The sequence below is a fragment of the Haematobia irritans genome, chromosome 3 (genome assembly GCF_050003625.1).
Source record: "Haematobia irritans isolate KBUSLIRL chromosome 3, ASM5000362v1, whole genome shotgun sequence".
NCBI lineage: Eukaryota > Metazoa > Arthropoda > Insecta > Diptera > Muscidae > Haematobia > Haematobia irritans.
Window position 1 is genome coordinate 76,257,057 of NC_134399.1, and position 144,179 is coordinate 76,401,235.

The window sequence follows — 144,179 nt, forward strand, 5'->3', positions numbered from 1 at the left end:
ATAGTAGTAGCCATTGTTATGTTTTTATTGTGTATGACATAGCATTTAAGTAGAATATATTTGAAATATTTTCTAAGAATTGTGGAAAACTGATCTCTTCATACTATAAACCATTAGTGTAATTAGGTAATATCCAGAAAGTGGCACGAAACGTGTCACTAGCAATAAAACGTGTGCTACCTTTTTTTGAAAGTGACACACTTCGATTAACAAAAATATGTACAATGGATTTATTAAATGGATTTATTAAAGTTTATATACGAATTCAAAAATTACTTTTCTAAGTTTACGTCTTTTAACAATTGTTGTATAGGAATTTTTCTCGGAACAGACGAAAGCAGACTGCTCCCGGAAAAGGTGACCGTCCATTGGCTGGAAAATTAATGGCCATCGGTTTTCTAGGAGAACCACTGAGTCAGTGCAATACTCGGAGAGAATTGTCGGTGACGGCGGACACTCAATTTTTGACACCAAAGATGGGGGCTTGACGGTTAAGCCGATACTAATTTGTCTATTTGGTCAATTTTATTCATCGCTGCGGTGTATGATTTTTGTTAAATTCTTATAGAAACATAATAATAATTTAGAAAATTTTTAAACCTATGTTCATGAATTGGCGGTTAAAGTTTAATACAGATGTCGAATACCAGTAGACTGAAGCAGTGTTATCAGTATTTTTCTGATTCTTGTCCCCAAATTGAGCCGCTTTCGTCCCCAATAAATGTTTTACAAGTTTTTATGAAAACATATAAAAAATAGGTTCTGCTGTAGAAAACCACTACAAATTGAAAAATTGAAAAAAATAAATAAATAAAATGTTTGTCATGCCAGCTTGCGGGCTGCAATAAGATCAAGCTTTCGGTACACAGAACCAAGAGGACGGTGATCATCTTCCAATTGGTGGTAAATGAAATGGGATTCGTTCACCCTGTATTTATGAACGTAATTTTACTTGTAAATACTCAAGTAATAAAATTTATCGGATATATTGTCCAAATCAATGTTGAACACTGAAGACCCGAGTCCTCACGAAGTGGTTTCACAATTGTAGAAAAATATCTTAGCTGAATAAAGTTATAAATTGTGGGCCAAGACCACAAAATAAATTATGTTTTTAAATTTCTGGTACAGATGCTCCATTTGCAACGTACTGTATGCCGTGTAATAAAGAGGAGCAATGTTTGATTTTTTTAACGTTATTTTAAATCAGATTAATTATACTGAACCGATTTCGAGAAAATCCCACAACAATCCCCCAATCCCCATTTAGGAAAATTACCCACGAAACCACCAAGTCCCCAACTCAAAAATATCCCCGATTTGAGGGAAAATCCCCTATATTGGCAACCCTGGGCGGAATCTAGAATTGCCGGGAAACTATCCTAAAATCAAAATTCAAAAATCAAACTTAAAGCATTATGAGATTAACTCCTATACAGTCATTCAAAAAACAAAAGGCAAAATGCGATTTGTAGATTTTTGCATTGGACTTTCCAACGTATTATTTTATTGACATGGATTCGAAGAGGACATTAAACTATTGGCTATTGCTAAATGTTGGAGTTTTTCTTTTTGACCGTCGTTTATTGGCTCGTTGGGCAAACTCCTTGGGATGGCGAATCTTCATATGTTGATAGACACCTGTTCGATATGTAAAGACCTTGGAGCAAATTAGACACTTTTCGATATATTGGTAACCATTATTTTTTTGCTTGACAGAATGTTGGTAGTGCATGTGCTCATCTAGGTTGGCTTTTGCGGTGAAACATTTACCGCAGTCCTTGCATTGAAGCGATGTTGGATCAAGATGGAATGTTGCATGCTCCTCAAGACGATATCGGTATTTAATCTTTCGATCACAACATGAAATGTAAAATTCATCATTAGGATGTTCCCTTTTAAAATGTCTCTTCACTGTAAGAAAATTGCGAAATTGTTCATGACACAAATAACAGTCCAGTAATGGTTTCCACTTGGCTATTATCATATCCATTTCATCTGAAGATTTCCTAGACATTTCTGAGAATTCCGGCGAATCTCTAAGTTGATCATTTATACCATACGTACTTGAGATGGAATCAAGTGCTTCTTGTTGATATTTTTCATATTCATTCACTACGAATACATCACATTCACCACTTCCCTCTACATCATCTTCCATGTCATAGACTTCTTCTTCGGCTGGTTGAAAATTTCCTTTGAATTCCAAATTATTGGAGGTGGAATTATATTCTTCTTCCATCATTCCCACATTTGTTGAGAACTGTATGGCACAGTCGGTGACAATTAATTGTCCTGAACCAGGAACATTTGATGGAATTGGTTTAATTTCAATTGGTTCTTCATCTTGTATTGTTATTACATCGGTGGGCTCCTCGACTTTTATAGAACTTGTCTCGAGCGATACCCTGGTGGCCTCTGGCATGGAATTCACAATCGTTGTTTGATCATCATCAATGACTAAATTGTCTAGTAGCAATAATATTGACTGTTGAAAGGTATTGAAACTCGATACATGACGCCAACATTCCATACATAAAACAGCAATGGGATTTGCAGATCTACGTTCAACTTCCAGATACTGAAATCAGCAATAAATGTATTGGAATTGTGACAATTGAAAAATTAATTGATCCAATTAAAACTGTAATCAATTTTTAAACTAGCAATGGTAATATTTTTTCTCTATAAAGATTATTTTGTTACCTTTTGATGGAAATATTGTTTTGTAATTTTATATATCTCATTGGGAGCACCTTTTGCATCGCGTAATCGTAAGCTATCATTGCAATTCTTTCGGCATAAGCGGCAAATATTTGACATGATCGCAGTCTTTAAGACTAAAACCAAAGAAAAAACATTGAAATTAAATAATTAAAGCGATTTAAATGCAATATGTAGATTGACAAAATCTCAACCTAATATGAAAGATTGTGCAAACTAATTTTTAGGAAATTTTAGTCATAAATCTATAAAATTTGCATATCTCTGATAAAGTCGTATGTTTTTGTTTTTTGTAGTAATGCAAATTTTCCTTAAACTAAAATATTTTTTTTATTTATTAATAGTGTGTATTATCAAAATATCGGTTGTATAATTTTTAATATTAGGTAAATATTTTTTTTTTTCAATGTAGATAAAAACAGATAATCAAAAAAGCGACTCTTAACACAAAAAACAACAAATGTTCACTACTTTTTTATGTAACTGTTTTCTTTTTTCCGAATACACTTTAACCCCGCCAGCATTTCAAAGTTCCATTTCATCCTCATCGCTACCACAGACTCGTAAATGTCACCACAACCATCGCGAACTGTGATGGGGGAAGCATATCAAAAAGTACAAAATGTACATGAAAGTATTTTGCCATCACTACTGTTAGAAGAGCCATTTTATTTTTTGTGAAACGCCAAGAGCATTCAGCTTGTTATATTTTATTTAAATAAAAATGAAAATAAAGTTCTGAAAACATAGATATTACGCTTAAAATTGTGAAAGGTATATGGTGAACAATTTTCGACTTTCCAAATAGAATAAAGTGATCGTTTTTCAAATATTTTTCCAGACACGCTGTCTCCATCGAAAATAAACAAACTGGCTGATAGACGCTGCAATATGTAACTTGCTACTTAAAACTCAACATCATTCTTTTATTAATGCAACAAATTATGTTAAATGTGATGAGATAAACCGAAAAATGTTATATTTATAAGAAATTATAAATGTTTAATCAAATCAATAAACATCTACACAATCGTGTTTTACTTGACCACAATGATTCTTCTACAATTACCTTAAAATGCACTTTTTCTGATTCTTATTGGCGTCCTTCGAAATTGATCTAAATAGGCACCTAATAATTGCACTGATGAGAAACTTTTTCGTAATAACTTGGCGTGGTACAACTTCTCAATAGTGACGGCGCTTTTCCGACGAGTTTTTGATGTCGTATATGATTGTTTTCGACGTAGTAGGGATTCTCAGAAGCGCCCCCAAATTCAAAAAATGTTGGCAGGGAATATGTAACTTAAAAAATGTTTTTAAGAGAGTCTCATTGGTATGGAGCATACACAAAATTAGTGGACATTTAGGTTAGGTTAGGTGGCAGCCCGATGTATCAGGCTCACGTAGACTATTCAGTCCATTGTGATACCACAGTGGTGAACTTCTCTCTTATCACTGAGTGCTGCCCGATTCCATGTTAAGCTCAATGACAAGGAACCTCCTTTTTGTAGCCGAGTGCGAACGGCGTTCCACATTGCAAATGTCACCAGCATTACTGAGGTAGGATAATCCACCACTGAAAAACTTTTTGGTGTTCGGTTGGAGCAGGAATCGAACCCACGACCTTGTGTATGCAAGGCGGGCATGCTAACCATTGCACCACGGTGGCTCCCGAATATATCCACAATATATCTATCAAGTAGGCTAGTAACCATTTAATTGTCTCAGTAGATTATGTTGATGTATTTACTTATCCCTCTCCCTCGCCATATTTAATTCCTTCTCGACATCCTCTCATTCTCTCTCTAATTATTCCAAATATGTATATGTTTATACGAAAGTTCTAAATGAATATATGTTTGCATCCTAACAAATTATATTTAAAAACGAAGTCCCAAAGAACAAATACATCCAAATTTATGATAAGCACTGAAATGATTGTCATTAAAAAAAAAACACATTCTTCTTTGCTCCGGTGCCTATACCCTCCGAAACATATTCTGCTTCAAGCATTTATATTTTCAGAATACATATTATGTTTTACACTAAGCATATCTTTTTTTAAGACCCCAAGTAGTTAATTGCAGTTCCTAAATATTTGTTTGCTTGAAGCAATATATCTTAAATATGTATTATATTTGTACAAATCGGTGTCTACATTCCAAAGTGCGCTAAGTCTAAAAAGTGAATTTTACAGTAAACAAGAAACATGCTTTGTTTTTTGAAATTTCTCAAAACCCGTATAAGATAGAAATTCCCTTATTTTTGGTCTTAAAATCATATTTTTTATTATTATTTATAATTTTTTTAGTATGTACGAACTCAAAATGGTGATAATACAACATGGCTAAAAATTACTTAGACCACTTTACACCGAACACAGCTTTTTGCCCTTTTTGGATTGGACATTTTTTAAAACTTTAGACACAAGCTAAGTACACTATAAACCATAACTTTTGCTAGAAATGTCCAATAAATTCGATCTTTTGACAGGATGCAATTCACATCAATCCGAATAAAAAACAGCGAACTCCATCAAAACATGCTAAGTCGACTTAGCATACTCTGGAATGAGGGCATCGAAATAAAAGCATATGTTTTATTACACCCCAAACGTTTATTTGTATACAAGATATGTAAGGCGATAAACAATCATGAACGTTTTCTCAGCATCTTACACTTTATTTGTTGTAGTTTTACATATCTTTATATGTTTTTCCTTATCTATCTCCGTCGCCATCTTTATCTTTTTTCTCAATTCTTTCCCGTTCTCGCTTTCTCTGATGCTTCTAAACATATATGTATCAGGGATGGAAAATGCAGTACTATAGTACTTTTTTCAATACTTTTTCACCCCGGTCAGTACCGTAGTACCCCCGCGAATGATTTAGTACCTTTTGTGTAGACATTTTTGAGTCGATATCAGATTTATGGTACAATAGCTTTGACAAAATATTTTAATATTTTGAGAAAGTCTTTATCAACTTTATTTGCTAATAGTCTTTTACAAATATGGCAAAACAAACATGTTCATGTGGGAAGAAAATCTCGATTTTGTAAAAGACAGTAAAAACCCGGATTTTATTGAACTTCAAGAATGTTTTAGTCGAAAAAAGAATGTGATTCTATATTATCGATTTTTTATTTCGGTAGAAAATGTTGTCAAAATTTTATTTCTATATAGAATTTTTGCAAAATTTTATTTTTATAGAAAATTTTGTTAAAAATTTATTTCAATTGAAAATTTTGTACAAATTTTATTTCTATAGGAAATTTTTGCAAAATTTTATTTCTATAGAAAAAATTTTGCAACATTTTTTTCTACAGATTTTTTTGCAAAATTTTATTTCTATAGAAAATTTTTGCAAAATTTTATTTATATAGGAAATTTTGTCAAAATTTTATTTTCTTTAAAATTTAGTCTCTTGACAATAATTTTCCAGTGACATTTTTGTTGAAATTTAGTAAAAAGTACCTTTCCGCTCAAAAAATACGTTTTTTGTACTTTCTTAAAAATTGTATTTTCCATCCCTGATATGTATATGTTTATACGAAATTTCTAAAATAATAATATGTTTTAACATAACTTCAAAATAATGTGCTAAAAATGTAAGTTCCGAATTTTTACACTGAAACATATGAAAAACAGTATTCTTTGTCCGTGTAGTCGTTAATTATGCAACTAATCTGAAGTTAATTTCATTTAGTTTTTTCATGTCTATTGAGCACGTTTTTGTTTACTAAATTACTCTACTTTACAAAATAAAGTTTTTCCATTTACATTTGATAAGAGGTGGCTTTTTTATGTATTATCATCTGCCGAATTCGAAAATAAAAGTTAAATTTATTTATGAAACAGTTTTTGAGCCATCCTTATTTTTTTCGTCTTGTTTTCACTTGACAAATCCTATCTCGAGCTAGAAATGTCCGGTTATATCGTTGTTGGCACTTAATCTTTCATTCGGATAGCGGAAATAGGCTGTTAATTTTTTTTCCCATTTTTGAACAAATTAAGAAAAATTGAAAACTTTTGTTTTAGCTTTAATAAAACAATGTGTATTTTGATTAATCGGGATGAGTCGGCAATATCGGCGGCATCATAGACTGGCCACAAATAGCCAGAGGCGGCTAAATCCGCGGTTTCATTCTCGGCTCCTGAATAAAAAACCTGCTACTCCGGTGAAATTTTGTATGTCGTTAATCGTAACAAAATTTGTTGATACCCTAACGTTGTTTTCATTGAAATGCCTGTATTAATTTTTGGTTTGATTTGAACTCATTAGACAAAACTACAATATATAGTAAAAATTCCAATGTAAAAAAAAATTACGTCAATTTTAGTTTTAGAACCACTGTGCGGTGACATTGTTGTATCAAATAAGACCGTACGACGTGTATGAATAGCAGTCACGTGTGCACACACACACACACACATAGCAAGCAAAACAAATCAAATGAACGAATACGAAAAAATACGAAGTGCAAAAAGCAATTAGTATGTACCATGAAATAAAACAATTTACAAATATGTATAACAAACCAAAAAAAAATAATAATGCAATAAATAAATATATCTTAATAACATTATACTTACATTTAGCTTGTTTTTGATTTGGTTACAATTATAAAAAGTCACACAAAGAGAACCACGTAAAACACGACAACTAAACACTAGGCATGTTGTAGATATACTAACATTTTATACACGTCGTTTTATCTCTCACATTGAGCAGTCAAGCAAAGCCACACTATACACCATACACATACGAACGACATAGACTACCAGTAAAACACCACTGTTGTCGGTAGGACCATTTGATGACTGGGTGTGCAAAGAGGTGAGTTGAAGCAACGACGAGACAAACATTTGTTCTTTCGTTTTCCCCACGTTCGTTATGAATGGGAGAGTAATGCCTGAGTATCTTCGATATGAGTGCGTTCATGGTAGATAATTTATCTCGCTTGGCTTTACGAATGTAGGTAACTCGTTTTGCCTTTGGATGGCAAAACAAAAAAAAAACAACACAAAAATATGTACGTAACTTCATTGAACGGATATTTTGTTTTGCAGTTTTGTTCTTGTGTTTTTGAATGGACTCTTATGGTTAGATTTTGTTATTTTATCTCAACTATGTTAATGATTAAACGAGGGGTGATGCGAACAGGACATAAAGGGTGATTTTGTTCTTTTATGATGACTGTTCAACTTAGTAACATAATTCAATACTTGTTGAATGAAGAATAGTATGATTCGTTATGTTTTTCAAGGCGTATGTACACAAAAAAATCGTAGTTAAACTAAAGCTAAATCTAACTCAATTTTATTGCAAAACAAGTATATACGGCCGTAAGTTCGGCCAGGCCGAAACTTATGTATTGCGTAGAAACTTCTACTGAAGACCGTCATCCACAATCGAATTACTTGGGTTGCGGTAAAACGTGCCGATGGCAAGGTATCTTAAAACTTCCTAACACCGTAATATATACCACACAGTCCATACGTTGTATATATTAAATTAAAAACGGCAGATTAAATACGTATATAATTAAGTTTAAAGCTTCTATAGAAATAGGCTGTCCATTACATCTATTTTAAAGAGAACATGTCCTCTTTTTGTGTTCGTATCTTTTTGTTCACTCTCTTTTTTTGGTGCCGTATTTTTATGTTCAACAGTGCTCTTTATGCACTCTATTTCAAAAAAATCCTAGATTGATGGAATTTTATTTATTTAGTAGGAATTCGCCGCAATTGTTCGCCACTAATTGTTAAATCTGTTGACAAATTAAACGCCGGAACACAATTGCGACGTTTCGACGTGCGGCGAAAAAATTAGAAATAGATGTAATTGAACGTACACGAAAATACGCCAATACGTTGTCGTCGTCAATTTATTTTATTTATTTTTTAAGAAAATGTGATTCTTTTTGTTTTTTATTGTTTTACTATATATTTATTTCGTTGTTTCTATCATCAGAAACTATTATTATTTTTATTTTAAATCAATAAAATTATTAATTATTTAATAAAGAATTTTTTCTCTGTATGTATTTTCTCTGGGCTTTCAAGGTCATTTTTGAATGCGAATAAAACAAATATTGAATTATTCCATTATTTTCATCCAACGTTTCGCTGGGATTTTTTCCAGCTTCATCAGGGATGATTTTTTTATTGGATATTCAATTTATCGTCAATTACATTTGCAAACAAATACGTCAATTATTACGAAATTACTATAATTCGACATAAAACATATACTTAGTACTTGCAAAAATAATTAACTTAAACTAATATCACAGTAAAACTTATGTTGCTATCACTGATGGTAACCTACTAAACTAAACTTTTTTATTGTAAACTCTTTTTTAGTTAAAATGTTCTCTTTTTTTAAAGCGAAAGTTCTCTTTTGAAAATTATCCATATGGAAACCCTATATAGAAATAAAATTTTGACAACATTTTCTATAAAAGTAAAATTTGGGAAAAAATTTCTATAGAAATAAAATTTGGCAAAAATTTCTATAGAAATAAAATCTTGACAAAACTTTCTATATAAATAAAATTTTGACAAAATTTTCTAAAGAAATAAAATTTTGACAAAATTTTCTATAGAAATAAAATTTTAACAAAATTTTCTATAGAAATAAAATTTTGACAAAATCTTCTATAGAAATAAAATTTTGACAAAATTTTCTATAGAAATAAAATTTTGACAAAATTTTCTATAGAAATAAAATTTTGACAAAATCTTCTATAGAAATAAAATTTTGACAAAATCTTCTATAGAAATAAAATTTTGACAAAATTTTCTACAGAAATAAAATTTTGAAAAAATTTTCTATAGAATTAAAATTTTTGGCTCGAGTGGCAACCATGATTAATAACCGATATGGACCAATTTTTGTGTGATTGGGAATCGGCTATATATAACTCCTCCAAGAGGCTCCGGAGGACAAATCTGGGGATCGATTTATATGGGGCCTATATATAATTATGGACCGATATGGACCAATTCTTGCATGGTTTTTAGAGACCATAAAATAACACCATGTACCAAATTTCAGTCGGATCGGATGAAATTTTCGTTTCTTAGAGGCTCCGCAAGCCATATCGGGGGATCGGTTTATATGGGGGCTATATGTAATTATGGACCGATGTGGACCAATTTTGGCATGGTTGTTAGAGAACATATACCAACATCATGTACCAAATTTCAGCCGGATCGGATGAAATTTTCGTTTCTTAGAGGCTCCGCAAACCAAATCGGGGGATCGGTTTATATGGGGGCTATATGTAATTATGGCCGATATGAACCAATTTTTGCATGGTTGTTAGAGACCATATACTAACACCATGTACCAAATTTCAGCCGGATCGGATGAAATTTGCTTCTCTTAGAGCGATCGCAAGCCAAATTTGGGGGTCCGTTTATATGGGGGCTATACGTAAAAGTGAACCGATATGGCCCATTTGCAATACCATCCGACCTACATCAATAACAACTACTTGTGTCAAGTTTCAAGTCAATAGCTTGTTTCGTTCGGAAGTTAGCGTGATTTCAACAGACGGACGGACGGACATGCTCAGATCGACTCAAAATTTCACCACGACCCAGAATATATATACTTTATGGGGTCTTAGAGCGATATTTCGATGTGTTACAAACGGAATGACAAAGTTAATATACCCCCATCCTATGGTGGAGGGTATAAAAATTTTTTGGTTATAGTCAAATCTTATTATTTTTTCGAAATTTTCCTTTTGTTAAGTAGGTCTCGAACCTTTTGTAACTTTACGTGGATATAAAATTCAATGACCGTACACATAAGCTCAATATGCACTAAAGCAAAAGAAAACTTACGTACGATTCCCAAAAATAGTAAGAATGAACTACTGTGTATGTATGACCATTTTGGACATGATTTGGCGCCAATTATTTATTCTTTCACTTTAGTTCATTTTATCTTTTATGAGAGTAATTTCGCGCAGTTAAAAAGTACATCAGAACATTAAATTTTCCTGGCTTTAACAACGCTTTGTGGAAATCTCAAAATGTGGAGTACAATTTTGTTCAATTTTCGCATGAGGTAGACTCATCTCGACTAAAATTTATCCAAAAATATTGATTTAAATCAGAAAAATTTATAACTAATACTAGTTTACAATCGATAAAGGATAATTGTGTGCCGCCAAGTAGACAAATTTGTTTCGACTTAGCCGTCAACATTTTATTTCTATAGAACATTTTCAAATTCTTCTTTATTAGTTTAATCTATAATAACAATTCATTTAATGATATTTTATCACAGTACACCCAGAAAAAAGAGACCACTTCTTTAAGTTAAAATGAACTCATTGTGAAGAAAGTTGAACTTCGTATAGCGCCAAAGACATTTTTATTTGTTTGAACGATGTGATTTTCGTAGAAATTAGGTATAATGCATTCCATATATTAGTTAACATTTTCCTATATTTATGTACCACTATACTACAGAATGAATAAATTTAACTGATTTGAATTCATATATGGAATGATTTTATTGACATTTTTTCATTCATTTGGACAAATCTTACATATTTGTGGTAAAACTTTTACTTCATAACTAGAACTGCTTGCCTTCGTTTTTAAATACAATTTTATTTATTTATATAAGCAATTTTATCTTCAATAAAAGACATGTTTTATTAATATATTGAATATATTTATTAAGAATCAACAGCATCGACTGCCCTTGAAATATTAGTTTATTATTCCACTATTTCCAATTTCCATGTGATATTATCAACTGTAAAACGCACTTTTTCATCTTCTTCTTGTACTTTTCACTTTTAATAAGTTGCTGCCTAACGATTTTGTCCTCCTTTTACAATTTCAATACCTACAAATATAAAAAATGATAAAACATTTTTGTTACAAAAGGTTAGCGTCACTGAATATTACCTGATATTTGAAGATTCCAAAATGAAGACAAATGAAAGGGTTGTTATTCTGCTGGTGTTTTCTTTCTTTATACACCATCACGACATTGATAGATTTATTTTCAAAAAACGAAAATTTTTCTCACTAATTTAAAATAACAAATACTGGATATATTTTATTTGCTATTTATTATATTATTTTACCATATTATTTTTTAACAATCTCTCCGTATACCACAACAACGCGATTCCAACTAAAACAAGTATATACGGCCGCAAGTTCGGCCAGGCCGAATCTTATGTACCCACCACCATGGATTGCCTAGAAAATTCTACGAAAGACTATCATCCACAATCGAATTACTTGGGTTGTGGTATCTTAAAACTTCTTAACATCGTTTTCTAAATTGTGATTTAGTCCATACATGGTATATATTAGACAAAACAAGTATATACGGCCGCAAGTTCGGCCAGGCCGAATCTTATGTACCCACCACCATGGATTGCCTAGAAAATTCTACGAAAGACTATCATCCACAATCGAATTACTTGGGTTGTGGTATCTTAAAACTTCTTAACATCGTTTTCTAAATTGTGATTTAGTCCATACATGGTATATATTAGACAAAAAAAGTTATGTATAGTTAAGTCTACAAATAATTACGAATCGATATGGACTTTTTGTACGTAGAGAGCCAGAATTGAAATATGGGGATCGCTTATATAGGGGCTATATACAATTATGAAATTGATATGGACCAATTTTTGTGTGATTGGGGATCGATTTATCTGAGGGCCATATATAACTATAGACCGATATGGACCTAGTTATACATGGTTGTTAACGACCATATACTAGCACAATGTACCAAATTTCAACTCACTCGGATGAAATTTGCTCCTCCAAGAGGTTCCAAAACCAAATCTCGGGATCGGTTTATATGGGACTATGTACGATTATGGACTGATATGGACCACTTTTGGAGTGGTTGTTAAATATCATATACTACCACCACGTACCAAATTTTAAGCAGATCGGATGAATTTTGCTTCTCCAAAAGGCACCGGAGGTCAAATCTGGGGATCGGTTTATATGGGAGCTATATATAATTATGGACTGATAGGAACCAATTCCTGCATGGTTGTTGGATACCATATACTAACATCACGTACCAAATTTCAACTGAATCAGATGAATTTTGGTCTTCCAAGAGGTTCCGGAGGCCAAATCTGGAGATCGGTTTATATAGGGGTATATATAATTATGAACCGATGTGAACCAATTTTTGCATGGTTGTTAGAGACCATATACTAACATCACGTACAAAATTTCAGCCGGATCGGATGAAATTTGCTTCTCTTAGAGGCCTCGCAAGCCAAATCGGGGGATCGGTTTATAGGGGGGCTATATATAATTATGGACCGATGTGGACCAGTTTTTGCATGGTTGTTAGAGACCATATACTGACACCATGTACCAAATTTCAGCCGGATCGGGTGAAATTTGCTTCTCTTAGAGGCCTCGCAAGCCAAATCGGGGGATCGGTTTATATGGGGGCTATATATAATTATGAACCGATGTCGACCAATTTTTGCATGGTTGTTAGAGACCATATACTAACACCATGTACCAAATTTCAGCCAGATCGGATGAAATTTGCTTCTCTTAGAGGCCTCGCAAGCCAAATCGGGGGATCGGTTTATATGGGGGCTATATATAATTATGGACCGATGTGGACCAGTTTTTGCATGGTCATTAGAGACCATATTTATACTACCACCATGTACCAAATTTCAGCCGGATCGGGTGAAATTTGCTTCTCTTAGAGGCCTCGCAAGCCAAATCTGGTGATAGGTTTATATGGGGTCTATATATAATTATGGACCGATGTGAACCAATTTTTGCATGGTTGTTAGAGACCATATACTAACATTACGTACAAAATTTCAGCCGGATCGGATGAAATTTGCTTCTCTTAGAGGCCTCGCAAGCCAAATCGGGGGATCGGTTTATAGGGGGGCTATATATAATTATGGACCGATGTGGACCAGTTTTTGCATGGTTGTTAGAGACCATATACTGACACCATGTACCAAATTTCAGCCGGATCGGGTGAAATTTGCTTCTCTTAGAGGCCTCGCAAGCCAAATCGGGGGATCGGTTTATATGGGGGCTATATATAATTATGAACCGATGTCGACCAATTTTTGCATGGTTGTTAGAGACCATATACTAACACCATGTACCAAATTTCAGCCAGATCGGATGAAATTTGCTTCTCTTAGAGGCCTCGCAAGCCAAATCGGGGGATCGGTTTATATGGGGGCTATATATAATTATGGACCGATGTGGACCAGTTTTTGCATGGTCATTAGAGACCATATTTATACTACCACCATGTACCAAATTTCAGCCGGATCGGGTGAAATTTGCTTCTCTTAGAGGCCTCGCAAGCCAAATCTGGTGATAGGTTTATATGGGGTCTATATATAATTATGGACCGATGTGGACCAATTTTTGCATGGTTGTTAGAGATCATATACTAACACCATGTACCAAATTTCAGCAGGATCGGATGAAATTTGCTTCTCTTAGAGGCCTCGCAAGCCAAATCGGGGGATCGGTTTATATGGGGGCTATATATAATTATGAACCGATGTCGACCAATTTTTGCATGGTTGTTAGAGACCATATACTAACACCATGTACCAAATTTCAGCGAGATCGGATGAAATTTGCTTCTCTTAGAGGCCTCGCAAGCCATATCGGGGGATCGGTTTATATAAGGGCTATATATAATTATGGACCGATGTGGACCAGTTTTTGCATGGTTGTTAGAGACCATATACTGACATCATGTACCAAATTTCAGCCGGATCGGGTGAAATTTGCTTCTCTTAGGGGCCTCGCAAGCCAAGTCGGGGGATCGGTTTATATGGGGGCTATATATAATTATGGACCGATGTGGACCAATTTTTGCATGGTTTTTAGAGACCATTTTCTAACACCATGTACCAAATTTCAGCCGGATCGGATGAAATTTGCTTCTCTTAGAGGCCTCGCAAGCCAAATTTTGGGGTCCGTTTGTATGGGGGCTATACGTAAAAGTGGACCGATATGGCCCATTTGCAATACCATCCGACCTACATCAATAACAACTACTTGTGCCAAGTTTCAAGTCGATAGCTTGTTTCGTTCGGAAGTTAGCGTGATTTCAACAGACGGACGGACGGACATGCTCAGATCGACTCAGAATTTCACCACGACCCAGAATATATATACTTTATGGGGTCTTAGAGCAATATTTCGATGTGTTACAAACGGAATGACAAAGTTAATATACCCCCCATCCTATGGTGGTGGGTATAAAAACAAACCACGCGCAAACATATCGATTACACCCACGCGCAAACACATCGATTACGATGACAGGTATCGATTACAGGTAGACAATAGAAATATAGGAAAATTTCCTATATTCTAACAAGTTTGTTTCCTTAAGTTTTGAAAGGATTGCATACTTCTTAGTACGAATGAACTAAAATATTTTTCTAAGCCAAGTGTTGTTCGTATATATGAAAAAGTTTCTATTATAAAGGAAGTCTCAATTATCATTTTATAAGAAATTTTACTAATTTTGAGGAAACTTGGTTTTAGTTCGTTTTTTGTTTATTTTTACGAATGCTTTGTTATCGATGAATAAAATTTTCTGGTTCAGTAGGAAATTCTTATACCCAGCGAGTAAAATTCCAGTATGAGTAAAATTCCACGCCTTATTCTAGTTAATGAACTATTCCTAACTGCTTACAGTTTAGGATTTTTTACTGAAACGAGTAAATTTTATTATTTCTCACAAAAATTTACCTTAATGGAAATAAAATGGATAAACTATGTTGATGAAATATTTTTCCTTTAGTTTCGAAGGCACTTTTTTCTGGGTGTAGATATTACAACAAATGAGACTCTGATTGACAATATAAACCATAGACCAAGGAAGGTATTTTTATACCCTCCATCATAGGATGGGGGTATATTAACTTTGTCATTCCGTTTGTAACACATCGAAATATTGCTCTAAGACCCCATAAAGTATATATATTCTGGGTCGTGGTGAAATTCCGAGTCGATCTAAGCATGTCCGTCCGTCCGTCCGTCCGTCTGTTGAAATCACGCTAACTTCCGAACGAAACAAGCTATCGACTTGAAACTTGGCACAAGTAGTTGTTATCGATGTAGGTCGGACGGTATTGCAAATGGGCCATATCGGTCCACTTTTACGTATAGCCCCCATATAAAGGGACCCTCAGATTTGGCTTGTGGAGCCTCTAACAGAAGCATATTTCATCCGATCCGGCTGAAATTTGGTACATAGTGTTGGTATATGGTCTCTAAGAACCATGCAAAAATTGGCCCACATCGGTCCATAATTATATATAGCCCCCATATAAACCGATTCCCAGATTTGGTTTGTGGAGCCTCTAACAGAAGAATATTTCATCCGATCCGGCTGAAATTTAGTATATGGTGTTGGTATATGGTCTCTAACAACCATGCAAAAATTGGTCCACATCGGTCCATAATTATATATAGCCCCCATATAAACCGATCCCCAGATTTGGCTTGCGGAGCCTAAAAGAGAAGCAAATTTCATCCGATCCGGCTGAAATTTGGTACATGGTGTTGGTATATGGTCTCTAACAACCATGCAAAAATTGGTTCACATCGGTCCATAATTATATATAGCCCCCATATAAACAGATCCCCAGATTTGGCTTGTGGAGCCTCTAAGAGAAGCATATTTCATCCGATCCGGCTGAAATTTGGTACATGGTGTTGGTATATGGTCTCTAACAATCATGCAAAAATTGGTCCACATCGGTCCATAATTATATATAGCCCCCATATAAACCGATCCCCAGATTTGGGTTGCGAAGCCTCAAAGAGGAGCAAATTGCATCCGATCCGACTGAAATTTGGTACATGGTATTGGTATATGGTCTCTAACAACCGTGCCAGAATTGGTCCATATCGGTCCATAATTATATATAGCACCCATATAAAACATTCTCCAGATTTGACCTCCGGAGCCTCTTGGAGGAGCAAAATTCATCCGATCCGGTTCAAATTAGGCACGTGGTGTTAGTATATGGTCGCTAACAACCATACCAAAATTGGTCCAATCACACAAAAATTGGTCCATATCAGTTCATAATCATGGTTGCCACTAGAGCCAAAAATAATCTACCAAAATTTTATTTCTATATAAAATCTTGTCAAAATTTTATTATACCCTCCATCATAGGATGGGGGTATATTAACTTTGTCATTCCGTTTGTAACACATCGAAATATTGCTCTAAGACCCCATAAAGTATATATATTCTGGGTCGTGGTGAAATTCTGAGTCGATCTAAGCATGTCCGTCCGTCCGTCCGTCCGTCCGTCCGTCTGTTGAAATCACGCTAACTTCCGAACGAAACAAGCTATCGACTTGAAACTTGGCACAAGTAGTTGTTATCGATGTAGGTCGGATGGTATTGAAAATGGGCCATATCGGTCCACTTTTACGTATAGCCCCCATATAAAGGGACCCTCAGATTTGGCTTGTGGAGCCTCTAACAGAAGCATATTTCATCCGATCCGGCTGAAATTTGGTACATAGTGTTGGTATATGGTCTCTAACAACCATGCAAAAATTGGTCCACATCGGTCCATAATTATATATAGCCCCCATATAAACCGATCCCCAGATTTGGCTTGCGGAGCCTAAAAGAGAAGCAAATTTCATCCGATCCGGCTGAAATTTGGTACATGGTGTTGGTATATGGTCTCTAACAACCATGCAAAAATTGGTTCACATCGGTCCATAATTATATATAGCCCCCATATAAACAGATCCCCAGATTTGGCTTGTGGAGCCTCTAAGAGAAGCATATTTCATCCGATCCGGCTGAAATTTGGTACATGGTGTTGGTATATGGTCTCTAACAATCATACAAAAATTGGTCCACATCGGTCCATAATTATATATAGCCCCCATATAAACCGATCCCCAGATTTGGGTTGCGAAGCCTCAAAGAGGAGCAAATTGCATCCGATCCGACTGAAATTTGGTACATGGTATTGGTATATGGTCTCTAACAACCGTGCCAGAATTGGTCCATATCGGTCCATAATTATATATAGCCCCCATATAAAACATTCTCCAGATTTGACCTCCGGAGCCTCTTGGAGGAGCAAAATTCATCCGATCCGGTTCAAATCAGGGATCCGGAGCGGTCCATTTTTTTCGCTCCGCTCCGCTCCCGCTCCGGAGAAAAAAAACCGCTCCGCTCCTCGCTCCGCTCCGAGAAAAAAAAAATCGCTCCGCTCCGCTCCACGCTCCGCTCCGCTCCTCTTCGAGAAAATTATAGTACAAAAATTGTATTATTTGTTCAATTGAGTTTTATTTTATTTAGAAAAATCGGGCGGTACATATATGGGAGCTAAAGCTAAATGTGAACCGATTTCGATGATTTTTTGCACATATAGTTAGTGCTATAGAAGATTACATTTCGCCAACTTTGAGTAAGATCGGTTGATAAAAAAGGGTTTTATGACCTAATTTAACAAAATCGGGCGATACATATATATGGGACCTATATCTAAATCTGAACCGATTTCGATGAAATTTTCAGACTTAAAGGGTGATACAGAAGATTATTTTGTGATAAATTTGACGACGATCGGTTAGTAAAAAAAGTACAACGTGACCCCATTCGTCGAAATCGGGCAATACATATATATGGGAGCTATATCCAAATTTGATCCGATTTCTTCCAAATTCAATAACGTTCGTCCTTGTGCCCAAAAAAACTCCCTGTACCAAATATCATCAAAATCGGTTAATAATTGCGACCGAAATCCTGTGAACAACAAATACATGGACAGACGGACGGGTGGACGGACGGACGCCAAGCGCTAGATCGACTCAGGAGGTGATTCTGAGTCGATCGGTATATATTTTATGGGGTCTAAAATCAATATTTCTTGTAGGCACATTTTTTGGCAGATCAAACTTATTATACCCTAACCACTATGTGGTTTAGGGTATAATGACTTTAAAACAATGTGTTGAAATATTTTATTAATTTTGAAGATTTTTTCAGAAATAATAAATCCATTTTGACTTCATTAAAACGAAATTTGCATTCATGTTAGGATACACATTTTTATGTCGATATAAGGACAAACAGACTTCATTGAAAAGTTTAGAGACTTTTAGACAAGGAAAAACTTTTTCAGAGAAATACGTCTTCTATTCTAAGCAAAATTCGTATTCGTATTTTAAGCATGTGAAATATTTGGCCTCCCGACAATATTCTTTGCGGTGCACCATCTACTATTTAATATGTGATAGAAACCAAATTTATGAAAATGGACCAAAATGGACCAAATTCTGTTTGGTCTGACCATCGGACCTAATTTAAAAATTAGAAATCTTTTGGACCAATTTTGGTCCGATCGGACCAAAACGGCAACGCTGATTGGAATTGAAAGTCTACACACAGAGTAGAAGTAACTACTCTCCGAAAGTTTTTTTTTTGTTTTGCAACAGACGTAGAGAAGAGGTTTTGTTATATTTGTAATGTGTGTGTGTATGTTTATGTTTGCAACAACCTCCATCGACATCAGTCCGTGGTATACCTACGAATATTCTTACTCAGATCTAGTGTTACCTAATTTCGCTTTTTTCCCCTTTATTGTATAATAAATGTATATGCGCACATTTTTCAACCAAAATTGAAACTATCCATAATTTTAATTAAATTTTCGAGAACTAATATCAGAAATAAGAGAATGCTAGGATATAGTACAATAGTAAAGCAAATATGAATGTCCTTACACTGAAAAAAAGCATGCCCGGTTCCAAAGATTTTGTCTTTACTTTAACAGTTTGGGTATTAATTCCGAGCCAAAGAAGCGGAGAATACAAGTAAGGATACTTTAAAGACGTAATTCTCTTTTAAATTTGGGGGTTATGTACTTGCTTCTAGGAAGCAAATGTTAATTTTTCATTTTTTTAGATTTTTTTCGTCAGTTGTTATCAAAATCCTTTAAAAACGAGTTAACGAGTTATTTTTTTCCATATTAAGACTCGACTTCCAGTAGAAATTATGCTATGTTTCAAGAAAAAAGCGTCTTTAAAATAAAGTGTTTGAAAAACATGTCTTATTTTTTAACGATTTTTTGAGATGCAAAAAGGAAACAAATTTAAAGACAATTTTATTAATTTTAAAGAATTTTTCTTAATTATTAAAGTCACGTTGACCTTACCTCTTTCATGTAATGATACACATTTTTAAGTAAAATCACTTAATTATAAGGACACTACAACTTCATTCAAAAGTTTATTGCCTTTCGGACAAGAAAAAAAACTTTATTTTAGAGAAATACGTCTTCCATGTTAAGCAAAATTTGCATTCTTATTCTAAGGACATGGAATCTTTGACTTCACGACAATATTTTTTTTCAGTGTAGAAAACTAAAAAATTAAATATAAATAAGATCGTTTAATTGCATTTATTTGACGTTCATTACAACCATCTTTGTAGTAATACGGGATGAAATTGATCGAAAGTACTGTTGTTACTTTTACAACACATACTAGAGATATGTTTTGACATTTGCCGTTTTTGAAAACAATTACTAAAAAACACGTTGTGTTTTCCCCAATGTACGTACGTACAAAAACACATATCGTACATTTTAAACGTTTGCTCACACTACGCTAAGTACTAGCTAAATTTGAAATTACCTACACAGTGTAATTTCAAAGTTACACATTTCATTCAAGTAATATTTTATTCGGAGCGGAGCGGTTTTTCATTTGGAAACCGCTCCGCTCCCGCTCCGCTCCTGATTTTAGAAATGCCGCTCCCGCTCCGCTCCCGCTCCGGCTAAAAAAGGGCTTGCTCCGCTCCGCTCCACGCTCCGCTCCGCTCCGCTCCGGATCCCTGGTTCAAATTAGGCACGTGGTGTTAGTATATGGTCGCTAACAACCATACCAAAATTGGTCCAATCACACAAAAATTGGTCCATATCAGTTCATAATCATGGTTGCCACTAGAGCCAAAAATAATCTACCAAAATTTTATTTCTATATAAAATTTTGTTAAAATTTTATTCGGTTCATAATAAAATGTTCATCATTGTCAAAATGTTATTTCTATAGAAAATTTTGTCAAAATTTTATTTCTATAGAAAATTTTGTTCAAATTTTATTCGGTTCATAATCATGGTTGCCACTCGAGCCAAAAATAATTTACCAAGATTTTATTTCTATAGAAAATTTTGTCAAAATTTGAATTATATACGTATTGGATCGATCTTTTTTGATTTAATATATACCACGTATGGACTTACATACAATTTAGAAGATGGTGTTAGGAGGTTTTAAGATACCTTGCGACCGGCAAGCGTTACCGCAACTTAAGTAATTCGGTTGTGGATGGCAGTGTTTAGATGAAGTTTCTACGCAATCCATGATGGAGGGTACATAAGCTTCGGCCTGGCCGAACTTACGGCCGTATATACTTGTTTTCTTTAAATTTTTTGTGTTTCCAATAGGTTAGAAACATAGTAAGGATTAATAAAATGGTGTAAATTATTTAAATTTGGTCCAAAAAATTGCTAAATCCATTCTAGAAAAATTGGGCATTTGTAAAAATATTTGAGGTCAAGCATTTCAGACAACCGTTAGAATGAATTTAAAATCATAAAAAATGTTAAAAAGTATTTTGTATTTATCACAATATCACAAAATCTGTCAGATAACATACAAAACACTGTATTCGGATCACACCTTAAGAAGCGATGCATATTAAGTGCAACGGCTGTTGAAATGGTGGACATCCGTCCTATGACAAACCCATGTTAAATTCATCGCTTCTGCGCCAATTTTGCACCACTTCCGGATCCAAAAAGAACATTTTCAGTACTTTTTTGGCGACGCTTTTTTGCTGGTTAATGACATATTCCCACTGACTCGTTTTCCCCATTCGTTTATCCAAAACATTTCACCGTGCATACCGAGTTTAGTTTGACAGTTACCATGGAAACTAAACTAGAAACTATTCTTATTTACTCTAAATTCAAATATATGTAATACAGCGTTCCCACCAAGCATGTCTTTGGGTTTGAAATGTTTTCCTTTTATAAGTATTTAAAAACGAGTCATTTTCCCAAACAAAAAATCAAGTTCAAAATACAGGTTTGTCTCAAAAACACGTCAAATTTATAATGTAAACCCCCTACTTTGGAATAGGCTCTGACTTAACATACAGTATGTCAAGAAAGTATTTTGACAATAGGATAAAAATTATGCTTTGTTCCAAAATTAAATATAATGAAATTTTAAAAAATATTTTATTATGTGTTTTGCAATGTGTACATATATACACAGTATTGCTGCAAAAAAAAAAAAAAAAATAAAATAAAATATTTTTACTTCAATTATTTCTGGAATTTGAAATATTTGGCAATGTCAAAAGACTTTCCTGGCATACTGTACTCTTTTCACAATATAAAAGACTACTTAAATTAACATGCATGCAGAATATTATCTAATTCAATAACCTAAAACAAATACTATATTTTTCAATTTGCTAATTCAATAAATAGAAACGTATTTGAGTATAGTTGCTCAACACAAGACCCTATCAAATAATAAGGGGAAAACAATAGAAAAATAATTTATATTAAGTCTTTTGATGAAATTATAAATTTTTTCATACCCCGTTTCATTATGAAGTAGAGAATCTCCAATGATTTCCATCGATAATTTTTAAACATTTATTTTGAATAATCTATAACTTTTCCAAATAGCTTTTCGCAGCTTTGAACCAAACTGGAAATGCATATGTTAAAATAGGTCTTTCGGTTCAGGAGAGATTTTCTACATAAACGCGGCCACAACGCCCTTAATAATTTTAAAGATTTGTTACGGATCTCACATAAATTAATTTTTTATCTAACGTAACCTCCAGATACTTGACACTATCATCAACCGCAATCGTTTCATCTCCATATTTGAGTCCTCGATTCTGCTTCTTATTAGGATTTTTTTTTTATAATGAAAAATATTCGCCTTCGTTTTACTGGGATTTATTTACAGCCTGTTTCTGTATGTCGAACGAGCTCTATCGATCGACTGAAATGCACAGACACAGCTGATTTTTCATTATAAATTCAGCTGTTTGTCTCCATTTCAATCGATCGATAGAGCTCGTTCGACATACAGAAACAGGCTGTTAATCTTCCATGTCGAAAAGTACCTATTGCAAGACACCACACACAAAAAAATAACTGCAAATAAATATTAACAACTTTATTTGTATGTAAAATCTGCTGATGCTCAACAAATTTGTCTATTGAATATGAGACATTTGTTGTTGAAATGTGTTTGTAGATGCTTGACAGAGGAAATAATAGAAATATTCTGAATTTTCAACAAATTGTTTTGTTGCGAAATTATTTGACTGCTATCGATATGAAAACAAAAACAAAAATACAAGACTGGTTACGCGCAAAGATTATAGATTTGAGGAAGATGGGAGATTGGCTTGCGTCATACCAAATGTTGCATTTACCAGATTAGTTTAATACTTGTTTGTAATCTTTTAGTTGTTTTTAGTTTTTATTTTTTAAATGAAAAATGTAATTTTCGTAATGAAACAATGTTAAATTTTAGACAACAACAAAAAAAATACATTTTACCCTTTATGGAAATTTATTTCGTGCTCTTAATTTCTTTTTATTTGCATTTTAATGCTATGTCAATACTTGTCGTATACGCGTTTTGTTCGAGTATTAAACTAATGTGGTAAATGGTTTGATGTGCTCAGTAGCCAATCTCCCATCTTCCTCTTCTATGATCTTTGGTTACGCGCACATCGCTGAGAATATGTACGAATGCTAAAAGAGGTATGCGAAAAACACCGTTAGAACAAAATGAGGATGAGCACATGCACGTGTATGATAGCAAGCAAAGAGCTCATTCATCAGAGAATACAGAATAGCATTTATAAATGTCTGTGAAAAATTTATATTTTTCAATTTTGTAGTTTCTTAAATGTGTTTGTTGTATGAGATAATTAATAAAACCATATTAATATCGGGATTAGAGTTATTAAATTCTAATCGACCCAAAAATGTTACATGTTCCCCGTCCAAAAATGACATTTTGGTCATATTCCTTCTCTGTGTGTACTTAACAAAATATCTCCAAAATTGTTCCGGCAATTTTTGTGCAATTCATAGCATAATTCTGTCAATTTTAATTTCAATTTAATTTTTTGTCAATACACCAATAAATGTTACAGGTCATTGAACAAACCACATACAAATTTTTTCGTTCAAATTCAAAAATATTTGTTGAGGATTAAACGTAACGTTCAACAACAAATATTTTGTACTGTTGGATGTTCAACAAATTACTTACAAATGATGTTATTGAGAACACAAATTATTTGTTGCCTTCTGATGGTAACGAATGCTAACAACTTTTTTGTAATAATGGTTATTAAAAACACAAATTAGTTTGTCGCAGGAAAATTAACAAATTTTGTTATTGGTTTTCCAACAAAAGTTATTGGTTCTCAAAATTATTTTTATCTGTGCAGTCCTTTCTCCATTTTCTTCAAAAGCGCTTTAGTTACTTTACTAATTGTAAAGAGATCAGTATCATCTGCATGATAGGCAACGTGCAAGTACGATAAAGGAGAGAAAAGACAAGTGTATATTTTTTTACTGTGTTGCACAAAATGCACAGTGCATTTATTTCGGTTAGTGAACAAACACAACTCGATATAACGTTGAAAAAAACACATGAATGCTAATCATTATAACACAGGTTGGTAGCTGAACTTACCAAAAACTCCGTCCACGTTGTCTGTATAAAATTCTTGCGAAACGTCAAAAAAATCGTATAAACGCTAAACAAGGAAACAACAAGGAATACTGTCGTCAAATTCGGTTAATTCAATTCAAAGCAGCTCGGCAACATAGACTACGTGTCTCATGCCACTTTGTTTATCTCCATACCGGAGACGACGCATTATCATATGTGTCGAGGAAGAAGAAGAAGAAAGCAGCTCAATGCACTCCCATAGGATTGCTTTGCGTTTTGTTAGTCAACTACGAATAAAAACAAAACTGTAAAAATGAGAAATAACCCAATGAACTACTCTTTAAGATGAAATCCGAAGAGAAAGACAGATAATTTGCTTATGCAGTGCAAAACATTGTTGCACATAGGTAAGTCGGAGAGCCAAAATCCATTGCAATAGCTCTATTCTACTGAGTGAACAGATGCTAAAAGCAGTGATGCAGGGTTACCACACCTGTCTGTTTTCAATAGCATTAAAGCGCATTTTGATACTCACGATATGAGTATTACGATAGTGTTTTTATACACGGACGAAAAAGACTGTTTTTCATATGTTTCGGTGTAACAGTTTTATGTTTGGTTCTCAATTTTTTAGGACATTATTTTTAAGTGCAAGCATATAATGGTCATAAACTAGCATAACATGTTTGCGACATATATGTTTATATATTAGAACATATTATGTTTGGGACATAACATTTGTTTAGATATAATATGTGTGGATGCAAACATATATAATTTAGAAATTGCCTATAAACATATATGTGTTTAGAAAGAGAAACAGAGAGAGTATAAAGAAAAACAAGTATATACGGCCGTAAGTTCGGCCAGGCCGAAGCTTATGTACCCTCCATCATGGATTGCGTAGAAACTTCATCTAAACACTGCCATCCACAATCGAATTACTTAAGTTGCGGTAACGCTTGCCGATGGCAAGGTAGTCCATACGTGGTATATATTAAATCAAAAAAGATCGATCCAATACGTATATAATTCAGTTTGACAAAGTAGACATAAGATTTTGACTTGATTTTTTGAAAATTTTCTACAGAAATAAAGTTTTAACAAAATTTTCTATAGAAATAAAAATTTTCTATAGAAAGAACATTTTGACAAAAATTTCTACAGAAATAAAATTTTAACAAAATTTTCTATAGAAATAAACTTTTGACAAAATTTTCTATAGAAATACAATCTTGGTAGATTATTTTTGGCTCGAGTGGCAACCATGAATTTGAACCGAATAAAATTGAACAAAATTTTCTATAGAAATACAATTTTTGACAAAATTTTCTATAGAAATAAAATTTTGACAATGATGAAAATTTTATTATGAACCGAATAAAATTTTAACAAAATTTTCTCTAGAAATAAAATGTTGACAAAATTTTCTATAGAAATAAAATTTTGACAAAATTTTCTATAGAAATAAAATTTTGGTAGATTATTTTTGGCTCTAGTGATTATGAACCGATATGGACCAATTTTTGTGTGATTGGACCAATTTTGGTATGGTTGTTAGCGACCATATACTAACACCACGTTCCTAATTTGAACCGGATCGGATGAATTTTGCTCCTCCAAGAGGCTCCAGAGGTCAAATCTGGAGAATGTTTTATATGGGGGCTATATATAATTATGGACCGATGTGGACGAATTTTTGCAAGGTTCTTAGAGACCATATACCAATACCATGTACCAAATTTCAGGCGGATCGGATGCAATTTGCTCCTCTTTGAAGCTTCGCAAGCCAAATATGGAGATCGGTTTATATGGGGTCTATATATAATTATGGACCGATGTGGACCAATTTTCGCATGGTTGTTAGAGACTATATACCAACACCATGTACCAAATTTCAGCCGGATCGGATGAAATATGCTTCTGTTAGAGGCTCCACAAGCCAAATCTGAGGGTCCCTTTATATGGGGGCTATACGTAAAAGTGGACCGATATGGCCCATTTTCAATACCATCCGACCTACATCGATAACAACTACTTGTGCCAAGTTTCAAGTCGATAGCTTGTTTCGTTCGGAAGTTAGCGTGATTTCAACAGACGGACGGACGGACGGACGGACGGACATGCTTAGATCGACTCAGAATTTCACCACGACCCAGAATATATATACTTTATGGGGTCTTAGAGCAATATTTCGATGTGTTACAAACGGAATGACAAAGTTAATATACCCCCATCCTATGATGGAGGGTATAATAAATATAGCGGATGAGAGAGATAACGAAAGGCATCAACACAACATAGTGAGTCTAAAAGTCCATCATTAAGGAATATGTAAAACGTAAATATATATGCCTAAGGTGGAACATAATATGTTGGAACAATAAAAACAATATTTTGTTTGGACAAAATATATATGCTTTGACCAGAATGGGTTTGGGAATATATGTTACAGAAGCGTTTTTTTTTTTAGGGTAGTACTGGTTTGTGATAGGTTTCGCCGGTTTTGTTGCATTTCAGAAGCGAATGCCCGTTGGGATTTTATATGTAAGTTAGGCATAGAATGATCCGTCTTCGGCGGCTGGTTTTCCTGATCCTTGGAAGAACCATTAATTTCAACACTGTGTACCAGTCAGAATTTACTGTTCTACGTTGTTCTAGTGATACGATATAGAGTTGCGAATTATAGTTCATTTAAGTGATCGCTCCTTTTAGTTTCGTTCCGTAATTGGAACTAGTTCCTTTTTTGATTTCGTTACCCATGTCAACGCCGTTCATTTTCATCTCAGAGTTTGGTACAATATATCATTATAAACAGAAGAAACCATAGACCAAGAAATGTATAGACGTGGAACTAATAGACCGAAAGAGCTGGAAATATTTCTCGCAGTTCTTTAAAGCGATTAGTTGCAATGAACTAGGTCCACCCGTATCTACCCAGCTCTAGTACATACGACTGCGATATGTTTACTCCATTTGCTTGGAAATACTTCGTGTGCAGGCTACTTTTTTGGATTTGGCTCATCTTGGAACACCTATACAGTCTACTGCTGTTTGATTTCAAGTTCATACCATAAATACATGATTCATCACCTGTCACGATGTCATAGACTTGTTTAGAAGCACCGCGATCGTATTTTTTGAGCACTTCCATCAACCAATCGAAACAAGCCTGGGACCAACGCGAAGAAAATTTTTTGACGGAGGTTTCCGGAACAAAAACTGATTTTGGACGCCTCTCACGAAATTAGTAAAGGAGTGAACTAAGACCTTGGTTGAATTCACCATACTCCAATTCACCATGGTGAATTCTGTATGTCGTACGAGCTCTATTGATCGATTGAAATGCATTGTATCAGCTGATTTTTATACCCTCCACCATAGGATGGGGTATATTAATTTTGTCATTCCGTTTGTAACACATCGAAATATTGCTCTAAGACCCCATAAAGTATATATATTCTGGGTCGTGGTGAAATTCTGAGTCGATCTGAGCATGTCCGTCCGTCCGTCTGTTGAAATCACGATAACTTCCGAACGAAACAAGCTATCGACTTGAAACTTGGCACAAACAGTTGTTATAGATGTAGGTCGGATGGTATTGCAAATGGGCCATATCGGTCCACTTTTACGTATAGCCCCCATATAAACGGACCCCCAAATTTGGTTTGCGAGGCCTCTAAGAGAAGCAAATTTCATCCGATCCGGCTGAAATTTAGTACATAGTGTTAGTATACGGTCTCTAACAACCATGCAAAAATTGATGTAGGTTGAATGGTATTGTAAATGGGCCATATCGGTCCACTTTTACGTATAGCCCCCATATAAACCGATCCCCCGATTTGGCTTGCGGAGCCTCTAAGAGAAGCAAATTTCATCCGATCCGGCTGAAATTTGGTACATGGTGTTAGTATATGGTCTCTAACAACCATGCAAAAATTGGTCCACATCGGTCCATAATTATATATAGCCCCCATATAAACCGATCACCAGATTTGATCTCCGGAGCCCCTTGGAAGAGCAAAATTCATCAGATTCAGTTGAAATTTGGTACGTGGTGTTAATATATGGCCTCAAACACTCATTAAAAATTGGTCGAAATCGGTCCATAATTATATATAGGCCCCATATAAACCGATCCCCAGATTTGATCTCCGGAGCCCCTTGGAAGAGCAAAATTCATCCGATTCGGTTGAAGTTTGGTACGTGATGTTAATATATTGTATCCAACAACCATGCAGGAATTGGTTCATATCAGTCCATAATTATATATAGCTCCCTGGCTATATATAATTGGCTGTTAATGGCTTAATAAATAGAATAAATGATGGTACTATTACGTATAATTATTCACATAATTGAGCATTTACTTAAACAACTTACCCCCATTATCATGAAGCTCCGTTAGTGCTACGTTAGCTAACGAACTTTTAAACCGTGATATCTACATATCTGTCATCTTGCGTATATATTCCATATGCCAGTTAGAAACTTAACTGCTGAAAATTTTTCAGTTAAAGTTAACCGGAGAAAAGATATTTCCATTTTTCTTTCTGTTAACTGGCAGTTAAAGCCTAACTGAGCTACATGAAAATGGCCGTTAAAAGAATATGTAGTGTAACGGTAATTCTGAAAAATTTTCCGTTAACGAATATATTTCTCAAATATTTCATTATAATTGTGTTAAATTAATGACATTAACATATTATGTTTTAAACAAATGCTTTATTATACCTCATTCATATTACACTTCCAGAATCGACTTTAACTAGATTCCAAGAAGAATCCAAGTCCCTTAAACAACCTACACATAAAAAAAATTTAACGAAAATTTTTCCAATTAAAGACTTAATTGAGTTTTAAAATCGAATATCAATTAAAAATTTAATTGCTTCAACAATTTTTTAATTGAAACAAAAATCGATCACAAAAATTAATAGTATAAATTTATTTTTTAATTGATCAATTAATCTCGTGATTGAATCAGAAAAAAAATTTTCTGTGTGTACATTAATATCTATTTTAATAATACTTAATTATTGCGTCTAATCTTATTTAGATGAATATATTAACATTAAGTTGTTAACAATAAGTAGTTATTTTTCAAGCTTTGATATATCTACAAAAAAGTGATTATATCCCAGCAAAAAATTTGGATGTTCTTTCAAAGGCACAACTTTAAAAGCACTTCCAGAAGATGCACTTCCAATGATGTTCTTTATTTTAGTTTTTTATAACTTGGTTTTTTCATACTTTTAATGGGTAATTTTAACTTTTTTTGTTAAGTTAAAAACAGAGTAAGAATTCATAAAATAATACAAATCATTTAAATTTTGTCGTAAAAAATGCTAAAGCCAATCTGAAAAAATTGTGCATTTTTGAAAATATTTTAGATCAAACGTTTTCGACAAGCGTTAGAATTCATTAAAAATTATAAAAATTATTTGTTTGACAAAATATCACAGAATATTTTAATTTACATCCAAAACATTGAATTCGGAAATGATGCAAATTCAGTGTAACGGCTGTTGAAATGGGGGACTTCCGTCCTATGACAAGCCCACGTTAAATTCATCGCTTCTACGTCAATTTTGCACCACTTCCGGATCCAAAAAGTACATTTTCATTAATTTTTTGGCGACGCTTTTTTGCTGGGATGCTTTAAAAGCACTACTTATTTCATGGCCGAAGGTAAGCCTGGGGTGAAGGACTTTCCTTCTAGGACATACGTATGTAAATGTAATCCGGAGCGATGCCAATTAATAAGTGGTTATTAATTTTTAAATAGACTTACCAACAAGATTACCGGGTAATGGAGAGAAACAACCCATCTACACCCTCAAAAAAAAAATCGCTTCTGTAACATATACCCCAAACACATTTTGCTTCAAGCATATATATTTTCAGGATTGGTCCAAACATATTATGTTTCACCTTAAGGCATACACTGGTAGTAAACAATTTTAATGAAATTGTCTTTGTGTGGATATATTTTTAAGGCGCCAATTGGTTACTTCCATTATTTTACTTGCAGCATACTCTCTAGGCCTCTATTTCTACATACATATATATTTATAGGCTATTTCCAAATTAATATATGTTTGCATGTAAGTATATTATATTTACAAATATTTTATGTCCCAAACATAATATGTTCTAACATATTAACATATATGTGCCAAACATGTTATGTTAGTTTATGAACATTATATGCTTGCACTTAAAAATATTGTGTTAAAAAATTTGAGTTCCAAACATATAATTTTTACACCCAAACATATGAAAAGCAGTCTTTTTCATCCGTGTATGTAGAATTTAACTATGACACTTTAATTTAGTCTCGCCAATGGATGAAATACAACATATCGAAATCTTAACAGTATTTGCACCCAAAATGTTACCCTTCACCAATGGAACCAAAATATAAAACACAATCTTTCACTATTGTCAATTTTTAAATTCGAATTTATTTTGATGGTAAAACATTCTTTTTTGAGTGCATTTATCTTTCAATTTTCTTGATTTACGTTTCTGCGTTCGTTGGGCAAATTCCTTGGGATGATTAAACTTCATGTGTTGATACACTCCCGATCGATATCTAAAGGATTTGGAGCAAATTTTACACTTGTCAACATAATTATTGGTCTTGGCTTCATCGGAGTGTGTTAGATACACATGATGATCTAACTTTGTTTGTGATTTGAAACATTTACCACACTCCTTGCATCCAACAGTTTGAGGGTCTAGATGAAATGATGCATGCATTTGAAGACGAAATCGGTATTTGATCCTCCGGCCACAACATGCAATAAAGAATTCATCGGAAGGATGTTCTTTCTCAAAGTGTTTCTTTACACTAATAATATTTGGATATTTCTTGGGACATAGGTAACAATCCAAATAGGGCTTCCATTTGGCTATTATGGCATCCATTTCACTTGAGGATTTTCTTTCTTGTGAATCTTTTTGTTCTGATAATAGATAGTTAGAACCATCTGAGTCATGGGTTTCCTGCTCAAACTTCTCATCATATTCATGTAAAATAAAGTGATCATCCCCACCACCGGCTGTAGTATCTTCCATATGATAGGCTTCCCCATTTTCTTGCGATTCAATATTCTCATTGATTTGAAACCCATTGTAGTAGTGAGTGCTTTCTCCATTATTTTCCATACTAGTTGAAAATTGAATTGAACAGTCTGTGACAATCAATTGTCCAAGACCAAGGTCATTTGACGGGGTTGGTTTAACCTCAATTAGTTCATCTTCTGGATCATCTGGTATTGTTATTACATTTGTAGATTCCTCGACCTTTATCGAGCTCGTCTCCAGGAACACTTGTGATACTGTGGGCTCAGTTATTGGACTTGCCGGTTGTTCTTCTTCACTGATTAAATTGTCCAGTAACAGCAATACTGTTTGTTGGAAGGTATTGAAATCCGATATGTGACGCCAACACTCCATACACAATACAGAAATAGGATTTGAAGATCTACGTTCAGCTTTCAAATACTAAAATCGATAAACCCATATAGTCATCATTGGTGGAATTTCGCAAAAACACATACCTTTTCATGGAAATATTTTTTGGTGATATTATAGATCTTATTGGGATTACCCTTGGCATCACATAATCGTAAACTGTCATTGCTACTCTTTCTACATAATCGGCATATATTCGACATGATCACAGACCTTAAGAATAAAGTAAATAGAGAGAGAGAGAGGATATGAAACACGATATGAATCAATTGTAAACGTCTTACAAAAATAGGTCTCGACATAGATCCTGAGAGGTACTCAAACGGAAATAATTAGTATTTATTAGAACTAATGAATATGGTTACAATCAAGCCGATATTCAAAAAAGGGAACAACCAATTATGTGAAAACCATCGAGGATAGTCTTTATCAGTTTATCAATAGCTGGCAAACTTTACTCCCGAATACTTAAAACCTGAAGTTGTACAAATGCTTGAAAAAGATCAATGTAGGTCTGAAACCTAACCGGGGAACTCAGACATAGTGTAGCCACTAGGTCTGGCACCCGGAATAAATCCCATTCCGGGATTTTCGGGACGGGATTAATCCCGTCCGGGATCTCGAAAAACTAGTTGCAATTTGTGAAATTTGTGGATTTTAAGCATTAGTTATTAACAAATTGGAACCTTCATTCAGTGCAAACAGCCTCTAGATTTCATACACCCTCACAAAAAATCGTTTCTGTAACATATACTCCCAAACCTATTTTGCTTCAAGCATATAAAATTTTGGGTATTGCCCAAACATTTATATGTTTGATCTCTTCCAATATATAATATGTTTTAAAGCATATTGGTCTAAACAATATATGTTTGGGTAGTCTAAGTTCCAAACATTTTGTATTGTTGCATCCAAATTCAATAATGTTGTCTTCCAAAAAACAATATGTTATTATGTGAACATATGTATAATATGTTTAGAAGCATTTTGCATCCAAAAATATTATATGCTTAAAAAAAATTTTCCCAACAATATTGTGCTCAAAATTTTATTTATTTATTTATATATTTACAATCATAATGAATTATGAAAATAAACAGGTAATATAGGTGCTAACAACATAGGTTTTCGACCTGAAGGCTCAAAATTTTGTTTCTGCCTAATTGTATATTCCCCCACATTTTTCTCACTTCCACGAGATTTTTTAGTTCTTAGCACCTTTTTCTGTAATACAAACATTGTAGAAGAAATTATTCAATTGTATGATTTTTTTATTTTAATTTCACCTTTTGCCGGACGGGGATTCGAACATCGGACCACACAGTTTGTAAGGATCAAAGAAGTAGCTGATCAATTGCCCAAGGAAAAATAAAATATTAATTTTGTAATAACAAGCAACAACCACCAACTTAATTCAATATCGCTCCCTGTTAAATAGCGCTCCAAGCTACTAAACACATATATGTTTATAGGCTATTTCTAAATTAATATATGTTTGCATCCAAGCATATTATATTTACAAATATTGTATGTCCCAAGCATAATATGTTCTAACATATTAACAGATATGTCCCAAACATGTTATGCTAGTTTATGAACATTATATGCTTGCACTCAAAAATATTGTGTTTAAAAATTTGTGTTCCAAACATATAATTTTTATAGCCAAACATATGAAAAACAGTCTTTTCCATCCATGTACCCCTACCCATATTTAGTTAATAATCATTTATGGTACACCTTGAGTAAGAATTTATTGTACATGAGGTTTTCTATAAAAAACACAATTTCATCAAAAATCGAAGTAAACGATAAGGTCCTCCGTTGAACAATGAGCTCATGTGAAATGGAATTCGTAAGTAAGATAGCGATATTAAATTTCTCTTTAATTTATTTTTGTGACAATGTTTTGTTCTGCTTTTGTACATATTATTGAGTTGGACTAATATGGCGTTCTCACCAAGCATGTTTTAGGGATTGAAATGTTTTCCCTCTATAAATATTTCAAAACGAGTCGTTTTCCCCATACAAAAAATCAAGTTCAAAACAAAAGTTTTCCTCCAAAAAAAAAAAAACACGTCAGTTTTATAATTTAAACGCCCCCAAATTTGGAATATGCTCCGACTAAACATAATCTTTCCAAAATATATGTCAAATTATTAAAATAAATTTCATAGAAAAAACGAATAAACAAAGGCTTTGAAGAACTTGAAAATAAATTAAAATTTTTCCCCTTACGATCGCGGTATTTATTTGAACAAAAGGTGCGTATATTTGAATTTAGAGTAAATGGGAATTTCGACTTTCCATGGCAACCATCAAACTAATGCGCTTTACAGACTATCAGTTATTCCGGACGGAATGTCGGTGTTTGTAAAGAATCTTACAGTGTGTCGGATCGATACGAATTGTCGGCGATGACTAAATAATCGGTAAATGGGTTATCGATCCCATAAACATGCAGCAGTATCGCACTGAAAAAACAGGGAACCCACCAGGAAAGACAATTTTAGTTAATTGTTGAAAAATTTGATTAATTGTAGAAAATTTTAACTAAACAGTATTATAAACGCAGATGTCGCTCCGATTTCGCAAAAACAAGTACAAAATTTTCGAAAAATTTGAGAAGATTTATCAGACAAAATTATTATTTTTCACTTATTAAAGAAAATTTGGGTTTGAAGGAAAAAAATTGGAGTTCAAAATTGCAAAAATGTTTTTAGTGCCATACGAAGTTCAAAATTTACAAATATTAGGGAATTCTGTACTATTTTGTGGGAGCCACGAATTTAGTTCATCTTTATACTTCAATTGTGTATAATTTTTTTTTCTGCTTTAGTTAAGTTAACTTAGGTTCGCAAAAAATTGTTAATGGCATGGAAACTTTCTTAAAACGTAATAATTCCATGAACTAAAAGAGAATTAAATCAGCTTTAGTGAAATATAGGGTTCACTTTTTTTTGAGTGCGATTATGCCTTCGGACTTAACTTATAATGTGCACAATATATGTTCGACACAAGCTCTGTCGTCCGGAATAACTGATAGTCTGTAAAGCGCATAAAGCATCTCAACTCGGCGTGAACGGTGACATGTTGTGGAAAAACGAATGAGGAAAACGAGTCAGTGGGAACATAGCATAAATGCTCGTTAAGTACAATAGCAATTTGAAATTGATTTTTAATGTATTCTTTCTTATATTCTTTTGTTATTAAAATTGAATGAAACAAAATTAATTTAATGTACAACTATTTTAGGCCGTGTAGATTGTTATTACACCCAGAGAAGGAATATGATCACCTCAAACATGTTTTAAGAGCAAAATGTTATTTTTGGGTGGTGACCATGTAACATGGTTTTCGCAACCATGTTATTTTCTCGGTAATCAAGTATCTGATTTCGGCAAACATGTTACATGGTCACCATACAAAAATAACATTTTGCTGTTGAAACATGTTTGAGGTGATCATATTCCTTCGCTGTGTGTACTCAAAATATTTAAAGAATCTGGAAAAAAATCCCGGAATTCTATAGTTTGAAATCCCAAATCCCGGGTTTTATAAAAATCGATCCCGAATGACAGCCCTAGTAGAGATCAACCGAAGCGGTTTTTTTGGTCGAAGCCTATGTTCGCAAAAAAGCAATAATCGGGCGAAGCCTAACATTTTTGTAAAATTTGCAATTAAATAAGTTTGGAATGTTTTAGTTCAATATTAACATATTTCATTGAACAATGGCATAAAAAAAACAACAATAATGAGACTTAATGCCATAATCAGTCCATGTTTTATAATAATCTTTAGTGTTTGTAGACTTTTTGGTATTCAAAGTTTTGAAATCCCAAATCCCGGGTTTTATAAAAATCGATCCCGAATGACAGCCCTAGCAGAGATCAACCGAAGCGGTTTTTTTGGCCGAAGCCTATGGTCGCAAAAAAGCAATCGGGCGAAGCCTAACATTTTCGTAAAATTTGCAATTAAATAAGTTTGGAATGTTTTAGTTCAATATTAACATATTTCATTGAACAATGGCATAAAAAAAAAAACAACAATAATAAGACTTAATTCCGTAATCAGTCCATGTTTTATAATAATCCTTAGTGCTTGTAGACTTTTTGGTATTCAAAGTTTTGTACTTATATATTATAATGACAAAAAGTTTTCTTTTGTATATTTTCTTCATGCAAACACCATCGTTTTTTCAGGAAAAAAATGTCCCGATAGATAAAAATAAAACACGTCCCCAAAGATAAAAGACTATCCCGCTAGAACTTGTAAAACTCTTGCATATGGCTGGTTTTTGCTGTGATATTCAAAGTTCGCTAACGTGATCTCTCTTGGTTTTAATTAGTTCACGTTACCGCAGTCACTGTATAATGAAAATGTAAACTCAATATACATTTGCTTTCAGAGCTAACCAACCCCTAACTAAACCCACTGTGCTTTGTTGTTAAAGTGACACAGAGAACAGCAACATGTGTGTGACGCACACAGTACGACAATGCAAACAAAAAGTCAATGAATACTGAAATTACCAAGGCAAAGAAAAGAAAACACACAAAAAGTGTATAATGAAAATAAAGAACTTATGGATTTAATACTCACTTAAAAATGTTTTTGTTAAATTAAATCGAAATATTTTTTATTTAATCTACGTTAAAATAATTATTATAAAAAAATTGTGGAACAACACTAAGAGGGACAACTAAACCGTATGCATGGTGCGAATGTACTAAATTTGTGTACACTTAGTTTGATTTAACGCATAGCGTGAAGCAACCCCACACAGTTCAAACTGTACTTCACAGAGTACATTACACCGACATGAGAAACATTGGCTTGTGGTTAAAGAGGAGAGGATAAGAGAGGAAATCAGACAGTAAATATTTCTACATTGCTCTTTGCCTTCATCCCATGCATATAACATCGACTGTGAATATTTTACATACATACGCCTCCATGATAGATAATTTATCTCACAGTTGTTGTGTGTATATAGCTTATGCTTCTTAATGGTTAAAATAAACAATACAAAAATGTACAATTGAAACGTATGGATAATCTGTTCTCTTCTTCATTTTTATTCGTGAATGCATTTTTTTGTAGAGTTTTACACATAAAACGAGCACCAGTAGTGTGTTTGGAGTTAAAATACAAAGGCACAGGTTTACGAAAAGTATTTTTAATTTTCAACTCAGCACATGGGTTACAACTTTCGATTAAAAATATAAGTTAATTAATTAATATAAACTTTTATTTTTAATTAAGATTAATATACTTATAATAATAACATACTAATTGTTTAATTAAATAATGTTCCTTATTTATATTATTTAATATTAATGTCGTTTAGATATACCCATTGAATTTAGAATACAATATTTTCTTATGGTTCTTATCTGACAAATAAAAAATTCAACAAGTATATACGACCGTAAGTTCGGCCAGGCCGAATCTTATGTACCCTCCACCATGGGTTGCGTAGAAACTTCTACTACAGACTCTCATCCACAATCGAATTACTTGAGTTGCGGTAACACTTGCCGATGGCAAGGTATCTTAAAACTTCTTAACACCGTCTTCTCAATTGTGAGTTTGTCCATATTAAACAAAAAACAAGTATATACAGCAGTAAGTTCGGCCGGGCCGAATCTTAAATACCCACCACCATGAACCAAATATTAGGGTTTCCTTTGAAATTTCAGGAGGGCTTGAGGACTTGAGGACACAACCCGAAGATAAATTTAAAGATTTCACCTATGAAGACTATATCAGATTCTGGATTTATAAGAACCATTTTTGTTTGAGGTTTAGAGGAATCATTAACATCTCTTGTAAGTGTGCAAGAAAATTAAAAAATAACGTCTTGATTTGAAATCTTAAATCTGTAGAAGTAAAATCTGGAAATTTTACATTGAGTTTCAAGCAATTTTCATGATCAGTGCGCCTTCTACACCCTCAAGAAATGAAGTCGGTCTATATGGAGGCATTACCAAATGGACCGATAAAAACTTAATCCGATACACGTTTTTGTGAGCCTAAAATACCAGAATATTTACAATTTCAGGCATATCAGATAAAAACTACGGTTTCTAGAAACCCAAGGAGTTAAATCGGGAGATCGTTCTTATGGGGGCTATACTAAAATATGGACCGATACTCACCATTTTCGGCACACCTCTTTGTGACCCGAAAATACCTCTAGATTTCCAATTTCAGGCAAATAGGATAAAAACTTCGGATTCTAGAAGCCCAAGACCCCAAATCGGGAGATCGGTCTATATGGGGGCTATACCAAAATATGGATCGATACTCACAATTTTTGGCGCACGTATTTGTGGTCCTACAATACCTCTAGATTTCAAATTTCAGGTAAATTGAATAAAAACTGCGGTTTCTATAAGCCCAAGAAGTAAAATCGGGAGATCGGTCTATATGGGGGCTATACCAAAATATGGATCGATACTCACCATTTTCGGCACACCTCTTTATGGTCCTAAAATACCTCTAGATTTCCAATTTCAGACAAATTGGATAAAATCTACGGTTTCTATAAGCCCAAGACCCCAAATCGGGAGATCGGTCTATATGGGGGCTATACCAAAATATGGACCGATACTCACAATTTTTGGCGCACGTATTTGTGGTCCTACAATACCTCTAGATTTCCAATTTCAGGTAAATTGAATAAAAACTGCGGTTTCTATAAGCCCAAGAAGTAAAATCGGGAGATCGTTCTTATGGGGGCTATACTAAAATATAGACCGATACTCACCATTTTCGGCACACCTCTTTGTGACCCGAAAATACCTCTAGATTTCCAATTTCAGGCAAATAGGATAAAAACTTCGGATTCTAGAAGCCCAAGACCCCAAATCGGGGGATCGGTCTATATGGGGGCTATACCAAAATATGGATCGATACTCACAATTTTTGGCGCACGTATTTGTGGTCCTACAATACCTCTAGACTTCAAATTTCAGGTAAATTGAATAAAAACTGCGGTTTCTATAAGCCCAAGAAGTAAAATCGGGAGATCGGTCTATATGGGGGCTATACCAAAATATGGATCGATACTCACCATTTTCGGCACACCTCTTTATGGTCCTAAAATACCTCTAGATTTCCAATTTCCGACAAATTGGATAAAAACTACGGTTTCTATAAGCCCAAGACCCCAAATCGGGAGATCGGTCTATATGGGGGCTATACCAAAATATGGACCGATACTCACAATTTTTGGCGCACGTATTTGTGGTCCTACAATACCTCTAGATTTCCAATTTCATGTAAATTGAATAAAAACTGCGGTTTCTATAAGCCCAAGAAGTAAAATCGGGAGATCGGTCTATATGGGGGCTATACCAAAATATGGACCGATACTCACAATTTTTGGCACACATATTTGTGGTCCTACAATACCTCTAGACTTCCAATTTCAGATAAATTGAATAAAAACTGCGGTTTCTATAAGCCCAAGAAGTAAAATCAGGAGATCGGTCTATATGGGGGCTATACCAAAATATGGACCGATACTCACAATTTTTGGCACACGTATTTGTGGTCCTACAATACCTCTAGATTTCCAATTTCAGGTAAATTGAATAAAAACTGCGTTTTCTATAAGCCCAAGAAATAAAATCGGGAGATCGGTCTATATGGGGGCTATACCAAAATATGGACCGATACTCACAATTTTTGGCACACGTATTTGTGGTCCTACAATACCTCTAGATTTCAAATTTCAGGTAAATTGAATAAAAACTGAGGTTTCTATAAGCCCTAGAAGTAAAATCGGGAGATCGGTCTATATGGGGGCTATACCAAAACGTGGACCGATACTCACCATTTTTGGCACATCTCTTTATGGTCATAAAATACCTCCAGATTTTAAATTTCAGGCAAATTGGATAAAAACTACGATTTCTATAAGCCCAAGACCCCAAATCGGGAGGTCGGTTTATATGGGGACTATATCAAAACCTGGACCGATATAGCCCATCTTCGAACTTGACCTGCCTGCAGACAAAAGACGAGCTTGTGCAAAATTTCAGCACGATTGCTTCATTATTGAAGTCTGTAGCGTGATTACAACAGACAGACAGACAGACAGACGGACAGACAGACGGACAGACGGACATCGTTATATCGTCTTAGAATTTCTCCCTGATCAAGAATATATATACTTTATATAGTCGGAAATCGATATTTCGATGCGTTACAAACGGAATGACAAACTTATTATACCCCCGTCACCATTCTATGGTGGTGGGTATAAAAAAGGCCGAATAAATACGTATATAATTCAGTTTGACAAAATTTTCTATAGAAATAAAATTGACTATAGAAATAAAATGTTGGTAGATTGTTTTTGGGGATCGGCTATATATAACTATAGACCGAATTGGACCAATTTGGGCATGGTTGTTACCGGCCATATACTAGCGCAATGTACCAAATTTCACCACGTACCAAATTTCAACCGGATCGGATGAATTTTTCTCCTCCATGAAACTCCTGAGATCAAATCTGGGGATCGGTTTAAGAGGGGGTTATATATAATTAAGACCGGTATGAACCAATTTTTGCATGGTTGTTAGAGATACTAACACCACGTACCAAATTTCAACAGGGTCAGGTGAATTTTGCAATTCCAATGGGCTTCGGAGATCAAATCTGGGGATCGGTTTATATGGGGGCTACATATAATTATGGGCCGATATGGACCAATTCCTTCATGGTTTTTGGGACACCATAAACTAACACCACGTACCAAATTTCAACCGAATCAGGTGCATTGGACCAATTTTTGCGTAGTTATTAGAGGTCACATACTTACACCATATTCAAAATTTCAACCGGATCGGATGAAATTTGTTTCTCTTACAGACTCCGCAAGCCAAATCGGGGGATCGGTTTATATGGGGGCTATATATAATTATGGACCGATACGGGCCAATTTTTGCATGGTTGTTAGAGACCCTATGCTAACACAATGTACCAAATTTCCACCGAATCTGATGAATTTCGCTCCCCCAAGAGGCTCCGCAAGCCAAATCTGAGCGTTGGTTTATATGGGGGATATACGTAAAAGTGGACCCATTTTCAATACCATCCGACCTACATCAATAGCAACTACTTGTGCCAAGTTTCAAGTCGATACCTTGTTTCGTTCGGAAGTTAGCGTGATTTCAACAGACGGACGGAATTGACTCAGAATTTCACCACGATCCAGAATATATATACTTTATGGGGTCTTAGAGCAATATTTCGATGTGTTACAAATGGTGGGGGTATATTAACTACTTGTTCCAAGTTTCAGGTCGATAGCCTGTTTCGTTCGAAAGTTAGCGTAATTTCAACAAAAGGCGTTCGGACACCACTTGATCGGAATATATATATACATAATGGAGTCTGAGAGCACCATCCTATGGTGGAGGTTATTAAATATAGCCTTGTATGCTAAAATCATTAGACGCTTCGATAACACTAGCCACCAGTCGTTTTGTGAATTGGTTCTAGCATAATTATACCCTTTACCACTACTGTGGAACAGGGTATAATAAGTTTGTGCATTTGTATGTAACGCCAAGAAATAATTGTCATAGACCCATCTTTTAGTATACCGATCGGCTTAGAATTAAATTCTGAATCGATTTAGCGATGTTCGTCTGTCTGTCTGTCTGTCTGTCCGTCCGTCTGTCTGTATATGTAATTTCGTGCACAAAGTACAGGTCGCAGTTTAAGTCCGATCGTCCTCAAATTTGACATAACGTTTTTCTTCGGGTAGAAGACAATCGCTATTGATTTTGGAAAAAATCGGTTCAGATTTAGATATAGCTGCCATATATAGTTATCACCGATTTGATCATAATTCACGTATTTATGAACCGACGTTCAAATTTTGTACATCTGAATATTTTGTCAGTCCCGTAAAAACTGCCAAATATCAGCTAAATCAGTTCAGATTTATATATAGCTCCCACATATATCTTCATCCGATTTGGACTTATATGGCCCCAAAAGCGAGAGTTTTGCCCTGATTTGCTTCAAATTTTGCACAACGAGTACGTTTAATGGTATCGTTAATTGTGCCAAATTTAGTTGAAATCGGTTCAGATTTAGATATAGCTCCCCTATATATCTTTCGTCCGATTTTGACTTATATGGCTTCAAAAACCAGAGTTTTGCCCTGATTTAATTAAAATTTTGTACAAGGAGTATGTTTAATAGTATCGTTAGTTGTGCCAAATTTAGTTGAAATCGGTTCAGATTTAGATATAGCTCCCATATATGTCTTTCGACCGATTTGAACTTATATGGCCCCAAAAGCCAGAGTTTTGCCCTGATTTGCTTCAAATTTTGCACAACAAGTACGTTTAATAGTATCGTTAAGTGTGCTTAATTTGGTTAAAATCGGTTCCGATTTAGTATAGCTCCCATATATATCTTTCGTCCGATTTGAACTTATATGGCCTCAAAACCCAGAGTTTTGCCCTGAGTTGCTTGAAATTTTGCACAAGGAGTACATTTTATAGTATCGTTAATTGTGCAAAATTTAGTTGAAATCGGTTCAGATTTAGATATAGCTCCCATATATATCATTCGCCCGATTTGGTCTAATATGCCCACAGAGGCAAAAGTGCTACTCTGATTTACGTGAAATTTTGCAGAGGGAGTAGAATTGAACTTGAAACTTTGCACAGGCAGTAGAATTAAGGTTCTGCATATGCGTGTTTATTTTGGTTGAAATCGGTTCAGATTTTGATATAGCTCCCATATATATCTTTCGCCCGTTTTTCCGTCATATGACCACAGAGGTCAAAGTTGTTATCCGATTTACGTGAAATTTTGCACAGGGAGTAGATTCAACATAGTAACTATGCATGTGAAATTTGATTGCAATCGGTTCAGATTTCGATATAGATTCCATATATATGTTTTTCCTATTTACGGAAAACTGGCCGAAATACCTACATTTTCCTTATCAAATCGCCACTGCTAAGTCGAAAACGTATCAAAATGACTCAAATTTTCCTATTACTCTATTACACATCTATCGACCGATAAATCATAAATACACTTTTGCGATGTTGCCTCAAAATTGGTTCATATTTAAATGTTTCCCCTATTTTTTATACCCTTCACCACTACTGTGGTACAGGGTATAATAAGTTTGTGCATTTGTATGTAACGCCAAGAAGGAGTAATCATAGACCAACCTTTTAGTATACGGATCGGCTTAGAATTAAATTCTGAGTCGATTTAGCGATGTCCGTCTGTCTGTCTGTCCGTCTGTCTGTCCGTCTGTCTGTCCGTCTGTCTGTCTGTCTGTCTGTCTGTCTGTTGATGTATTTTTGTGTGCAAAGTACAGCTCGCAGTTTTAGTCCGATTGTCCTAAAATTTGGTATAGGGTCCTGTTTCGGCTCAAAGATGATCCCTATTGATTTTGGAAAAAATCGGTTCAGATTTAGATATAGCTGCCATATATATTTTTCACTGATCTGGTCATAATTGGCGTGTATATCAACCGATCTTCCTCAAATTCCGTACATCCCAATATTTTATGAGTCTCGAAAAACTTGCAAAATATCTGCAAAATCGGTTCAGATTTAGATATAGCTCCCATATATAGCTTTCGCCCGATTTACACTCATATGCCCACAGAGGCCAATTTTTTGCTCCGATTTAGTTGAAATTTTGCATAGGGAGTAGAATTAGCGTTGTAACTATTCGTGCCAAATTTGCTTGAAATCGGTTCAGATTTGGATATATCTCCCATATAAAGCTTTCGCCCGATTTACACTCATATGACAACAGAGGCCAATTTTTAACTCCGATGTAGTTGAAATTTTGCACAGGGAGTAGAATTAGCATTGTAGCTATGCGTGCCGAATTTGGTTGAAATCGGTTAAGATTTAGATATAGCTCCCATATATATGTTTTTCTGATTTCGACAAAAATGGTCAAAATACCAACATCTTCCTTGTAAAATCGCCACTGCTTAGTCGAAAAGTTGTAAAAATGACTCTAATTTTCCTAAACATCTAATGCATATATATCGAGCGATAAATCATAAATAAACTTTTGCGAAGTTTTCTTAAAATTGCTCCAGATTTAAATGTTTCCCATATTTATACCCTTCACCACTACTGTGGTACAGGGTATAATAAGTTTGTGCATTTGTATGTAACGCCAAGAAGGAGTAATCATAGACCAACCTTTTAGTATACGGATCGGCTTAGAATTAAATTCTGAGTCGATTTAGCGATGTCCGTCTGTCTGTCTGTCCGTCTGTCTGTCCGTCTGTCTGTCCGTCTGTCTGTCCGTCTGTCTGTCTGTCTGTCTGTCTGTTGATGTATTTTTGTGTGCAAAGTACAGCTCGCAGTTTTAGTCCGATTGTCCTAAAATTTGGTATAGGGTCCTGTTTCGGCTCAAAGATGATCCCTATTGATTTTGGAAAAAATCGGTTCAGATTTAGATATAGCTGCCATATATATTTTTCACTGATCTGGTCATAATTGGCGTGTATATCAACCGATCTTCCTCAAATTCCGTACATCCCAATATTTTATGAGTCTCGAAAAACTTGCAAAATATCTGCAAAATCGGTTCAGATTTAGATATAGCTCCCATATATAGCTTTCGCCCGATTTACACTCATATGCCCACAGAGGCCAATTTTTTGCTCCGATTTAGTTGAAATTTTGCATAGGGAGTAGAATTAGCGTTGTAACTATTCGTGCCAAATTTGCTTGAAATCGGTTCAGATTTGGATATATCTCCCATATAAAGCTTTCGCCCGATTTACACTCATATGACAACAGAGGCCAATTTTTAACTCCGATGTAGTTGAAATTTTGCACAGGGAGTAGAATTAGAATTGTAGCTATGCGTGCCGAATTTGGTTGAAATCGGTTAAGATTTAGATATAGCTCCCATATATATGTTTTTCTGATTTCGACAAAAATGGTCAAAATACCAACATCTTCCTTGTAAAATCGCCACTGCTTAGTCGAAAAGTTGTAAAAATGACTCTAATTTTCCTAAACATCTAATGCATATATATCGAGCGATAAATCATAAATAAACTTTTGCGAAGTTTTCTTAAAATTGCTCCAGATTTAAATGTTTCCCATATTTATACCCTTCACCACTACTGTGGTACAGGGTATAATAAGTTTGTGCATTTGTATGTAACGCCAAGAAGGAGTAATCATAGACCAACCTTTTAGTATACGGATCGGCTTAGAATTAAATTCTGAGTCGATTTAGCGATGTCCGTCTGTCTGTCCGTCTGTCTGTCCGTCTGTCTGTCTGTCTGTCTGTCTGTCTGTTGATGTATTTTTGTGTGCAAAGTACAGCTCGCAGTTTTAGTCCGATTGTCCTAAAATTTGGTATAGGGTCCTGTTTCGGCTCAAAGATGATCCCTATTGATTTTGGAAAAAATCGGTTTAGATTTAGATATAGCTGCCATATATATTTTTCACTGATCTGGTCATAATTGGCGTGTATATCAACCGATCTTCCTCAAATTCCGTACATCCCAATATTTTATGAGTCTCGAAAAACTTGCAAAATATCTGCAAAATCGGTTCAGATTTAGATATAGCTCCCATATATAGCTTTCGCCCGATTTACACTCATATGCCCACAGAGGCCAATTTTTTGCTCCGATTTAGTTGAAATTTTGCATAGGGAGTAGAATTAGCGTTGTAACTATTCGTGCCAAATTTGCTTGAAATCGGTTCAGATTTGGATATATCTCCCATATAAAGCTTTCGCCCGATTTACACTCATATGACAACAGAGGCCAATTTTTAACTCCGATGTAGTTGAAATTTTGCACAGGGAGTAGAATTAGCATTGTAGCTATGCGTGCCGAATTTGGTTGAAATCGGTTAAGATTTAGATATAGCTCCCATATATATGTTTTTCTGATTTCGACAAAAATGGTCAAAATACCAACATCTTCCTTGTAAAATCGCCACTGCTTAGTCGAAAAGTTGTAAAAATGACTCTAATTTTCCTAAACATCTAATGCATATATATCGAGCGATAAATCATAAATAAACTTTTGCGAAGTTTTCTTAAAATTGCTCCAGATTTAAATGTTTCCCATATTTTTTTACTAACATTGTGTTCCACACTAGTGCATTAGCCGACTTAAATTTTAAGTCTATAGATTTTGTAGAGTCTATCAAATTCTGTCCAGATCGAGTGATATTTAAATGTATGTATTTGGGACAAACCTTTATATATAGCCCCCAACACATTTGACAGATGTGATATGGTATCGAAAATTTAGATCTACAAAGTGGTGCAGGGTATTATATAGTCGGCCCCGCCCGACTTTAGACTTTCCTTACTGGTTTTTTTACTAACATTGTGTTCCACCTCAGCGCATTAGCCGACTTAAATGTAAAATCTATAAGTATTGCATAACTCTGTACAGATCTGCTCAGATATACAGAATATATGTGTATGGATTCATATAGCATCCAACACATTGGACGGATTTGATATGGTATCGAAAATGTGGACTTACAAAGTGGTGAAGGGTATAATATAGTCGGCCCCGCCCGACTTTAGACTTTCCTTACTTGTTTTTCTCATTGATTTTGACCTACTAAACACGAAAATGAGTTTTAAAAAATTTTCTGTAGATTGGTTTTCGAGATACAAATTTTTGAACTTTTTTTTTTAATTTTTGGAGGTACACTTACAATTTTGAGCATATCTTTCGTCTTCTTTGACCTATTTGATCCTACTGCTACTCTAATTAAAGAAAATTGAGCCGTCCACAACTCATTCTCGGAAAACTTTCAAATCGGGTGAGTAGTTTGGATGTTGGCGGCTTAAAAAGGTTAAAAAACTGCGTTTTTTGGTAAAAATGTGGCAGAAAAAAAAACCATATAAAAATTCATATAAAATATAAAACACGATGCTAACAGCTATTTTGGTTTTTTACGTATAGCTGATATTTTTACAAAGAAAATACGCCTTACTTAACAAAATCTTACAACAAATAGCGGACTTATAATTTTTTTTGGTAAAAGACCGAAAAGACCAAATCAACGCCCAAAAATTATTGGTTTAAATAATAAATATGACAAGTGTTTAATATTTTGTATTGTATCCTTTAGCGTTTGTTACACGCAGAGAAGGAAATGATCACCTCAAACATGTTTCAAAAGCAAAATGTTATTTTTGTATGGTGACCATGTAACATGTTTGTCACTAAAATGTTATTTTCTCGTCAAATATAACCTGCTTGCCGAAATCAGATACATGATTTCCGAGAAAATAACATGGTTGCGAAATCCATGTTACATGGTTGCGAAAACCATGTTACATGGTCACCATGTAACACAAAAATAACATTTTGCTCTTAAAACATGTTTGAGGTGATCATATTCTTTCTCTGGGTGTACAGCGTGGAGTCTCTTTGACATTGAGTGGGCTAGGGTTTTCGTGAAATTTACGGAAATTCAGCTCCATATATCAATAAGGCCTTTGGGAGTTCCTTTGCTAGAAATGTTAAAGTTCTTCAAGTTTGTTTTGATGTATATCCATAGGGATTCATTTGGATTCAAGTTCGGGCTCTGTGGTAGCACGGATCTTTCATTTAAGGTATAATACGTATATATTTACTTGGTATTTTCCATATCGTTTCACAATTTTTATACCCTTCACCACTACTGTGGTACAGGGTATAATAAGTTTGTGCATTTGTATGTAACGCCAAGAAGGAGTAATCATAGACCAACCTTTTAGTATACGGATCGGCTTAGAATTAAATTCTGAGTCGATTTAGCGATGTCCGTCTGTCTGTCTGTCCGTCTGTCTGTCCGTCTGTCTGTCCGTCTGTCTGTCTGTCTGTCTGTCTGTCTGTTGATGTATTTTTGTGTGCAAAGTACAGCTCGCAGTTTTAGTCCGATTGTCCTAAAATTTGGTATAGGGTCCTGTTTCGGCTCAAAGATGATCCCTATTGATTTTGGAAAAAATCGGTTCAGATTTAGATATAGCTGCCATATATATTTTTCACTGATCTGGTCATAATTGGCGTGTATATCAACCGATCTTCCTCAAATTCCGTACATCCCAATATTTTATGAGTCTCGAAAAACTTGCAAAATATCTGCAAAATCGGTTCAGATTTAGATATAGCTCCCATATATAGCTTTCGCCCGATTTACACTCATATGCCCACAGAGGCCAATTTTTTGCTCCGATTTAGTTGAAATTTTGCATAGGGAGTAGAATTAGCGTTGTAACTATTCGTGCCAAATTTGCTTGAAATCGGTTCAGATTTGGATATATCTCCCATATAAAGCTTTCGCCCGATTTACACTCATATGACAACAGAGGCCAATTTTTAACTCCGATGTAGTTGAAATTTTGCACAGGGAGTAGAATTAGCATTGTAGCTATGCGTGCCGAATTTGGTTGAAATCGGTTAAGATTTAGATATAGCTCCCATATATATGTTTTTCTGATTTCGACAAAAATGGTCAAAATACCAACATCTTCCTTGTAAAATCGCCACTGCTTAGTCGAAAAGTTGTAAAAATGACTCTAATTTTCCTAAACATCTAATGCATATATATCGAGCGATAAATCATAAATAAACTTTTGCGAAGTTTTCTTAAAATTGCTCCAGATTTAAATGTTTCCCATATTTATACCCTTCACCACTACTGTGGTACAGGGTATAATAAGTTTGTGCATTTGTATGTAACGCCAAGAAGGAGTAATCATAGACCAACCTTTTAGTATACGGATCGGCTTAGAATTAAATTCTGAGTCGATTTAGCGATGTCCGTCTGTCTGTCTGTCCGTCTGTCTGTCCGTCTGTCTGTCCGTCTGTCTGTCTGTCTGTCTGTCTGTTGATGTATTTTTGTGTGCAAAGTACAGCTCGCAGTTTTAGTCCGATTGTCCTAAAATTTGGTATAGGGTCCTGTTTCGGCTCAAAGATGATCCCTATTGATTTTGGAAAAAATCGGTTCAGATTTAGATATAGCTGCCATATATATTTTTCACTGATCTGGTCATAATTGGCGTGTATATCAACCGATCTTCCTCAAATTCCGTACATCCCAATATTTTATGAGTCTCGAAAAACTTGCAAAATATCTGCAAAATCGGTTCAGATTTAGATATAGCTCCCATATATAGCTTTCGCCCGATTTACACTCATATGCCCACAGAGGCCAATTTTTTGCTCCGATTTAGTTGAAATTTTGCATAGGGAGTAGAATTAGCGTTGTAACTATTCGTGCCAAATTTGCTTGAAATCGGTTCAGATTTGGATATATCTCCCATATAAAGCTTTCGCCCGATTTACACTCATATGACAACAGAGGCCAATTTTTAACTCCGATGTAGTTGAAATTTTGCACAGGGAGTAGAATTAGCATTGTAGCTATGCGTGCCGAATTTGGTTGAAATCGGTTAAGATTTAGATATAGCTCCCATATATATGTTTTTCTGATTTCGACAAAAATGGTCAAAATACCAACATCTTCCTTGTAAAATCGCCACTGCTTAGTCGAAAAGTTGTAAAAATGACTCTAATTTTCCTAAACATCTAATGCATATATATCGAGCGATAAATCATAAATAAACTTTTGCGAAGTTTTCTTAAAATTGCTCCAGATTTAAATGTTTCCCATATTTATACCCTTCACCACTACTGTGGTACAGGGTATAATAAGTTTGTGCATTTGTATGTAACGCCAAGAAGGAGTAATCATAGACCAACCTTTTAGTATACGGATCGGCTTAGAATTAAATTCTGAGTCGATTTAGCGATGTCCGTCTGTCTGTCCGTCTGTCTGTCCGTCTGTCTGTCTGTCTGTCTGTCTGTCTGTTGATGTATTTTTGTGTGCAAAGTACAGCTCGCAGTTTTAGTCCGATTGTCCTAAAATTTGGTATAGGGTCCTGTTTCGGCTCAAAGATGATCCCTATTGATTTTGGAAAAAATCGGTTCAGATTTAGATATAGCTGCCATATATATTTTTCACTGATCTGGTCATAATTGGCGTGTATATCAACCGATCTTCCTCAAATTCCGTACATCCCAATATTTTATGAGTCTCGAAAAACTTGCAAAATATCTGCAAAATCGGTTCAGATTTAGATATAGCTCCCATATATAGCTTTCGCCCGATTTACACTCATATGCCCACAGAGGCCAATTTTTTGCTCCGATTTAGTTGAAATTTTGCATAGGGAGTAGAATTAGCGTTGTAACTATTCGTGCCAAATTTGCTTGAAATCGGTTCAGATTTGGATATATCTCCCATATAAAGCTTTCGCCCGATTTACACTCATATGACAACAGAGGCCAATTTTTAACTCCGATGTAGTTGAAATTTTGCACAGGGAGTAGAATTAGCATTGTAGCTATGCGTGCCGAATTTGGTTGAAATCGGTTAAGATTTAGATATAGCTCCCATATATATGTTTTTCTGATTTCGACAAAAATGGTCAAAATACCAACATCTTCCTTGTAAAATCGCCACTGCTTAGTCGAAAAGTTGTAAAAATGACTCTAATTTTCCTAAACATCTAATGCATATATATCGAGCGATAAATCATAAATAAACTTTTGCGAAGTTTTCTTAAAATTGCTCCAGATTTAAATGTTTCCCATATTTATACCCTTCACCACTACTGTGGTACAGGGTATAATAAGTTTGTGCATTTGTATGTAACGCCAAGAAGGAGTAATCATAGACCAACCTTTTAGTATACGGATCGGCTTAGAATTAAATTCTGAGTCGATTTAGCGATGTCCGTCTGTCTGTCTGTCCGTCTGTCTGTCCGTCTGTCTGTCCGTCTGTCTGTCTGTCTGTCTGTCTGTTGATGTATTTTTGTGTGCAAAGTACAGCTCGCAGTTTTAGTCCGATTGTCCTAAAATTTGGTATAGGGTCCTGTTTCGGCTCAAAGATGATCCCTATTGATTTTGGAAAAAATCGGTTCAGATTTAGATATAGCTGCCATATATATTTTTCACTGATCTGGTCATAATTGGCGTGTATATCAACCGATCTTCCTCAAATTCCGTACATCCCAATATTTTATGAGTCTCGAAAAACTTGCAAAATATCTGCAAAATCGGTTCAGATTTAGATATAGCTCCCATATATAGCTTTCGCCCGATTTACACTCATATGCCCACAGAGGCCAATTTTTTGCTCCGATTTAGTTGAAATTTTGCATAGGGAGTAGAATTAGCGTTGTAACTATTCGTGCCAAATTTGCTTGAAATCGGTTCAGATTTGGATATATCTCCCATATAAAGCTTTCGCCCGATTTACACTCATATGACAACAGAGGCCAATTTTTAACTCCGATGTAGTTGAAATTTTGCACAGGGAGTAGAATTAGCATTGTAGCTATGCGTGCCGAATTTGGTTGAAATCGGTTAAGATTTAGATATAGCTCCCATATATATGTTTTTCTGATTTCGACAAAAATGGTCAAAATACCAACATCTTCCTTGTAAAATCGCCACTGCTTAGTCGAAAAGTTGTAAAAATGACTCTAATTTTCCTAAACATCTAATGCATATATATCGAGCGATAAATCATAAATAAACTTTTGCGAAGTTTTCTTAAAATTGCTCCAGATTTAAATGTTTCCCATATTTTTTTACTAACATTGTGTTCCACACTAGTGCATTAGCCGACTTAAATTTTAAGTCTATAGATTTTGTAGAGTCTATCAAATTCTGTCCAGATCGAGTGATATTTAAATGTATGTATTTGGGACAAACCTTTATATATAGCCCCCAACACATTTGACAGATGTGATATGGTATCGAAAATTTAGATCTACAAAGTGGTGCAGGGTATTATATAGTCGGCCCCGCCCGACTTTAGACTTTCCTTACTGGTTTTCACATAGATTGGTGTACAACTTTTTTTTTGCTGACTGTATATAGGAAAGTCCACAATTAATTACGAACCGATGTGAACTATTGCGCGGTAATTAGAGAGAAGGAATTGAAATATGGCGGTCGCTTTATTGGATTGGTTTATCTGGGGGCTATAAATAACTATAGGCCTATATGGACCAAGTTTGGCATGGTTGTTAGCGACCATATACTAGCACAATGTACCAAATTTCAACCGAACAGGATGAATTTTTCGGAGGTCAAATCTGGGGATTGGTTTATATGGGGGCTATATATAATTATGGACCGTTATGGACTAATGTTTTCATGATTGTTAGTGTCCATATGTTAACACAAAATACAATATTTCCACTGAATCGGATGAAATTTGCTCCTCCCAGAGGCTCCAAAACCACCCTACGGGGAATTGGTGCAAATTGCCACTGACGGACCTTTCACTGGACTAGTACCGGTGATCTAGTTTGTCGCAGTTTTTAAATAATCATAATTTAATGACTTCCACACTCGCTTGATATAAAAATTTTATTATGTGTAGACCCACATTTAGTGAAGTAGAATTACCAGAATAACCTATTGTTCAACATATTTCAAAAGTTTTTCATTTTTGGTGCGATTCGGATAACCGAAATGAATTAGATTCCTAATAGTTTGACCGAGACTGGTTCATGAGGACCTGTCTATGGAGTACTACTGGTAAAATGTCCCAGAACGTGCCCTTAGGACGTGTCCTAAAGTGTAAATTTACCCCGTCAATGACAAACCCATGTTAAAGTGACCGGCCCCTTCCATACGTCTTGACCAGAACTAGGACAGGTCCATACACACCATGGACTAATCCTGTACCGGTCCTGTGGTTGATCCATTTCCCGTAGGGCAAATTTGGGGATCGGTTTATATGCGGCCTATCTATATTATTATGGGCCGACATGGGCCAATTTTCCCATGCTTGTTAGAGACCATATTCTGACATCGCGTACCAAATTTCAAACGGATCGGATGAATTGTTCTGCTCCCAGAGGCTCCGGAGGTCAAATCTTGAGATATATATGGTATATATGGGTGCTATATATAATTATGGACCGATATGGACCAATTTTCGGATGGTTGTTAGAGACCATATACTGACATTGCGAACCAAATTTCAACCGTGTCGGATGAACTTTGCTCCGCCAAGAAGCTCCTGAGGTAAAATCTGGGGATCAGTTTATATGGAGGCTATATGTAAAAGGGTTCCGATATGGCCCATTTGCGATACCGTCCGACCTACATCAATAACAGCTACTTGTGCCAAGTTTCAAGTCGATTCTTATTTCGTTCGGAAGTTAGCGTGATTTCAACAGACCGACGGACGGGCGTGGCTAGATCGACTCAGAATTTCACCACGACCCAGAATATATGTATATATATATACTTTATGGGGTCTTAGGGAAATATTTCGATATGTTACAAACCTATGGTGGAGGGTATAAAAATGATATAGTAGCTACACGGACGAAAAAGACTGTTTTTCATATGTTTGGGTGTAAAAATTATATGTTTGGAACTCAAATTTTTTAACACAATATTTTTAAGTGTAAGCATATAATGTTCATAAAGTAGCATAACATGTTTGGGACATATATGTTAATATGTTAGAACATATTATGTATATAAATATAATATGCTTAGATGCAGCCATATATTAACTTAGAAATAGCCTATAAACATATATGTCTTTAGAAAGGCAGACCTAGAGAGTATTCTGCAAGTAAAATATTTGAAGAAATAATTGGTGCCCTAAAAATATATACACACAAAGAAAATGTCATTAAAATTTTTTTATACTAGTGCATGCCCTAAGGTGAAACATAATATGTTTGAACAATACAAACAATATTTTGTTTGGACTAATCCTGAAAATATATATGCTTGAAGGAAAATGTGTTTCGGGTAGAGGTGTGCAAGTGACACGAAATTGTTGTGACTCACGAAAATTTTCGTGACTCACGCTCATGGCAACGGCGTGAGTGTGCGTGAGCGTGATTAACAAACCAAAATGTCGTGCGAGAGCGTGAGTCACGAAAATATTATCTTCGTGAGTGTGCGTGAGTAAAGATTTACTCTCACGAAAATAATCCCGCTCACCAACATAAAAGCTTACGAGTTAAATTCATTTACAATTTTAGTGACACCTGGGATGTTAAGAGTGTAATAACGCTCTCGATTTTAGTAATGCTCATGTTTTCAGACACGTCGCTAAGGTATATTACTCAAAAGATTGTTCGTGAGTCACGACATTGTTTGTGAGTCACAAATTATCTTTTCGTGAGTGTGCGTGAGCGTGAGTCTTACCATACAATATCGTGCGTGAATGTGCGTGAGTAAGATTTTTCCGTCGTGAGTGTGCGTGAGCGTGAGTAAAATATTACTCACGTGCACACCTCTAGTTTGGGGTATATGTTACAGAAGCGATTTTTTTTTGAAGGTGTATGCAGTTCGAAAATCCTCCTATCATGTTACCAATTTAAGATAGTAAAGAAAAAAGTCCGGCTGTGCCGACTATAACATACCCTAAACCAAGTCTAAATGGTTAATAACTTATTGAATTGAAAATATAGTTTCTGGGAATACTACACCCAATTATTACCACTTTTGCAATTAAACTAAATATAATAAACAATATTTAGTTAAATAATTTTTTATTCCAAGTAAATGAATGGGGGAAAATATTTGACTATGGTGGTGATATTGATTAACAAACATTAGGTTCCTGTGTCTTTTCTTGAGCGGCCTCGTTTCTTTGCTTTTTTACTTTCGTTTGGATGATGCTTCCTCATATGTTGATACACTGATGTTGGATATGTAAAGATTTTTGGGCAAAACTCACACTTGTAAATGGCTTTTTTGCCTTCAGGCGAATGCAGAAAAAACATATGATGGTTCAAATTCTCTTCTGTTCGAAAAAGTACACCACACTCTTTGCATTCAACCGATTTAGGATCGAGATGCAATGATGCATGTTCTTCAAGCCGATAGCGGTGTTTGATTTTGCGATTACAGCATTTAATGTAGAAATCATCGGAAGGATGTTCCTCCAAAAAATGTTTCTTAACACTAAGAAAATCGGGAAATTTCTCGGAACACACATGACAATCCAGCTGTGGCCTCCACTTGGCTATTATGGTGTTAATTTCGTTTGCTGATTTTCTAACAAAAGCACTGGTGTTGGGTGCTGATAGCTCTGGCTATTCTCTCAATTTTGATAATGTATCACCTGAGTCAAGGGGCTCCTGTTTGGAATTCTCCTCCTCATATTCTTGCACAGCAAAGTGATCATCTTCAACCATAAGATACGCGTCGTCATGTTCCCGCGATTCAATATTCTCTTTGATTTGAAAGTCATTACTTTTTTCAATATTTTCCACTTTAGTTGCAATTTGAAGTGAACAGTCTGTCACTGTCGCTTGTCCTTCAATTTGTTTATTCCCCGGAACCTGGGGTACTGTTATTGTACGTTCTTCGACTTTTATACAACTCGTCGCAAGGAACTCTTGTGATACTGTAGACTCAGAGATGGGACTTGCCGGTTTATCTTCTTCTTTGATTAACTTATCAAGTAACATCAAGACTGTTTCTTGGAAGGTATTAAACACTGATAGATGACGCCAACATGTCATGCATAATGCAGCAATAGGATTTGAAGATCTACGATCAACTTTCAGATACTAAAATCCATAAAATAAATTTTGTTGGTGGAGATGGTGGTGGTTCATAAAAGTACATACAAATAGTGTTACCTTTTCATGGAAATATTTGTTGGTGATATTAAAGATCTCATTTGGATTACCCTTTAAATCGTGTAATCGTAAGCTATCATTGCAACTCTTCCTGCATAAACGGCAAGTATTCGACATGGTCACAGTCTTTAAGAATAAAATAAGAGAGGAAGAGAAAAAAAATGTAACGCGATTTGAATCAATTGTAACAAAAACATACTAAATATGTCTTTATATTCTGAATATGGTTAGGTTAGGTTAGGTGGCAGTCCGATATTTCAGGCTCACTTATACTATGGTCACACTGGGCAAATATTTGACAGAAATCAAAAAAGAATCCGTCGCCACAGCCAAACCAGAAAACATATTTAGCTCATATTGGATACATAACATCATGGTAGGATTGTTTTCCAAAAACCGTATCAAGATATTTGGAAAATGAATTTGAAAAAGTGTTTGACACCCATTTTGGTCAAATATTTGCCTAGTGTGACCATAGCCTTAGACTATTCAGTCCATTGTGACACCACAGTGATGAACTTTCCTCTTATCGCTAAGTGCTGCCCGATTCCATAGTTAAGCTCAATGACAAGGGACCTCCGTTTTATAGCCGAGTCCAAACGGAGTTTCACATTGCTCTTTTTTCTAAACTGAAAAAATATTGATCTTATATGAAACATTATGCAACCTATATTTTAGTACACAACATTAAGGACGAATTCCATTTTAATTAAAATTGGTATAAATGGAAATTTGCATCTCTCTGTTTAAGTCCGAGGTTTTTGAATTAAGACAAATTTTCATCGTTATTTATTTGCATCTAAAGATGAGGAATTTATTTGGCTTTAGAATTCAAATGTGTATACAGAAATTGGCTCTTTATACCCTTCCCCACTATTGTGGTAGTTTGTAATAAATTTGCTCAAATTTATATATACAGGTGCCATATATACCCACCCAGTAACAAACTGAAAGTTCTTCTAAAGACACAACTACTGTGGTACAGGATATAATAAGTTTGTGTATTTGTATGTAACGTCACGAAGAAACAGCCCAGCAAAAAAATTTGGAAGTTCTTCCAAAGGAACTTCTAAAAGATGTACTCCCAAAGATGTTCTTTACTTTAACTGCACATGAAGTTCTTTTAATTCAATTATTTATAGCTTGCTTTTTATACCCTCCGCCATAGGATGGGGGGTATATTAACTTTGTCATTCCGTTTGTAACACATCGAAATATTGCTCTAAGACCCCATAAAATATATATTTTCTGGGTCGTGGTGAAATTCTGAGTTGATCTGTGCATGTCCGTCCGTCCGTCCGTCCGTCTGTCTGCTGAAATCACGCTAACTTCCGAACGAAGGTTAGGTTAGGTTAGGTGGCAGCCCGATGTATCAGGCTCACTTACACTATTCAGTCCATTGTGATAACACATTGGCGAACTTCTCTCTTATCACTGAGTGCTGCCCGATTCCATGTTAAGCTCAATGACAAGGGACCTCCTTTTTATAGCCGAGTCCGAACGGCGTTCCACATTGCAGTGAAACCACTTAGAGAAGCTTTGAAACCCTCATGTCACCAGCATTACTGAGGTGGGATAATCCACCGCTGAAAAACTTTTTGGTGTTCGGTCGAAGCAGGAATCGAACCCACGACCTTGTGTATGCAAGGCGGGCATGCTAACCATTGCACCATGATGGCTTCCGAATGAAACAAGATATCGACTTGAAACTTGGCACAAGTAGTTGTTATTGATGTAGGTCGGATCGTATTCCAAATGGGCCATATCGGACCACTTTTACGTATAGCCCCCATATAAATCGACGCTCAGATTTGGCTTGTGGAGCCTCGTGGAGGAGCAAAATTCATCCGATCCGGTTGAAATTTGGTACATGTTGTTAATATATGGTCTCCCACAACCATGCAAAAATTGGTTTACATCGGTCCATAATTATACATAGCCCCCATATAAACCGATCCCCAGATTTGGAAGTCAAATTTGGATCGGTTTATATGGGACCTATATATAGTTGTGGACCGATATGAGCCAATTTTTTGCACAGTTGTTAGAAAATATTTACGTACTAAATTTCAAACGGAAATTTGATCTCTCAGGGGTCTCTAAAAGTGAAATCTGGGGGTTTATATGGGGACTACCATGAAATTGGTGTTTTTTTGGTACAAGGCCGAACGCTATTGAATTTGGTAAAAATCGGATCAAATTTATAGCTATAGCTCCCATATATACACACAAAAATTTTTTTTCTGATTCAATCAAGAAGTTAATTGATCCAATTAATTAATTAAAAAAATTAATTGAAGGTCAATTAAAAAATTAATTGATTCAATTAAAAAATTAATTGATACTAAAGGGTGATTCTTTTGAGGTTAGGATTTTCATGCATTAGTATTTGACAGATCACGTGGGATTTCAGACATGGTGTCAAAGAGAAAGATGCTCAGTATGCTTTGACATTTCATCATGAATAGACTTACGATCTGCCACAACGTCGAATTTTCAGTGAATGGGCCCTAGAAAAGTTGGCAGAAAATCCGCTTTTTTATCGACAAATTTTGTTCAGCGATGAGGCTCATTTCTGGTTGAATGGCTACGTAAATAAGCAAAATTGCCGCATTTGGAGTGAAGAGTAACCAGAAGCCGTTCAAGAACTGCCCATGCATCCCGAAAAATGCACTGTTTGGTGTGGTTTGTACGCTGGTGGAATCATTGGACCGTATTTTTTCAAAGATGCTGTTGGACGCAACGTTACGGTGAATGGCGATCGCTATCGTTCGATGCTAACAAACTTTTTGTTGCCAAAAATGGAAGAACTGAACTTGGTTGACATGTGGTTTCAACAAGATGGCGCTACATGCCACACAGCTCGCGATTCTATGGCCATTTTGAGGGAAAACTTCGGAGAACAATTCATCTCAAGAAATGGACCGGTAAGTTGGCCACCAAGATCATGCGATTTGACGCCTTTAGACTATTTTTTGTGGGGCTACGTCAAGTCTAAAGTCTACAGAAATAAGCCAGCCACTATTCCAGCTTTGGAAGACAACATTTCCGAAGAAATTCGGGCTATTCCGGCCGAAATGCTCGAAAAAGTTGCCCAAAATTGGACTTTCCGAATGGACCACCTAAGACGCAGCCGCGGTCAACATTTAAATGAAATTATCTTCAAAAAGTAAATGTCATGGACCAATCTAACGTTTCAAATAAAGAACCGATGAGATTTTGCAAATTTTATGCGTTTTTTTTTTTTTAAAAAAGTTATCAATCTCTTAACAAATCACCCTTTATTAACTTTTGTGATTGATTTTTGTTTCAATTAAAAAAATTGTTGAATCAATTAAATTTTTAATTGAATATTTTTTAAAACTCAATTAAAATTTTAATTGGAAAAATTTTCGTGAAATTTTTTTCTGTGTATGTATCGCCCCATTTTCGAAAATTTGGTCTTAATAGCCTTATTTATTAACTGATCTCAAATTTGGCACACAGTAACCTTCTGAGATATCTACCAAGCCTGCAAAATATCATCCAAATCGGTTCAGATTTAGATATAGCTCTCATATATATGCAGCGTCCGATTTTGAAAAAATTGTCTCCAATAACTTTATTTTTGGCCATAGTGACCTCATTTATTAACCGATCTTACTCCTCAAATTCAGCACAAGGTAATATGCTGTAATATCAACCAAACCTACTCCCATATATATGTAGCACCTAATTTTGAAAAAATTGTCCCTAATAACGCTATTTTTACCATAGTGGCCTCATCTATTAGCCGATCTTACTCAAATTTAGCACACAGTAACACTCTGTGGTATCAACCAAACCTGGAAAATATCATCCAAATCGGTTCAGATTTATATATAGCTCCCATATATATACATCGCTCTATCTTCCCATATGTTCATATGTTTGGCTATAAACATTATATGTTTGGAACACAAATTTTTAAACACAATATTTTTAAGTGCAAGCATATAATGTTCATAAACTAGCATAACATGTTTGGGACATAAATGTTAATATGTTAGAACATATTATGTTTGGGACATAAAATGTTTGTAAATATAATATGCTTGGATGCAAACATATATTAATTTAGAAATATCCTATAAACATATATGTGTTTAGTAGCTTGGAGCGCTATTTAACAGGGAGCGATATTGAATTAAGTTGGTGGTTGTTGCTTGTTATTACAAAATTAACATTTTATTTTTCCTTGGGCAATTGATCAGCTACTTCTTTGATCCTTACAAACTGTGTGGTCCGCTGTTCGAATCCCCGTCCGGCAAAAGGTAAAATTAAAATAAAAAAAAATCATAAAATTTAATAATTTCTTCTACAATGTTTGTATTACAGAAAAAGGTGCTAAGAACTAAAAAATCTCGTGGAAGTGAGAAAGATGTGGGGGAATATACAATTAGGCAGAAACAAAATTTTGAGCATTCAGGTCGAAAACCTATGTTGTTAGCACCTATATTACCTGTTTATATTCATAATTCATTATGATTGTAAATATATAAATAAATAAATAAAGTTTTGAGCACAATATTGTTTGGGAGAATTTTTTTAAGCATATAATATTTTTGGGTGCAAAATGCTTCCAAACATATTATATGTTCACATAATAACATATTGTTTTTTTGGAAGACAACATTATTGAATTTGGATGCAAAAATACAAAATGTTTGGAACTTAGACTACCCAAACATATATTGTTTAGACCAATATGCTAACAAATATAATATATATTGGAAGAGATCAAACATATAAATGTTTGGGCAATACCCAAAAATGTATATGCTTGAAGCAAAATATGTTTGGGAGTATATGTTACAGAAGCGATTTTTTTGTGATACTCTTAATTATTAACCAATGCTACTCAAGATTCAAATTTTTACGTATTATCCGATCGCCTTTAGACTTGCATGTAACTCTTTTATAATAATATTGCCCGATTTTCCCGAATTTTGATTTATTACGCACACTAATTGAGCGATTTCTTCTTTCTTGTTATTGGACCCAATATTAGATATACTCGTGACAAAACTCCCATAAAAATGTACCCCTTAATGTTATTAAATATGGAAATGCGGTTTATCGCTCAAACCTATACCAATGTTACCCCACAAATGCTTATGTTTACTACTTCAGTAGGGGTGGTTTAGGGTATGATATAGTCGGCCCCGCCCGACTTTCTACGTTACTTACTTGTTTCTTATAAGGATTAAAGAAAAAACAAAGGATATTTAAAGACTTACTTCTGTCATAGAATAAAAATACGAGAGCGGTTCGTAAACTTCTTAGCCTATCAATGAAAGAGAATAGTTAGTTTTCCAAATTTTTTTTTATTTTTCAATATAATCTCCTGAAACTTCAATACACTTAGTCCATCCCTTGATTAAAATAAATGGTGATTCTTTTGAGGTTAGGATTTTCATGCATTAGTATTTGACAGATCACGTGGGATTTCAGACATGGTGTCAAAGAGAAAGATGCTCAGTATGCTTTGACATTTCATCATGAATAGACTTACTAACGAGCCACAACGTCGAATTTTCAGTGAATGGGCCCTAGAAAAGTTGGCAGAAAATCCGCTTTTTTATCGACAAATTTTGTTCAGCGATGAGGCTCATTTCTGGTTGAATGGCTACGTAAATAAGCAAAATTGCCGCATTTGGAGTGAAGAGCAACCAGAAGCCGTTCAAGAACTGCCCATGCATCCCGAAAAATGCACTGTTTGGTGTGGTTTGTACGCTGGTGGAATCATTGGACCGTATTTTTTCAAAGATGCTGTTGGACGCAACGTTACGGTGAATGGCGATCGCTATCGTTCGATGCTAACAAACTTTTTGTTGCCAAAAATGGAAGAACTGAACTTGGTTGACATGTGGTTTCAACAAGATGGCGCTACATGCCACACAGCTCGCGATTCTATGGCCATTTTGAGGGAAAACTTCGGAGAACAATTCATCTCAAGAAATGGACCGGTAAGTTGGCCACCAAGATCATGCGATTTGACGCCTTTAGACTATTTTTTGTGGGGCTACGTCAAGTCTAAAGTCTACAGAAATAAGCCAGCAACTATTCCAGCTTTGGAAGACAACATTTCCGAAGAAATTCGGGCTATTCCGGCCGAAATGCTCGAAAAAGTTGCCCAAAATTGGACTTTCCGAATGGACCACCTAAGACGCAGCCGCGGTCAACATTTAAATGAAATTATCTTCAAAAAGTAAATGTCATGGACCAATCTAACGTTTCAAATAAAGAACCGATGAGATTTTGCAAATTTTATGCGTTTTTTTTTTTTTTTTAAAAGTTATCAAGCTCTTAACAAATCACCCTTTATCAATCAATAAAACACCTTTGAAGTCTCAAAAAACCGTTGCCATAACCTCACCAGCCGATTTAATTGTTTTTGTCTTCTTTGGGGCACTTCCTCCAGCTTCAGTCCATTGTTTGGATTGTTCTTTTATCTCTGGAGTATAGTGGTGGATTCATGTCTCATCAACAGTTATGAAACGACGCTTAAAATCCATTTTATTTCGCTTAAAACGATCCAAACAAGCTTGAGAAATGTTCATTCTTATGCGTTTTTGATCGACTGTTAACAAATGCGGAACCCATCTTGCAGAAAGCTTTTTCATCTGTAGTTCTTCATGCAAAATTAAATGGACTCGATCATTTGAGATGTCCATGATATTAGCAATTTCACGCACTTTTATTCGTCGATCATTTAATACCATATCATGCACTTTGGCTACAATTTCTGTTGTTGGTGCTGTTTTTGAACGTCCACTACGTGGTTCATCTTCAATGCTTGTACGACCACGTTTAAATTCAGCAGCCCAATTTTTTACTGTTGCATATGAAGGAGCACTTTCACCTAGCACATTCACCATAACATATCATTATGAATTTCTTGTCCCGATAAACCTTTTTTATGTAAATATTACTGCCGATAGCCTTAGTTGCTAGTGCTTAAAATCTTTTTATTTATTGTCATTTTAATTATAATAAATAAAATGTAAATATTTAATGATAGCACGCATTTCTAATTTTTCCCATGTAAAAAAATTGCGGGTGCGTCTTTTTTTCTATATGAAGGAGTTGCCAGATCAAAACAAAATTTAATATGTGTTCATAACAGAGATGGAAGTTTCCAAAACACTTAACTTTTTTCTGTTTATACCGCGCCTTTTGTGCTAGGCTAAGAAGTTTCCGAACTGCCCTCGTACAGTATCTACGGATAAAAGTCAGACATATCAAAAACAAAACTTATATGCTTTTTATACCCTAAACCATATAGTGGTCAGGGTATAATAACTTTGATCTGCCAAAAAATGTGCCTATCAGAAATATTGATTTTAGACCCCATAAAATATATGCCGATCGACTCAGAATCACCTCCTTAGTCGATCTAGCGCTTGGTGTCCATCCGTCCATGTATTTGTTGTCCGAAGGATTCCGGTCGCAATTATTAACCGATTTTGATGAAATTTGGTGTGTGGCTTTTTTTGTACAGACTTACTTCTGTCATAGAATAAAAATAATATAAGTTTTAAAAATTAATTTACGTACTTAGTTTTGTCTCTAAATCTGTTGTTCGGAAATTCAAAAGCAGGATTTAAAATATTTTTTTTTTTCTTTGGTCAAATCAAATTTTCTTATAGGAGCTATATTGGAATCGCCATTTAGCGTGGTTGTAAAATTGTTCTTTCATCAGTTTTTTTTTTCTTATAAACGTTTTTCTTAAACGAAACATTTTCATACATACATTTTCATCATACCAAAGGACACCAAAAGGACATGGTGTTTCGATAACATTTTCTTATATGTGTTTTGACAAATTCTAGGCAAAAGAGATGTACAATATTTTTTCAGACATATGTACCCACTGTACAAAATTCACATTATAACACAAAACAATACATGACATTGCGGCGCGTGCGAATACACCAAAGCAAAGAAAAGATTGTGAGAGAAATACAAAACAACACAAAATACGAACTATGTGGAATGCAATAATTTTTCTGTTAGACCAAATGTATATATTGACTAAAAATCACTGTTACTTACATCAATTATTGTGTGCTTATGTTTAGTTTTAATAATTTATTAAATATAAATAATACGTAGCCACAAACGAAAAACACAAGAACTAAACGCCACACATGACGCTGTTATACTGATGTGCACGTTGTTTGATCTCCCTCCATTGATTGAAGCAACTTATACTACACAAAATGAACACATTTCGACATAAAGTCCATCTAAAGAACGCCAGACAACCATTGATGACTGGCTCAGCAAATCGATCTCCCACTCCCATTATGGGAGTGGAAGAGAAGAAAGTTTATACAAGCAATGCTTTGAGATATGTATGTGTTTTAGGTGAGAGACTTTTAAATACTCTTCATAGCATTCGTTCTAGATAAATTATCTCGTTTTATAGTATTGAAGATACCTAGTAATGCCAATGTGTGTTGAGTAAAAAAGCAAAAAAAAAAAACTTTCACTATGGAGAGTATTATTATTTTGTGCATTTACATGTGCTGTACTCTTTATATAAAGGAATATTCCTGGTTTATTGAAGAGTTTGTCTACTTTGTGAAATACCGGTAAAACAAAGTTACATGAAATAAATCTTTATGTAAGTCATGCTATATATAGAAATTCACCACAAATCAAATTGGGTTATAATAACCTTTCATTAAAATATCTAATGGAAATAATAAGCTGAAATAAAAGAAACAACAACGGAAATAAAAAATATTAAAATAATAAAAATAATTTTCACATAGTCTGATGTTGGGTAGCTATTCTAAATTCACACTGATATACATGATTTGTATTTTGACAGTACATTATATTGATTACTAGCCACCAAAAGAATTTGTTAAATCTATTATTACCATACAAATTATTCACTGTTACTTAGTTCGTTTTTCGTTTTATTTATATTTTTTCAATAAAAAAATGAATTAAAAACATATACTCAAAAAATGTTAACCCTCTATTTCACTAAAGACAATTTAACTTTATTTTAGTTCATGGAATTTTTATGTTCGGAGAAAGTTTCCTTAACGCAAAAAAATTTTTGGAAACGTTAGTTAAATGAACTAAAAAGCGGGAAAAAGTTATACACAAATGAAACATATTAACTAAATTCGTACTTCTCACAAAATATGTAGTTCATTATTTCTTTAGATTTGTAAATTTTACTACAAATGCGCCCATCTTGAACTGAAGACATTCTTGCAATTTTGAACTCCAAAATGTTCTTTAACAAGTGAAAAAATATAATTATGTTTTTATAAAATTGTATTTATTAAATACAAATTAATTATTTTTATTAAAAAAATAAAAACTTAATTAAAAACAAATTAGTTTTCTGAGCGTTTGAAGTTATTTTAACATTTGACCATATATGATTACAATGTAATCGTTTAGGAACCATTGCTCAATGGTTTCGTTCTACTACCACAATTCAAATAACTAAACAACTAGTTCTGATACGGTGCACTGAAAAAACAGTGAACCCACCAGGAAAGATAACTTTCGATTAATTTTAGAAAATTTTGATTTTTTTTAGAAAATTTTAACTAAACAGTATTACAAGCGCTAGCATCACTCCGATATGGTAAAAATAAGTAAATATTTTTCGACAAATTCAAGAAAATTTATTAGACATAACTAAGTTTTTGCACTTGTTAAAGAAAATTTTGTAGTTTTAAGAGAAATCTTGGAGTTCAAAATTGCAAGAATGTCTTTAGTGCCATACGAAGTTCATGATGGACACATTTTTGGTAAAATTTACAAATTTAAAGAAATAATGAACTATTTTGTGAGAAATACGAAATTAGGAAACCTTTATGCTTTATTTTTGTATAATTTTTTCCTGTTTTTTAGTTCATTTAACTAACGTACGCAAAAAATTATTTGAGTAAAGTAAACTTTTTCCAAACATAATGATTCTATGAACTAATATAAAGTTAAATTGGCTTTAGTGAAATAGAGAGTTCACTTTTTTTTGAGTGTGAATCAGTAATCGAAATGGGGGCAATTCATACTCGCGTAAGACATGTCTATGTTAAATTCGCCACTCAAACCCATTGAACGTAATCAGAAGTAGAACTACTATACTTTACTCGATGTGTGGCTACATTCTGGAACAAAACTAGTTCCTTGTACCAGCGGGTATTGTCCCTACTTGTATAAGCACTCCACATGTGTAGGATGTTATTTTAGTGTACAATAATGAATTCAAAAAGTACATATATCACATATGAAAGAGCTTTGTGAGCAAGAGTTTTTCGTTTAAATTTGCTTTTGAAATTGAATTAGTGGTTATTGATCGTAATTGTTTATTCAAGAGCTATCGCAAATGTACGTATTTAATATTAAACTCACCATACATCCTCGTAAAGAGGCCTATTTCTTGATGTGCGTTTTCTATGTATTCATTTCTTTGACAAGTAGTAATCTCAACATGGATAGCTCTGTACATAATAGTGTTGATGTAAGACGTTTTGTTATGGTAATTTATTTAAATAAAATATTATCATCCATTAAACCCCGAGTAGCTTTAATTCGATGTTATTAATTCTTTGTGGCAATCGTATTGCGGTTTCGGTATGTTATAATCTCAATTTTGGTACAAATATTAGAACCGGGTTTATCGTTAGGGATAACCTATATTTTTATATAATATTTGATCCGGGTTTAGCTTTGGATATTATTAGTTAGTTGACCCCATAGATGTAATAATTAGAGTTTACAACACCATTCCCGATGAGAACAATGCATGGGATACGTCGTATATAAGGAGTGACAGTAAAATTCGGGTTGTATTCGTCCGAATGTCCAGCCAATTGAGGGTCATAATTATATTAAACGGACGTAAATAATTTAAATGGAACTTACCACTCCTTATCTTTACAAAATCTTTTTCGAAGATTAAAATATTGTTCTCGCTAGAAGTAAAAATCTTATTCGGAGATTAAAATATGGTTCTAGCTTGAAGATATGCGAAATCCTTGACTTAAGGGAGTTTCGTGGTCACTTTGTTATAAAACGTTTAATTATAAAACGTTTCTATTATGTATATATCCGTTAAAAACTGAATTTTACAATCACCAACTAATATTGTCTCTATCCGTTGAAAATTTTTAAATGAATAAAATTTTAATTTTTTTTTATTTTTCAAATTCCTATGGCAACAAAATTCCTATGGAAACCCTTTTCATTGGAAAGCTACTTAGACATAACTGCAGTAAAACAAGGTGAAGAAGCCTCTTAACAAGAGGGAGATAAAATAAAACAACTTTAACCACGTTTCAATTGCTCAAGTAAAATAAAATACTTGGTTCTTTTAATATATATAGGCCTATTGTATATGCTAACAATTATGGCAAACAAAATTCAAAAGAAAAACGGGAAAGTTACATTTTTTTAATATCTATTATGTATTATTTTTTCAGTATCAAAAAATATGTATAATTCATTTATAATATAAAAAATTTCATTAACGTAATGTATTCATTCATAGTCATTCAAAAAACCAGTATTGTTTTCAATTATGTATCTTTTTGAGACAATTTATGAATTAAGTGTTTGAAAATTTTTTGTGAACACTATACAATTTTAGGTATAGCCCCTTCGTTTATAGCGGGTGACGCAATTAATATTTTTTTATGATTTTTTGCATTAGAGCTAGCAGGTGCCAGAGATGTAAAACTATCGATAGTCACACCATTTGATATTTTCGATAGTTTCAATAAAAACAATCGATAGTATCGATACTATCGGACATTTTGCAATAACTAATTATTTCCCATTTGAAATGTTTTTCTTTGAGAACTTGTTGATATTATTTGATTTCAAACAAGTCATTCAGACTCCGTGGATGCTGGAATGTACAAAATACTTAAGGCCCAAGTTTTTATCACCAACATCTTGAGCCTGAAATAGATCGGCTCACTATGTGTTAACTTGTTTTCTTGTGTTTATTGTAGGAAAAAACTTTTTGCTACAAAATAAAAGGAGAGGCAATTCATTTCACGCATAGTCACGTCAACTTTAGGAAAAAATAATCTTTTTTAAAGAAATAAGTCTTTAGACATTAAAATAAATCTGAATTTTTCAGTTTTGGGTTATTGTTACCTACATTAACAGGTTGGCTGATAAGTCCGTCTAACAAAGAAAAACACATTTTTTCAAGAGCGATACAACGATTATAACGACCTTCCAATTTTTTGATACCACTTTGGTAGTACTCCTTCGGTTTTGCCTAAAAAAAGGCCTCAGTTTCGGCGATCACCTCTTCATTGAAGCCAAAATTTTTCCCTGCGAGCATCCTTTTGAGGTCTGAGAACAAGAAAAGGTCGCTGGGGCCAGATCTGGAGAATGCGGTGGGTGGGGAAGCAATTCGAAGCCCAATTCATGAATTTTTGCCATCGTTCTCAATGACTTGTGGCACGGTGCATTGTCCTGATGGAACAACACTTTTTTCTTCTTCATATGGGACCGTTTTGCCGCGTTTTCGACCTTCAAACGCTCCAATAATGCCATATAATAGTCACTGTTGATGGTTTTTCCCTTCTCAAGATAATCGATAAAAATTATTCCATGCGCATCCCAAAAAACAGAGGCCATTACATTGCCAGCGGACTTTTGAGCCTTTCCACGCTTCGTAGACGATTCACCGGTCGCTGTCCACTCAGCCGACTTGGACTCAGGAGTGTAGTGATGGAGCCATGTTTCATCCATTGTCACATATCGACGGAAAAACTCGGTTGTATTACGAGTTAACAGCTGCAAACACCGCTCAGAATCATTAACACGTTGTTGTTTTTGGTCAAATATGAACTCGCGCGGCACCCATTTTGCACAGAGCTTCCACATATCCAAATATTGATGAATGATATGACCAACACGTTCCTTTGATATCTTTAAGGCTTCTGCTATGTCGATCAACTTCATTTTACGGTCATTCAAAATCATTTTGTGGATTTTGTTGATGTTTTCGTCGGTAACCACCTCTTTCGGGCGTCCACTGCGTTCACCGTCCTCCGTGCTCATTTCACCACGCTTGAATTTTGCATACCAATCAATTATTGTTGATTTCCCTGGGGCAGAGTCCGGAAACTCATTATCAAGCCAAGTTTTTGCTTCCACCGTATTTTTTCTCTTCAGAAAACAGTATTTTATCAAAACGCGAAATTGCTTTTTTCCACCAATGTGGTATCACAATGGACTGAATAGTCTAAGTGAGCCTGATACATCGGGTTGCCACCTAACCTAACCTAACCTAAGGTTGGTACTATATAAAAATAATATGCATTTAATACTAGCGACACCATCTATGTGCCAGCCAACCTGTTAGAACATAGCATGGCCGGTATTTTTTAGTGATCTGGGTGTCTTCGATAGTATCGCTATCGGAAAATAAATATCGATAGTACCTTAAAAGTAAAACTATCGATAGTTTTGCAGCTCTAGCGGGTGCATCTAACTTCGCTTACCAAGCTACAAAATTATTATATGCATTGTTAAGCGCACTAAAGTTGCAATGATTTCCTCATGTAAACTTACTGCTTCTGAAAGCGCTAAAATTCATACAAAGAAGAAGCACATTCAAGTGAGGCATTTCTTTATAAAATCATCACTGAATTCCTGGCAGAGGAAAGCGTTGATTGACTTGCCTTAGAAAGCTGCTGAATTTTTTTACTGGGATCTTGAACCCCTGTGAAATATTTATTCGAAAATACAATATGATTTTTGAATAAAGCAAGACACCACATACATATGTATTTTAATTTGAGATCTTTTATTAAAAAACTTAATCTAACTATAGATTTGTTTGGCTAGGGCGAAATTCGGACGGGTGTATAGATTGTATGTGATTGTATAGTTCTTGACTATGCATGAATATTTCCTGACATGCCAGGCACTTCACAGTACCCCCGCTATGTAAATGAATTTGCTTTTCGCGATGATCTGAACCAAAATGGTAAAACAATCCAAACGAGTTTTTATAACTTTTGGCACAATATGGACAAGGATGGCCATCCGCCGTATGTGTTGTAGAGTGCTCTCGTAGATTATTAGCAAACCCCAAGCCTTTGTCTGGTTGTTGCACCAACCCGTGTAGCGCAATCCTGTGTCGACGGTAAACCCATTTGTTATTAAATTCTTTATTGCATGTAGAACATGTAAAAGTTTTGCGGATCATATGTTGAATTGCATGGCTTTGATACCGGCTCCTGTCTTTGAATTTGCGATCACAACATAAAATATAAAATTCTTTGCCTTTATGCTCATTTGTGAAATGAGTCCTTATTAGAGTAAACGTTTCGAATGTTTGTTGACAAACATAACACTCCAAGGCTGAATTCCATTTGGCTATACTCTCCTCCAATTCCTTTTCCGATCTCCTACGGATTTTTTTCAATGACGTGGTTTCATTTGTTGATTTGCTATCTTGTGAACTGGAATCTGTATTCAGCTCTGATTCGTTCTCGATCTCCATCTGAATATTATTGGAATGGTCATTCAAATCGACAAACTCAAAATCATCAGAAGGTATGCTGCTGCCCAAAGCCGCATCTTGTAATGAAGATTTCGTTTGGGTTTGGTCGGCAATTTTAGCTTGAACGTTTATTTCATTATCGGTAATTATCAACTGACCTCTGCCAAATACAGGGGAAGAGGGAACTTCAGATTGGTTAGTGAGGGTTTCCAGCAACATTTCTTGCTTATCATAATCATTAACATTGGTTATGGAATTCCTGCAGTATTGTACTTGGAATGTCTCCGTATTTCCGCTATCATGTGATAAACTTTTAATATCACCTTCTTGAATAAACTCCTCATTTTTGATTTGGCTATTTAGATTTTCCTGCAACAGAAGTATGCTCTTATGGAAATTATTGAATCCTGATATATGTCGCCAACATTCCATACATAGAACTGACACAGAATTTTTTGGTCCACATTGAATTTCCAAATACTAAAATGTTCAAGAATTTTTCAAAATATTCCAAAGGGATTTTAGGGTTTAGTGGCATTTTGAATTTACCTTTGCATCAAAAAATTGTATTGTGATACTATAGACTTGATTTGGTTGGCCCTTGGAATCACATACTCCTACACTGTCATTACAGCTTATCTTACATAATTGACATGTATAGGCACCTGTTATTTTTTTATCTCTGCGGAGTAACTAAAAAATGTAAAGGGATCAGAATATTTTGGGGTCAGTATGGAAGCATAATAGCTGTATATTTAGGTTAGGTGGCAGCCCGATATATCAGACTCACTTAGACTATTCAGTCCATTGTGATACCACATTGGTGAACTTCTCTCTTATCACTGAGTGCTGCCTGATTCCATGTTAAGCTCAATGACAAGGGACCTCCTTTTTATAGCCGAGTCCGAACGGCGTTCCACATTGCAGTGAAACCACTTAGAGAAGCTTTGAAACCCTCAGAAATGTCACCAGCATTACTGAGGTGGGATAAATCCACCGCTGAAAAACTTTTGGTGATCGATCGAAGCAGGAATCGAACCCACGACCTTGTGTATGCAAGGCGGGCATGCTAACCATTGCACCACGGTGGCTCCCAGCTTTAACGTTATATCTAAATCTGAACCGATATGGGTGCCATTTTTTTGGTTCAGTTGATACCACAGAAAGATACCTTGTGCTAAATTTGAGTAAGATCGGTTAATAAAAAAAGGTGTTTTTACCACATTTGGCAAAATGGGACGATACATATAAGGGAGCTATATCTAAATCTGAAGCGATTTGTGCCAAATTTCAATCGACGATCGGTTAAGAAAAAGCGCAATGTGACCCCATTTATCGAGATCAGGCGATACATACCCAGCAAAAAAATTTGGAAGTTCTTCCAAAGGCACAACTTTAAAATCACTTCCAGAAGATGCAATTCTTTATTTTAACTACCCAGGAAGTTCTTTTAATAAAATTTTTTATAACTTGGTTTTTTCATACTTTTAATGAGCATTTTTTACTTTTTTGTTTCAAATAGGTTAAAAACATAGTATGAATTAATAAAATGGTAGAAATCATTTAAATTTTGTCGAAAAAAATGCTAAATCCAATCTGAAAAAATTTTGAATTTTTGAAAATATTTGAGGTCAAACGTTTCTGACAAGCGTAGAATCCATTAAAAATTATAAAAATTATTTATTTGACAAAATATCACAGAATTTTTTAATTTGCATCCAAAACATTGAATTCGGATCACACCTCAAGAAGTGATGCCAATTCAGTGCAAAGGCTGTTGAAATGACAAGCCCATGTTAAATTCATCGCTTCTGCGTCAATTTTGCACCACTTCCGAATCCAAAGAGAACATTTTCACTACTTTTTTGGCGACGCTTTTTTTTGCTGGGTGTATGTACATGTGAGTTATATCTAAAATTGATCCAATTTTACCAAATTCCCTGTGTCAAAAAACCATCGTGTAGCAAATTTCATCAAAATCGGTTAACAAATGCGACCGGAATCCTGCGAACACCAAATACATGGATGGACGGACACCAAGGAGGTGATTCTGGGTCGATCGATATACATATTAGAGGTGTGCACGTGACACGAAATTGTCGTGACTCACGAAAATTTGCGTGACTCATGCATGAGTCGTGAGTCACGCATACTGATTTTTTCACTCAGGTTCTATTGGTAAATTACTCATAAAATTATTCGTGAGTCACGACATGTTTCGTGAGTCACGATATTTTTCCTGATTCACGATATTTAAAAGATTTTCCAACATAAGTGTGCGTGAGTACAAATCTTCTTTTCGTGAGCGTGAGTCCTACCAAAAAATATCGTGCGTGAATGTGCGTGAATAAGATTTCTCCGTCGTGAGTGTGCATGAGCAAAATATTACTCACGTGCACACCTCTAATACATATATTATGGAGTCTAAAATCAATATTTCTGGTAAGCACATTTTTTGGCAGATCAACTATGTGGCCACTATTTGGTTAAGGGTATAAAAAGGAACATTTGTTATTACAAAGTAGAGGCGACAGAAAACAGAACTGGGTGACGCCGACACAAACTATGATATTTGAGATAAAAGCTGACCTAAAACTGCATGACATTAGATAAATTTATTTTATCTTTCCTCACGACAGTCACCTATTGCCTAGGGATCCATAGTACAAACCAATAATCGATTTTTTGACTTTTCGATTATTGACTTTTAATCAAAAATCGATTTTCGATTATTTTTACCAATCAAAATTCGATTATTCGATTTTTTAAAATCGAATTTCATAGAAATAATATAGCTTAACCAACAGAGGAAAAGAATGTTTGTCAAATTTCGGAATTACCACATTCCTCATCAGCATCCTCTACTTGCAGCAAAGCTAAATGGTGATACGGTCAAAATGCATTTAAAAAACCTGAACACCCCTTATTTTGAAGGTGTGTGTGTGTGTAGAATGTTGCTCCTATTTTGATTTTGGAATTCACTCTTCAGTTGTCAAAATGCCGTCCAAGCAAGAAGAGCAGCGTATCAAACTTTTGCTCGCGCATCGCGAAAATCCGAGCTACACGCACGCAAAGCTGGCAAAATCGCTAGAAGTTGCCAAATCAACCGTTACAAATGTAATTAAAGTGTTTGGGGAACGTTTGTCGACAGCCAGGAAGTCTGGATCGGGGGGAAATCGAAAACCGGAAGCCGCTGAGACGACAAAGAGAGTTGTCGGTAGTTTCAAGCGAAACCCTAACCTCTCTCTCCGAGATGCCGCAAATAAGCTGGGTGTATCGTCTTCAAACGTGGATCGAGCCAAAAAACGAGCCGGACTATCGACTTACAAGAAGGTAGTGACTCCAAATCGCGATGATAAACAAAATACGACGGCCAAAGCGCAATCCCGGAGGCTGTACACGACGATGCTGACGAAGTTTGACTGCGTGGTTATGGACGACGAAACCTACGTCAAAGCCGACAACAAGCAGCTTCCGGGACAGGAGTTTTATACGGCAAAAGGAAGGGGAAAGGTAGCAGATATTTTCAAGCACATAAAACTGTCAAAGTTCGCAAAGAAATATCTGGTTTGGCAAGCCATCTGTACCTGTGGCTTGAAAAGCAGCATTTTCATAGCTTCCGGGACTGTCAACCAAGAAATTTACGTGAAAGAGTGTTTGAATAAACGTCTGCTGCCTTTCCTGAAGAAACACGGTTGTTCCGTACTGTTTTGGCCGGATTTGGCATCTTGCCATTACGGTAAAAAGGCCATGGAGTGGTACGCCGCCAACAACGTGCAGGTGGTTCCCAAGGACAAGAACCCTCCCAACACGCCAGAGCTCCGCCCAATAGAGAAATACTGGGCTATTGTCAAGCGGAACCTAAAGAAGACCAAAAAACTGCTAAGGACGAGCAGCAGTTCAAGGCAAACTGGCTTTCTGCGGCGAAGAAGTTGGACAAGGTGGCTGTACAAAATCTGATGGCAGGTGTCAAGCGTGAGGCCCGGCAATTCGGATTTGGAAAAGCGAAAGCCTAACTGAATATTTTTCCTGAATTTTATACTAATTGAACTTGAAAAAGAAATTTAATTTAATTTTTTAAATAAACGATTTCACCGATTTACACGCGTTTTCCCTTGACGAAATTTTGACCGTATCACCTTTATCAACCAATTATCAGAATAAATTCAGGCAGTTCATTAAACCCAACAATGAACCACACTTGAACCTCCCGAAAAAAGGTTTTGTATGATAGCCGGCTTATGCCGAAATAAATTCAAAACAAACATATCTCTTTTCCTATGCCAATGTCAAATGTTCAATATAAAATTTTTAACATGTAAAAATTAAACATTTTTTTAGTAAAACAAAACCGGATTTTTATTCTTATCGGTAATAGAAATCTATAAATACAAATAAATAAATATGTGCTCGGTTCCTCAGATCTAGGTACTTCTCAATTTAAATGAATCCAATGAATAAAATTATTAAAATCGATTTTTGATAGTCAAAATAAAAACCTAGTTCAAAATCTAAAATCGATATTTGGTAGTTAAAACTAAAGATTAGTTGAAAATCTGAAATCGATTTTACGACTATTTTTAGGTTAATAATCGATTTCGACTTTTTTTAGATTTTCATGCGAAAATTCGAATAATCGATTTTCGAATTATAGATTCCTACTATTGACGCAGTTTCGCTTCAAAGTTTCGTTCTTTTGTAATTTCTACTCTTTGGTGGTGTATTTGGTGTCAATTCAAAAACTTTATGCGCAAGGGAACTACAAAATGCAATATTTTCGTAGTTTCTTAATTTTTGAAGAAGAGAATTTTTTCCGTGTAGGAAATTAATGTAGTAACAAGTAAACACCTTCAAAATCATAAGTCTAAATAAAGCTTTAATTTAATTTTGAACAAGTTTAGAATATTTACCCGAAAATTTCATTGGGTTCTTCAAAAAAAAAGAAGAAAAAAAAAATAATAATAAATACAATAACACATTTTAATTTCAAAATTTTTATTAATACAACTTATAATAAACAGACTATAGATTTATTTCGTCGTAACATCTTTGGACGGATGCATGGTTTGCATGTGTCTTAACAATTTTTTAATATGTTTGAATCTTTCTTTGCATGCCTGACATTTCATAAAGCCAAGACTATCTCTCTTAACTTCCCTTTCGTAATGCACTGAAGTAAAATGATAAGCCAAACTGGTAGAGAATTTAAAAATCTTGGTACAAAATGGACAAGGATGGCTACGCTCCCCAGTATGTGTGGCATTGTGTTCTCGTAGATCACTAGGAACCCTGAAGCGTTTGTCACATATATCACAGACATGTTTGTAGTTTTCTTCGCTCTTGCGAATTATGGGCCCCTCTGGAGTGCCGTGTTTCACGAGTCTATGGTGAAGTAAAATCCATTTGCTACCAAAATATTTATTGCACGTCGTGCATTGGTAAGCATCCGGATACATGTGATAACCTGCGTGCTCTTCAAGTCGGCTCCTGTATTTGAATTTGCGATCACAACATAAAATATAAAATTCTGTGCCTTGATGCTCATCTGTGAAATGTGTCCTTATTAGAGCAAAAGTTTCGAATGTTTGTTGGCAGACATAACACTCTAAGGCTGAATTCCATTTGGCTATAGTCTCCTCCATTTCCTGTTCCGATCTCCTAGTCTTTGGCAATTTTTTCAATAAACTGGTTTCATTTGCCGATTGACTATCTTGTGAACTGGAATCTGCATTCAGCTGCGATTCGTTCTCGATCTCCATCTGAGTATTATTGGTATGGTCATTTAAATAGGCAAACTCTAAATCATCAAGTGGCATGTCATCAGCCAAAACCGCATCTTCTAAGGAAGACTTCGATTGGATTTCGTCGACAAGTTCAGTTTGAAACTTTATTTCATGATCGGTAATTATCAACTGACCTCTACCAAATACAGAGGAAGAGGGAATCTCTGATTGGGTAGTGGGGGTTTCCAGCAACATTTCTTGCTTATCATTATCATTGACAGTGGTTATGGAATTCGTGCAGTCTTGTAATTCGTATTTCCCCGTCGTTATGATATCATGCGATACATTTTTAATATCATCTTCTTCCATAAAGTCCTCATTTTCAATTTGGTTATTTAGATTTTCCTGCAACAGAAGTATGCTACGATGGAAATTATTGAAATTTGCTATATGTCGCCAGCATTCCATGCATAGAACTGATACTAAATTCGTTGCTCCACGTTGAATTTCCAAAAACTAAAACGTTCGAAAATTTCTTAGAATATTCCAAATGCATTTTTGGGGTTTGTGCCATTGTGAATTTACCTTTTCATCAAAAAATTGTATTGTCATATTATAGACTTGATTCGGTTGACCGTTGGCATCACGTAGTCGTAAACTGTCATTACATGTACTCCTACATAATTGGCATCTATAAGCATCCGTCATTTTTTATCTCTGTGGAGTAAATAAAGAACGTAAATGGATCAGAATAGGGGCCGGTAAAACTGTGAATATGTAAGTTTTAAAGCTGTATGTTTGCCCTTCTCCAATTTGCTGGGCTCCCCACAAAAGGAATATGAACGAATGCCAAAATTAGAGATGGTCTGTATCAAACTTTTTTAGGTTTGCGACTGTCGCAAAGTTGTAAACGCTGTAAACGTTACATACGCGTCGTAAATGTAGAAAAAGTAAAAAAAGTCGCAACCTCAAAATACTTTAGTCGCGTCATCTAGGCAGCGAATTCGATGATATCCAAGACGATGGTATGTGCCAAACTAAATTCAAAAAAAAAAAATGTGCATAATTTCACACAAAAAAAAAATAAAATATGAATTTGTACATAAATTTGTACATTTTTATAAATTTATGGACTTTTCCATAAAAAATATGTACACTTACATAATATATTGTTTTCGTAAATACTTGTTGTGAAATTATGAATTTTTTAATAATATATATGGACGGTTTCATAAAATCAATGAAACTTTACTTAATATATCAAAAAATACTGGTTTTCTCTTAGCGTGAGCGAACAACAACATAGAGTTACTCTCATATGTAACAATACAAGCATATAATACGAGACAAAAAAAAACGAAACATAACGTTTTGAAGGCAACACGTGTGTTTGAGTTTTTCAGTACAGTTTGAGTCGCCGTCGCGATTCCAAGAATTTTTATTGCTGTATAGTAATATAAAATATCATAAAATTATGTTGTTTACTGGTTGGACTATAATGCGGTTTTTAGTAAACCGCATAGTAAACCACACCATAGAATGGTGACGGGGGTACAATAAGTTTGTCATTCCGTTTGTAACACATCGAAATATCGATTTCCGACTATATAAAGTATATATATTCTTGATCAGGGAGAAATTCTAAGACGATATAATGATGTCCGTCTGTCCGTCTGTCTGTTGTAATCACGCTACAGTCTTCAATAATGAAGCAATCTTGCTAAAATTTTGCACAAACTCGTCTTTTGTCTGCAGGCAGGTCAAGTTCGAAGATAGCTATATCGGTCCAGGTTTTGATATAGTCCCCATATAAACCGACCTCCCGATTTGTGGTCTTGGGCTTATAGAAATCGTAGTTTTTATCCAATTTGCCTGAAATTTGAAATCTAGAGGTATTTTATGATCATAAAGAGGTGTGCAAGAAATGGTGAGTATCGGTCCATGTTTTGGTATAGCCCCCATATAGACCGATCTCCCGATTTTACTTCTTGGGCTTATAGAAACCGCAGTTTTCATTCAATTTACCTGAAATTGGAAATCTAGAGGTATTGTAGGACCACAAATACGTGTGCCAAAAATTGTGAATATCGGACCATGCTTTGCTATGGTCCCCATATAAAACGACCTCCCGATTTGGGGTCTTGGGCTTATAGAAACCGTAGTTTTTATCCAATTTGTCTGAAATTAGAAATCTAGAGGTATTTTAGGACCATAAAGAGATGTGCCGAAAATGGTGAGTATCGGTCCATATTTTGGTATAGCCCCCATATAGACCGATTTCCCGATTTTACTTCTTGGGCTTGTAGAATCCGAAGTTTTTATCCTATTTGCCTTAAATTGGAAATCTAGAGGTATTTTCGGGTCATAAAGAGGTCTGCCGAAAACGGTGAGTATCGGTCCATATTTTAGTATAGCCCCCATAAGAACGATCTCCCGATTTAACTCCTTGGGTTTCTAGAAACCGTAGTTTTTATCTGATTTGCCTGAAATTGTAAATATTCTGGTATTTTAGGCTCACAAAAACGTGTATCGGATTAAGTTATCGGTCCATTTGGTAAAGCCTCCGTATAGACCGACTTCATTTCTTGAGGGTGTAGAAGGCGCACTGATCATGAAAATTGTAAAATTTCCAGATTTTACTTCTACAGATTTAAGATTTCAAATCAAGACGTTATTTTATAATTTTCTTGCACACTTCCAAGAGATGTTAATGATTCCTCTAAAACTCAAACAAAAATGGTTCTTATAAATCCAGAATCTGATATAGTCCTCATAGGTGAAATCTTTAAATTTATCTTCGGGAAGTGTCCTCAAGTCCTCAAGCTCTCCTGAAATTTCAAAGGAAACCCTAATAAAGGGTGATTTGTTAAGAGCTTGATAACTTTTTTAAAAAAAAACGCATAAAATTTGCAAAATCTCATCGGTTCTTTATTTGAAACGTTAGATTGGTCCATGACATTTACTTTTTGAAGATAATTTCATTTAAATGTTGACCGCGGCTGCGTCTTAGGTGGTCCATTCGGAAAGTCCAATTTTGGGCAACTTTTTCGAGCATTTCGGCCGGAATAGCCCGAATTTCTTCGGAAATGTTGTCTTCCAAAGCTGGAATAGTTGCTGGCTTATTTCTGTAGACTTTAGACTTGACGTAGCCCCACAAAAAATAGTCTAAAGGCGTCAAATCGCATGATCTTGGTGGCCAACTTACCGGTCCATTTCTTGAGATGAATTGTTCTCCGAAGTTTTCCCTCAAAATGGCCATAGAATCGCGAGCTGTGTGGCATGTAGCGCCATCTTGTTGAAACCACATGTCAACCAAGTTCAGTTCTTCCATTTTTGGCAACAAAAAGTTTGTTAGCATCGAACGATAGCGATCGCCATTCACCGTAACGTTGCGTCCAACAGCATCTTTGAAAAAATACGGTCCAATGATTCCACCAGCGTACAAACCACACCAAACAGTGCATTTTTCGGGATGCATGGGCAGTTCTTGAACGGCTTCTGGTTGCTCTTCACTCCAAATGCGGCAATTTTGCTTATTTACGTAGCCATTCAACCAGAAATGAGCCTCATCGCTGAACAAAATTTGTCGATAAAAAAGCGGATTTTCTGCCAACTTTTCTAGGGCCCATTCACTGAAAATTCGACGTTGTGGCAGATCGTTCGTCTATTCATGATGAAATGTCAAAGCATACTGAGCATCTTTCTCTTTGACACCATGTCTGAAATCCCACGTGATCTGTCAAATACTAATGCATGAAAATCCTAACCTCAAAAGAATCACCCTTTATTTGGTACATGGTGGTGGGTATTTAAGATTCGGCCCGGCCGAACTTACTGCTGTATATACTTGTTAATACATATTATGGAAAAGTACACATTTTTCAATAACGAAAAATATGTATACTTCATTTATAATATTAAAAACTCCACTCATATTATGTATACATTCGTAGCCAATGAAAACCTGTAATTTTTATTTTATGAATTGTTTTCATATGATTTATGAATCCCGTGTTTGGAAAGTTTTTGTGAACACTATTTATAAAATAAATGTATTATTTTTTTGTGTGTTCTTCTAGTCAAAATTAGGTTTTCTACAGTAGTTGTACGACTTTTGCGACATACGTATTATACAGTCGCAAAAGTCACAGTTTGTGACAATTTTAACGGAATGTACTACAAACGTCACTATCACACCAATTTGTTTCGTCCACACATTTGTGTGATTTGAGTTAATAAAAACTATTTTCACACCGAAAAATACGGTCATTTGAATTGTTATTTGTAATTGTGTGTATGTCAAATAAGGTCTTAGAAAAAATAAGGTCATGGAAAATTGTCCACCAAACATTGTTTCAACAAAGCCAGAAGCGATTTCTTCTAGATGTAATCGACCTCAAAACTCACATTTAAACAAAGTGAACATTCTACCTAACTAAACTATATAAATATTTTTCGACAAATTAAAGAAAATTTATTAGACAATTATTCTTTTTCACTTGTTAAATAAATTTTTTTTTAAGTCGTCTCGTCATTCATTTGGTATTCCTGCGAAGTGGCGAAGGCGACGATGACGATTACTTTTTGTACCAATTACAATACTCGGTAATAAAAGGCCGATATCACTAGAAAACAATCAGCTGGTGTGCAAAAAAAGAATTTTAATTTTTTCGGTTTAAAATATTTTTATTTCTGACGTAATTCTAAGTCGGAAAATCAAAAAAAAATATTTAATTTGACGCGGAAAAAATGTGGATATGTATTCGAGGACAGTTAAACTTCCAAAACTACAAAAATTGCGACGACGCTGAGATCAATGGCACAAGGATCATCGTGAAAGAAAACAATCAGCTGATGTGCAAAACTGAATTTTAATTATTTGCGTTTAATGCTGTTTGTTTGTAATCCAATGTTGACTCGGGAAACGATTTAGATATCTAGATTAGGACAATAACAACATCCGGCATATACAATTGGAACGACGTTGACATTATGTGTCCAAGGATCATTCAAAGTTCGACACAATTGTTACCTAAGTTTGGTGCTAAATAAAATACATTGGCCTTGAAGGATTTCTATTAAAAATAAATGGAATTGAAAATCAACACGTTTACTTTAATTGTACAGTGTTCTTTTCTATGATTTGAATGGGATGACCATAACTGCTATAAACATGTACTGATTTTTTCCCCAGTTTTTTGTAATTGTTGAAGATTAGTGACTTTACCTCTTACCAATTTCCATTTTTTACATTTATTTTTCAATTGTTCGATTAATAAAGTCTAAAAACTTCTTCAAAAATTAAACACTAAACTCGTCGCTGGTAAATTTAAAGGCGACAAAAAGCGACGATGTTGGCGACAAAAAGCGACACCAGGAATACCGATTTTCTTCGATAGCAGAATATATCGACGAACAAAAAACGACAAAACGACAAAAAGCGAGGGCGATTTCAGGAATAAGGGTGATTATAAAAAAATTCGCTATCGTGACTTGAACCTGAATTGTTACCGTTCGTTCACGATTTTGGAACGTAATTTTTATACCCTCCACCAAAACTTTGTCGTAATATTGGTCTAAGACCCCATAAAGTATATATATTCTGGGTCGTGGTGAAGTTCTGATTTGCACCGAAAGAATTCTCTTCGTTAATTTTAAGAAGAAGTCTACATTAACTATTGTTCGTGAATTCTTCATTAAAATAACGAAATTTTCATTCATTTTCGTAAATTTTACGAATAACATTTTACAAATATACGAAACTTCGAAATATTGTACATTAACTTTTTTTCGTAAAAAGTTCGTACTTTTAACGAAACTTTCCTCACATTTCATGAATTTTGTCAAGAAGATTTTACGAATTTTCTACGAAACATTCTGCGTTAAAAATTCTTCATAAAAAGTACGAAACATTTTCTTTGAAATAACGAAGAAGTTTCATTGAAGTTGTAAAATTTCCATTTGCGGCATTAAATTGTCTTTTATAATGTGCTTGAGTGTATTCCTTTATTCTATTTTTTTATGGAAGTCTATGCTAATTCTCATTTGGGTGATAGCGCGCTACGAATAAAAGTGAAGCAATAAAACTAAAAATTATTCAAAAACTTAAGATGTAAAGTACTGATGTCATTTTTCACACTAGTAACTACAACCAAATACACTTTAGACTATAACATTTTTTTCTAAAAGTTCGAACATTTTTGAAAAAAAAAGTACGAAAGTTTTTCATAAAAAGTACAACAATTTTTCATAAAAACTACGAAAATTTTTCATAAAAAGTACGAAACATTTTCATAAAAAGAACGAAATTGTTTCATAAAAAGTACGAATTTTTTTCTTACTAACTACGAAATTTTTGGAAGTACTTTTCTTCGTAAAAAGTACGAAATATTTCGTACTTTTAATGAAAAGTTTCTTTTGTTGTAAAACAATGACAAATTTCGTACTTTTAACGAAATTTTTCGTTCTTTTTACGAAGAAAATTCTTTCGGTGTGGAGATTTTTTCCCTAATAAAATCTTGCAAACCATAGCAGACGTTGCCAGCTGGTTGTTGATAACAAACAAAGCACCAGTACAGTGTACATGTTCTACAACTACAATTGGAATGTAAAAAAATTTTATTTTTCCGGCATTTGCTTTTGTGTTGTTCGTAAAGAGCAATGCTGCTCAAAATTTAATTTCGTATTTTTGCGGTTTTGGTCACATTTTTTGTTTAAATGTGAACTTTTAATATACTAATTTATTTATAAATCATCTGGTGCATCATAAACGTTGTAATTTTGTGGAAAATTGGCTCTTATTTTCTTCGATTACACTGTGACGCAAAATTCAACCTTTTGTGTCCAAACAAAAAATCACTTATCCCAGTCGAAAGTACTCACTCGATGAGAGGAGAAAAGTAATTTCTGTATTTTGCGAGATTGGTTGCTGTTTGTCTTTTATGAGCCTCTAAAGTTTTCTCGCCAAATTCGATTTTGAGAACTTTTTGCAATGTTCGTATGGCCATAGCTCGAAAAATGCTGTGAATTTATTTTTGAGGTATTCTCCAAAGAAGTGCTCAAAATCGAATTTGGCGACAAAACTTTATAGCTCATAAAAGTCGGCAGAACGGCAACCCATCTGGCAAAATCGAGACAATACTTTTCTTCCCTCTCGAGTAATTTCGGCTGGGATAAGTGATTTTTTGTGTTGCACTGAGTTACTCTAATCTTCGGAAGTACCAAACATCGTTTGACACCGATGGATCATCTATCTAATATAGGGTATATACCTATAGACTAGGGATGCCAGACGTGCTCTTTTAAAGAGCACATGTGCTCTTTTTTACAAAATATGCACTTAAAACAAGACAGGCCAAAAGAGCACGTAAAAGTGCTCTATTTTTATTTAAGTGCGCTTTTTATTCATCACAGCAAATATTAATCCAACGCAATTCTATAAATGGTAAAAGTAAACTGAAAATACGTAAATGTCGCAAAAAGAGATTTTCCTAGCCGTTATTTTCTAATTAAATAGAGTTTTACTTTATATTTCAGGGTCGTAGAAGAGCACGCCGATGTTGCTTCTTCACTTTGTACTCTGTTCTAAATGTAAACAAACTTCTTCAATAACGTTTTTCACAAAACACCAAAAAAATTACTTACAAAGTATCGTGAGAAAATTAGCTTGAGTTGAATGTAGGTTATTTTATGTTTAGGATATGTTATGTTATGGTTAAATGAATTATATTTCCATATATTGGAATTCAATGTTTTTCTTTTATTTGAAAAAGTGTGCTCTAGTTTTTTCGTACGTGCTCTTTTTATAAGCTGAATGTACTCTTTTTGCCTCTTCAAAATCTGGCATCCCTACTATAGACGATACCTTTTGTCTGTTCATCCGTCATTTTTTGATTTCCCAGTCTTCTTAATCTTCCCTCCCAACGCCTATATAATACCGTTTGTCTGTCCATCAGTCATTTATTGATTTCCCAGTCTTTTTAATCTTCCCTCCCAACGCCTATGTAAAAAACAAACAACATTGGCACAAGGGTAGTAAACTGGTTTCTGTACTCATGTGTATGAGTATGTGCTAAAGACGAAGCATAATTGATGTATTTCGCTGGCTTGTGTATACTATGTTAGGTTCGTTATTTTATTTTGAATAGAACGCAGGCAAAAACACAGTAAATATAACAACATAAACAGAACCCCGTACGCACACTCAAAAAACATACAAAACTGTTTACATACCTCTCAATTTCTTTCCCAAGTTGTTTGCTACAAAATAATTGAAATCTTTAGACACAAAATTTTTGTCGTCATATATCGACGAAACAACAGACAATACTGTTTTCGAATCACACATTTGCTTTGTACCTAACATTCGCGAGTTGAGTGCATAAATGTTTTGTTTGTCTCTTTCCAGATTACAATAAGAGAATAAAATTAACAACTTCTCTTCATAAATGGTATACAGAAATACAGATAAGTAATCGCTCTCTTTGAAGACTCAAAGCAGGCTGTCATGCAGGGCTGCCAATTTTGCCGATTTATCGACATTTTGACGATTTTTGACTCAAAAAATAGCCGTTTCCGATGACGATATTAGCTCCGTTCAAAAATTGTTACGGGAAGTCATTTCTTTACACCGGAAGAGCCAGCAAAAACGATCCGAAGAGACTACTCTCCGGTTGCTAGAGGCTGTTTGCAGTACATCCCTGCTGCAAATGCAACTTTTAAGAAAGTAGAAAAAAGGTTTTTTTTAGCGAAAAAGTACCTTTTACTAAATTTCAACAAAAAAAATCCATTAGAAGATTATCGTCAAGATTATTGTCAAAATTTTTATCGGAAATAAAATGTTGACAAAATTTTCTATAGAAATAAAATGTTGAGAAAATTTTCTATAGAAATAAAATTTTGACAAAATTTTCTATAGAAATAAAATTTTGACAGAACATTCTATAGATATAAAATTTTGACAAAATTTTCGTCAGAAATAAAATTTTTAAAAAATTTTCTATGGAAATAAAATTTTGAAAAAATTTTCTATGGAAATAAAATTTTCAACAGAAATAACATTTTTACTAAATTTTCTATAGAAATAAAATTTTAACAAAATTTTCTATAGAAATAAAATTTTGACAAAATTTTCCATAGAAATAAACTTTTAACAAAATTTTCTATAGAAAAAAAATTTTGACAAAATTTTCCATAGAAATAAAGTTTTGACAAAATTTTCTATAGAAATAAAATTTTCAACAGAAGTAAAATTTTGACAAAATTTTTTATAGAAATAAAATTTTTACTAAATTTTCTGTAGAGTAGAAGTGAAATTCTAAAAAAAATTATAGAAATAAATGGATCACATTTGCTATAGAAATAAAATTTTAACAAAATCTTGTATAGAAATAAAAATTTGAAAAAATGTTCTATATAAATAAAATTTTCACAAAATTTTTCGTAGAAATAAAATTTTGACAAACCTTTTTGAAGAAATAAATTTTTGCAAACATTTTTTTTTGTAGTAGATTTTGTTGTAGATTATTTTTGCCTCATGTTTCGACATTGACTATAATGGTTGACATTATTTTAGTACGCGTTCGATACCTTCTTATCTAGCAAGTGTTCGTGTGGAAGCGAATTCTTGAAGCACATTCTTGAAATTCAAGAAAATCGTGTTTTTAACTATGGCTTCTAGATAATCGAGATTTTCTTCCCACATGAATTTGTCTGTTTTACTAAATTTCACTTCTGCCTCTCTAGTATACCTAAAAAATAAATTCACAGCATTTTCGATCTATTGCCATACGAAAATTGTAAGAAGTGCTCAAAATCGAATTTGGCGACAAAACTTTATAGGCTCATAAAAGACGGCAGAACGGCAACCAATCTAGCAAAATTGAGACAATACTTTCCTTCTCTCATCGAGTAATTTCGGCTGGGATAAGTGATTTTTTGTGTTGCACTGAGTTACTCTTAATCTTCGGAAGTACCAAACATCGTTTGACACCGATGGATCATCTATCTAATATAGGGTCGATACCTTTTGTCTGTCCATCAGTCATTTATTGATTTCCCAGTCTTCTTAATCTTCCCTCCCAACGCCTATGTAAAAAACAAACAACATTGGCACAAGGGTAGTAAACTGGTTTCTGTACTCATGTGTATGAGTATGTGCTAAAGACGAAGCATAATTGATGTATTTCGCTGGCTTGTGTATACTATGTTAGGTTCGTTATTTTATTTTGAATAGAACGCAGGCAAAAACACACTAAAAATAACAACATAAAAAGAACCCGTACGCACACTCAAAAAACATACAAAACTGTTTACATACCTCTCAATTCCTTTCCCAAGTTGTTTGCTACAAAATAATTGAAATCTCAAGACACAAAATTTTTGTCGTCATATATCGACGAAACAACAGACAATACTGTTGTCGAATCACACATTTGCTTTGTACCTAACATTCGGGTGTTGAGTGCATAAATGTTTTGTTTGTCTCTTTCAAGATTACAATAAGAGAATAAAATTAACAACTTCTCTTCAGATAAATGGTATAGAGAAATGCAGATAAGTAATCTATCTATCTCTTTGAAGTCTCAATGCAGGCTGTCATGCAGGGCTGCCAATTTATTTAAAATGCCGATTTATTGACATTTTGACGATTTTTGACTCAAAAAAATGACGATATTAGCTCCGTTTAAAAATTGTTACTGGAAGTCATTTCTTTACACCGGAAGAGCCAGCAAAAACGATACGCAGAAACTACTTTCCGGTTGCTAAAGGCTGTTTGCAGCAGGGATGTAAAATTCAATTTTTAAGAAAGTACAAAAAAGGTTTTTTTTTAGCGAAAAAGTATTTTTACTAAATTTCAACAACAAAATCCATTGCAAAATTATCGTCAAGGTTATTGTCAAAATTTTCATCGGAAATAAAATTTTGACAAAATTTTTTTTAGAAATAAAATTTTGCCAAAATTTTTTATAGAAATAAAATTTTGCCAAAATTTTCTATAGAAATAAAATTTTGCCAAAAATTTCACCAGAAATAAAAATTTGGCAAAATTTGCTATATAAATAAAATTTAGATAAAATTTTCTATAGAAATAAAGTTTTGACAACATTTTCTATAGAAATAAAATTTTGGCAAAATTTTCATCAGAAATAAAATTTTGCCAAAATTTTCTACAGAAATAAAATTTTGACAAAATTTTCCATAGAAATAAAATTTTGACAAAATTTTGTATATAAATAAAATTTTGACAAAATTTTCTATGGAAATAAAATTTTGACAAAATTTTCATCAGAAATAAAATTGTGAAAAAAAAAATTCTATAGAAATAATATTTTGACAAAATTTTCTATAGAAATAAAATTTTGACAGAACATTCTATAGATATAAAATTTTTAAAAAGTTTTCTATGGAAATAAAATTTTGAAAAAATTTTCCATAGAAATAAACTTTTAACAAAATTTTCTATAGAAAAAAAATTTTGACAAAATTTTCCATAGAAATAAAGTTTTGACAAAATTTTCTATAGAAATAAAATTTTCAACAGAAGTAAAATTTTGACAAAATTTTTTATAGAAATAAAATTTTTACTAAATTTTCTGTAGAGTAGAAGTGAAATTCTAAAAAAAATTATAGAAATAAATGGATCACATTTGCTATAGAAATAAAATTTTAACAAAATCTTGTATAGAAATAAAAATTTGAAAAAATGTTCTATATAAATAAAATTTTCACAAAATTTTTCGTAGAAATAAAATTTTGACAAACCTTTTTGAAGAAATAAATTTTTGCAAACATTTTTTTTTGTAGTAGATTTTGTTGTAGATTATTTTTGCCTCATGTTTCGACATTGACTATAATGGTTGACATTATTTTAGTACGCGTTCGATACCTTCTTATCTAGCAAGTGTTCGTGTGGAAGCGAATTCTTGAAGCACATTCTTGAAATTCAAGAAAATCGTGTTTTTAACTATGGCTTCTAGATAATCGAGATTTTCTTCCCACATGAACTTGTCTGTTTTACTAAATTTCACTTCTGCCTCTCTAGTATACCTAAAAAATAAATTCACAGCATTTTCGATCTATTGCCATACGAAAATTGTAAGAAGTGCTCAAAATCGAATTTGGCGACAAAACTTTATAGGCTCATAAAAGACGGCAGAACGGCAACCAATCTAGCAAAATCGAGACAATACTTTCCTTCTCTCATCGAGTAATTTCGGCTGGGATAAGTGATTTTTTGTGTTGCACTGAGTTACTCTTAATCTTCGGAAGTACCAAACATCGTTTGACACCGATGGATCATCTATCTAATATAGGGTCGATACCTTTTGTCTGTCCATCAGTCATTTATTGATTTCCCAGTCTTCTTAATCATCCCTTCCAACGCCTATATAATACCGTTTGTCTGTCCATCAGTCATTTATTGATTTCCCAGTCTTTTTAATCTTCCCTCCCAACGCCTATGTAAAAAACAAACAACATTGGCACAAGGGTAGTAAACTGGTTTCTGTACTCATGTGTATGAGTATGTGCTAAAGACGAAGCATAATTGATGTATTTCGCTGGCTTGTGTATACTATGTTAGGTTCGTTATTTTATTTTGAATAGAACGCAGGCAAAAACACACTAAAAATAACAACATAAAAAGAACCCGTACGCACACTCAAAAAACATACAAAACTGTTTACATACCTCTCAATTCCTTTCCCAAGTTGTTTGCTACAAAATAATTGAAATCTCAAGACACAAAATTTTTGTCGTCATATATCGACGAAACAACAGACAATACTGTTGTCGAATCACACATTTGCTTTGTACCTAACATTCGGGTGTTGAGTGCATAAATGTTTTGTTTGTCTCTTTCAAGATTACAATAAGAGAATAAAATTAACAACTTCTCTTCAGATAAATGGTATAGAGAAATGCAGATAAGTAATCTATCTATCTCTTTGAAGTCTCAATGCAGGCTGTCATGCAGGGCTGCCAATTTATTTAAAATGCCGATTTATCGACATTTTGACGATTTTTGACTCAAAAAAATGACGATATTAGCTCCGTTTAAAAATTGTTACTGGAAGTCATTTCTTTACACCGGAAGAGCCAGCAAAAACGATACGCAGAAACTACTTTCCGGTTGCTAAAGGCTGTTTGCAGCAGGGATGTAAAATTCAATTTTTAAGAAAGTACAAAAAAGGTTTTTTTTTAGCGAAAAAGTATTTTTACTAAATTTCAACAACAAAATCCATTGCAAAATTATCGTCAAGGTTATTGTCAAAATTTTCATCGGAAATAAAATTTTGACAAAATTTTTTTTAGAAATAAAATTTTGCCAAAATTTTCTATAGAAATAAAATTTTGGCAAAATTTTCTATAGAAATAAAATTTTGCCAAAAATTTCACCAGAAATAAAATTTTGCCAAAATTTTCTATAGAAATAAAATTTTGGCAAAATTTTCATCAGAAATAAAATTTTGCCAAAATTTTCTATAGAAATAAAATTTTGACAAAATTTTCCATAGAAATAAAATTTTGACAAAATTTTGTATATAAATAAAATTTTGACAAAATTTTCTATAGAAATAAAATTTTGACAAAATTTTCCATAGAAATAAAATTTTGTCAAAATTTTGTATATAAATAAAATTTTGACAAAATTTTCTATGGAAATAAAATTTTGACAAAATTTTCATCAGAAATAAAATTGTGAAAAAAAATTCTATAGAAACAATATTTTGACAAAATTTTCCATAGAAATAAAATTTTGACAAAATTTTCCATAGAGATAAAATTTTGACAAAATTTTGTATAGAAATAAAATTTTGACAAAATTTTGTATATAAATAAAATTTTGACAAAATTTTCTATAGAAATAAAATTTTGACAAAATTTTCCATAGAAATAAAATTTTGTCAAAATTTTGTATATAAATAAAATTTTGACAAAATTTTCTATGGAAATAAAATTTTGACAAAATTTTCATCAGAAATAAAATTGTGAAAAAAAAAATTCTATAGAAACAATATTTTGACAAAATTTTCCAAAGAAATAAAATTTTGACAAAATTTTCCATAGAGATAAAATTTTGACAAAATTTTCCATAGAAATAAAATTTTGACAAAATTTTCTATATAGATAAAATTTTGAACAAATTTTCTGTATAAAAAATAAAAGTTTGACAAAATTTTTCTATAGAAGTAAAATTTTGCCAAAATTTTCATCAGAAATAAAATTTTGAAAAAATTTTCTATAGAAAAATATTGACAAAATTTTTTCATAGAAATAAAGTTTTTGCCAACATTTTCATCAGAAATAAAATTTTGAAAAAATTTTCTATAGAAATATAAAATATATATATAAAATTTTTTCATTCGTTTTGTTTTGTTATTGTTGGTTTTTGTTCTTTAATCATTGTTGTTGTTTTTTTTTTGATGTCAGCTTGAAACCATACATTGACTAAACTACAAGTGTAGCTTAACCAACAGAGGAAAATAATATTTGTCAAATTTATTTGGGCAAAGCCCTATAGACTGCAAGATGGTTGGATGGACGCACGTTTCGGAATTACCACATTCCTCATCAGCATCCTCTACTTGCAGCAAAACTATCAACCAATTATCAGAATAAATTCAGGCAGTTCATTAAACCCAACAATAAACCGCACTATATATATATATATATATATATATATATATATATATATATATATATATATATATATATATATATATATATATATATATATATATATATATATATATATATATATATATATATATATATATATATATATATATATATATATATATATATATATATATATATATATATATAGTGAGCGTGACACATCGGGCTGCCGCCTAATATATATATATATATATATATATATATATATATATATATATATATATATATATATATATATATATATATATATATATATATATATATATATATATATATATATATATATATATATATATATATATATATATATATATATATATTAGGCGGCAGCCCGATGTGTCACGCTCACTTTGACTATTCAGTCCATTGTGATACCACATTCGTCAACTTCTCTCTTATCACTGAGTTCTGCCCGATTCTATGTTACGCTCAATGACAAGGGACCTCCTTTTTATAGCAGAGTCCGAACGGCGTTCCACATTGCAGTGAAACCACTTAGAGAAGCTTTGAAATCCTCAGAAATGTCACCAGCATTACTGAGGTGGGATAATCCAACGCTAAAAAACTTTTTGGTGTTCGGTCGAAGCAGGAATCGAACCCACGACCTTGTGTATGCAAGGCGGGCATGCTAACCATTGCACCACGGTGGCTCCGTGTTTGTATAATCGGTTGAATTAAAAAACATCCTAAATTGTATGCTACACAAAACGTCCCAGCAAAAAAATTTGGAAGTTCTTCTAAAGGCACATCTTTAAAAGCACCTTCCAGAGATGCACTCCAAATGATGTTCTTTATTTTAACTACACCCTCAAAAAAAATCGCTTCTTTAACATATGTTCCAAACATATTTTGCAGGAAGCACATATATTATTGCATACTGCCGAAACATTAATATGTTTGTTTTATGTGAACATATTATATGTTTGGAAGCATTTTGAGCCAAAAATATTATATGCTTGGAAGAATTTTTCCCAAACACGATTGTGCTCATTCCCTAACATACTCGTAATTTTCACTTCCACGAAATTTTTTAGTTATTGGCACCTTTCTCTGTAATACAAATAATGTTGAAGAAATTATTCACTTTTATAAATTTTTTAAATTTTACCTTTCGCCTGCACGGAGAATCGAACCGAGGACCATACAGTTTGTAAGCCAACACACTATCCACTGGGCTACGTAGCTGTTATAGTCACCAGTAGATAATTATCGTTTTAAGTTACATTTATATAGCATAGTTTGCAGCGCCCACGAGCCCATGCAAACATAACATTATTTAACAGAAACATACATTTGTTTCCCCCGGGAAGCAGTGGTTAGCATGTCTGCCTTGCATGCAAAGGGTCGTGGGTTCAATCCCTGCTCCGACCGAACATTTTTTTTTGTTTTTTTTTTTTTTTAATTTACACATTTATATTTATACTATATTAATTTTTTTTTAAATGAAACATCGAAATGTGCGTTATTAAAGATTTATAGTCAGTAACAGTGCTTGATATAAACGAAATTGAATGATTTTTGGATAAAATATTATTTTTTATTGCAAAAATAACAATCTTGTAATAAAAAAACTGTTTTTGTACAAAACTTTAAAATTTGGAAAAGGAAGGAATTCAAAAACTAACAAAAGAAGAACGTGGAGTCGAGTATAAACATACATACATAATTTTATAATATAAACATAAATTTATTTAGGAGTGAACAGTTTTTTACTAGCATTTAACACCATCGCTCTAAAATTCCTTTTATTTTCTTTAATAATTCATTTTAAAGAAAATAAACTTTTTAAATTGTTTTAGCTGTAAAAGTCGAACTTAATGCCCGCTTTTATATTTGATGGTGTCCGTCAACTCCTCGTGGACTACTTTTTAATAAAGAGAAACTAAACTTTGTTTTTTTTTTACATTTTACTGTGTAATTTTTCACTATTTCCTCCTTATTTCATTTTACCGTCCCAACTCTAAAAAGAGTATAGTGCCCTTTCGTTATTTTTATGAAGACCCCTGATTTCTTTTAACGAACCAAGAAAAAATAATGCCAAAATGATAAACAAAACACATGTCCACACATACATAAAATGCTGCTCTCAAGGCGAAAACATAAGCTGTTTGTTTTTCAAATGTCTATTCTCTTGGTTCAGAATGTATATTCTCTTTATTCAAATTAAATAATATTTAGACTTAAACATATCAAATTTTTGGCCTTATCATAAAACAGTTTTCCGAAACAACATACAAGCGGTTTCACAGAAATTGGTCTCTTTTGACTGTTTTGCTGTGTTATATTGATATCTTTCGTCAACTCTCCCGGTTTCCATCTCTATTTCTCTCTATACTCTCTCTGTCGCTTTGAATAAAATATCACAACATATGTATGTTTAGTTGAAATTTGTAAATTTATATATGTTTGTATTCACACATATGATTTTTATGAAACATTCATGCCCCAAACATAATATATTCTAACATATTAACATAGATGTCCCAAACATTTAGTGTTAGTTTAGGAAAATTACATGTTCGCACTTAAATATATTGTGGTTTAAAATCGTGCCCGAAACACATTTTGTTTATATCGGAACATATGAAAAACATATTTTTCTAACAGTGTACCAGGAAGTTCTTTTAATTCAATTTTTTATAACTTGGTTTTTTCATATTTTTAATGGGTAATTTTAACTTTTTTTGTTTCCACTAAGTTAAAAACAGAGTAAGAATTCATAAAATGGTACAAATCATTTAAATTTTGTCAAAAAAAAATTAAATCCAATCTGAAAAAATTGTGAATTTTTGAAAATATTTGAAGTCAAACGTTTCCGACAAGCGTTAGAATCCATTAAAAATTATAAAAATTTATAAAAAATATTTATTTGACAACATATCACAGAATTTTTTAGTTTACATCCAAAACATTGAATTCGGATCACACCTAAAGAAGTGATGCAAATTCATTGCAACGGGTGTTGAAATGGAGGACTTCCCTCTTATGGCAAGTCCATGTTAAATTCATCGCTTCTGCGTCAATTTTGCACCACATCCGGATCCAAAAAGAACAATTTCATTACTTTTTTGGCGACGCTTTTTTTCGCTGGAGTATTCAGCCACCTGTTATTTTGTTTACTCGTATCCATGCAACGCTGTATAACAAAACAAATATTGTTTCCATTCATAAAATTTATATGAAAACGGGTAATGTTTAGAAAAATCGTCATATCTCGGCGAAACGAAAATACTTTTAAATTTTTGTTGTTTACTAGGTTAGGTTAGGTTAGGTTAGGTTAGGTTAAAGTGGCAGCCCGATTAAGATTCAGGCTCACTTAGACTATTCAGTCCATTGTGATACCACATTAACTAAAAGTACCTATTACATATGGGCACTTCTAGTTTTAACCGCTGAACCTTCTTGATTATTTTTCTTTGTTGAACCAACCAGATTGTTCCAAAAACATTAGCAGACTGCTTAAGTTAACGTTTTCCAGATCCGCCAGTAATCTGAAGCTATATGCTCCTAAAAGTTGCTTGCGCTTTACACAAAATGCAGGACACTCACACAAGAGGTGTTTAATTGATTCTTTTTCCTCCGCATCATGACAGCTCATACAATAGTCATTATACTTCGCGCCAATAGTTTTTGCAAAATCGCCTATCAGGCAGCGACCCGTTATAGCAGATATCAGGAGTGATATCTGACGTCTCGAGAACATTAGCATATCTAGTGTGCGGTTTAAGTTGAAATGGGGCCATATTTGCTTGGTGTCGTTACAACCCTTGCAATTCTCCCATCGAACATTTGCCATCCTAACAGCCTTCTCACGCAGCATGAGCTTGCAGGTAGCTAGGGGCATACCAACAAATTCCAGTTCCCCTGGAATATGTAAGGTAGTCCCTAGCCTTGCCAACTCATCCGCTTCGCAGTTCCCCGGTATGTTCCTATGGCCAGGCACCCATATTAGGTGAATATTGTACTGCTCAGCCATCTCATTGAGAGATTTGCGGCAGTCGATGGCCGTTTTCGAGTTGAGGAACACAGAGTCCAAGGATTTTATTGCAGGTTGACTGTCTGAGTATATATTAATGCCAATATTTGTTGGAACATTACTTCTCAGCCAATTCGCCACCTCTCTTATTGCTAATATTTCAGCCTGAAAAACACTACAGTGATTAGGTAATCTTTTCGCTATTCGAATTTCCAGATCTTTAGAATATACTCCGAACCCCACTTGTCCATTCAATTTGGAGCCATCAGTATAGAAATCTATATATCTTTTATTCCCCGGGGTCTGTGTACACCACGCCTCACTGTTGGGAATTAGAGTTTCAAACTTTTTGTCGAAAAGTGGTTTTGCCAGGGTATAATCCACTACGTTAGGCACATCTGGCATTATTTTGAGGACCGAACTATGACCGTACATTTTTTCCGACCACATCGATAGCTCGCGCAACCGCACAGCCGTTGTTGCAGCTGACTGTTTGGCCAAAATGTCTAAAGGCAATAGATGACATTAAGGGAGTCTGTTCCTGTTTGTTGTTTACTAACAATCCTCACTGCGTTTTCTACAAAACGTATTTGGCCATTTTTTGTAGCGGTTCTCGAGGGCGACCGGACATATCCCCTAACGGACATTTCGCCCAAAATGAGTTTTGGGCGTTATGACCTCCAATGGGCCGGTCACATCGCCCAATTTTAGTTTGGGCTTTATGTCCTCCCTCATCGCGGTCATATGTCCCAAAAAATAGGCGGTCAAAACGCCCAATATTTTATGGCGAAAATAATGTCGGAATACAAATCAAAAACTGTCCTAAATGAAGTAGTTTTGATCCCCAATTTTGGTTAACTAAATACGTACGGTATTTAATTCAAAATGCCGTAACTAGAAAGACAGTGCAGATCTCGTGGTCTATAAGAAAATTAGTGTGTAAATATAACCATAGCGATAGGCGGTAGGCGAACACTTATTTACGTGTATTTCTTATGGGAAGCCCAAAATCCGCGACGGAATACCGTGACGGCTAGCGGCGTGTTGCTAAATTAAAACTTATTCTAATTCCTTGGCGAAAACTGGTATAGTGTTGCCATCGCTTATCAATTTTTTTAACTCACCACTGGGAATTGCTGTTGCCGGGACATGTGTAGATTATTTTTTCTTGAAATAACTCAACAAATAACAAGCCATTGTATGTTTTTATTCAACTTCATTGTTTAATATTGTCACAGCATGCTGTATTGACAACAAAAACGCTAGGAAACGTGAAAAAGGGAATTATTCGCCGTCAAGCTTATTGTATTTGCCGTTGCGGCAAAAATGTTTCGCCTACCGCCTATCGCTATGGTTATATTTACACACTTAGGGAGAAAATGGTGCAAAACGCTCCACAAAGCTCCCAAGAATTCATAGCACTATTTGCCAAATCAGAACATATGAGTGAATACTAAATGTGCGAAAGTGTGCCGGAAAAGATATTTTAGCAAACCACTATTATGGAAGCTGATTTGGCATACAGTCTCTTTGTGTTCCACCCCAGTAACTGAAATAATGAATAATATGGATGATGGAGATGCTATTGTTTTATTGATGTCCCTTTTTCGGTCGTTCCATTTTATCTTATGAGTACAAGAAATTACTAATATTTACGAACGTTACAAACGACATGTCAGTATAACTGTGTTAATTTTTTAAATCAAGTTTATAAAACGAAAGATGCAAGAACTTGAGGACAAATTGAATGTGATGAATTTAACAAAGGATTCGCGTGCGCGAATTCTCGTCGTCCTCAAATACTAGCAACTTTCAGTTTATTATCTTGTTCTAAACATTAAAATTGGAAAGAGATGAAATGATCGACGTGCTGCTGACGGGTACTTGAAAAAGCAGCACGTCGAAATGAGATGAGATGATTCAAGTACCCATCAGCAGCAAATCGATCATCTCATCTTGTTCCAATTTTCAGTTTAAAATACATAATTTTCAATTCAGCATTTGTCTGGTTTGTTCAAAAGAAAAAAATTATCAATTTCCGAATTTTCATGTTTCAATATATAATTTCAAATGTCTTGGAGTTTAAACCGACCTATTTCACGAGCGAAATAGGTCTTCGTAGTGCCATTTTAGCCGCTTTTCCATTTCAATCGAACGCTAAGAAGGAAAATAGTCAAAAATTATGTTCCAGTCAAAAACAATTAAAACAAACGATGAAGCCAAGATATGCTAGTTTTACATCTTCTTCCAGAAGGATTCGATATTTGTCAATAAGAGGTATATCTATCTATTAAATATTAAAAAAAAAAATATGGATAGATGAAGTAAGTAATCATATATAGCTTTTGAATGATTTAAAAAAATATATATTTTGTTATTTTAAACTATTGTTTATATTCAAACGGTCATAACACCCACATTTTTTTATGGGGCTTATGACCGCGATGAGGGAGGACATAAAGTCCAAACTAAAATTGGGCGATGTGACCGCCCCAATGGAGGTCATAACGCGCAAAAATAATTTTGGGCGAAATGTCCGTTGGGAGATATGTCCGGTCGTCGTTCTCGAGTTATGGAGTGATTTTTTCAATTCAATACTCATTTCGATTTATTTCGATATAATTTTTTTCTTTTGTTTTATTTATTTAAAAGTGCACTTAATTGCTTGCTCTCTTTTTGAAGCCTTTCTTAAAGAGTACATATGGAATAAAACAAATACACATTGTAGAACCTTGTTTGCATAAGAAACAGTGATGCCACGCTTTTTGACAAATTTCTAACTTTGATTTTTAATGTTTGGCCAAAGGGATCGAACACTATGCAATGCTCGAAAATTGTAACCCCTGAATGATTTTTATGCACAATAGTCGTGGTGACCACATGCCCGAAATTATATTTAAATGTTAAATGACAAGAAATTAACTTTTTTGGCTAATTTATTATTTGGCATGTGCTTTATTTAAATTTCAAATCAGCAAGCTCTTCGAAAAACAACCCCCAAAATGGGGAGATAGGAACTTTTGAACTAACTACGATTTTTATTGCGTTATGCAGAATAACTGTTTTAAGAAATATTGCTGAATATACCATTCCCAAAATTCGTATCAAAAATCCCCAAAAAGTATATATTTTTTTTTTTGTAATTTCCATATTTCTCAGCTTATAACTATGGATGTTAGGATTCTTGAAAGAAAGATTGGCTTAGCAATTAGTGTATTGTCATTTAAGCATTTTTAAAATAAACATAATCTTTGAAAAGTCCCGATTTTGGGATGAGTATAACTCATATACGACTTGACAGAAATGGCCAATATAAAGCTCGAAACGTATTCTTATTTGGTATTCTATACACAGAGAATACAGATTGGTTGAGACAATCGAATTTATTGCCAACCTCCTTTTGGCAGTTGCAGCTACTATCAGTTGGTAGTTGTGTCTCCCAAATAATTCGGTCCTGACAATCGAACGATGGCAAGGGAGACTTACATGACATAAAGAGTTGGATTTGTCAACCAATTAATTCTGCTGTAAGTACTTTCAGCATTCGGTTGTGTCAATCAACTCTCGGAGTACCTACAACTGAATTCCAGAACAAAATTGGTCCCGCTGTCTAAATATCGGTACCCACATCCAATTTGTAATTTATCATTTTTTAAATGAAAGAAATGCAGTTTTATATCTATAAATTGTTTATTTTTATTTCATTTTATTTGGCGATGTCATACATGTAATAGAAACTTATAATTATAGTGTATATCGATATATTACATTAGTAGTCCCATATAACAAATTCATCCCCATTAGGTGACAATGATACGTATGATGTATATCTTACAGTTAATTGTTTTAAGTTTACAATAGCAATATTAGACGTTGTTTTAATACGATATGCAAAATAATGTCGATCGAAGTACCAGGTTCCTAATAATTTAACACACAAATAATAGCTTTCTCCATCTTGAATAATATGTTCTATTGAACCAAAAGTTGGCTCGCAATGGTCAGATACATCCGATCCGGTTGAAATTTGGTACGTGGTGTTAGTCTATGGCTTCTAACAATTATGTAAAAGTTGGTCCATATCAGACCATAATTATATATACATAGCTCCCATATGAAGCGATTTTCAGATTTGACCTCCGGAGCCTTTTGGAGGAGTAAATTTCATCCGATCCAGTTGAAGTATACGTACTAAATTTATACCTTCGATTTTGGTAACAGTCTTTAGTAGAATTTTGTATGCAATCCATGGTGGTGGGTACATAAGATTCGGCCTGGCCGAACTTACGGCCGTATATACTAGTTTTTTTTTTTTAGTATATTCGATTTTATATAAAGATATATAATATGCGCCTCAAATTCTTTTATGATTGGTTAAATTTTAACTTAATTTTCCTGATGTATCATTGAACTTATTCGATATTTAGATATCGCTCAAGTATATATTTTATTAAAATTTTGGATAGTTTTGTTCTGTCCCCGTTTTCTATGCTGCTTTTATTGTGGACGATTATTTTGTAGTCCAGATCTTCAAAATTATCCAAAACCTAAGAAAGACTTACATAAAATTACAAAATTCTCTAATAAACGTAAATTCCTTTACCTCCTTATTGACTAAAGATGAAATTTCGGTTTCATACTCCTCATTGGCCACAACACTTTGAATATTCACATTATTAAAATCCTCCTGAGAAGTGGTCAGTACAGGTATTTTAGATTCAGTACATATGTGGTCATTAACAATTTTCGCAACTGGTTCTATTTCTTCTAGTTCATATTCAATTACATTCTCAAATGTTTCTGTAATGTCAGTTTATTTATGATATTATAATAACAATCTTATTAACGACCCTTTTCATGTAGCTCCGTTAGGCTTTAACTCTCAGTTAACAGAAAGTAAATTGCGAATGTTTTCTCTCCAGTTAACTTTAACTGAAAAATGTTCAGCAGTTAAGTTTCTAACTGGCATATGGAATATAAAGGCATGATAACAGATATGTCCATAGTACGGTTTAAAAGTTTGTTTGCTAACGTAACACTAACGGAGCTACATGGAAATGGCCATAACATTTTTATACATACCTGGATTAATGTCAAAAGCTTCAAGATACCAACCAGGTATTTTGCGATATTGGTCTATGTAATCTACCAATATATCATCGGGTATCGATGATAGATCTTCGTCTTTAAATACTATATTTCCCTTTATATTGAAATGGCGTTTTACTGTAAAAGTACATAAGGACAAATTTAACCCTTATGCAAAAACTGGAAAATCGCAATCAAGAAGTGACACAAGCAATGATACATTTCAACCCGATACCATCAATATTGAAGGATAGTAGCATGGTTAAAACTATATTTTTGCTGTAAGAACGCGATATTTTATAAAAACGAAATTTTTTAACAATAAACGTTGGATCTTTTTATATCCTATAATTCATAAAAACTACTACTTACCGTCCCGGTGAATTGCTTCAGCAGATTTTTCCGCAAACTTAACGATAGATGATATTCCTCTGTATGTGATTTTCACGTAATATCCCATTTTTTCAGTTTTTTTTTCTGACGTAAAACAATTAATTAAATTTTTACATGTCATTACAAATCATAGCCAACTTTTTGTTGGCTCAGTAAATATTTGATTCTGAATACCAAATTAACTTGAAGCAATGCTGTATTGGGTCTGTTCACAGTAAGTTGATTGTGGGTACCAATTTAATGAATGAATTAATGTAACCAATTGTCATTCGATTGGTACAACCAATACATGGTTCGAAAACATCATTTTCCGAAGTTGGGGTAACTGATAGGAATACAATTTTTGTGAAAAAAAGTAATTTGGTTACTAACATACCCAGTTGGTTGTGAGTACCGACATTCCGTACAATTCATTTTCATATGGTTTTACAGACTTCCATATTGTTGAAATTTAAAAAAATTTTAGTCGTTGCAACAAACTGTATGTTACGGGCAATAATTTTCTATTGACTTCACCGTTTTCTAACCAATCTGTTTTCTGTGTGTAAGAAACACCAAATAAGAAAATACGACCGAGAGTTGGGCCGTATCGCATGATGCTCCGAAGATCAAATCTGTGAATTATGTACTGATATGACATTGTGTATTACAGTCTATATAAGAACTTTGAAGAAGTACAGTCCAATGATGCCTCCAGCCCATAAATCGCAACAAACTGCGACTTTTTCAGGATGCATTGCAATGTAGCTTTTACAGTACGTCTGGCTGATATTCTCTACAAAATCGACAATTCTGCTTACTTACGTGCCCATTGAGCCAAACATGAGCTTGGACCATAAAATTAAAGAGGAGTGCGAGCAACTTTCTTAACAGGTTGGCTGCTAAGTCCCCGGTCTAACAAAGAAAAACCCATTTTTTTTGTCAAAATTCGTTTTTATTATTCAACATAGTTCCCTTCAAGAGCGATACAACGATTATAACGACCTTCCAATTTTTTGATACCATTTTGCCTCAAAATAGGCCTCAGTTTCGGCGATCACATCTTTATTGCAGCCAAATTTTTTCCCTGCGAGCATCGTTTTCAGGATAATCGATAAAATTATTCCATACGCATCCCAAAAAACAGAGGCCATTACTTTGCCATCGGACTTTTGAATCTTTCCACGCTTCGGAGACGGTTCACCGGTCGCTGTCCACTCAGCCGACTGTCGATTGGACTCAGGAGTGTAGCGATGGAGCCATGTTTCATCCATTGTCACATATCGACGGAAAAACTCGGGTGTATTACGAGTTAACAGCTGCAAACACCGCTCAGAATCATCAACACGTTGTTGTTTTTGGTCAAATGTGAGCTCGCGCGGCACCCATTTTGCACAGAGCTTCCGCATATCCAAATATTGATGAATGATATGACCAACACGTTCCTTTCATATCTTTAAGGCCTCTGCTATCTCGATCAACTTCATTTTACGGTCATTCAAAATCATTTTGTGGATTTTTTTGATGTTTTCGTCGGTAACCACCTCTTTCGGGCGTCCACTGCGTTCACCGTCCTCCGTGTTCATTTCACCACGCTTGAATTTTGCATACCAATCAATTATTGTTGATTTCCCTGGGGCAGAGTCCGGAAACTCATTATCAAGCCAAGTTTTTGCTTCCACCGTATTTTTTCCTTTCAGAAAACAGTATTTTATCAAAACACGAAATTCCTTTTTATACCCCCCCCCCCCCCCATAGGATTAATATACCACCATATTAACTTTGTCATTCCGTTTGTAACACTTCGAAATATTGCTCTAAGACCCCATAAAGTATATATATTCTGGGTCGTGGTGAAATTCTGAGTCGATCTAAGCATGTCCGTCCGTCTGTTGAAATCACGCTAACTTCCGAACGAAACAAGCTATCGACTTGAAACTTGGCACAAGTATTTGTTATTGATGTAGGTCGGATGGTATTGCAAATGGGCCATATCGGTCCACTGAGGGACCCTCAGATTTGGCTTGTGGAGCCTCTAGCAGAAGCATATTTCATCCGAGCCGGCTGAAATTTGGTACATGATGTTGGCATATGGTCTCTAATAACCATGCAAAAATTGGTTCACAACGGTCAATAATTATATATAGCCCCCATATAAACCGATCCCCAGATTTGGCTTGCGGAGCCTCAAAGAGAAGCAAATTTCATCCGAGCCGGCTGAAATTTGGTACATGATGTTGGCATATGGTCTCTAATAACCATGCAAAAATTGGTTCACATCGGTCAATAATTATATATAGCCCTCATATAAACCGATCCCCAGATTTGCCCTCAAAGAGAATCAAATTTCATCCGATCTTGCTGAAATTTGGTACATGGTATTAGTATATAGTCTCTAACAACCATTCAAAAATTTGTCCACATCGGTCCATAATTATATATAGCCCCCATATAAACCGTTCTCCAGATTTGATCTCCGGAGCCTCTTGGAGGAGCAAAATTCATCCGATCCGGTTCAAATGTGGAACGTGGTGTTAGTATATGGCTGCTAACAACCATACCAAAATTGGTCCATATCGGTCGATAGTTATATATAGCCGATCTCCAATCACACAAAAATTGGTCCATATCGGTTCATAATCATGGTTGCCACTCGAGCCAAAAATAATCTACCAAAATGTTATTTCTATAGAAAATTTTGTTAAATTGTTATTTCTGTAGAAAATTTTGTCAACATTTTATTTCTATAGAAAAATTTGTCAAAATTTTTATTTCTATAGAAAATTTTGTTAAAATTTTATTTCTAATAAAAAAATTTTGTTAAAATTTTATTTCTGTAGAAATTTTGTCAAAATTTGATTTCTAAAGAAAATTTTGTCAAAAATTTATTTATATAAACATTTTTTGAAAATTTGGTTAAAATTTTATTTCTATAGGAAATTTTATCAAAATTTTATGTCTATAGTAAATTTTGTCAAACTGAATTATATACGTATTTGATCGATCTTTTTTGATTTAATATATATGGACTTACATACAATTTAGAAGACGGTGTTAGGAGGTTTTAAGATACCTTGCCATCGGCAAGCGTTACCGCAAATTAAGTAATTCGATTGTGGATGGCAGTGTTTAGAAGAAGTTTCTACGCAATCCATGGTGGAGGGTACATAAGCTTCGGCCTGGCCGAACTTACGGCCGTATATACTTGTTTTCCTTTTTTCACAATAACAAAAGTTGCTTCACAAAAGACGCTCTATCTCATGAACTAATTGACTTACGGACGTCAAATTTTGAAACGAATCATTTGAAGGTTGGTACCATATAAAAATAATTTAATTTAATACGGGCGACGCCATCTATGTGTCAGACCGCCATCTATGTGACTTATCAGCCAACCTGTTATTGTTTGTTTGTAAGACGATTCATGGTTAAAGTATAGACCAAACCTAACATGTTTAACAGCTAAATAAAACCAGTAACGTGCGTCACCTGTTTAAACCAATGTGTACAAACAGATACTAACTAAAAAATCACCCTTTAAATTACTTTGATCTGCAAATATGTGGATAATAAACAGTTTTTTTCTGTATTTAAATTAAACCACTTGAGTGAAATCACATTTTTCCTCTCAGTGTCTAACTGGAGTCAGTTTTCTTTTTATTTAATTTGTATTTAATATAATTCTAATAGTATAATTATAATCATAAATGGAGACTGGCAGTTTTTCTCCAAAGTGTTCTTTTTTTCCTTTGTGATGAACTCATTCTTATTTGCGAAAACTCAATTCACGGAAGAGGGTCTTTTGTTTGTCTTGCGGATCTCCTTGTTCTATTAGCAAAAACATCGGGATGATGGATCTTATTATGATGATAAAGACCTCCTTTGTAGCAAAACACAATCTGGCATTCAACACATGTATTTTTACTGGAAGGAGTACCCTTCGACCGCATTGGAATATGTTTTCCCTTTTCATGTGATAGGTATATATGGCCTAGCAACTGAGATTTTCGTTTAAAATTTTTACCGCATTCTCTACAGAGAAAAGCTTTGGAATCCACATGAGATAGTGCATGCTCTTCAAGGTTATATAGAAATTTAAATTTTTGTCTACAGCACTGTATATAGAACTCGTCGTATGGATGTTTGTTGCGCATATGCAGTTCAACATCTCCAAATGATGGAAACTTCTCGGAGCATACATAACAATTTAAAAAGGGTTTCCATTTGGCTATTGTATTATTAGCTTTCTTCCCAGTACTGTAAAAATCACTGTTAGTCTTTGAGTTTTTTGGATCATTTGAACCTTTTATCGACAAATCATTGGAACTATTTGAACTCTCTATCATGTAAGGCATTTCTCTGTCTGATTCATCAGAGTCAATCACTATACTGGTTTCATTCTTTTCATCAATACCATGGGACTCTGGGTTTGCAACAAACTGTTGGGAATGGCCAGAGGGAATGTTTTCAGCTATATCGTCTAAATTGGTGGAAAGCTCTATTGTACTAGCCGTGACGACCAATTTTCCTGAACCAAATCCCATAGGTATTTGAATATCCGTTTGTGCAGTGATATTTGCACTATCATTATCAACGTTAGAATTGGACGTGGTTACTGTAAATCCTGCGATTTCCATAGTATCTTGAGACTGAATGATATCAGTTTCTTTTTCGATCCCAGCATGTGCATGTTCAAACTCTTCAAGTAGATTGGCCTGTATTAGCATCACTGTCTGTTGAAAACTATTGAAACTGGATATATGATTCCAGCATTCTGTACACAAAACTGATATTTCACTTGTAGCTCTTTGGCCTTCTTTTAGAAACTAAAAATTGAGAAATAATTGTACCACGTTGAATACTAGATTGTCATTGAAGAGTATAACGTTTTGAAATCTATAAGAATTAGTGCTTTACCGTTGGATGAAAATATTTTATGGTTATATTATAAATCTCATTGGGTTTGCCTTCGACATCGGTTAATCGTATACTATTGTCACAACTATTTCTGCATAGGCGACAAATATTGGACCCCGGCATGATATTGACCTAAAAAAAATGAAATAAATAATAAAATTGATTACAATTCAATGGTATCTCTTCGTGAGATGCAACCCTGTCAACAGACGTCCCAAGACAATTCACAATGGTTGCGCAAACTATTCACTCAATTTCTTTTTGGGAACAAGGGTTTTTAATTTGTTCGTAGCGGAATCGGTTCGATCTCGGATCGGTTTATTTGGGGGACTATATGTAATTATAAGCTGATATGCACACCTTTTTGCACAGTTGTTAGAGGTCATATACTAAGAGCATGTACCAAATTTTAAAGGGATCAGATGAAGTGTGCTCCTCCAAGAGCTATATCCACTCAGAATTTCACCATGACCCAGAATATATATACAGTTTATAAGGCCTGAAACCAATATTTCGATGTGTTACAAACGGAATGACAAAATTAAAATACACCCCCATCCAATGGTGGAGGGTATAAACAGAGCGTGGTGTATAAAAACATAATATGTAAAACGCTCAGAGACGTGGGATGTACTCTACAAATCTTTTGGTGTTCCGATCAGAGAATGAAGCCGATCCATTTTTGTCGTTGGCGGCTGACACAAAATGTTTGCTTCCGGCAACTTGACGGCTAAGCCGATACAAATTTCTCTATTCGGCGGCGTACAATTATCCATTAAAAAATCAATTTTAAGTTTTTCGAATTATAATGAGATTAGTTGTACAACCATAAAATTTACATTTCTTTCAAATTTTCTGAGCTAATTTTTTTGTAAAACTCTTATAGCAACTTGATACTAATTTATTGTGTGTAAAAAGTTTAAAATTTTGGCAAAAAATAATACAATTATGAAAACATTTTTCTGATATATATCAATATTTTTAATTAATTGGCCGCTAAAATTGAGTCGAGATGAGTCGACATATTCGACGGCGTCATCTGCCAAAAACAGGTTAGGTGGCAGCCCGGTGTATCAGGCTCACTTAGACTATTCAGTACGTTGTGATACCAAAGTGATGAACTTCTCTTTTATCACTGAGTGCTGCCCGATTCCATGTTAAGCTCAATGAAAAGGGACCTCCTTTTAATAGCCGAGTCCGAACGGCGTTCCACATATCAGTGAAACCACTTAGAGAAGCTTTGAAACACTCAGAAATGTGACCAGCATTACCGCTGAGAAACTTTTTGGTGTTCGGTCGAAGCAGGAATCGAACCCACGACCTTATGCAAGGCGAGCATGCTAACCATTGCTCCTAAAATCGGTGGCGCGACTCGGCGGCTTCATTCTCTGGTTCCGACGTATGCGGTGTAATTCAATTGAAAATCTTATTCCTGAACGCATTTGAATATAACGTACGCATGTATGACCGGATGATATGTAATTCCAACATTAATCACAGATTTAACCAATGATACACAATATTGATTGAATTTTGTGCAAATTTTAAATATTTTTTTTTTTAGATTCAACATTTAACTGTCTTCCATGGCCCACAAATTATTCATTTTTTTCACATGTAATTTTATTATATGTACGAATTTTTTGTTCACATTGAGACGTATCTCATTTACTACGAGTAACGAAACCGGATGCAACTTATGTGTAAATACGTTAACCACAAACATCTCTCTTTACGTTGTGTTTTTGATGAAATCGTGTAAAACTTTAACTACCGAATAGACATCGTATACATCTCTATATTGCTTGTGCATACTCACATAAATAAATAAAAAAAAATCAACAAAAAACAACAGTACAATAACATAGTAAGCGTAACGAAAACGAATGCAACTTATGTATACATAAGTTAACCACAAACATCTCTCTTTTCGTTGTGTTTTTGATGAAATCGTGTAAAACTTTAACTACCGAATAGACATCGTATACACCTCTATATTGCTTGTGCATACTCACATAAATAGAAAAAAAAACTTCAACAAAAAACAACAGTACAATAGCAAGTGCGGTGAAATCCAATGACAAACTGAACGTAGAATGCGATGTAGCGTTTGCTTGTATCAATTAGATGAAACTCTTCATATCAAAGATAACAACTATGAAGAGAGACGAAAATTAAAATTATTCTTAATACTATAATTTTGAAGAGTATTAAAAAACTGAGAGGTTTTCTTTGAACTCTCTTATTGGACTTTTGTGTATGCATCCATAGACAATAGATAAGGCAGTGTTGCCAATTTGGTGCTTTTAGCACCAAATTTAGTGCTTTTTGATTTCTAAAAAGCACCAAATTGCCTTTTTGGTGCCTTTTCAAAAAAAGCACCAACTTGGTGCTTTCTGGCATTTTCATTTAGTGCTTTTGGTGCTTTTTTTATTTTGAACAGTATTAAGTTTAATTGATACAAAAATTTTGATTAGACTTTCAAGAGCCGAAGAAACTCAAATTTATTTTCGAATTTGGTAAAGATGTCATTAAAAACGTTTGTATTAAATTCACAAAAGCACGCACAACTGAAATAAGACTCCTTCCATATATTAATATAGACTCCTTCCACATATTAATATTTTGAAAGTTGAAAAACATCACTGATCAAAATGAATTGGACGAAAGCATTAAAACTGATCAAAGTGTATACTTGAATAGCGGTTCATAATGATGAGTACTAAGTTCGAGTTTTGCCGCAAATTTTATTTTATTTGCTGCAAATTTTATTATAACTTGATGGGGAATAGCCAAAAGCAAATTTTCACAAAGTTTGTATTCCCCAAAATGAATTATTAAAGAAATTGTAATTGTCAACAAATGACTATTTTAGCAGCTAAACTCGATCTTAATACCCACCTTCACTTCTTAAAATTCAATTCACAAAAGTTCTATAAGAGGTACAACTTCGGACGTTTTTTTTTTTTTTTTTTTTTTTTTTTTTTTTTTTAGTAGAGCATTTAATTTTCGATTTTGTGGTGGAAGGTGGTATGTTAGAATTTATAATATATTTTTGGTGCTTTTTGGCCTTGGGGAGTTGGCAACACTGAGATAAGGTCTATGTATGCATCAGTCAATTTTCGTATAGATAATGCAAAGAGAGTGGTTTTGCGATTGATGTATACACACACACGCATATGTAATCGTATACATCTGGTAGGGAGAAAACAAATGATATCGATTCAGAATGAAATAAATGTATACATAAGAAAAAGGACAAATGTATGTTATACTGCATGAAGGTTGGTCAAAATCTTGTGTACTCGGGAAAAGAATAAATTTAAAAAAATTTTAGTTTTTGGATAAGGAACAATATTTTTTGAAATACAGTAGGTAACGGATATATGTTAGGTTAGGTTAGGTGGCAGCCCGATGTATCAGGCTCACTTAGACTATTCAGTCCATTGTGATACCACCTTGGTGAACTTCTCTCTTATCACTGAGTGCTGCCCGATTCTATGTTAAGCTCAATGACAAGGGATCTCCTTTTTATAGCAGAGTCCGAACGGCGTTCCACATTGCAGTGAAACCACTTAGAGAAGCTTTGAAACCCTCAGAAATGTCACCAGCATTACTGAGGTGGGATAATCCACCACTGGAAAACTTTTTTGATGTTCGGTCGAAGCAGGAATCGAACCCACGACCTTGTGTATGCAAGGCGGGCATGCTAACCATTGCAGCACGGTGGCTTTCTATAAGTCTGTCTTAACTAAAAGTAGTAATATCACAAAAGCCTATAAAACTAAGCGCCTTTGAGAAGGACATATTTACTGAGTTGCTGGCTAAGGCCAATTTCCATAGTCTTTGGTGTAGATGTGGCGGGGTGAGATGATTCACTTTGGGTTTCATATGTTAATTTCCTACTGAAATTACACGCAAAGAAAAAAAACGTTTGGAAAACGTGTACCGAAAACGTTTTTCTTTTGTTAGAGTTTTTTGAATTGCTTCCAAAATTTTAAACTTTTATCACCAAAAAAATTCGTTTGTTACAAAATATAAAAAAGTTATTTTGGAAACAACAACACAGTCCATTTCGTTTATATCAAACACTGTTCTTTTCTCACTTTAGGTCTTTAATAAGACACATTTTACAGTTCAAAATTTAATATACTACAATGGAATGTTGAACATTTTTTCGGAATCTTCCGAACATATCTGGAATATATGTAAAAAAAAAAAAAAAAAAAAAACAAAAAAAAAAAAAAAACTTTGGTCGAAGCAGGGATCGAACCCACGACCCTTGGCATGCAAGTCGGACGTAGCAACCACTGCACCACGGTGACAAACTAAATGTTTGTTTCTGTTAAATAAACTTTGTTTATTCGGTTCGTGGGCGCCGCAAGCTATGCTATATAAATAAAGGGTGATTTGTTAAGAGCTTGATAACTTTTTTTTTTAAAAAAAACGCATAAAATTTGCAAAATCTCATCGGTTCTTTATTTGAAACGTTAGATTGGTCCATGACATTTACTTTTTGAAGATAATTTCATTTAAATGTTGACCGCGGCTGCGTCTTAGGTGGTCCATTCGGAAAGTCCAATTTTGGGCAACTTTTTCGAGCATTTCGGCCGGAATAGCCCGAATTTCTCCGGAAATGTTGTCTTCCAAAGCTGGAATAGTTGCTGGCTTATTTCTGTAGACTTTAGACTTGACGTAGCCCCACAAAAAATAGTCTAAAGGCGTCAAATCGCATGATCTTGGTGGCCAACTTACCGGTCCATTTCTTGAGATGAATTGTTCTCCGAAGTTTTCCCTCAAAATGGCCATAGAATCGCGAGCTGTGTGGCATGTAGCGCCATCTTGTTGAAACCACATGTCAACCAAGTTCAGTTCTTCCATTTTTGGCAACAAAAAGTTTGTTAGCATCGAACGATAGCGATCGCCATTCACCGTAACGTTGCGTCCAACAGCATCTTTGAAAAAATACGGTCCAATGATTCCACCAGCGTACAAACCACACCAAACAGTGCATTTTTCGGGATGCATGGGCAGTTCTTGAACGGCTTCTGGTTGCTCTTCACTCCAAATGCGGCAATTTTGCTTATTTACGTAGCCATTCAACCAGAAATGAGCCTCATCGCTGAACAAAATTTGTCGATAAAAAAGCGGATTTTCTGCCAACTTTTCTAGGGCCCATTCACTGAAAATTCGACGTTGTGGCTCGTTAGTAAGTCTATTCATGATGAAATGTCAAAGCATACTGAGCATCTTTCTCTTTGACACCATGTCTGAAATCCCACGTGATCTGTCAAATACTAATGCATGAAAATCCTAACCTCAAAAGAATCACCCTTTATAACTTATATGGATATTTATCTATTGATGACCATAACAGGTACATAGCCCAGTGGTTAGTGTGTTGGCTTACAAAGTGCATGGTCCGCGGTTCGATTCTCCGTCCAGGCGAAAGGTAAAAAAAATTTAAAAATTTATAAAATCGTATAATTTCTTCTACATTGTTGGTATTACAGGAAAAGGTGTTAAGAACTAAAAAACATCGTGGATGTGAGAAAGATGTGAGGGAAAATGCAATTAGCAAGAAAACAATGTTTTTTTTTTTGAGTTTGTCCTTATGAAATTGTTTTTACATCCTGGAAAAGAATAAACGTTTATCACAAAAAGTATATACTTTTCTCCCAAATACACTTCCTTACAGCGAAAAGCAAATGAGAAACGAACTTTGTTTGTCTAAAATTTCGTTTGGGAGGAAAGAATTATTTTTTTGCGTGTACATACGAGAATTATTCCTCCCAAATGTATGTGCAATATATGAATTTATGTTTTACTAAATTTTATACAAGAAATATCTTTTTATGTTAAGGAACTGTTGTCTTTTGTTTTAATATTTTTTAGTGGAATGTGTAACCCTCCTGTATGTGATAACACCGGAAGCGATACCAGCGCGATGAGGTCTCATGGGACCCACAATAAAAAATAACGATATTTTTCCTAGGGATAACCTCTCTATCATCATATAATAAATATAGTTTTCTTTAATTTTTAAAGAAAACCGGAAAAATCAGAAAGGTCCAGCGGGTCCTCATCATGCACAGAAGGGTTAATGTAATAAAAAGATAAAAAAACAAGCGTCAAAAATAAAAGCGATTCTTTGCGCAATTTATTTAGGAAAATGACACTTTGTTAAGACCTTTTCGTGGCGGCCGAACTTTTGGCCGTACACATGTTGTTTTTGTTTATGTGATCTAGATTGTGATAGTGCCCGCCTATGGTAACTATAGCTCCACTGAGGCTCCAACTATTGTAGGTATGACCTGAAAATATGTTCCAAATAAACATTTCTCTTCTCGGCGTGTAAAATAAACAACGTTTCATTTCTGTCAGTGTCGGACTATAATCAGTTTATTTTATTTACTTAGATTCAATATATAATATTATCGCTATAATCATACAGGGAGACTTGCAGTTTTTCTTCAATGTCTTCTTTTATATCGTTGTGATGACCAAGATCTCCCTTACATTTTGGAAAACATACTTACGATAGAGCCACCTTTTAATACTTGTGTTCTTCTTCTTGTTCTCTTGGCAAATATATCGGGATGATGTATCTTATTATGATGGTAAAGACCTCCTTTGTATGGGAAAGTTTTGTGACATGTATGGCATGTATCACTGGAAGCAGTAGGCGGTTTTGAAAAAGGTTTCCTCTTCCCATGTGCCTCGTCGATATGTTGCATCAAGCGGAACTTTTGTTGATAGTTTCTACCACATTTTTGACAGGTAAAAGCATTGGGATCCATATGCAGCATTGCATGATCTTCGAGGAAATGTAAAAGCTTGAATTTTCGATGACAGCACAAAATATAGAACTCTTCGCCGGGATGTTTAGCGTTCATATGTCGTCGAACTTCAATAAATGAGGGAAATTGCCTGAGGCATATGTAACAATCTAATAATGGTTTCCATTTGGCAATTATCCTATTAGCCTCAAAAGTTTTGGAAAAAATAGTGCTTTTATTTGAGCTTGTTTGATCGGTCGAATCTTCTATCCACAAATCTTGGGATCTATTTGATCTCTCTATAGTGACAGGCATTTCTGGGTCTGATTCATCACTATGAATCACAATACAAGATTCTCTATCATCATCTTTGCCTTGGAATTCTAGATCTACAGTGAACGATTGAGAAGGGCCAGCGGTACGATTTTCAGCTATATCGTCTAAATTATTGGAAAATTCTATTGCAATGTCCGCTTCGACCAATTTTCCCGAACCAAATCCTATAGCATCCTCTTGTGAAGTATTATTTGCACCACCATTATCGCCGTTGGAATTTGGCATGATTGTTATAAATTCTTCGATTTCAATGGTATCTTGAGATTCGATAAATTCAGATTCTTCTTCGATTCTTTCTTCTTTTACAATTTCAACATGATCTTCTTCGTATGCTGCAAGTAGATTGGCCTGTATTAACATTACTGTCTGTTGAAAACTATCGAAACTGGATATATGATACCAGCATTCTGTACATAAAACGGTATCACTTGTATCTCCAGGGTCTCCTTTTAGAATCTAAAAATGTGAACATAATGTATGGTGTAAAATGGAGTATCACTTGTCAAAATCTGTATCGAATTTATGCTTTACCATTGGATCAAAATATTTTATGACGGTATTATATATGTGATTAGGATTGCCTTTGTCATCGTTAAGTCGTAAACTATTGTCGCAACTATTTCTACATAGGCGACAAATATTGGAAACCGACATTATTCTGAACTATAAAAAGGAAATATAGAAAAAAGACAAAAAATTAAGGAAAGAAATCGAATTAATATTGATTAGAAGTAAGGCTGGCAGCATGTCGCCAAATTAAAATCGATTGTAACTGCTTGGCGAAAAATTTATAGTGTTGTCGATTATTAAATGTTGGTGTAGTTGTTGCTTGGCCACGTGGATATTATTTTATCGTTAAATTACTCAAGTAATAATAAGACATTACATGCTTTTTCTTAATATCAATTTTTAATGTTAAATAATCATGCCATATTAACATCAAAAATACATCAAATAATTTTTACTAATAAGCTTGTTATTGTATTTATTCGCTGCGGAAAATGTTTCGCCTACCGCCTATCGCTATGGTTATGTTTACACACGTATATTTATGGCTTAAGCCTAGTACTAAGATCACGTTTTCGCACGAAAAACTGTTATACTCCATATAAAAAACGTTAGCGCGGAATAAATGCGAAATCTTTGTTTTGAGCATTTTCAGACACATATTTATACAACCCTGGAATTTTCGCACGCAAAAATGGGCACACTGAAAAAACAGTGAACCCACCAGGAAGAAAACTTTCGGTTAATTTTAGAAAATTTTGAATATTTGTAGAAAATTTTAACTAAACAGTATTACCCACGTTAGCATCACGCCGATGTCATAAAAATAAGTAAATATTTTTCGACAAATTCAAGAAAATTTATTAGACATAACAAAGTTTTTTCACTTGTTAAAGAAAATTTTGTAGTTTGAAGGGAAAACTTGGAGTTCAAAATTGCAAGAATGTCTTTAGTGACATACGAAGTTCATGATGGACGCATTTTTGGTAAAATTTACAAATTTAAAGAAATTCTGAGCTATTTTGTGGAAGACACGAATTTAGTTAATCTTTATGCTTCATTTGAGTATTTTTTTTCCTCGGTTTTAGTTAATTTAACTAACGTACACAAAAAATTATTAGAGTAAAGGAAACTTTCTCCAAACATAATAATTCCATGAACTAAAATAAAGTTAAATTGGCTTTAGTGAAATAGAGAGTTCACTTTTTTTTTGAGCGCAGACATATTATTTCGCATAAATAAGTTAACATCCCTGCGTTTGAGACCCTATTTACGAATATATATGAAGATATTCGTTTTTAGCAGAAACGAACTTAGTACTAAGCATTAAGTATAAATTTCTCATTGTCGAGTGTTCTTCCAACTACAGAATAAAATGAGCGTAGTATTCTAAATTTTTTCTTTTTATTTCTTCCCAATTTAAATTTTTATTTGACCGTCCTACAACAAACTGGCGTTGTACTCAAAAAAGATTGTATAAGAAACAATGGATACTAAACCGCAAGCAATAACGGGAGTTGGATCCTTTTCAAATTTGTTAGTTCATTGGTATTCGGTCGCGGATTTTGGGCTTCCCACAAGAAATGCAAGTACACTGAAAAAACAGTGAACCCACCAGGAAGAAAAATTTCGGTTAATTTTAGAAAATTTTGAATATTTTTAGAAAATTTTAACTAAACAGTATAACAAACGCTGGCATCACGCCGATGTCATAAAAATAAGTAAATATTTTTCGACAAATTCAAGAAAATTTATTAGACATAATTAAGTTTTTTTCACTTTTTAAAGAAAATTGTGTAGTTTGAGGGAAAAAATTGGAGTTCAAAATTGCAAAAATGTCCTTAGTGACATACGAAGTTCATGATGAACGTATTTGTAGTTAAATTTAAAGAAATATTGAACTATTTGGTGGAAGACACGAATTTAGTTAATCTTTATCCTTCATTTGTGTATATTTTTTTCCTCGGCTGTAGTTAATTTCTCTAACGTACACAAAAAATTATTAGAGTAAAGGAAACTTTCTCCAAACATAATAATTCCATGAACTAAAATAAAGTTAAATTGGCTTTAGTGAAATAGAGAGTTCACTTTTTTTTTTAGTGTAGAAAATTGTTCGCCTATCGTTATATTTACACACTATATTGGCCACCAAATCATTTAAGTCATAATATTTCACATTTAAAAATTTACATTTGTTTGTTGACATTCGGCATCTAGCATTTTTACAATAAACACGATAGATGTTTCTTATTCTTTGTTTTACATTAATTCCCGTATTGCCCTCGTTTATGTATTACTTTTGTGTACTCAAACACAACCACAAAATAAAAAAACATTCAACAAAAAACAGCAGTACGATACTAAACACGGTGCAATCCAGTGAACAACTGAATATAAAACTCAAAGTAGCGGTTACTCGTATCATTTTGATGTAGCTCTTAATATCAACAATAGCAACTATGAAAGAGAGAGGAACATTTCAATTCCAGAGAGTATTAAGATAACAAGAGAACGAAACTGTCAAGCGAAACTGCGTCAGTAGGTGGTAGTCATCATAGACAATATAACATATAGATGAGCCAAGGGTGTCAAACTTCCGAAGGTTAAGAATAAACGAGAAAAAAAAGAGCACGCTTACAATCTCTTTAGTTTTCCTTTTTGTAGTTTGCCAATTTTACACAAAATTAGAACGTTTATGATGCACCAGAGGATTTATAAATATTTGAACAAAAAATTGTGACCAAAACAGCGAAAATACGAAATTTAATTTTCAGCAGAATTGCTCTTTACGAACAACACAAAAGCAGATGCGCGAAAATTAATGTTTGGGACTGACTCTTTACGAAAAAAATCAAAACGAAATGTCAGAAAATTAATTTTTGGAACTGACACATTTTTTTTTTAAAGAGGATAGTGGATCATCTATATGCTATATTGTCTATGAACGCACATACAAAAGTATTTATGAAGCGTGTTCAAAGAGAATCCGACTTTTAATTCTCTTTGAGAACTTCGAGGGTTAGTAGAATTGCCAGAGAGTATTAAGACAACAAGAGAACGAAAATTTCTCTTCTACAAAAACAACAAATATCAACCGTAAAGATGTCGCACAATGCCTGCAGCTTTGGTATAACCGACGTGGCGGTCGAAGCGCTGTTTTGATAAATTCTTTATTAAGGCATCGGCAGTTATAATTTCAAATTATCTGCCAAAAAATTTAATAAAATGAAAAGATTTATATATAAGAGAACATTTGTTACTACCAAAAACAATGGAAGATGAAGATGGGAAAATGGCAGCAGAGGGTATCAAACCATTGACGGCGTTCGATGCAAACGTGTCCTTTATGATTTTTTGTTCACAAATTAAACTAAGAATAAAAAGAAATTTATATCAGGGAATGACGTAGAACAATCGGTCAAAAGTTTCTCATTATTATTTACACAAAATTTAACATCATTTGTGAGTTTTTAACAAAAAATATTGCAAATTAAAAATGAACGAACGTGTATGTATCGAACACCGTAAATGAACTCTTTGGTATGACGTCGGCCAATTTCCCATCTTCTTCTTCAATTGTTTTTGGTTACTACAAAGTAGGTTCTAAATCCTATTTTTCTTACGTTTCATAAGGCCGGCAGAGAACTGAACTGGGTGACGCCGACGCAAACTGTATGATATTTGAGAGAAGCGCCGACAAAAACTACATGACATAGGGTATTTCTGAGTTTCCACTGGTATTTCGGAAATTTGGTGATTTCCACCAGGCATGTAGAACTTGATACAACTGTATTGAAAAGCATTGGTTTTCCTGATTTATTGAAGGATAACTGACAGACGATTGCAACATGACTTTTTTTCAGAAAAAAGGGTGATCATTTGCTTGGAAGTGCTTCGTGGATTTGACTCATCGTGAAACACCTATACAGTCGACTGCTGTTTACTTTCGGATTCATACTCTTAAATCCACGATTCATCACCAGTAACTATATCATAGACATGTTCCAAAGCAGCACCATCGTATTAATGGAGCAATCTACACGTGTCGTGTTTTGAGCGATTGATTGCGGGATCCAATGCTAACAAAGTGGTTTGACTGTCAAACGTTCACGCAGTATTGAATTCATGCTAGTCCCACTAATACCTATGGTTGCCTCAATCTCACGAGAGGTCACATGACAATCTTTCGATATCAATTGGCGCACAGCATCAATGATTTCCGGAACAACAACAAGATTTTGGAAGAGTTTTACGGAATTCGTGTTGGAGTGAACTACTACCTCGGTTCAATTCACCATACTATCGATGAACATGGGCCCTTGACGGAACTTCATCGCCAAAAACTGCATTAAGTTCATCGATGCACGTCGAAAGTTGTAAGAAATAATCGCACCAAATTGTTCGCGATTTAATTCCATTTTTTTTTTGGGGCTAAATAAATCTTGCTGTAAACAACACAAATAGCGCCCGTATCTCAAAACGTTTAACTCTAAAAATGTCAAACTCAACGGTAGAGCTGGCAGTTGGCAGATTGCAACACTGGGATAGCCAATCCCGAAGTATAAAAGGTACCCTCGTTAATTGCTTCTAAACAAAGTTTACTTATGAAACTTAAAAAAAAAAAAAAAACAATAATTTCAAAATTAAATGTATTTTTATTTTTAAGTAATAACTAGTATATAAATGTAAAGCAGTTGTTTTCTCATTCCAAAAATTATATACATACTTAGGATTAAATGGAAAAGAGTACTGGGATATTCTACTCCTAATTCCATTAGACATACTTAATTATCCGAGTTTATTTTAGTCTTCTTTTGCTTATTGGTGAACATTTCAGGATGGTGAATTTTTTTGTGAGAATACAGTCCTCCTAGATAGTCAAAGGTTTCTCCGCATTTCGGGCAGGTATCCTTTACTATGCGAGGGGGAAGAACAATCGGAGGGCCAAATTCTATTGCCTTGTTATGTTCCTTGTACATGTGATTTAAAAAGTTAAGCTTGGTGTGAAATCTCTTGCCACAATCCTTACAGGTAAACGCCTTGGGATCCATGTGTAGTATGGCATGTTCTTCGATGCGAAAACGATATTTTAACTTAATTCCACAACACATAATATAGAATTCTTCCGTAGGATGATGGAATTGTGTATGCTTCCTAATCTCATAAAAGCATGGGAATTTTTCAGAACAAAGGCGACATTCCAACTCAGGTTTCCAAAGGGCTATAGTTGCATCCACTCTCCTACTTGAAAGTTTATCTTTTTTAAAGATAATTGAATCGTTTAATGATTTGTGATTGGATGCACTTGGCTCACTTTCTTTCAAGAATTCATTGTGCTCTTCCTGAGAAATGTTCATATCTTGGCAGGTTGTGGCATCACCAAAATGGGTTTGACTACTTTGGGCTATATCATCTAAATCGGTGGAAAATTCTATACCATAGTCGGTAACAATTAATTTTCCCGAACCAAAACCGTTCCCCCCATTATCACTTAACTCGTGCATGATTAAGCCCTGATTGATTGATGAGTTGTGTGAAGATGGCTTGCCCTCAGATATAATCTCTGCAAGTTTGGCCTGTTCCATCTCTTTAAGTAGATTGGCCTGTACCACCAGTATGGTCTGTTGAAAGTTGTTAAAATTGCAGATATGATTCCAGCAATCCAAACATAAAACCGCAATTTCTCTCGAAATGGATCCCGGAGTGAGAAACGCATCCAAAAACTGAAATTTAGGAGTTTTATTTGAATATTCACTTTCTAAGCTTTCATTTTGTTTTTTTTTTCTTTACCATGGAATGAAAGAACTTTTTCGCGATATTGTATATTTCATTCGCATCGCCGTTTTCATCACGCAGATGTATGGTCTCAGTACAAGTATTGCGACATAATCGGCAAATATGGGAACCCGCCATAATAGTAAACTGGTGAAATCAAAGGAAAGAAAAATTGAAATTAAAGAGAATAATAATATTAAGCGAATACAATATTGACAATTCAACCAACACATTAGCAGTGTTTTTGTTCCAAAATATTTTTGAGAGAGCGGATACCTCAAGGCATGCTACAATGATTGTAAGGATTGTATCATGTCTCAAGGTGCAGAAAAAAACAAAAATGCAGATTTTAGAAGTCTAAGCTAAATACAATGTGACGATACTCTTGTTTGAATTTCTGGAACAAAATGACATATTAATCCCCGCTTAATGACATCGCTGAAGACCCAAACTTTTGTTAAATATGCTGGTGAGATGATATAGCCCTCTTTCGAACTTGACCCGGGGGCTAATCACGGCATTCGATATCGAAAATTTTTGATCGAAATCTAAATATTTCGGATCACGGGAGTCGATATCGAGTTTTTTTGATCGACAATATTTTCGATTGGTAAATTGCAATCGTAAAACATTTTTCACTAGTTTTTTACATTGTTTTCGCCATATAGGAATAGTAAATATATTATTTTTAGTTCGAATTGTTGCTAATTTGCAGTAAATTACATATAATGAACATATTTTGAATATTTAGGACTAATGCAACTCCAATAAAAGTTAAACAAAAAATGGTCAAAGTCGAGTTCGGGAGCGAGCATCCTCGCTTTGCAAAGAAAGTGGACATGCTACATCGATATCCAAGAGATTGTGATCAACCAATTACCGTACCATTCCGTGACAACCATAACGCTTTTGGACCACCTTGTAAGAATAGTGAATGATGAAGGCTTCCACTGGCAAAAAGTTTTAAGACGGCAGACAATTGTAAAGCGATAGAATTGACGTTGACATGCCACCAAAAATTATTTTCCATTTGAATGCCTCCTTCGTCAGCCGAAATCGTCATTGAGCCTGCAAAAAGTGACTTTCTAACAGTGCACACCATTTCAAACCCATATACTTACACCAATAACAATGTGCACTTTTATTCCTTATCTGTCGACGAATTATTTTATATTCATCTCATCCTCCAATTAGAAAGGAATTCGGAGGAATGTAAATAGAGATATGTGTCCATAATATAAAATGCAATAAAATTTACATTTTACTTTGATATCTTCAACAACTTGTGTTTTTCTACATTCTATTTTGTGCCGCTAACTTAATTTTGTCATTTCATTTTGTTCTGCTTCGTTTTTTGCTGTTGGCAATGCTAGAGAAATTGCATCAAATTTCGATCGAATGGCGTGATCCAAACTTTTAATCGTATCGACAATTTTTTCGATACGATTATGAATTCGATATCGAATGCTGTGATTAGCCCCCTGCATATAGGGAACAGACGAGTTTGTGCTTCAGTACAAGAAACAGACAGACGGATATCTTAGAATTTCACCCTGATCAAGAATTTATACATATGCTTTATAGATTGTGAAGCCTAAACGGAATACAATCTTGGGAAACTAGTTTTTGACGGGCGATTCGAAACACTTAAGGCCGAAACACAATGAAAACAAATATATACGGCCGTAAGTTCGGCCAGGCCGAAGCTTATGTACCCTCCACCATGAATTGCGTAGAAACTTATTCTAAACACTGCCTGGATGGCAGTGTTTAGAAATTTCCCAAGATTGTATTCCGTTTAGGCTTCACAATCTATAAAGCATATGTATAAATTCTTGATCAGGGTGAAATTCTAAGATATCCGTCTGTCTGTTTCTTGTGCTGAAGCACAAACTCGTCTTTTCCCTATATGCAGGTCAAGTTCGAATTAGTTGGGTTGCGGTAACGCTTGCCGATGGCAAGGTATCTTACAACCTCCTAACACCGTCTTCTAAATTATCAGTAAGTCCATACGTGGTATATATTAAATTAAAAAAGATCGATTAAATAGGTATATAATTCAGTTTGACAAATTTTTCTATAGAAATAAAGTTTTGACAAAATTTCCTATAGATATAAAAGTTTGACAAAATTTTCTATAGCATTAAAATTTTGACAAAATTTTCTTTAGAAATAAAATTTTGACAAAATTTTCTATAGAAATAAAATTTTGACAAAATTTTCTATAGTATTAAAATTTTGGTAGATTATCTTTGGCTCGAGTGGCAACCATGATTATGAACCGATATGGACCAATTTTTGACAAATTTTTTTATTAAAATAAAGTTCACCAATAAAGTTCACCAATGTGGTATAACAATGGACTGAATAGTCTAAGTGAGCTTGATACATAGGGCTGCCACCTAACCTAACCTAACTTAAGTTTTGACAAAATTTTCTATAGGAATGAAATTTTAACAAAATTTTCTATAGAAATAAAGTTTTGACAAAATATTTTATTAAAATAAAGTTTTGACAAAATTTTCTATAGAAATAAAATTTTGACAAAATTTTCTTTAGAAATAAAATTTTGACAAAATTTTCTATAGAAATAACATTTTGACAAAATTTTCTATAGAAATAAAATTTTGGTAGATTATTTTTGGCTCGAGTAGCAACCATGATTATGAACCGATATGGACCAATTTTTGTGTGATTGGGGATCGGCTCTATATAACTATAGACCGATATGGACCAATTTCGGCCATATACTAACACCACGATCCAAATTTGAACAGTATCGGATGCATTTTGCTCCTCCAAGAGGCTCCGGAGATCAAATCTGCACTGAAAAAAATATTGTCGTGAGGTCAAAGATTTCATGTCTTTAAAATACGAATGCAAATTTTGCTTAGCACAGAAGACGCATTTCTCTAGTATAAAGTTTTTTTCCTTGACCAAAGGCCGATAAACTTTTCAATGAAGTCGTATTGTCCTTATAATTAAGTGATTTGATTTAAAAATGAATATCATAACATGAAAGAAAAAATGTTTGGGCTAAGGTCAACTTGACTTTAATAATTTAGAAAAAATCTTTAAATTTAATGAAATTGTCTTTAAATTTGTTGTCTTTTTGCATCTTGACTACAAAGCAAACAAGTATATACGGCCGCAAGTTCGGCCAGGCCGAATCTTATGTACCCTCCACCATGGATTGCGTAGGAACTTCTACTAAAGGCTGTCATCCACAATCGAATTACTTGGGTTGCGATAACACTTGCCGATGGCAAGGTATCGCAAAACTTTTTAACACTGTCTTCTAAATTGTAAGTTAGCCCATACGGGGTATATATTAAACAAAAAAAGGCCGATTAAATACGTATATAATATAGTTTGACAAAATTTTCTATAGAAATGAAAACTTGACAAAATTTTCTATAGAAATAAAATGTTGACAAAATTTTCTATGGAAGTCAAATGTTGACAAAATTTTGTATAGAAATAAAATGTTGACAAAATTTTCTACAGAAATAAATTTTTTACAAAATTTTCTATAAAAATAAAATTTTGACAAAACTTTCTATGGAAATAAAATTTTGACAAACATTTCTATAGAAATAAACGTTTGACAAAACTTTCTATAGAAATGAAATTTTGACACAACTTTCTATAGTAATAAAATTTGACAAAATTTTCTATGGGAATAAAGTTTTGGTAGATTATTTTTGGCGATATGGACTAATTTTTGTGTAATAAGTCATCGCCTATATATAACTAAAGACCGATATTGACCAATTTTTACATGACTGTTAGAGGCCATATTTGACAAAATGTACCAAATTTCAACCGCATCGGATGACTTTTGCTATATATAATTATGGACCGATATGGACCAATTTTTGCATGGTTGTTAGATACCATATACTAACACCATGTACCAAATTTCAACTGGATCGGATGAATTTCGGTCCTCCAAGAGGCTCCTGAGGTCAAATCTGGGGATCGGTTTATATGGGAGCTATATATAATTATGAACCGATATGGACCAATTTTTGCATGGTTGTTAGATACCATATACTAACACCATGTACCAAATTTCAAATGGATCGGATGAATTTCGGTCCTCCAAGAGGCTCCTGAGGTCAAATCTGGGGATCGGTTTATATGGGAGCTATATATAATTACGAACCGATATGGACCAATTTTTGCATGGTTGTTAGAGGCCGTATACTAACATCAGGTACCAAATTTCAACAGGATCGGATGAATTTTGCCCCTCCAAGAGGCTCCGCAGGTCAAATCTGGGGATCGGTTTATATGGGGGCTATATATAATTATGGACCGATATGGACCAATTTTTGCATGGTTGTTAGAGACCGTATACAAACATCAGGTACCACATTTCAACCGGATCGGATGAATTTTTCACCTCCAAGAGGCCCCGGAGGTCAAATCTGGGGATCGGTTTATATGGGGGCTACATATATTAATGGACCGACATGAACCAATTTTTGCATGGGTGTTAGAGACCGTATACTAAGACCACGTACTAAATTTCAACCGGATCGGATGAATTTTGCTCCTCCAAGTGGCTCCGGAGTTCAAATCTGGGGATCGGTTTATATGGGAGCTATATATAATTATGGACCGATATGGACCAATTTTTGCATGGTTGTTAGAGGCCGTATACTAACATCAGGTACCAAATTTCAACCGGATCGGATGAATTTTGCTGCTCCGGGAGGCTCCCCAAGCCAAATTTGGGGATCGGTTTATATGGGGGCTATACGTAAACGTGGTCCGATATGGCCGATTTTCAATACCATCCGACCTACATCAATAACAACTACTTGTGCCAAGTTTCAAGTCGATAGCTTGTTTCGTTCGGAAGTTAGCGTGATTTCCACAGACGGACGGACAGCCGGACAGACGGACGGACGGACGGACATGCTTAGATCGACTCAGAATTTCACCACGACCCAGAATATATATACTTTATGGGGTCTTAGAGCAATATTTCGATGTGTTACAAACGGAATGACAAAGTTAATATACCCCCATCCTATGGTGGAGGGTATAAAAATCGTTCAAATATAGGACATGTTTTTCAACACTTTATTTTAAAGACGTTTTTTACTTGAAACACAGCATAATTTCTACTAGAAGTCGAGTCTTAATTTGGAAAATAAAGTCGTCGTTAACTTGGTTTGAAAGGACTTTGATAGCATATAAAGAAAAAAAGCTGAAAAAGCGAAAAATTAAAATTTGCTTCCTAGAAGCAAGTACACAAAACCTGATTTTAAAAGAGAATTGTGTCTAAAAAGTATCCTTACTTGTCTTCTCCGCTTCTTTGGCTCGGAATCAATACCAATTTTTTTAAAGTAAAGACAAAATCTTTGGAACCGGGTATGCTTTTTTTTCAGTGTGGAGAATGGTTTATATGGAGGCTATATATAATTATGGACCGATATGGACCAATTCTGGCACGGTTGTTAGGGACCATATACTAACACCATGTTCCAAATTTCAACCGGATCGGATGAATTTGCTTCTCTTAGAGGCTCCGCAAGCCAAATCTGGGGATCGGTTTATATGGGGGCTATATATAGCTATGGACCAATTTTAGCATGGTTGTTAGAGACCATATACCAACACCATGTACCAAATTTGAGCCGGATCGGATTAAATTTGCTTCTCTGTAAGGCTTCGCAAGCCAAATCTGGGGATCGGTTTTAACGGGGCTATATATAATTATGGACCGATGTGGACCAATTTTTGCATGGTTGTTAGAGACCATATACCAACACCATGTACCAAATTTCAGCCGGATCGGATGAAATATGCTTCTCTTAGAGGCTCCGCAAGCCAAATCTGAGGGTTCGTTTATATGGGAGCTATACGTAAAAGTAGACCGATATGGCCCATTTGCAATACCATTCGACCTACATCAATAACAACTACTTGTGCCAAGTTTCTAGTCGATAGCTTGTTTCGTTCGGAAGTTAGCATTTTTTCAACAGACGGACGGACATGCTTAGATCGACTCAGAATTTCACCACGACCCAGAATATATATACTTTATGGGATCTTAGAGCACTATATCGATGTGTTACAAACGGAACGACAAAGTTAATATACCGCCATCCTATGGTGGAGGGTATAAACAGCAGGCATATGCTTTAGCTTTTTTCTTTGCTCTAAAGGCCGGTACTACGTTCATTTTTGCGAAAAAATTTTATAGAAACCATTATTGCGCAAATAGAAAGCGGTGTTTATTTAGGTAACTGGAAGTGCTATTTAACAGTGAGCGATATGGAATTAAGTTGGTGGTTGCTGCTTGTCATTACAAAATTAACATTTTATTTTACCTTGGGCTATTGATCTGCTACTCCTTTTCGGAACAAAAATATGATCCGTGTTTGCGTTATAAACCCACACAAATAGTTTTAATAAATAAATTAATTCTTAATTCACATTGCAAATGGCGCCATGCTATAAACGTCGGTTTTCGACTCAAAAAAACCCAAGTACCACAAATGGAAAAAATTTCGCTAGTTTTTCGCATTTTTTTGTTTTGTATGGAGTTTTAACGCGAAAACCGAACAGAGTACCAGTCTTAAAGCGGCTTTATTTTTTCCAACACACATAGAAAAGCGCAATGCTCGCTTCATAAACAAATTTATATTTTCAATTATAAACCTGGAAGCAACAAATGTTTTTAACGTCAAAAACAAAACAGCCTACCAAAGCCCAAAAAGTTAAAATATTTTAAACTTTTTTTTTAAGATTCGGCCCCAAACTTACATTTATTGTGTGCAGACTCATAATATAATTACGTGTGCTTCAACTGTTTTCAAAGCAAAGAATATATCGAAGAATTACGCGGCATGTTCATTGTGCGTCGGCCTTAAGTTTTAAATATAACCATAACGATAGGCGGTAGGCAAAGCCCAAAATCCGCGACGGAATACCGTGACGGCTAACGGCGTGTCGCCAAATTAAAATCTATTCTAATTCCTTGGCGTAAAATGGTTTAGTGTTGCCATCGCTTATCAATTTGTTTAATTCACCACTAGGCATTGTTGTTGCCTAGCCACGTGCACATTCTTTTATCTTCAAAGAACTCGACAAAAACAAGATATTACATGTTTTTATTCAACTCATTTATTACATATTAAAAAATCATGCTATATTGACCATCAAAAATACTCGGAAACAAGAAAAGAGTAAATTTTTGCCGACAAGCTTATTGCATTTGTCGTCGCTTCAAAAATGTTTCGCTTACCGACTATCGATATAGTTACATTTACACACTTACACCATAACCATGTTTACGTGCATTTCTTATAGGAAGCCCAAAATTCGCAATGGTGTCTCCAAATTAAAATAGGGTTGTCATCGCTTATCAAATTATTGAACTCACCACTAAACATTGTTGTTGCCTGGTCACATAAAAATTCCATTTCTTTGAAATAACTCTATATTGAATATTTAATATTGAAAAATCAGGCTAATGATAGCAAAAATACTTGGAAGCAAAAAGAAGCTAATTTTTGATGACAAAGAGTTCACAGACTTTTGCGATAAAATGTCATACTATAGACATACCGATATAATCCATCTTCAGACTTAAACTGACTGAAGACAAAAGAAAATTTGTGTAAAATTTCTCCAACTTAATTTCATTATGAAGGTTTTTGTGTGATTATAACAGACAGACGGACATTGTTAGACCGTCTTAGAATTTCATCCTGATTAAGAAAATATCTACTTTATACAGCCAGAAAACGACATTTCGATGTGTTCCAAAAGGAAGGTCAAAACTCACGCACGATATACGAGTATTTAGTAGGTCTCAAGTTCACACACACACTCCGCCATGAAATGATAATCCGAACTCATGCACAAACAAACTTTTAACGGTACACACGCAAGAGTGGAAGATTGTTAAGCACCTATAATTACGGACAGAAGGCACGAATGCATAGTAACATAATTTCGTTATTCACGAAGCTGCAAAAAAGTGATTCGGGACACAAAAGACAATCACATTCGTTGAAAAAAGCGATGCTGAAACAGGTCTATTAATTAAATTGAAAATATAACACCCCAATAAACACAAACGTTTGAAAAATGCTAAATTTCAACAATTTTTCAAACATTTTTTCAAAGGATTAGGGTAATATTCAAGTTGAGAAATTGTTGAGAAAATCGCGTTCTCAACAAAAAACAGACATTACCCTCAACAGTGAAATTCAACACATTAGCAATAATATCTCAAGTGTTATCCTCAAATTGAAATGCATCGCTACTCAATAATTTGTCAAACAATTTTCGATGCGAGTCAAATTCAAAATTAACATCGTTGCAAATACTTCTCAACCTAAATTTGTATGAATGATATCCCCACTTCAAATTGAAAGTCAAAGCCAAAATTCTATGAATTTTGTATAATTTATTTATTTTTATCAAAATAAAATATATAATAATACACTACACTACATAATACACTACAATAACAAATGATAAATAATAATCTTATTAAACATATCAACAAATAAGAACAAAAAAAAAAAAACAACAAAACTTTAAATATCTTAAACATTATTAGTAAACACTTTTGCATTGATAATTCGATTTCCTTCCTTTTGGTGTCATAAAACAGCATTAAAATTTATTAACATGCGGGCAATTTGAAATTAGGAACGTACTGGACCGCGTGTTAGAATTGATTTCCAAAAGAAGGAATTCACAAAATATCCATTTTAAACTTATAATAGCATATGAATTAAACTGACGATGTGATGCACATTTTCATCCAGAAGTTGTTGATTTCAACAATTTATTGTTTTTAACAATTTTAATTGGTTGCACTTGTAATGTTTCTGGAAACTTTTTCTTGTGATAAGCCACTCATTTTTCATTGGTCAGCTTCTTATTGTTTGCAAGAATGTAGCATCCAAAGATTTTAGTTTTCTGCAAATAGATTTAAATTTAGTGACTTCTTTAAAGTGTTGATTTAATTTTTCATATTGACGTACCAATTATTATAAACTATTTGAAGCAGTTCCAGTTAATTGTCCACCATTTTTTCATTGGTTAGCTTTTTAATGTTTTCAAGAACGTAGAATCCATAATTTTAGTTTTCTGCAAGGAGATATACATTTAGTAACTTCCTTAAAGTTTTATTTCATTTTTTATTTTCACTTACCTATTTTTATAAACTATTTGGTTATTTGTCTAAAATTTTCCATTTTTTTATTTCTTGCAATTGACCACGAACTTCGTTGCACAAATAAGTATTGAAAACCACATGGTTTTTTCGTTGCATTTTAGGGTAGTGTTTTGTCAAAGTTTTCTCATATTATCTTCAACACCTTTTCAAAGATTTCGTCAACATTTTGACAAATTGGAAGTAATTCGCAAACAATTTGAAGATGTATTGAAGATGAGCAATTTCAAGTCAAGTTGAATTTATGTTGAAAAATATATTTACCCTCAAACTGAAAAGTTGTTGCATTTGAAAAACGCTCATCCTGTGTTTATTGGGACTAGTGCGTAAATAGGGATGCCAGACGTACTCTTTTGAAGATGTGCTCTTAAAACAAGATAGGCCAAAAGAGCACGCAAAAGTGCTCTATTTTTAGTTAAGTACTCTTTTTGTAAGTACAAGCATAGACAATAGATGGTATATAGATAGGACATGTGTCTCTTTAAAAAAAATGTGTCAGTTCCAAAAATTAATTTTCTGACATTTCGTTTTGATTTTTTCGTAGAGTCAGTCCCAAACATTAATTTTCGCGCATTTGCTTTTGTGTTGTTCGTAAAGAGCAATGCTGCTCAAACTTAAATTTCGTATTTTCGCGGTTTTAGTCACAATTTTTTGTTCAAATATGAACTTTTAATATATTAATTTATTTATAAATCCTCTAGTGCATCATAAACGTTCTAATTTTGTGTAAAATTGGCAAATTACAAAATGGACAACGAAAGAGATTGTAAGCGTGCTCTTATTTTTCTCGTTTATTCTTAATCTTTGGAACTGTCAAACCTAGTTTGACACTGTAAGTGACTGGAAAAAATATTTGTACAAATATCTAAATAAAAAAGGAACCCCAAGTATTTTATTTCAAAAGCTTTCATAAAAAAATCTGACAAAAAGAAAAAATATTTCATTGAAATATAAGTAAGAAATTTGAGTTGAAGATAATTTCCTTATAAATTTGGGGAAGCAAAAAAAGAATTAAAATACTTTTACATCGCCGGGAATTCGATCCTTGGTATTATCAGCATCGCTAAAGAAAATCAAGAATATCAACAAATTTTAGCGAAAATTCCGATTAACAAAAGAGGGAAAAAGGAAAACATTATAATAATCATAAATTTATTTACAATTTGGTGTGGTCTGGGACCCAAGGGGATACCACAGGCCACATCAGCTGTACCTGTGGAAGTAAATCGTTTTGTAGAACATTTGGTACATCAAACATTATAAATTGAATCAATTAATCATAAAAGAAAACGCAATATGATCTTAAAGGATGGAAGGAAATTAGCGGATAAATTATATTAAGAAGAAATACAAAATTATTTACTAAATATTACCTACTGATAAAGATGCTACAACTAAAGGATTATAAGAACTTTTTTATCTAATCTTGAATTACACGATTGAACACTAGGAATTAAATATTTCCAAAACATACATTAACTTTCAATGTCATATAGTTTTAATAATATTTGCGATCCAGACCTCAACATCAGCGGGCCCGAAGATTACGAGGAAATTGGTGAGTCATCTATTGTATATTAAATCCACACCTAGTCATATACAAACATTCCCCCATATATATATATATATATATATATATATATATATATATATATATATATATATATATATATATATATATATATATATATATATATATATATATATATATATATATATATATATATATATATATATATATATATATATATATATATATATATATATATATATATATATATATATATATATATATATATATATATATATATATATATATTACTATTTTAATTATTCATATTATCGCTTTAATTCTTTAGCGATGCTGATAATACCAAGGATCGAATTCCCGGCGATGTAAAAGTATTTTAATTCTTTTTTTGCTTCCCCAAATTTATAAGGAAATTATCTTCAACTCAAATTTCTTACTTATATTTCAATGAAATATTTTTTCTTTTTGTCAGATTTTTTTATGAAAGCTTTTGAAATAAAATACTTGGGGTTCCTTTTTTATTTAGATATTTGTACAAATATTTTTTCCAGTCACTTACAACACCCATGGCCCATCTATGTATTATAAGGTCTATGAGTACAAGTACGTAAATGTCACACTACAAGATTTTCCTACGCCGTTATTTTCTAATTAAATAGTGTTTTACTTTATATATCAGAGTCGAAGAAGAGCACGCCGATGTTGCTTCTTCATTTTGTACTCTATTGCAAATGTAAACAAACTTCTTTCAATAACATTTTTCACAAAAACACCAAACAAATGACTTACAAAGTATTGTAAGAAAATTAGCTTGATTTTAAAGTGGTTTATTTCAAAGATTATAGATTTGAGGAAGATGGGAGATTGGCTTGCGTCATACCAAGTGTTGCATTTACCAGATTAGTTTAATACATGTTTGTAATCTTTTAGTTGTTTTTAGTTTTTATTTTTTAAATGAAAAATTTAATTTTCTTAATGAAACAATGTTAAATTTTAGGCAACAACAAAAAAAAAATACATTTTCCCCTTTATGGAAATTTATTTCCATAAAGGGGAAAATGTATGTGCATTTTAATGCTATGTCAATACTTGTCGTATACGCGTTTGGTTCGAGTATTAAACTAATGTGGTAAATGGTTTGATGTGCTCAGTAGCCAATCTCCCATCTTCCTCTTCTATAATCTTTGGTTTATTTTATGTATATGTTATGAACATTTTTTATGTTTAAATGAATTATTATGGGATTCAATGTTTTTATTTTATTTGAAAAAGTGTGCTCTTTTTTCGTATGTGCTCTTTTTGCCTCTTCAAAATCTGGCATCCCTATGCGTAAATATAAGCATAGCGATAGGCCATAGGCGAACACTCGTTTACATACATTTCTTATGGTGGAATTACGTACCATGCGGCCATGCGTGCGTACGTTATATGCTATTATCAAAAAAAGTTAAAATGTGGGAACTACTACTGTTTTAGTTACACGATAAAAGTAACGTATGCATATGACGCATGAAGTTGACGAACTTTTAACTTTTAAATGCGTCGAGTGCGTTGACAACATGTAAACAAATCAACAAACGAAAAACAATCGAAAATATAGACGAGGAATTATTGAGGAAGTTTAAAAAACATAAAGTCCAATACTTTAAATAGTGTGTGTAATATAAAAACATAATAAAAAGTGCAGAGGCGAGGAATGTAATCAGCTGATTTATTTGTGTTCCGACGCATTCTGTGTAACTTAATTGAAGAAACGCCCAGCAAAAAAATTTGGAAGTTCTTCCAAAGGCACAACTTTAAAAGCACTTCCAAAAGATGTACTCCCGAAGATGTTCTTTATTTTAACTATATAGGAAGTTCTTTTAATTCAATTATTTATAACTCGCTTTTTTCTTATTCTTACACGGATGAAAAAGACTGTTTTTCATATGTTTGGCTATAAACATTATATGTTTGGAACACAAATTTTTAAACACAATATTTTTGAGTGCAAGCATATAATGTTCATAAACTAGCATAACATGTTTGGGACATATATGTTAATATGTTAGAACATATTATGTTTGGGACATAAAATGTTTGTAAATATAATATGCTTGGATGCAAACATATATTAATTTAGAAATAGCCTATAAACATATATGTGTTTAGTAGCTTGGAGAGCTATTTAACAGGGAGCGATATTGAATTAAGTTGGTGGTTGTTGCTTGTTATTACAAAATTAACATTTTATTTTTCCTTGGGCAATTGATCAGCTACTTCTTTGATCCTTACAAACTGTGTGGTCCGCTGTTCGAATCCCCGTCCGGCAAAAGGTAAAATTAAAATAAAAAAAAATCATACAATTGAATAATTTCTTCTACAATGTTTGTATTACAGAAAAAGGTGCTAAGAACTAAAAAATCTCGTGGAAGTGAGAAAGATGTGGGGGAATATACAATTAGGCAGAAACAAAATTTTGAGCATTCAGGTCGAAAACCTATGTTGTTAGCACCTATATTACCTGAGCACAATATTGTTTGGGAGAATTTTTTTAAGCATATAATATTTTTGGGTGCAAAATGCTTCCAAACATATCATATGTTCACATAATAACATATTGTTTTTTGGAAGACAACATTATTGAATTTGGATGCAAAAATACAAAATGTTTGGAACTTAGACTACCCAAACATATATTGTTTAGACCAATATGCTTTCAAACATATTATATATTGGAAGATATCAAACATATAAATGTTTGGGCAATACCCAAAAATGTATATGCTTGAAGCAATATATGTTTGGGAGTATATGTTACAGAAGCGATTTTTTATGAGGGTGTAATGGGTACATTTTTTTGTGTCAAAAAGGTTAAAACAGAGTAAGGTTTAATAAAATGGTACAAATTATTGAAATTTTTCCATTCAAGAAATATTGTGAATTTTTAAAAATATTTTAATTCAAACGTTTTGGACAAGCAATGCATTAAAAATCATAAAAAAATTATAAAAGTAATTTATTTGTCGAAATATGACAACATTTTGTAATTCACATCCAAAACACTGAATTTGAATCACAGATTAAGAAGTGATGCAAATTCAGTGTAACGGCTGTTAAAATGGTGAACATCCGTCCTATGACAAGCCCATGTTAAATTCATCGCTTCTGCGCCAATTTTGCACTATTTCCGGATCCAAAAAGAACATTTTCCCTACCTTTTTGGCGACGCTTTTTTACTGGGCGTATTCGTCGACGCATTCGAATACAACGTCGCACGCATGACCGCATGGTATGTAATTCCACCTTTATGGGAAACCCAAAATCCGCTACGGGATACCGTGACGGCTAGCGCAGTGTCGCCAAATTGAAATCTATTCCTTGGATGAAAATGGGATAGTGTTGCCATAACTTATCGAGTTTTTAAATGAACCACTAAGCACTTTTGTTGCTTGGCCACGTGAACATTATTTTATCTTCAAATAACTAAAAACTAACTAGATAACATGTTTTTATTCAACTCCAACATTAAATATTGAAAAATCATGCTCTATAAAAAACCATAAGCCTATCGCTATGTTTATAATTACACGCATAGCCGGTAGGCGTGTATTTCTTACGAGAATCCCAAAAAACCCACGAAGGAATACCGTGACGATAAGCGAACGGCAACACTATACCGTTTTCCGCCAAGAAATTGGAATAGAATCTAAGTCGGCGGCACGCTGTTAGCCGTCACGGCATAAGCGTAGGAAGGCCTCTGAGGAGGGGGCTTAGACCCCCCCAGAAAAATTTTAGCCCCCCCCCCAGAATTTGAAACTCTATTTATGATTTTCCATTTTTCAATAAATGTCAATAGTTTTTTTTTTAATTTTTATAAAAATTAAACAAGTATATACAATCGCACAAAGTTCCGCTAAAGACTTTCATGAACAATCGAATTACTTGGGTTGTGGTAGCAGTTGCCGATGGCAATGTTTCAAGTCAGATATTTATGAAATAAAGCTGTGGTTGAACTTATGATTGATTTAGTTTAGTCAATTTAATTAAACAAATAGTAATTGATATTAAAACTATTTTTTCATAAATTAATATCTTAATAATGCTGCGAAAAAGCGTCGCCAAAAAAGTAGTGAAAATGTTCTTTTTGGTCTAGAAGTGGTGCAAAATTGGCGGAGAAGCAATGAATGTAATATGAGCTTGTCATGGGACAAATGTCCACCGTTTCAACAGCCGTTGCAATGAATTAGAATCACTTCTTAATGTGAGATCCGAATTCAGTGTTTTGAATATGAATTAAAAAATTTTGTGATATTTTCCTAAATAAATAATTTTTATATTGTTTTTATGATTTTAATGCATTCTGACGCTTGTTTGAAACGTTTTTCCTCGAACAATTTTCAAAATTATCGATTTTTCTATAATGGATTTAGCAGTTTTGTGGCAAAATTTGAATAATTTGTACCAATTTATTTATTCTTACTCTTTTTTTAAACTATTTGAAAAAAAAAAGAAAACAAAAAATTATACATTAAAATATGAAAAAAATCAAGTAAAAAAACTTCCTGTGTAGTTAAAATAATTGAGGACATTTTTGGAAGTACTTTAGAACAACTCACAATTTTTTTGCTGGGAAAAGTGTGGAACTACTTTTAGTTGCTTTTTTATAAATTAATTGACGAGTTATTTTGATGTCTAATTTTTTATGACATTTTATGAAATAAAACATTAATTGAACCTATAAGTTCAGTCCATAAATTTTTAGCTAGGGGGGCTATAGCCCCCCCCCCCCCCCTAGGAAAATTGTCTAGCTACGCTAATGCGTCACGGTCTTGCGTCGCGGATTTTGGGATTCTCAAAAATATACATACCTTTTTCTAAAAATTCCACACTTTTTAGAAAAAAGGGTGTGGGGATATTGGACATTACCTGGTAGTAATCTTTTAAACTTTTTAATAAAATCAACTTAACAGTTTTGCCTACACACAATCGAGATATTGTATGCGAACAATTATAGATTTGAGAGCATTTGGTACACATAAAAGTATTTTATGTATTTTACGAAATTTATCCGAATAATAACAAAAATATAACGCACTGAATATGACCTTTGTTTATCAAATGCGACCTAGTGTCTTTGTTTATAGATCAGAAGTTCATAGTTGTTTAACTTTAAACAGGTGCCCTCATATGGGGACAGAGGGCGGTAATGGGTTAATATACATGCAATATGTTGTTTTTTGTTGAGTTATTTGGAGAAAAAGAATGTCCACGTCACCAGACAACAACAATGCCTAGTGGTGAATTAAAAAAATTGATAATCGATGGCAACACTGTCCCATTTTCCAACAAACAAATGTTCGCCTATCGCTATGGTTACATTTGTACACTAAATCGGCATTTTCTATTTTTGGAGTAAGAAATCGGCAACATTGGCAGCACTGATCTCTGCCCTTTCTTCCGTTCACTCCTAGAAATCATACCCAATTTTGTTTTTAAGACTTCATACATGTTTGAAAGTAACCTTAGGAACTTATTGAATTTGAAGAACAAGCATCTTCGGTCCATTTTCATTTTTGGCCGAATGCACAATTAATTATGGTCGAATGTAACCAAATAAAACTAATTATGAACAATTTGATAAATAAATAATTATATTAAAAATACATTTACTTACCCCGCGATTCCTTCAGAATTCCTTTAACAAATGACAATTACGCAGCACCTAACCACAATGGAATCCAACAAACAACTAAATATTGTGGGCAACGTTGTATTTTCATGAAGCCGACTGCATTTATCTCAAAGACAATAGACTTTAGAAGATGGGAAATTGGCTTGCGTCATACCAAATGTTGCATTGACCAAAGATTATAAATTGTAGGAAGATAGGAAATTAGCTGACGGCGCTAGGTCCATTCATGTTTGTAATTTCTTTATTTGCATTTTTTTTAAATGAACAATGTTACATTTTGAGCACTAAATTAAAAATTAGATTTCCCCGCTTGCTCCAAGATATTTCTAACTCTTAATTTCTTTTTATTTCTATTTTAATGTGACGAACCTAACACGTAAACGACTATTCTCAGCAGCCAATTTCCCATCTTCTAAAGTATATTGTCTTTGATTTATCTGCCGAAATGAGATGGCTAGCAGCAGTGAAGCATTGAAATATATACTACATACAGATACACCTATAGAAGTGGTGGGTATTTCAAGAGAACAATATGGATGAGGCCACAGCCAGTTTCTCTTTCATACCCAAACGATGCAATGCTCAAACCGCAAACATGTTCGTTGTGTTGATTTGAGTGTGTGCCTATACCTTATGTGAGAGATTATTTAAAAGTTGCTTATATGCTAATAGCAATGAAATGTTGGAGCTCCGATAAAATGTTTGACTGCATTAGGATGTAGCATATATACAGGGTGTCTGATATGTAAGTTTATTGCTCAAAAGCAAAAAGAAATGTCGGAAATAACATCACATTTTAAAATCAGTTTAAGTTTGACATGAACGCCTTCAAAAGGTCGACAACGCCAAAGATTATAGAAGAGGAAGATGGGAAATTGGCTACTGAGCACATCAAACCATTTACCACATTAGTTTAATACTCGAACTAAACACCTATACGACAAGTATTGACATAGCATTAAAATGCACATAAAAAGAAATTAAGAGCACGAAATAAATTTCCATAAAGACGAAAATGTAATTTTTGTTTGTTGTTGTCTACAATTTAACATTGTTTCATTAAGAAAATTAAATTTTTCATTTAAAAAATAAAAACTAAAAGATTACAAAAATGTATTAAACTAATCTGGTAAATGCAACATTTGGTATGACACAAGCCAATCTCCCATCTTCCTCAAATCTATAATCTTTGGACAACGCCATCACACACTGCACGAAATCGGACCTGCGTTGTTATATATATACAGTGTGGCTTATATGTATTGCAACCAACTTCAGGGTGTTATAATTTCTACACCGCTCATCTGACAGCTGACCGATTTAGTCCAGTAACAGTTAATTTTATTCTTTACAAGCTTACAAATCCCTGCTGATCTATTGCATTCAGAAATAAAGCAATTACAGTGAAACTTCTGAATGGTGGACACCCACGGACCGTGGTGCCAACTGTTTTGGGCTGAAAATCGTCAATTTTTAAAATATTTTTCGTCAAAATTCAATTCGTCCCAAAAAATTCGTCAAAAAATCGTCACCCATAAATCAGCTGAAAAAAAGATTTAGCAATAAATTAAAAATTTTATTCGAACAAAACCATAAGAAAAGGCTTTAATTCATTTTAGTTCCATAAAAAATGCCGTTTAACTCTCCAACTAAGTAATCAACTTTTAATTAATTTAAAGTAATATTTCTGATTGTGACTTCATGTACTACATTAACAACATTTTCTTGACAGGCAAATTTCCTATTCTTCAAGCGAATTTAAATCCTTGCTACTCGCTCGTGTAAAATTTTTTATTATTATTTCTATTATCGGTAATAGCAATCAGAATTATTTAGTTTTAAATAGTTTTTTTGACAAAAGAATACCATGCAATGTTTAAGTTTAAAAGTAATTCCGCATTTTAGGTTTATGTATATTGATTGCTTTGAAATTTCTGTCTATGTTGGAGACGGTTGGGAGCAAGCTACATATAAATTGTCATATTCTGAGATTAAAAAAAGCTTGTTTACATTACAACTCATGAAAATCGTCAACTTATAACTAATCACTTTGAAAAATCGTCAAATCGCCATAAAAAACGTTAAAAAGAAACACTTGTGTCGAGCATTATAAAAAATCGTCAACTCATAACTACGTTGTTTAAAATCGTCGTCAAATCGTCAGAGGCCAAATTTACCATCAAAAATCGTCAAAATGACGATAAATCGTCAGAGTTGGTACCGCTGCCCACGGTCGCCTAAATTTTGTTTACATTTGGGAGGAGTCCAGTGAGAGGTTAATTTGATGTTTTCAGAGTGTCGAAATTCACGAGGGTTTTACTATACACTTTATTTTTGATTGGAAACCCACAAGTAGCTTTCGTTAGAGCCCTCCAGAATTTAAATGTGACTTGTTGTTTGTTTCTTGTACCATTCGTCCGTTACCGTAACACTGGCAGCGTTGCATAGGGCCCAAAAATTGCAAATAGTAATAACACCAGAAATGTTCCGAAAATTGAAGTCCTGATTTTATCGAAATACATGCCGCTGTGATGGAAAACTTGCTCGTGAGTTGAATGTATAACGAGAATGGATTCAACAGATATTGAAAATTGAGCTTGGACTAAAGCCAATGATATTCCAAAAACTCACCGATGCATAAAAAAGTTTGACGTGGAAGAGCAAAGGAGTTGATTCGGTCGACACCAAAGTGGACAGTTACCGAATTTGATTTTCTCCGATGAGAAACCATTCCAAAATGCACAATGTTTGTGAACAAACACAATTATCAGGTTGGCTGTTAATAAAGAAAAACACATTTTTTGTCAAAATTCGTTTTTATTATTCAACATAGTTCCCTTCAAGAGCGATACAACGATTATAACGAACTTCCAATTTTTTGATACCATTTTGGTAGTACTCCTTCGGTTTTGCCTTAAAATAGGCATCAGTTTGGCGATCACCTCTTCATTGCAGCCAAATTTTTTCCCTGCGAGCATCTTTTTGAGGTGACTTATGGCACGGTGCGTTGTCTTGGTGGAACAACACTTTTTTCTTCTTCATATGGGGCCGTTTTGCCGCGATTTCGACCTTCAAACGCTCCAATAACGCCATATAATAGTCACTGTTGATGGTTTTCCCTTCTCAAGATAATCGATAAAAATTATTCCATGCGCATCCCAAAAAACAGAGGCCATTACTTTCTTCGCTTCGGAGACGGTTCACCGGTCTCTGTCCACTCAGCCGACTGTCGATTGGACTCAGGAGTGTAGTGATGGAGCCATGTTTCATCCCTTGTCACATATCGACGGAAAAACTTGGGTGTATTACGAGTTAACAGCTGCAAACACCGCTCAGAATCATCAAAACGTTGTTGTTTTTGGTCAAACGTGAGCTCGCGCCGCACTCATTTTGCACAGAGTTTCCGCATACCCAAATATTGATGAATGATATGACCAACACGTTCTTTTGATATCTTTAAGGCCTCTGCTATCTCGATCAACTTCATTTTACGGTCATTCAAAATCATTTTGTGGATTTTTTTGATGTTTTCGTCGGTAACCACCTCTTTCGGGCGTCCACTGCGTTCACTGTCCTCCGTGCTCATTTCACCACGGTTGAATTTTGCATACCAATCAATTATTGTTGATTTCCCTGGGACAGAGTCCGGAAACTCATGATCAAGCCAAGTTTTTGCTTCCACCGTATTTGTTCCCTTCAGAAAACAGTATTTTATCAAAACACGAAATTCCTTTTTTCCATTTTTTCACAATAACAAAAGTTGCTTCACAAATGACGCTCTATCTCACAAACTAATTGACTTTCAGACGTCAAATTTTGACACGAATTATTTGAAGGTTAGTACTATATAAAAATAATATGCATTTAATACCAGCGACGCCATCTATATGTCAGACCGGGGTCTTATCAGCCAACCTGTTAATAGCGACATTTTATTGCAGTCGGATCGGTATTCTATCCAGGCCGACACGATTGCCTTATCAAAAAAGTCCATTACAACTCGTAGAGACCACTTCTTCGACCTGACAAATATGCGATAATAGTTAATCATCTGGTCGAGAAAATCAACGCCGCCCATTCCTTGGTTATAAAGTTGAACAACTTCTGGTCTGTTGACATTAACATATTTTTTATCGCTTCTATCGTATCGTTGGATAATGTCACTTTTTCCCATGCCTATGAAGTTTGAAGCCAGATACACGGGTTTACTATCAAACCATTTGGTTACAATGACATTTCCAGTTTGGCTTATCACTTGTTCGGCATAGCCACGCTCCCTTTTCCGCATTTCGGAATCAGACATAAGCGGGGGGTTTCTAAAACGTGACATTCGAATTGTTCCAGCTGCTAATATTTTTTGGTGTTTTAACTGCTCCAAAAGTGAATATGTTGTAAAAACGTTATCTACAAACAATTTATGCCCGATTGAATCTGCAGGTATTCGCTTTATAAGCTGTAAAACTATAGCAGTACTGAATCCATAATTTTCTATGAGAACGGGATCTATTTCTGTTGTTGACCCCTGATATACTATGAAATCCCCATGGACAGGGCTTTCCACGAATATACTGCTTCATCAAAAGGCGACCTTTGAAAGGTATAATTTGCTCATCCACACATAAAGATTCCTCCAAGGTGTACTTCAATAATCTTTCTCTAATAGCGTTCATTATAGGGCGAACTCTGAAAAATGTATCATTAACATTTGCCCAAAATTTCGTATCGACTAAATGAAAATTGGATCGAATGCTATAAAAGCGATTACGAGACATATTTTCTGCGAACAAAGGAAGCGCCAGTCCCTTTTCCCAATACATGGATATTCGCGGGTATTTCAAAATTCCCATCATACAATGTAAAGCAAAAAAATCCGGATTTCTTCCAGATGAGTTGGTTCGAAACGAATATGATTGTGAACAGCATAAAGATTTGTAAAATAAGCAGCACTTTCGAAAAACCTGTCGGACAAATATTTTTCAAAGTACTGGAAAGGTGTATGTAACATACACCTTCTGATGCAACCCTTACATGCTGGAAATTAACGTTCAAAATTCTATTTCTATGTTTAAGAAATGTCCAAATTTGGGGATCTCTCCCAAAAAAAATCTGGGTTTCCAAATACTATAATGAGTTAATATTAGAAGAAAATAAAACGTACAAGGATAATGAATAATAAACGCTCAAAGTCATGTCCTTCCAGGTGGACATCAGTAGTGAAAGGATTAAGAATAGAACAAAATTGTTCGGTCTAAAGATGCAAGGAAACTAAAGGTACAAATAAAGTGGGATTAGGGAAATCGTTCTATGAATCAAAGATCGAATCTAAGGTGTTTGAGCCCTATTTGGAATAACATTATTGTTAAACAAGTAAGGAAAGTCTAAAGTCGGGCGGAGCCGACTATATTATACCCTTCACCACTTTGTAAGTCCACATTTTCGATACCATATCAAATCCGTCTAATGTGTTGGATGCTATATGAATCCATACACATATATTCTGTATATCTTAGCAGATCTGTACAGAGTTCTGCAATACTTATAGATTTTACATTTAAGTCGGCTAATGCGCTGAGGTGGAACACAATGTTAGTAAAAAACAAGTAAGTAAAGTCTAAAGTCGGGCCGACTATATTATACCCTTCACCACCATGTGACCAACATTTGTGTTACCATCTCAACTACTTCAAATTTGCTGGGAGCTATATAAAGGTTTGCATTTCCAGATACAACTACTTATAATGGAGACAATTTTTTGTACTTCTACAAAATCTCTAGAATTAAAATTGAAATCGGCTAACGCCCTGGAATGAAACACAATGTTAGTAAACAAATATAGGAAATATGAAGCGAGAGAAATTTTGAGGCAATTGTACAAAAGAGCATTTGCGATTTATCAGGCGATACTTATGTATTCGAGATATAGGACAATTTGAGTAACATTTACAATATTTGCTACTCAGCAGTAGAGGTGTGCACGTGACACGAAATTGTCGTGACTCACGAAAAATTTCGTGACTCACGCGTGAGTCGTGAGTCACGCTCATGGCATCGGCGTGAGTGTGCGTGAGCGTGATTAACATACCAAAATGACGTGCGTGAGCGTGAGTCACGAAAATATTATCTTCGTGAGTGTGCGTGAGTAAAGATTTACGCTCACGAAAATAATCCCGCTCACCGACATAAAACGCTTAAGACTTAAATTCATTTACAATTTTAGTGACACCTGGGATGTTAAGAGTGTAATAACGCTCTCGATTTTAATAATGCTCGTGTTTTCAGACACGTCGCTAAGGTAAATTACTCAAAAAATTGTTCGTGAGTCACGACATTTTTCGTGAGTCACGATATTTTTCGTGAGTCACGGTATTTTCGTGAGTCACGACATTTTCGTGCGTGAGTGTGCGTGAGTACACATTTTCTTTTCGTGAGTGTGCGTGAGCGTGAGTCCTACCAAACAATATCGTGCGTGAGTAAGATTTTTCCATCGTGAGTGTGCGTGAGCGTGAGTAAAATACTACTCACGTGCACACCTCTACTCAGCAGTGACGATTTTACAAGGATATTGGTTAGATCTTGCCAAGATATGTGGTCAATTGTGGGTTGTGATATATTATTTGGTCATGTCGGGCGACTTGGAGCCTTATTTAAAACTCAACCTTATTTAAAACTCAACCGTTCTGTGGAAAGTCTGGCATTACAGTGTGTAGGATATGACTAAGATATGGGGAAATTATCACAGAATTTTGTGTAAAGTGTGGGAATTTTGGCCATATTTGTATAAACCGGAAAAACGAATATATGGAGGCTTTATCTAAATCTGAACCAAATTAGATCAAACTTGACACACTTAAATATCATATTAAATATATTCTCCGTGGAAACTATGCAGTCAATTGGAGGAAAATCCCATTGAAAATGGGTCTAAAATATGAAATAGTCTACCATATTTTCCCAACTCTGGTGTACATATAACGGGAGCTATATATAATCTGAACCGATTTCGACTAAATTTGACATGATTAGTTAGAATAATAATTCTGTTATCTCTGCAAAATTTCACGTAAATGGGAGTTTAACTTTGGCCCCCGTGGTAATTTGAGTATAAATCGGGCGAAAGATATATATGGTAGCTATATCTAAATCTGAACCGATTTCAACCAAATTTGGCACACTTATCGATACTATTAAACGTACTCCTTGTGCAAAATTTGAACTAAATCACGGCAAAACTCTGGCTTTTGAGGCCATATAAGTTCAAATCGGACGAAAGATATATATGGGAGCTATATCTAAATTTGAACCGATTTCAACCAAATTTGGTACACTTATCGATACTATTAAACGTACTCCTTGTGCAAAATTTGAACTAAATCACGGCAAAACTCTGGCTTTTGAGGCCATATAAGTGCAAATCGGACGAAAGATATATATGGGAGCTATATCTAAACCTGAACCGATTTCATTCAAATTTATCAAGCAATGGTAGAATGTTAATTCTACTCTTTATGCAAAATTGCACGTAAATCGGTAGTAAACTTTGGCCTCTGTGGTCATATGAGTCTAAATCGGACGAGAGATATATATGGGAGCTATATCTAAATCTGAACCGATTTCAATCAAATTTACCAAGCATTGGTAGGATGTCAATTCTACTCTTTATGCAACATTTCACGAAAATCGGTAGTAACCTTTGGCCTCTGTGACCATATGAGTCTAAATCGGACGAAAGATATATATGGGAGCTATATCTAAATCTGAACCGATTTAGCTAATGTTTTGCAAGTTTTTCGTGACTCATAAAATATTCGGATGTACTGAATTTGAAGAACATCGGTTGATAAACACGCCAATTATGACCAGATCGGGGATAAATATATATGACAGCTATATCTAAATCTGAACCGATTTTTTCTAAAATCAATAGCGATTGTCTTTGTCCCACAAAACGACCCTATGCCAAATTTGAGGACGATCGGACTTCAACTGCGACCTGTACTTTGCGCACAAAAATACATGAACAGACAGACAGACAGACGGACAGACAGACAGACGGACATCGCTAAATCGACTCAGAATTTAATTCTAAGACGATAAGACAGACAGACGGACATCGCTAAATCGACTCAGAATTTAATTCTACGCCGATCGGTATACTAAAAGAAGGGTCTATGACTATTATTTCTTGGCGTTACATACAATTGCACAAACTTATTATACCCTGTACCACAGTAGTGGTGAAGGGTATAAAAAAGCACATCCTTTTGAGGGCTTCCAAACACTATAATGAGCTTCCAACAATGCGATCGAAGCGCATCACTAAATAAATGATTTTTACTTCATGTACAAGTTATTCCTTCAATATAAAGGTACTTTATTCAGAGCTTAAACCAAATCTTATAAATAGGATTTTTAAATTGGATATTAAATAAAATAGTTTTGAGAATTTTTTTGCCCACTTTTAAGACCTACAAAGATCGTTGAGCACAAATTCAGTTTGGTGTACTGCAAATATATAATATTTGCTTTAGTTAAGTTGAAAGGTTATATTTTCGAAGACGGACGTTTGTTTCTTTTCTCAAATTCTACTGGGTGGTGACGTCTTACATGTTGATAAACTCCTGTTCTGTAGTTAAATACTCGATAGCAAAAGGGGCAGGTTCGAGTAGAAGTAAACGAAGCGTCTGTACCCTTGGACTTGCAATAATTGACATGGCCATCTAAGGTCGATTGTGATGTAAAACATTTTGCACAGTACTTGCACTGAAACTCCACTGGGTTAAGGTGAATTGACGCATGCTCTTGAAAACGAAATCGGTATCTGATTTTTCGTCCGCAACATTCTATATAAAACACATCATTGGGATGTTCCTTCTCGAAGTGCACTTTAACAGCGACAAAATTTGGAAATTTTTCTGAGCATACATAACAATCCAATAATGGCTTCCATTTGGCTATGATCGCATCCAGTTCTGAACCTGATTTCTTTACTCTTCTTTCGCGAGAACGCTGTATAAGCCTTCCAAACGAGTAGAGTGATTTTCTTTGATCACTGGAATCCCATTCGTCGTCTTGATCAAATTCGTCCACAACAAAGACATCACCTGATTCGAAGTTATCATCATCGTTATCAAGATCAATTGATTCATTTTCTTGTGATCCTACAGACTGATCATTGTGAAAACCATTTGCTGTATATTCTATTGAATATTCTCCAACAGAGTTCGTGGCATGGAGTAGGTCAGATCGACATGATCTAGGTTCGTCATCATTATGACCATCATCTGGTATTGTAATTATATCGGGAGGATCCTCATTGACTATGAATTCTTCTTTCACAATATCGTCCTGGTATTCAACATTAAGAAGATTA

General features: G+C 34.2%; 5 protein-coding genes across 11 annotated transcripts in view; all 5 read right to left on the reverse strand.

Moving 5' to 3' along the window:
• Positions 1-1,468: 1,468 nt before the first annotated feature.
• LOC142228796 (transcription factor grauzone-like) lies at positions 1,469-86,298 on the reverse strand. Its single transcript, XM_075299316.1, has 3 exons — positions 86,280-86,298; positions 2,707-2,840; positions 1,469-2,581 (listed from the first exon to the last, which is right to left on the reverse strand). Exons 2-3 carry the CDS (start codon positions 2,821-2,823, stop codon positions 1,538-1,540), a joined length of 1,161 nt encoding a protein of 386 aa, XP_075155431.1. The 5' UTR covers positions 2,824-2,840; positions 86,280-86,298; the 3' UTR covers positions 1,469-1,537.
• Positions 30,966-84,281, reverse strand: LOC142228795 (uncharacterized). Of its 4 annotated transcripts, none has more exons than XM_075299315.1 (3): positions 84,194-84,255; positions 32,098-32,224; positions 30,966-32,041 (listed from the first exon to the last, which is right to left on the reverse strand). In XM_075299315.1, the coding sequence occupies exons 2-3, from the start codon at positions 32,212-32,214 to the stop codon at positions 30,977-30,979; spliced, it is 1,182 nt and encodes a 393-aa protein (XP_075155430.1). In that variant the 5' UTR covers positions 32,215-32,224; positions 84,194-84,255; the 3' UTR covers positions 30,966-30,976. The 4 variants fall into 4 exon arrangements, with proteins under 4 accessions (XP_075155430.1, XP_075155428.1, XP_075155429.1 ...); XM_075299313.1 differs by lacking the exon at positions 84,194-84,255 and adding an exon at positions 63,785-63,937; XM_075299314.1 differs by lacking the exon at positions 84,194-84,255 and adding an exon at positions 36,614-36,749.
• Positions 86,299-98,350: 12,052 nt separating the features above from the next.
• Positions 98,351-100,188, reverse strand: LOC142230519 (uncharacterized). The gene is made up of 4 exons (XM_075301165.1): positions 100,080-100,188; positions 99,702-99,845; positions 99,223-99,419; positions 98,351-99,166 (listed from the first exon to the last, which is right to left on the reverse strand). The coding sequence occupies exons 1-4, from the start codon at positions 100,165-100,167 to the stop codon at positions 99,032-99,034; spliced, it is 564 nt and encodes a 187-aa protein (XP_075157280.1). The 5' UTR covers positions 100,168-100,188; the 3' UTR covers positions 98,351-99,031.
• Positions 100,189-103,688: 3,500 nt separating this feature from the next.
• On the reverse strand, positions 103,689-107,069 carry LOC142231709 (uncharacterized). The gene is made up of 3 exons (XM_075302330.1): positions 107,012-107,069; positions 104,997-105,128; positions 103,689-104,905 (listed from the first exon to the last, which is right to left on the reverse strand). The coding sequence occupies exons 2-3, from the start codon at positions 105,117-105,119 to the stop codon at positions 103,865-103,867; spliced, it is 1,164 nt and encodes a 387-aa protein (XP_075158445.1). The 5' UTR covers positions 105,120-105,128; positions 107,012-107,069; the 3' UTR covers positions 103,689-103,864.
• A 4,296-nt stretch (positions 107,070-111,365) lies between these two features.
• Positions 111,366-144,179, reverse strand: part of LOC142231708 (uncharacterized) — a 40,856-nt gene continuing 8,042 nt past the window's right edge. The window contains exons 1-3 of one of the 4 annotated variants that reach the window (XM_075302329.1): positions 134,792-134,902; positions 112,643-112,774; positions 111,366-112,567 (exon numbers count right to left, since the gene is read on the reverse strand). In XM_075302329.1, coding sequence (XP_075158444.1) covers positions 111,512-112,567; positions 112,643-112,765 — 1,179 coding nt within the window. In that variant the 5' untranslated portion in view covers positions 112,766-112,774; positions 134,792-134,902 and the 3' untranslated portion in view covers positions 111,366-111,511. Of the gene's footprint in view, positions 112,568-112,642; positions 112,775-114,808; positions 114,999-134,791; positions 134,903-143,150 lie in introns of those variants that run through there. The other 3 variants (XM_075302328.1, XM_075302326.1, XM_075302327.1) reach the window with 3 other exon arrangements.

Bases quoted from the DNA above. Each gene is read 5' to 3' on its own strand.
- LOC142228795 (XM_075299312.1), bottom strand. From the start codon at position 76,669: ATGACGGATGCTTATAGATGCCAATTATGTAGGAGTACATGTAATGAC. The intron at 76,478-76,546 runs GTAAATTCACAA...CGAACGTTTTAG, and splicing joins TACAATTTTTTGATGAAAAG to TTTTTGGAAATTCAACGTGG.
- LOC142228796 (XM_075299316.1), bottom strand. From the start codon at position 2,823: ATGTCAAATATTTGCCGCTTATGCCGAAAGAATTGCAATGATAGCTTA. The intron at 2,582-2,706 runs GTAACAAAATAA...TGCTGATTTCAG, and splicing joins AACAATATTTCCATCAAAAG to TATCTGGAAGTTGAACGTAG.
- LOC142231709 (XM_075302330.1), bottom strand. From the start codon at position 105,119: ATGCCGGGGTCCAATATTTGTCGCCTATGCAGAAATAGTTGTGACAAT. The intron at 104,906-104,996 runs GTAAAGCACTAA...CTCAATTTTTAG, and splicing joins TAAAATATTTTCATCCAACG to TTTCTAAAAGAAGGCCAAAG.
- LOC142230519 (XM_075301165.1), bottom strand. From the start codon at position 100,167: ATGGGATATTACGTGAAAATCACATACAGAGGAATATCATCTATCGTT. The intron at 99,846-100,079 runs GTAAGTAGTAGT...GTACTTTTACAG, and splicing joins TGAAGCAATTCACCGGGACG to TAAAACGCCATTTCAATATA. The intron at 99,420-99,701 runs GTATGTATAAAA...CTGACATTACAG, and splicing joins AGCTTTTGACATTAATCCAG to AAACATTTGAGAATGTAATT.